Here is a 144,179-nt window from a genome sequence, read left to right as displayed (position 1 = left end):
CATTACTTCCTCTCACTCATAACATTGACATTGCAGGCTGGAGTTGATATAGAGACAAAGGCGAAGAAGGGGAAATAGACCTGCAGCGCGCAGTTGGCATCCGCAATAATGGAAAAACGATAAACCAGCTCGGAGAAAGAACAGGAAGACAGGTAAGGAGAGAAAAGCAATATCTTTTCTTTTCTTTAATGATTTAAGGAGTCGTGAGACAAACCACAGGTAAGAGGGACACATATATATGTTTATTTATTTATTTATTTTAAGAGTACTGTATGTGCCCTGGAGTAGCTTTGGAAAAGAAAAAGTGGAAATATATAAAATATAACAGAAAACTTGGTTGTTTGTCGGAGGGGATGAGAAATATCACAGCAGCAAACTGTGGAACTCCCGTATACTGGACATCAGAATCATAAATCTGTGGAAGATGCTAGTGTTACCTTCTCAGAAGGACCTCGAAAGGGCAACTTATGCAGTTGTTTTCGGTAACCAAACACCACCTGTCCAACCAAAAGTGCCCCATTACAGGTGCGTGTTAGTCCCCTGACACCAGACACACACCTGTCTCCATAATCCTTCCAATTAACCCCAGGACTCTCAACTGTATTTGGTTTCAGAGATGATCCCCACATGGCTGCCATGTCCAATCTCCAACATCTGAGTAATCTGAGACTGTCTTTAATCTTAAGGCCAAACCTACCGAGAATAACCCTAAACAAGATACACGCAGTTCCTGTCTGCAAGGATTCTCAGTTTTCCCCAAATTAATGTCTACTTCCTACCAGCCCCCCCCCTTTTCATCCCACATCCCATCTCTCTCTTTCCTACAATACACATTCTGATTGATCATCCTCTTTTTTTTTTCTTTCTTTCTTTTTTCTTTTTATGTGAGTTCACGTGAGCAACCCCCTGGCATATGCTTTGACTTCAGGAGCCATTGGTCAACGCAGTGAAAAACATGTTGAATACTTGACGTGGCCGCTGGGCTTGATCTCACTGTTTTGCGCACCTCATTGTTTATCGATTGGAAAATGTCATCTTACAAGAGCCAAGCACTTCATATAGAGCAAGATGAGACTCCCTGGAGACAGCGGCTGGTGACATTAAACAATATATTAGGGCAGAGGCAACATGCTTTCCCTTATATGAAATCAACCTCCCAACCCCCTGCACACACACACACACACACACACAAACGTACACATACACACACACACACACACACACACACAAAGCACTCTCACAGACACGCAGAATTTATTGAGAAGACCTACACCGAAATGTGTCATCTGGTATTCTTGCAAGAAATTCATGATGGCCCAGAGCAACCTGGATAAAAAAAAAAAGAAGAAGAAGAAGAAAGAAAAAAGAGAAAATATAAACAGACAATTTGGAAAAGGCAAAGGAACTCTAGATCAGGTGGGAAAATAGCAGCCTAGTGGGACTAACATGTGTTAAATGTTAGACTGTACTACTGCTAACCGTGTCTATATGAATGTAGAGTTTCCCGATGCAGATTCTTCCTTTATTTCTTCACCAGCAACAGCCATTCATGAGGAAAGAAAAAAAGAAAAAAGCAGTGCAAGGAGCATCAGCCAGTACAGTAGAGTTTTTGGCCTTGTTTCATGATGTATTATTCAAACATAAAGTCTGGAGCGATGTACAGGCAAAAGCAGGCATAGATTTGCCTGTGGCACAACTGTAATAGTACACCTTTTCACCCCCCTCCTCACAGACGAGTATTGCATGTAAAATCCATGCCTTTTCATTTATTCTGCACCAGGATGAAACCGTGAATCTTTTACGAGGCTCATAAAGAGCGGGTACACAGGGCTGTTTGGTGTTTTCAGAATGCTGTTAAGGGAGATTGGATTTTCCAGTCGTGGGTTGGTGAGGACAGAGACAGAAGGCGCTGCTTGGATACACTAAATGATTTGTGTTGACCTGTAGGTGATGGCCAAAGCTGCTCCTAAAATCGACAGAAGCTAAAGTGCTCGCACGTGCTCTGGAAGACGCCTGGCCGTAAACCCTTGGAATCCGGCGAAGAGGCCAAGTTCGTCCGGATGGAAGTTCCTGCCATTTTACCCTTACGGTCTTGCTCTCAGAATACAGCGCTGTATTCGTAATGCCAAGAACAAGCCTGAGCAGACACAAACAGTGCGATGTCTGCAGCTAACTACTCCCCCAAGCACTGTGAAGTTGTGTGGACAGATGTGTGTGTGATGGCTGCTGCAGATACTCAGTGAATAGTAGAAATTCTGAAAGCTCCACTTTAGACCTGAGATCATTTGATATTTCAAGACTCAGAATCAAATAAAAATACATAAAATCACTGTCTAGACTACAGTTACATATGGTCATAAGTAAGGCATGCATGTTTAAAAACGGTCTAACCTCATACCAGAACCACCACATCATTTCAATCAAAGTGTTATTATAAAAAATGATAAACTATTGCAGGTTTCATCACTAAATGGAAACTTACATCTTATTCTTAACTATAAACTCCATCTCTAGATTCTCACTTTTAAAAATGTCAGTCAGTGAGTCGAATGCCTAGCGTGAATTCAATAGGGCATAGAATCTCTTTAAGGTCACTGGGCCTCTTTGATTCTTTTGAAAGGGATAACAACTACAGCAGTTTGTCTTTTCATGATATCCAAGAGTAGTGAGACAAATGTTTCTCAGACCAGTTAAATACACTTTGGCTTGCGACTTATCAGCACAAGGCTGGTTGTCTGCTGTGTGCGTGTCACTTTGGGGTTTACAGGAAACACTATACGATAAAAAATATCTCGGGACGTTTACCGAGGTTATCCTTTCTATTTACATTAGCTAAAGATTGCGTGGCAACGTTGAACTCTACTATGCAATCAGACAGGGTACAAAGGCAGTCATTTGGGAGCTATTTGATTCGAGAGATAATCTTGACGCCATAGGCTTTAAAGACATCTGATACACGTGGATCAGATTTGAAACCTGCTTGCCACTCACATATAAGGAAGGTCTTGGCGTCCTTGAGAAGTTAGTCTCCCATAGAGCTTTGTTTCTATTATAAGCCAGTATCAAGCCAAATATCACTGCATCACAGAAAATGTCTCTAACTTCATGTAACTGATTAAATGTACCGTTATATTCGCTGTTTCGTGGGTTTGACCTCATCCAAATGAAAATAACATACAGTGATCGTATTCAAGTTTTGTTTCTCTTTCAGGAGTGCTGTAAACATTTCATTGTTCCTTTGCATCCCCATCTGCCATCATGCACAAAACAATGTGCCTCCTTTATTAAAACTTGAGCAAGGACTACCCTCACTGGGCACAGAGCCACACAGCCACTGAGCCAACGGGTACGTGCCTAGAACTGAGGGTGTTCCATTAAAAGACATTTTTATGTTTCTCCCGTTCCTAAGTACCATAAGGGCACCTACCTCATAGAGGAAATGAAACCTGCAGAGTAAGATCAACATACTCCATTCCCCTTCCTCTCACACAAGAGTGATTCATAACCCTCTCCAACTAGAGTTTAACTCAAACCCAAAACCCAGGTCACAGTCCTCATAATGACGAATCTATAAAATTTAAATGTTAGCTATGTACAAAGTGCTGAAGGTGCCTTGCTAATGTAAACTTCCCTCAGTTCGGCAAATAAAAAGCAACAGACGCTTTCTCATCCACTCTAGCATTTTTTGAGACTCAACCACTTCAAAACTCCAGGAGGAAATGAAACGCTATCTCACGTTATCGATTTTGACTCCTTCACGCATGTGGCATATCGGAAAGGGAGATGTGTGTGCAGTGGTATGTGTAGCCTATAGCTCTGCTGACTGACCAGAGCAATGTTCAGACAGAAAGAGAAAGAAAGATAAAAGTCTGGGGTCAAAGAACCATACCCTCTCACTTTGAGATAAGAACCACAGAGTGAAAGGAAGCAATTCTGCCTCACTTTAACCAGCTAACACTAGCCTTACTCATGTAGCATGGGTTGTAATTCAAGCTCTTTCCTCATCGATGCCTGTCAGCAGTTCAGCAGTTCTTTCACAGTGCTGGCCTCTCAGTTATGACAAATGTTCTGTCCGAATCTTATTGGCTTGAATTATCACAGTGGGCCACGGAGCTCTTTAGATTAGCATTCTAGCATTATGGTTATGCAGTTCAGTAACAGCTGAGTTCAGTAGTTTGTCTCCAACACAAGGAACATGAAATCAAAAATAGCATGTTTATGTGTGACTGCATTGAAGGAGAGCACTGCCAACAACAAATCTGAAGCACTTTGTAGGATTACAGTGCAGAGCTGAGGGATAAAGAGTTTTAGCATTTTGAGGCAAGTATATGTATAAAGATTCAGGATATTTCAACTAGGCAACCTGCCACAGCTGCCCCGCCCCCCCCCCCCCAACACACATACACACACACACACACACATACACACACACACACACACAAAAGAAAAGAAAAGAAAATTCACACCAAGGCCGTGTAATTCCTGCTAGCTCAACTTCACATTTGGAAAGAGAGAAGAGTCGATGAAAAGTTCCACCTTAAAAGATAGCAATTACTAAATCCATTTACATTTAGAGTAGCATTTCTCCACAATTTTCACGCATGTCCACAGGTAGTGGGAGCCTAAACCGAGCTTCAGAGTTCAAAATAATAACCACAAGCAGGTTTAAAAATGATATTGACAGGCAAAAGAAACCCTGAGGAGGGGTTGGGGGGGAGGTGAACTTACCTTTGGGGTGAATGAATGTGTATGACACAGCACGAACTTAGTTACGGGACATCTTCACAGCTGTTCAATACAGTGGCCTACCAAGAGGCTACGGCTTTATCTGACCCACTACAGTCACTCTCATTTCCTTTTGCCCTCTTCTCTTCTCCCGTTTGCCTATTGAAATCAAACTGAATTATAGGTTTTTCCCTTTTTAGTCAAGCGTTTCTGGCCTGAAGAAACACTCTGTGGGCAACCCCCCCCCTCTTCCCCCAAAAGTAATATGACATGACCCCATCTAAATCAAACCCTCTTGGATGCATTTCTTCATTTTCTCTGTGCTGCTTGTCCGTGCTATGTGGCTGAAGGTGCTTGGAATGGACTTCATCTTTAATTTCATGGAAGCTGCTTCTGAACATTGTTTATGAAGGAAGTAGCTTCAAAGCTGGGTGCTGGAGAACTCACCTGTCTAGCCTCCCTCTCCCCACACTCCCATCCCTCCTGGACAGATACCCAGTAGCCCCCCGCCCCCCACCCCCCACCCCGCTTACTCAAAAAGAACAACTCTGAAGTCACTTCAAGAAGGTTTTTTAAACATGGTGCACCAACATGTAAAGTCTGAAAATGATGAATTCTGAAGAGACACATGAAGTATGAAATCCTTCTTGTCCGTGTTTTCAGATGCAATTATAAATTCCACTACATTTGAACTAAAAATGCTTTTGAAGCTTTTCCTGGTTTTTGCCCTGGAAGGCAGTCCAAGGCTCTCACAACCCCAACCCTCAACTATTCCATGCTCTTGCACTTCCTCATTCCCATTCATAAGAATTCCTCCTTTGTGTTCCATTTTCCAAAGCTCTCAAGGACTATCCTCCACTCTTGCATGTCTTATCCTCTTAGAGCGGCTTGTGGTTATGTTTCAACAGACAAATGCCCCCAGCTACCCCCCCCCCAACCCCCCAACCCCTAACCCAACTATAACTCAACTCCCCCACCCCCTTTTTTTGGCCTTTTCAGAAAAACAGCATTGTTTTGTTGCACCAGTTCCTCATGCTGAATCTAACATCTCCACCAACAAATGCCAGACAAGCCTTAAACAAAAGGAGTGATTCCTCTTTCCTGGAATTCACAGCAGAGGTGTGGGCTTTTCTGGGTTCATCCTATGGAAAAAAAGTGTTCATTCATCCTCCCTCTCTCCCTCCTTTTATCCGTTTCTCCCTCCCTCAAATGCCTGGTCTACATTGCCTATGTGGTACACTGTGTGTCCCAAGCCTCAGATAGTGTGTGTCTGCAATGCAGAGATTATGCTAAACCAGGCCTCACATTGTTATCTCTGTATTACAAATGGGAACTTCTCGCCTCCTGTTAAAACAAATCAAAATCTGGCCCCAATATCAAATGGGGTAGTTTCATGTTACCGCATACATCTGATTCTTAGAGAAAGAAAAAAACAACAATGCAGTTCCTTTCAGAGTGACCAGGTTGGCCTCAAAGGAAAAAAAAAAAAAAAAAAGCTTAATGACTGCTTTTTTCTTTTCTCTCTTCTTTCTCCAAACTCCCTCACTGTTTAGACCATTGAACAACAGGAAGCTTAATCTCGGAAAAAATTGATTCCCACCCTATCATAATTCTCCCTGTCGTAGGCTCCGGCTGTTTTGGCCGTCGTTGCTAGTGGTAATATTACAAATCATGGGAGCACATTGGTGGCAGATCAATATGGACTCCCGGAGTCAATCTTGTTTATTACGCTATCGCTGTTTCGGAATTCAGATTGGCAGAACGGTCTTAGATGACTGCTACTGAGAAATGAGGCATGAGGTAGTTGATTATCCACACGAAAAAGAGCGCGAGAGAGAGAGAGAAAGAGAGAGAGATGCCGTTAGTGCAAAAGCATTCTTGAGTAGTAAGTATGGTTAACTCTGTGAGGCATAGCCTTGGCAATCATTTCACCTCCTAGCCAATCCCCTGGACATGACTGATATTCTCAAATAGGACATATTACCCTGGAAACACAGTAAAGTACCTTCAGAAATATCAGAATTGATTTTTCTTTATGACACCTTCTGAACCAGCAGCGGATAGTGCTATCCCAGGATGTCTGTCTGTCTTCTGCAGAAAGGTTCTAAGCCAAAATCATGGTAACTATTGAAAGAATAAGTAATGTCTTGTGTCTTTCGAAGGTAATGCAAATTTAGAAGAGGGGAGAAGGTTTGATCAGAGCACAGGCATAAAACAGGATGCTTTTGGGACTTCTCCAAGGCTCAGCAGGGAGGATTCTGTGTGTTCAGGAATATTTGGTCCCTCAGTTTTATCAGAATGTCTGTTTCAGCTTCAGCTTCTGCATTTTAATCAGCCAGTTCACTCAGGCAGAACTGTGCCTAAAATACTGGAGCGCAGCCGCTTCTGCTTTCGCCTCCCCCATTAAAATTCACCGCCAGACTGGATAGACAAAATAATAATAATGAATGGAGAGAGAGAAAAAAAATAAGCCTGTGCACCAGCTAAGCCTTTAATATGAAGCATGACTTCTGACTCGTGGAAAAATTAAGAGTTATCTGGAACTGGGGAGCCCTGCATTGCATCCGTGGATATGAGGTTAATAAGTAGAATGTTGGGAAAGGGGGTGGGGGGTCGGTGGGGAGGGGGGGGGGGGGGGGGGGTCAGCAAAGACTGAAGAATTGCTCTGAGGAGTTTTGGGTGAGATGGTGGAAAATCAATTTGAAGCAAGCATTGTTCTACACATATTTGCCTATATTACCCTCCTCTTTTGCCGCATACTTTAGTGGAAAGAGGCTTGGGTTTGTTTTTTTGTCTAAAATGAGCATTCCTCCTTTCATCTGTGTCTGGAGGAACATTTAAACATTTTCCAGGGTTTTTGATTTTTCTATGTCCATTGGTGTTGCGGTATTAACGATGGTTCCCCTGGACCTAATGTTTAAGTAATAAGTATGGTGTGAGTTTTTCTGGCAACAATCTGAGTCCTGTCTTCTCCCCTGTTTAATAAGACAGTGAAAAGTGATATCAGGACTTCCACCCTGAATGTCAGACCTCACCCCCCACCACCCCTGCCCCCCCCCCAATTCGTCCACACACACCCCCACCTCCACACCCCCTTCGTCCCATTTGATCTTCCAATACTTCTTAACCTCCTATGTTACCCCTTAATCCTACCCTTCAAATAGCACAGCACAAAGCTCTCTCTCTCTCTCACACACACATTCAAGCAATCTGCATTCAGGCAAGACGGACAAGAGAGGACCGAGCATACACACATTTCCGTCCCCATTATGCCATGCCAGAAAAAAAAAAAAAGACTTAATCCCAGCAAAATCAAAACACAAAGCCTAAATCAATCCAACTCATTCTTCAGTGGAGTGTACCTGCTCATAGCAATTGTCCTCTCTTTTGTGTGTGTTTGTGCTCTCCAATTAAGCACCTGTTACAACAGGATCTTGCACCTGAAAGGAAAGCACTCCAAGCATTTGGGTAATTGTGACAGGCAAGCTGAGATTGAGTTTCGGCGACAGTTTCTCACCGCTCTCGTTCCGTGTCTAATCTGGAGGCGGTTTTCCCCCCAGCTTTGCATTTGCACGGTATCTTAGAGAACAGAGAAAGATTATAAGGGATAAACATGTTAGCCATGTTATTCAGCACCTCCTATAAAATTGGAAACATAATTGCTGCTTTTAAAGGGACTGTTTTGCCACTGGAGCCATTTTCTTGATGGGCAATTTTAGTCCCAGAGATCGCTCTTTTTCCCACTAGTTTTCATACTGCATGTGTTTTTACCAATAAAACCTTCATGCCAGAATGGAAAAGAAAAACAGTGTAATGCTATTTACTGTGAGTGGTTTTTAACTTATTTCCAATAATGCCAGTAGAGCCATCTTCACACATATATATCAGTAATTCTGGGAAAGAAATGAAGCCCTGGATAAATATATACACAATGAAATGCAGAAATCATGTGCTTATCTTCTTGGTTACAGTCCTTATTAACCTCACCCAAAGTCATCAGGATTACAGCCACGCATTTCATTTACATAACAATTCTCACCCCTGCACATTACCTGCAATTGAGGCCAATGAGCCTCATTAGCCTCAATAAAGTGGATAAACACATCTAATACCACTTTGGTAGCTGCCGTAATCAGGTGGAGTTACTTTTGCAGGCATTCTGCACTTCCCTCTTCAGTCTAGCACAAGAAAATGTCACTTCTGATTGGTCTTATTCAATGCAGTTGTGGGCCAGACTATCCAACACCTGGCAGCAAAGTGTTAGCACAGATGGGTAGAACAGGTGCACAGCTGATCATGTGTGTGTGCGTGTGTGTGTGTGTGTGTGTGTGTGTATCTGTCAGTCCTGATAATGTTGTGATAGGCAGCCCTAAGCTGGGGGCGTCAGAGCCAGTGCCCTCAGCATGCCTCCCGGGTGTTACTGTTGTGTTTGGCTGAGAGAGTATTTGGCAAAACAGCGCAAGGATGCACAAATCCAGTGAAAGTGGTGAAAAATGTTTGTGTCATCAGTTTGACTTACATTCTGGTATCAATATACAAAGTGCAATGTGAAAATGATTTAATAATTGTTCAGCAAATGGCTTATATTTCTTATCAAGCTTAAAAAGTTTTTAAATTGACAGTTTGTCAGAGTGGAGCACCCAAATCTCTGCTTTGAAAAAATAAAAAAACAGGGGGCATAATTGTTTTTAATTTTCAGCCCCTAATATGCACCATGGAATCTGTCAGTCAAACTGATGGAGCTATTTTCCGAAGACTGCAACTGAATAAAAGACCTATAGTGTGATGCAGGACAATATATGTGCATTTTCTAAAAAAAAAACAAAAAAACTGAATTTCTGCTACTGAAAAAACAGACCGTTTTCCCATTGAATCCATTTACTTCTTATTCAAGGGTTTTCTTCGTCGCTTCACAACAGTTGTTCCCTCCACAAAGTGTGAAACTGTTAAGTAAACAAGGCCGCTGCTTCTCCCTCCCTCTTGATGGGCTATAACTGAAGAATAATTGCGGATTGACATCAAAGTAATTGCATGACAAAGGAAGTGCTTTCTCGGAAGCTCTTTGGTTGTTAATGGGCAGTTAAAGCCTTGTTAATCAAAAGAGAAGCTCCCTGATTTATCCCAATTTGCCATTGGGCTGCTACAAGAGGCCTTTAGACTGCAGTCAGATTGTGGCGAAGACGCAATAAGAAACTTACCAAGTTCTCTGCTGCTGTACGCAAACTAGTGCTGTTCCCGATAATGTTTTTCATTGCCAAAAGTTAGGCAACATTTTGGATATGGTCTCGAATCAGATTTCAGGAGAGATGTTAAATTTTAAAATTGAAAGTCTAAAGTTTATCTTTCACTTGCAACATATGAATACTATTTCTTATCAAAGCTTGTAATTCTAAAAAATACAGCCTGTCAGTTGGTAGACACACGGATTTAGATACAGTATTTCTGGCACTGAAAAAGAACAGCTACACAAACTCACAGCCACTTTCGCCTAGTATATATTCACCTACTGCAACACACAGCTAATAGACTTCTGGTCATTAAAGGGTTCGTTGAATTTGCCTCGGTCAGGTGAAATATAAGTTCCGTGATTTATTGGCAGTAAATGACTTTCTGGCTATTTCACGCTCCTTCAACAGAGTTTTATTGTGCAAGCCCAGCTGAAACATAAACCAATCTGCTTAAATTGTAGCTGCTAGTCATTTGGACAGAATAGAGATGTTGTGCATGCTCAAGAAACAATAACTGAGAGAAAAACGCACCAACATATCTGAAGATTATTCAGCCACAGAAGTTGCAGCCTGTTCTGTGCTGAAACCTTTCCTTCTTGCCCTGGTGATAGATTTTTGCTAACATAAATGTTCACAGCCGCTAATTTGATAGGCCATTTAACAATAAGCATTTTCTTCAAGAAATTTCAGCAGAAATCTGTGGTATTCTTTTTTTAATTCATTTTGCATGTTATGTACATAGCACAGAATTCTAGAGTTAAGGAACTATAGTGTCAACATCATCTACATCACATTTATGTTAACACCAGGATTTATTTCAGTTGGATCAAAGCACTGAATGCAATATATAGGTCTCAGATCTTGTTCAGACCATAAACGGGTCCCAAAACCAGGGCCTGTAACATATATATATATATATATATATGTGTGTGTGTGTGTGTGTGTGTGCTTTTTTTTTTCTTTTCTTTTCTTTTTTCAAGAAGCCAAAACAAAATAAAACTGCAGACACCCTGTTGGGCCAACACTGTCAGTGGGGTCATTGTTTTCTCATATCAAATGAAAATATGAGATATATCTTCATAATCATACGAAGACAGCTAGTCAAATCAACTGGCAGAAACTGAAGCCTTAGCAACAAAAAATGTGTTTTTACCCTACAATCAACTTCACCTCCCTCATAATACCCTGCATTCTTCCTCTTCTCCAATCGCTTTACATTCCCGAACATTTCCCAGTGAAGGCCCTGCAGTTGGTGAGGCCTGGGAACCGACCCAGAGCGTTGAAGAATGGACCCATGAGACCTGCGTTTCTGTTATTTAAGAGTTTAATGAGGATGCTGCCTGGTCCCTTTCCACACGATAGATATTCTGTTAGAATCTTCTAGAAATCTAAGCAGACTGACTGGAGAGCATTGGGCAGGAGCCTTGCTTGGGAGATAAAGTGGTAGATGCTGTTTTCACATATTTTACCCTGAAGAATAGCAGACATTGAGGCCTGGATTGTAAATTTTGTCTCTCTTTGACACCCAAAGATCTGCTGAGCTTCGACGTCATTTTAAAACCATGTTTTATCTGTTCTCTCTGTCCTGTAGACTGCTGGATTTACTGTAGAAAATGAAATAAATTGGATTGATTTGGAAGGGGCTTGTGATGTAGAGCTTTATTGAATGAATAGACCAGCAAGTTTTTTAATGCTGTTAGATTTCTTCTGAGCCACAAATCTGAACAACGGAAAAACGGTTTTCAGATTGATGATATGACTGTGTGTGCGTGTGTGTGTGTGTGTGTGTCTGTGTGTGTCTGTGTGTGCACGTGCGCGCACGTGTGTGTGTTCGTCTGTACGTGTGTGTGTGTGTTATGTGTTATACCACTACCACCTTGTTGTGTGCTTCTTTTTGTGTGCTTGTATAAGCATATCTATGGCCGTGAATCTTTGTTTGTGGGGGTGAGGAGAGAGAGAGAGAGAGAGAGAGAGAGAGAGAGAGAGAATGAATGTTGAGGCATCACATTCTAAGTGACTGTGTGTGTGTGTGCGTGTGTGTGCGTGTGTGTGTGTGCGTGTGTGTGTGTGTGTGTGCACATGTGTGAGTGAGTCAGTGGAGGCATGGTAAATGGATCACTTGGGCAGTCATGATCTGCCATTGCTTTAAAGGACAAAGTGGAGCTTGGTTATAAGAAATGCAGCCCCTGGTCTCTTTTCCAGCAGCCATTCTTTACGCCCCTATTCAATCGATAGGCAGCAGTGAATCCGTGTGCCGTGACACTGCTGACTGCAACCTCCTGTAATTTACTCCCTCTGTCACAGCCTAATAGAGTCACACTCATATCAAATGGAAAGGATATGAAGACAGCCAGTCAAATCAACTGGCAGAAATTAAAGCCTTAGCACAAAAAAAAGTGTTTATGAAGACCAGCTGCAGGCCAATAATCTTCTACACCTGCATACGATATATGCATGATGAAAACATTTTAAATTAGCATTTTGACATACAAGATCACACTGACAACAAAAAGACCCGTCTAAAAACAACCTCTTGTTCTCTGGATATAGAGTTGCCTAACTGCTAATGGAACAGCACCTGAGAAAAGCATATGTCATTTAGCGGTCGTACTCCATTTCCAAGGGGCCTCGGTTTCAGTGACACGAGAAAAAAAAAATCTAATCTGTCAGCTGTAAGTTCCAACAGCAAGACCATTAGTGTTGGTTCTTCTGATGTCACTGGAAGCCTTGAACCAGAGAGGGCTGACTGTTGTGAGGATGAAATGGATTGCTTTGCACTGAGGGTTAAGAACAGACGTTGGCCTTCTTTATGGAGGGGTCTTAAAAGGGTGAGATTGGATGGAATCGACTGGCAGTTAAATAGATAAGCAAGTGTTTACCAACAACGGGGTCTGTATGCTTGGAAACGAGAACTTTTTTTTTTTTTAATTTATTAAAGCCTAGTCACTCCATCAAAGAGTCTGAGGTTTAATGAGCTTATCTCTCATTCTAAAGCATGAGACGTCCAATGTTCACTTGGTGAGCTCCATGGGAGAACTGACAGAATATTTTTCCTTTTAACATAGATTTCTTCAGTTTATCACTCCCACTTGACGGGCAGATGATCCTTAATATCTGTCCACAAGTAGGAATTAATTTTACAGCCCAGATCTCTTATGAAACGGAACTGTTTGTTATATCATCCCCAGTAATTGCAGGGTAATTGCTACGTTAATTCTGATTGGTCCGTGATAGCTCTGCATGTAAATGAAGCTTTTTGTTATGAGTGTGCAAGATAATTACTATGTTCTATGTGCATCTACATATTAGCAGCTACACAATTACCAAACCATAAGCAGTTTCTTATCGCTGTAATTACATTATTGTTACAATTACACTGGTAATGGAATTATGTTAATATTACATGGCCATAGAGCAGTGGTTGAATGGAAACAGCGTAAACTGTTGTGAGACTGCTTTTCCGGATGTTTCCTATATGAGATGAGGGCAGTCTTCCAAGGCAGGGACTTTGGGCTGTCAGTCTGTAATCAGAGAAGTTAAATAGTCATCTCTGTAAAAACAGAGCCGTCGCTGCAGCTTTGCTAAAAACCTGCAAAGCTCATTGTTGACGTCTCCTCCTTCTCCCTTTGGAAGACGCCAAAAAAAAAAAAAGTATTATGACGAGGGAGGTGGGGCAATTACCTGCACACAATTACTGTATCTAACAACCGTCATCCATCACTTGACTCCCCCCACCAACACCTCACGTCCTCCCCTCTTCCCTCTCACCCCCACCTCCCCCCTTCTGCCTGGTTCCGTATCTCGTCCCCATTGCCTTATTGTGCCTGGCTTTTCCTGCAGAATTGGAGAGATGCTCAGTCATTGCAGATGCCCTAGCCCTCAATATGCCAATTGAAAACATGAGCTGAATTCTGATGGAGCACAGCCATTCCTCCACATACACAATCTCTCTCTCTCTCTCTCTCACACACACACACACACACACACACACACACATACACATACACTCACATACACGTGCACGCACACACGCACACACACACACACACACACACACGCTCACACACACAAACCAGTCTCTCCTGTCTCCATCCTCAAATTGGAAGAGAGGTGTCTGGAAAAGCGAAACATAAGGGAGGATGGAGAGAGAAGAAAAACAGGTAGGCAGGGACGTCTATACTGGAGAGAACCCTCTAAACCGCTGCCCCGGGGAACGCTTACCTCTCCGCCCGTCACACTTCAGCAACAGGTAAAGACATTGAGCTGGGTGCACTGGAAATGCAATGTCTCCCAATTAGGATGAGAACTGAGGGAGACTCGCACGCAGCGCTGCGATATCGATCAGTCAGAATCGGTAACATAGACTACGCACGGCCTTGCCTAGACATGTCAAATCGTCACTAAATGGTTTTCTCCTGAACCACTCGAAAAAAATAGAAAACTAAACTAAAAATACACCTCAACATTTTACATTAGCAATACCAGATTTATATCAAAAGAATGATCAACTAATCTTCCAGCACTGACTTTGGATGATGCTGTTAGCAATGTATGGATGGGCCCAGTGGGAATTTTTTGCAGTGGGGAGACAGGAACAGCCCATCACAGGCAAAGCTACATGGAGGCGATGGGGGGGGGGGGGGGGGATTGCTTTTTTCCTTGTAATGCACAATTGTCCCCTTGTCCATATGGCATGCAGTTTTATTTAGCTGAATGACCACTACAGAATGATATTAAATGGAGATTAGATTGGTGGTAAATTGTCCTTTAAACCATGCCCAGAGGATAGCTGTAAACAAGGCAGAACCAATCAGCTTTTTCCTCCTTCACTCTCTTCCTATTTTTCTTTTTTTTTCTTTTTACAGCAGCTCATCTGGGGTGTGGAGAGGAGTGGAATGTGAGAGGAATACAGATGGGACAGGTGCTGGTAGGAGACAGGTGAGTGGAGGAGAGATGCAGCATGCCTAATGCAGCACACGGTTGGCCAGGTTAGCACACTGGGGATCTGTGATTAATAGTTACAACTCTCTCATGGCACAGGCCTACAGTGTGTGTGTGTGTGTGTGTGTGTGTGTGTGTGTGTGTGTTATAGCAGCCCAGGTAGGGGACAGACACAGCATACCTAAATAAGTACATGCCAATATATGCTTAAATTTGTATTCTCACACTCTCATGCATCTCTCTCTCTCTTGCTCTCTCTCTCTCTCTCTCTCTCTCTCTCTCTCTCTCTCTCTCATTAATTTAGATTTTTCTTTGCAAGCAACTGGAACAGCATGCAAATCACACTGTGTAAAGAAACTCAATAACCAATGCATGAACATACACAGCACCAACACACACCAACAAGAGGCATTTTAGCATTTCCCACATTCACACACACACACACACACACACACACACAAATATTCACAGACACATACATGTATGTGCCCTGTATGGGGTTCTCCACCAGTGGTCTGCAATCATCTCAGGACTCTGATAAGCTTGGCCAGGGGACACTCACCCCCCCCCACTCCCCACCCCCCACACAGGCTCAATTACTCAACAGAGCAAGGCGATGTTATCGTAAAGTCAGATCACGCTCTGATGTTCTCCTTTACCCGCACACATTCCCGACATACCTGCTTTCTGCTGCGGGGCATCGAGTCAACACGCCTGTTGTTACCCACCTTTGATCACAACGTCATGTCCGCCGTAAAGGAGACCCTGGATTTCAGAAGCTTATCCGACCTAGTTGGATCTGGTTAATCACAGCATGAGATCTGTCTGTGCGAGCACTTTGGGCCCACTGTTTAACGCAGTTTGATAATATGCAGTATGTTTAAGAATGATACACTATCAAATTAGTTAGCAGAGCCTCTTTGTGACTGTGTCTTAAGTTCAGCTCTGCAGAAACCTGTTTTGGCTAAACATTAATGGCAAGAGCAGGTAGCAAACATCTGAATTTACAATCACTTGAAGTCACAGTTCATGGCTTTGGCCTGCGTGTAATCCTGTAGGTTTGTTCTTTGTTTTATCTTTTATTTTTGTCTTCCCTCTCACATGCAGTTTAATTATGCGGCGCGCGTACGCTAATTAAGATTCTACGATTATTTTGAGGAGAAATTCTGTTCTAGCCAAGGGTCCAGTAAAGGTCAAGGTTTTCTTAACGTGATGACCTAATGCGCTTTCACCTGCAGGTCATTGTCACAAGAGATAACCATCTCAGTGAACAATAAAGAACAGAGAGAGAGAGAGAGAGAGAGAGGAAGGTCTGTGCGAAGGACAGGACAAACTCAAGGATGCCTTTTGCTCAGAAAAATGAATGCTTTGAGCAATGATGTGGGTTCAGTGAACTGAAAAGTCAGTTAAAAAGTTCTAGAGAGTTCTCCAGTCACCTCCTGTTGTGGTTTAAAGCAGGTCAAGACAGACAGGAGCTGTGAAAGCGACGATACATACAGGCTGCTAGACTCTCACTTTGCATCTGCCATTTCTCAGTTCACTGAGCTACACAGAAACAGTTAGAAATCTGGACTCTGCGGACTTGATTTTGGCTTCAGTCTTAAAGGTCTAAATTCATCGGGTTGTGCAAGGGAACACATATCAAAGAACATATTCTTTGACACAACCCCAAACAGGCAAAGTTTCCGTACTCACTAGAGTCAGCGCATAGACTGCTGCTCAGACGCACAAGAATAATTGCTTGAGTCGTGAGTCCGTCCGGATTTGGTATCTGCCAAGTACCACATGTCTTCAATTGGCTGAGGAGTGTACACACCTGTTTCAGAGGTAGAAATCAGTATCCGATTATGTAGTTAGATCAAAAACCAGCAGGAACTCAGCCCTCCAGGACCATGCCTGGGCAGCCCTGCTTTACTGTGTGGCTACAGATTTTCCAAACCTAAACCACCCGGTCAGAGCAGGGCTTGTTAACTTGTCATGAGTCTCTTTTTTAAAAACAAGGGAAGACGCGTAAAGGAATGAACAACTCTTGGAACTGGGTCTGAATTTAAGGTATTGTTTGTCATCGGTTTTTGTTTGTTTGTTTGTTCACTCTATTACTTAAATGTTGAGGCTATCAAAGCCCTTTTATTTCCAGCAGTTTTATTTCCAATGGTTTGAAAGTTAACAACACAATAAAAGTCAACATACAATAAAATAAACATTGTTAGATTCTCCCTCTTTGGCACAATTAGTAGGGCTTAAGACTTTAAAACCTTTTAAAAAGACTTCAAAAAAGTGGGAAGTATCTGAGATTTAAGACTTTGAGCGTGATGGGAGCAGATAGCCTGTTTCCAGCTGTTAAGTGGTCAGAGTTATAAATGGAAAAGAAATGGAGAGAGGGAGGAAAATGTCAGAGATGTTTGAGGTAATTTGCAGCTCACGTCCCCGAGGCTCTGTATCCTTAAACAAAAATCCAAGTCTCCTCCTCCATGGGAAAGAGGTACACAGGGCCAATGAGACGGTCCAGCCCATCTGGTGCCTCCTTTGTATTCAGGACTAGTGGGAAGACAGACATCTGTGTAGAAGTTCACACTAGGCAATTTGTTGCAAATTCAGACCTTTAGAACGGAAGAATGGTGTGTCCTAACTATAACTTGTTGTGCTGTTGTCCTCTGTTTCTTTCTGTGAAGAAATGGCGGCTAATCTAATTTCATCCTTCCAGAACACGGAATCGGGCTTGTGACACATCGCAATTCTTCTGCTTTTTGCTCTCTCTCTCTCTCTCTCTCTCTCTTTCCTCTTTCCTCTCTCTTTGAGCTTATCTCTGGTCACGCCATCCATCCCTCTCAAACCTTATCACTCACACAGCTCTTTCACATGCTACCAGAGCCCCTGCAGAGGAAAGCCTGGTGTCTGTGTGAAGGAACATTTATACACCCATTTTCACCCATTCACGCAAAGTCATTTCCCTCTCTCTTCAGTTCATGTCGGTAGTCATGTCACCTATCAGAGCAGCCACACTAGTCACGCAACACATACTTGTTTCTCTGCTGCATTGTCAAATTATTGTCTAGGTATAGTAGAGGAAGCAGATCTTGTGTGAATGAATGTAAAAAAGGTCTTGGGCAAAGTGAATCTAAGCAAGTTGACACACGAAGCCATTACACACGCACACACACACACAAAAAGAGATTTAGAAAATGATATCAAGTGAGCCTGAACTTTATCTAAATGTCTTTCAGCTGCTGAGGTCAAGCCTTCAAGTTATGTGCTGAGGGAATCTGTGACCCCACAAATTCCATATAAGTTACCTGGTCTGAGACACTCAGAGGTGAAATGAAAAACGCATTCAAAACAAAGAGAGAAACCATCACGTCCACGTTTCCAATTTATGTAAGATGATAAAAAAAAACTCTCTGGAATGAATCAAATCTAATCTGTCTCAGGTATGTAAAGGCAAGAGCTCGAATCAGATCCCTGCAGAGAAAGAAACAACTAGCTGCAATAGCAGGTTTTATCTGATGCTGGCTGTGTAGAAGTTGTCAGGGTAGTATATGGCTGGCGTGCAAGCCGCCCACACTTGCTTTAAGAGATAAGAAAGTGATGACATCCAAGGAGGGGGAAGGACAGATTGTGGAGGGAAGGAAGGGGGGGGGGGGGGTTGGTTTCATGGAAAAAGGCTACACGGGAGCAACATCTCAAAGGAGGACAGCCCTTTGTTGTGGCTTTGCAGATCAGCTAAGTTCTTCCGTATTTGGAGAACGAAGATTTATACCGCTCTACAACTCTGCCGAACGAATCCTGATTATTTGCAATTATGCCAGTTCCTGTTTGGGCTCTTAGGTGCATCTCCAAAATGGTGCTTCACCAATCATAGCTCTGCATGGTAATTAGACATCAGAGTGGTGCTATCAGAGGGATCCTGCAGACACAGAGAGGTGGATGGGACTGCATTCCACAATCAGTTGAATGTTCGAAGCAAATTAACTGGTTAAGTGTAATCAGAAAAGGCTGCAGTTAGCGAGATAAAAAATATTAACTTTGGCTGGAGAGAAAGGCGCTGTCTAGCAGCAGAGAATTATGCCCTGCCTCTTGGATTCAGGGTTCAAATCCCAGCTGTTCTACACTTGCTGACTGCGGCCTGGACTCCGCAGGAACACAACTGGCTGTGTTTCTCAGGCAGCTGAGTTGGCTAGGATTTCTCTCCCCTCTAGCTTAGCTGCATGTGGTCATTGACGGTCAGTAGTTGAATGTAGTTGTGCAGTGAGTCAGGCAAAAAAAAAAAAAATGCTTTCCTAGCATGATACGTCACTTGACATTACCCCACAACTCATAGTTTGGGGGAGAAAAGGGGCTTTGGCTTCACACATAGAGGAGAAAATGTGTACCAGTCGCACTCATTTCAGCTGGAGGAACTGCGGTGCAAAGGGAGGACTTACAAAACGATAGGTAACCGGGACATTCCAAACTGGCAGCAAACAGGGGGCGGGGGGGGGGGGGGGGGGGGGGGGGGGACGTTTTTGAAAATATTTTAATTTTGCTTTGAACTGATTGACGAAGAGTAGTTAAAGACTCATGATCTTCGAGTGTAAATAAGAAGAACCTTTAACCTCCTATGAAGTCATGCCTTTTTTATTCACTGGTACACCCAACTTATTAGTGCTCCTCAGACACCCCCCCCCCCAAAAAAAAAACAGCCTAACAAACCAAACCATCTGAAATGCCAGAGTTTTTTAAAGTGCTTCCTCCCAAAGTTTCTCCATCTTTCTATCTCTTTCTTTTTCCTCAGCAGGCCAATGGTAGTAATGGACCTGTCGGAGCTGTAATAATGATGAATCTCTCCTGTATGGGAGGAGGAGAATGGAGTGAGCACAGAAGGTGGATGTGAGAAGGGACAGAGGGACTGCGATCAGAGCGGCTGAAAAAGTACAGAGATTACCATTATGGCATGCCCTCATAAATCAAAAAACAACAACAACAACAACAAAAAAAAAACAAAAACAAACAGCCAGCCCTCATAGTCTTACACAGTCAATTCTATATTACAACTTCACAATTCTTTATCTGGCATAATGACACTAATGAAAGCTTATTCTGTATGGTATATTAATGCGCTATCCCTGCTTGTCTGATGTTGTTTAGTGTCGGTTTGATTTAGTAAAAGTGGGCATGTTCCCGTTGTTAAATTATCCTCTCGACTTTTGGGTAAGCGAAGCATCTTTTGGTCTGAGAAGGTTCATTGGTGAATTTGAAAGTTGCTTCCGATTTTCCCAATGTCTTCCTCTAATTTCCTCAGCGATCCACGTTGAAGCATAAGCATTTTCTTCCAGCATGCACTTAGCCTTGGCAGCCTCAGATAATAAGATTTATTATAACCACAGGGACCCAAAGACATGTCTAATGAGTAGATAATAATCTTTATGCTCTGTTTAGCTGTGTCGACTGCCCTTGCCTTCTAAGACCTGCCGTTTTTTGGGGGAGGTTTTGGGGGGGTGGTGTCACTAAATGGAAACTCTGATGTAGAATAATGAGTGACAGCTGGTTAGACAAATAACAGGGCACCATGTGGTTCAGTGACATTCAGAAGATCCAATACGATTAAGGATATTTCTGGAGAACATTTAGCAAACATACATGGCATTGCTCTTTAGGAAGGCTGTGCTAATAAGAAACCACCCTCCCTGAGAAGGTATCAACACCTTATTTTGCTGCAAACTCTACAAATATAGATTTATTCCACTTTTCCCTCTCTGTGAGAACTCTGATACCTGTGAAATGAATTAGCACAGGACGTTTAGCACGGGAGGTATCACCAAATCTCTCTCATCCCCATCCAAACCCCACAGCAACTTATAAGACTTTGTCATTTTAATGGAGTCTTGGTAACGTGTTTGATGGTGTAAGTTCTTTCAAGCTGACAACTCTGCATTTCACTTGTGTTTTTTATTGGTCTGGATGCATGCTTTATACTGGATGGAACATTGAAAAAATCTCCCACAAAGCAAAGCTGCGGTTGGATTCTAATCAATCAGGCAGCTGAGTCGTTCCTTACTCCCCTAACTCTACTAATTCAAACAGACTCTACTGTAAATTCACACCTTCAGCACACTACAGTTTACTGCTGCTGAGTGTCTGCTTTATGGTACCATTTGGGACTTACTATGCATTGCAGAGCCCTGTTTTTTTTTTGGGGGGGGGGGGGGGGGGGGGGGGGGTTCCATCGCTAAAAGCAGTCTGGTGACAACAAAGCTCATAAAACCAATCAGTCAAGTTAACTTACACTTTTAATTAATAGTCCATCTTAAGATTATTCCCATTGAACGACTGAATAATTCGCTTTAACGTCTTCCCTTCGAGTCAGGCTGCAAGCAAGCACATAAAATCAATTTCAGACAAGACTTCAATAAATGAGCTCCACCAGAGGAGAGATGAGGTCATACATACAGTCCAAGCTGTTGATCTGATGTCCATGTGTGCTGAGACAGCATTTACCATGCACATTTTGTATTTCTGTTACTGACTGTTGTCCAAGCGGCCTTCTTATTCATGTGAAACAAAGACAGCTAAGCCCACGCAAACAGGAAAAAGAATCAAATGATTTTACTTACATGGAACTCTAAATTCAGTATTCAGCGTTTCTCTTGATAGAGATACAACCGGTAAGTCAAAAATAGACACATAAAAATAAATAGATAAATAAATATTCTGGAAAAGCACATGTTGTATTTCAGAGGCATTTCATAAAATCCACAAACTGATGTTACAAAATGCACTCTTCACATCTTTTGATCCTTTGCACAGATGACAGAAAATATAGATTGCCTTAGCTGTTGGTGTAATTACTATCCACAGGACAGATAAATGGACAGATTTATAATCGCTATTAAGATGAAAAAGTATTTTGATGAACTTTCTCCACAGAGGTCTGCTGTAATGAACAGATGTTGACATCCTAACTTTTGACAAACTTTCTCCTTGAGGTTACTGTCAAAGGCCTGCGCTAGACTGTGCAGAGGTGTGTAGAATACAGATGCATTTGAGTCACTAATGGAAGGATGAAAGTCTTATGAAGTTTTTTTTTTTTCTTTGATTGTTTTGTGTACTTTTTGTGGTTGTTTTGTGTGTGTGTGTGTGTGTGTGTGTGTGTGTGTGTGTATGTGTGTGTGTGTGCGTGCATGTGTCTGTATCTGTGTCTGTATGTGTAGTTACATGGTATTTTTTTTAAAAACTTCCTTAAGCACCATTGAATTAAAATTGTTACATGGCAAAATTCCAAGATGTTCTCTTAACATTAAATGTAATTTTGAACAGCTGGTTTCAAGCCATCAGAAGTGATCATTCATTGTTTAGGTTTCCAGTCTTTGTCTGTCATTACATATTTGACTCTTTTATTCTTGACCCCCATGAGAAAGTTGAAAGCAATAGTGGTTAACTATCGATATAATTGAAAATATGTTACCTTTAATCAATTCTGACTCATATTCCCAGATGTCAGAGAATAAAACATGGGCTGGTGGTATGGTGGCACCTGATAATCAGTTGAGATAGACACCCAGCATCTGGGTTTGTGAGAGAATGTGACAACACTCCTTTAATGTTGGTCTTCCTCTTGGCCTGTGTGGGGTACAAAACCCTCTGGTGTTTGTTGGTGGTGGTTTGCGCGTTTGTGCATGCATGGGTGCATTTGTGTACGGGAGAAAAACAAGCTGACGCATGCCATCTATCCCCAGGTGAACTCAAAATAACAGTGAGTTGATGTCTGGTTCTTAACAGCATTCTTCCTGAGTACACTACCATTCCCTGAGTGGATTATCGCTGTGAACATATCATTAATAAACTTAGCCGAGCAGCTAATTCCAGAGGTGTGAGTTCTTGTCTGCTTAGCTAAGACAGTGTAAAAGCAAAGCCAAAATCCAAGAATGAGTGAAAAAGCAAGACTTTCAGCAAAACAGAAAGTACCAGAGAGCAATTCAGCTCGTTTGCTAATTTAGCAGTTTGCCAAATCCAGTAGTCAAGCAACTTTTTTCAAAACAGCAGGGACAACCTCATACAGACAGCACAAAAAAGAAATAAAATGGAAGTTTTTGGGCAAATAAACTCGCTACACATGTACACAGTCATCACACAGTTCACGTATTCCTCAATCCATAATCACATACATGAGAACAAGAGTCTAGTTCTGAGTTCTGGTGAGAGATGGATGGTCAAAGAGAAGAAAGAGTCCAGATTTGATGGCCCATGTGAACTTAGTTGATGTAGTGATCCATTGGGCTCAATGAAAGAACTGAATGGAAAAGCATGTGTATAAACACCCCTTTTCTGTCTTTTTTTACCAAGATGATTTCTCTCATACTATGTGCTTAATGTTGCATTCCATTTACTGTCAGATTCCAGTGTTTTTGGATTTGCTCAGTAGTCCAAGAAAAGAGGGGGAAAATGAGGTGAATGTAGTTCTCTTAGACCTCAATTCAAAGACTATGAATACAGTTACAGTACAGCTGCCTTTGAAAACACTGATATAGCTGTCTTCGATAAATGAGAAATATATTGTAAATATATTTCCATCTTAATAATTATCAAAAATGTTCATTTTATTAATTATCAACCATTTCACCGTGGCAGGAAGAAAGGCAATGTTTATTGTTTTGCTACTATAAAGAACTATAAAAAGAAGGAGAAAAAAAAACATTTTAATCAAAAAAGATTTGACACTGTTCTGATGGCATTTTTTTTCTTTGCTTTTGTTGTCTCTATTTTCAGTTTTGCAGATAAAAATGAATCATTTTGACAAGCGCATTTGTATTTTGGATGCTTTGATTTTAATGACATTGCTGTTTCAAGACAAATGTCTAATGGTTTAAAATAAAAACCCTAAATATCCATCACAGCAAATTACCCTTTTAAATATTCTGTTTCATAGAATTCAGGCAGAAATGTTGTAAATGTGAAAATTTTCCCTATTTGGCTTAAGTGTGTCTGAAGTATCTGGATTGATCTGGACATTAAATAACAGAATTTTTTCCACTCAGAAATGAACTTTGCATATTTTATGTCCCATGCCTTAGTAGTATAAATTCATACAGAAAACCATGGCATTTAAACTGTGACAATAATTGGCTCAAATCATCGACAGTAAGTGACAAGAGACAGGGGAAGACCCGAACCTGACACTAAAACAGAGCCAATTTGCAAGACAAGGCAATTTGTATCATTTTCTGACTTATGGCAGACCAGGAGGCTAAGAGAAAACAGACACACAGAGGTACACCAATTTATCTTCCTCTCACACCCTTTCTCCTCCAGCTCTCTCTCTCTCTCTCTCTCTCTCTCTCTCTCTTTCTCTCCTTCTGATCATCATATCTTCGTTCTCCAAGTGGATACAGCATTTGGCACTCGGACGGAGCGGAAAGCCAAAGAAACCTCTGGAAACGCAAAACCTCACTGCCTTCAAAACAGATGCACTCAGGATGTCTTTGTGAACTAAAGAATATTTATCATGCTAGATAAAAAAAAAAACAACATTCACAGCTCAAAATAATACCAACACATTGAAGGTTATCATGCAAAAACATACAAAGCACACAGGTTACCATACAAAAAATATATGAATAACTTCTGTGTTACAATATCATGGCATTTTTGCATTTTGACAAATGTAATCCACATTAAAGTGAAGACACTCCTTACCCAGATCCTGTTTGAGTTTAGGTACAGAGCATATCTGTAGTTATATATTACTGCAGTCAGCTGGCCAAAGCAGTCTCCTCAATGTTCACTCCAATGCCTTTTGGAGTTGCTCTTGATAGCTTGAGTACATCTCTCACAACAGAAATTTCAAAAAAATTAAGATAACTGAAATAATTTAAATAATAATACATAGTTTTACCGAAAGAGTAGCACAGGTCTTTTCATGAGAATTTTTCACCTACAAAATACCTTAATACTCTCAAAATTGAAAAACACGTCTCAAAACCACAATACCTTAAACAAAACCACAATAACTTGATCAAAGCTGTAACATTTTTCATTTTATGAGGTTTTTTATCACTTAATAAAGAGAAAAAAAAAATGATTCAGTAAAATCCGAATACACGTCTCTCAAAACTATGAGCAGAAATCCAAAAACGTCACACTATTTATCGAAAATGGTAGGAATCAAACACAAAATGCAACACTGTAATCAAAACCAGTACACTCCTACCAAAGTGACACTTTGTGGACTAATTATAAACACAATATTGTAAATGCATAAAATTATAGGACACCGAATGCAAGCCATTAAGAAGAATTTAAATATCATCATTTTTTTTGTTGGTAAGTGTTGTCTGGTACGACTTAGATACAGTAAGCCATTGTTCTGAATGACAGAAGAGTCTACAGGCTACAGACTTGTTCACATATAATCAGAATACACATCTGTTTTTCACAAAACATATCAATGACGTCAGAAAACATAAAACAAAGAGAGACCATTGAAAGAGACAAAGAAAAAAAAAGATATATAGAGTAGCAGATGACAGGTAATATTCTGTGACCAAAATTTTTTGGAGCTATAACTCTGGCAAAAATATAAAAGTCTGTGACATTGGATCTAATGTAATTGTATTACGCTGTCTGCCTGAACTATAATGACAATAACAGTTTCCCCTTCTGGAATGAATAATTGTCATCTACCTTGGCCAGCATCTCAGCTTCCCTTTCTTTCTCTGAAATAAATAACTAAATAAGCACATACATACACATAAAGATACGTACAGTGTTGGAAAATATAATCACAACCTCTACAGATGTAATGCCACTTTGATACTACATTGACGCCATATTACACTTCTGCACCACTGTACAGACAGTAGATGTTTGTCATATTTATGTATTACGTGTATATTTATTTACTGTTACTGGTCCTAGTGTCAAAATGACTGTGGTATTGTTGGAACAGTTTGGTTTCACCTGAATTCTGTCCAGTCTCCCTGAGTGTCAGACTGTGATTAGTGACATGGTCAGCCAAAGTTCCCTGGATCTTAACGGAGATATTTGTCCTTCTCTTCCCCTGCTCTTTCTCCTGTTCTTCTCATTATTACTGTCACTTTCACTCTTGTTTCTTGTTCTCCATTGTTCTCCAAAACTCTTTTTCATTTGTGCTAGAGTAACAATGACTGATCGAAGGAATTATTGTTTGAACTGTGATTTATCAGTTTGTTCAGTTTGTAACAGAAGTTTAGTATTCTGAGTGTTAGAGTTTTCCATGTGCATGCCAGACAGTTCCTTCATGAAAAGTGTGCTTAATGAGAGAATATGAAAATATGCAGTATTCTGAAAAAATGGTCGGTCAGTATTGCATATAGACAAACAAAATATGCTTATGGTTTGAAATAGCGTGTCTTTCTTCTGCCACATGAGTTTCCAGTTTCCTTCACTGGGTTTGTTTGGTCAGTTATAGTGTGTAATTGTGAAAAGCCACAACAGTGCAACTATTCATTAAACCTGTGACCTTTCATGCAAGTGGGATTTTAGGCTAAAAATAGCTTTTCCACATGAAAAGACCATTTTTATGCAAGCATGAAGGATTCAGAATTTTGAAAGTAATTGTCATCTAATGAGACAGAAGTATTTGTTTCGTTTGGCATGATTTGCAGTGTCGATTTCACTCTTAGAAAAAAGAAATGTGTGTTTGAGATAAAGTAATCATCCTTTGTCTGATAACAGTAATTAATGGCTTACTATTGTGAAAGAAAAAAGGAACAGTTTTGAATTAGGTTTTTGTGCTGTCATTTAGACCCCAAGAAAATCCCTTTAATTTCATTTGCTGTTATATAATGAATATTAAACGAGTTTTGTTGGATAAATGTTTAATCGTCATTTACTGAATGATAACCTAACTGTTAAACACACAGTAATAGATTTTCTTGGTCTTACTGATATCAGTCATGATAGCGAATGAACATTTGCAGAAGCTTAGAGGGCATTCATGAGTCCTCAAACATTAGTCATGTTGTTCTGCTGAACCTGGGATACCTCAGCCGGTTTTCATTTATCTTTGATTATTCAAGCCACTCTCTCTCGCCCTCTCTCTCTCTCTCTCTCTCTCTCTCGCTCTCTCTGTCTCTCTCTCTCTCTCTCTCTGTCTCTCTCTCTCTCTCTCTCTCGCTCTCTCTCTCTCTCTCTCTCTCTCTCTCTCTCTCTCTGATAACAGCGTCTTTGCCTTCCATTCCTCTTCAGCGAGTGAGCGATGAGGGAGAGGCTGTCGGAGTGCTGATGATGATAGAGGGATAGAGTGAGTGCTGTGAAGTTTTGAAGGAGAGGAAATAAATGAGCCCCAACAGGATGTGAGAATGAAATGAGAGGTGGATGAGAAGCAGTGATAAACAGAGCGAGAGAAAGAGAAAAGAGAAAAGAGAAAGAGAGTGAGAGAGAGAGAGAGAGAGAGAGAGAAGGAGCAAGAGAGAGAGATGAGAGCCTCTGCGAGCAAAAGGAAATGAAAGAGGGAAGAAGTGAAGATGGAGGTGATGAAAAGAGGAGGGAAGATGAAAGGGGATGGGGATCAGCAGTGTTTGTCCTGACTTCTCCATGCTAAGCAGATGAAGATAAATGGGCGCAGGCCCGCGTGCCCGGGCTCCGCGCGCCGGTTACCACTCTGTGGATCAGTCATTTATTTCTAATTACCTCTCACTTACCATTAGCCCTGCCAGGGCTGTTCAGCCCAGCCATCACTCCCCATTCGCAACTGCTCTTCCCAGCCTAAACACCCAGTTACTGCACCTCCACATACCCACCTCCAGCTCCAAACCACGCTGCACGGCAACACAGTCAGACTGCGGAGCAACATTACTGAACTATACCTCCACATTTCTGCTGTAAAAATCACTTTAAACTGTGACTAGTATGGGACAGTTTCCCTGATTTATGTTTTACGATGCTATTACACCTTTTAGGTTTAATATGTGGATTTGTATCTCCAATTAGAATTGGTATTTAACTGCCTCACTATCTGCTCTTTTCTACATAAATATCAATAGAACAGATACAAAACTGAGGAGTATAGACAACTTAAGAGTTTATAGAAGTGCTCTCAATCCTGCAAGGACATTATTGATTGAAGCAGCAGGACTACAGACAGTAAGTAATTAAATAGAACAATTGGTGGGTGTAAAATTAGCCTTCATGTCATTAGAGCAGAGCGAGGGGAGACAGAGAGAGAGAGAGAGAACAAGAGAGAGAGAGACAAAGAGAGAGAGAGAGAGAGAGAGAGAGAGAGAGGAGAAGAGAGTGGGGGCTGTCTGCAATGACTTATGGCAGAGGACCAATTAAAAGACGCAAGTGAAAGAGCGAGATAGAGAAGAACGAGTGAAGATGTGCTGGATGAGTGGGGCATGGATTTATCTGAGATAATGAACTTCTCACCCTTTATTGATTTGCTGGGACCGTCTGACGGAAGGATCAGCACACTGATCCTCCAGGAAGAGGCCTTGAAATGAATTCACAGCGCCTTTCCCGGCAGCCATTTTGTCTCTCACTAAAGTAAATTGCATTGAGACTGTGTGATGAGGTTTCTGGGCCAGAGGCTGGGGGACTATCTCTAGGAATTTTATGCTGTGTATGAGTCTCTGTTTCCAAGCTTATCTCATGATATATATTCAATTTTAGGCACTCACTATATGTACAGTACTCAGTAACTTACAAGTCATTTCAATTTTAAGTGTTCCAAATTGTTATTGAACAAAGAAAGATAAATAAAGCATATATTTGTGTACTTTTTACCTGCTTAAGTATGTTTTTACGCTTTACTTAAAAAAATATTAAAAACCACATGGTAATTATACATAATTGTATGCAGTTATGTACAATACAGCAGTTTACATAGAAAATTTACATTGAGAATTTTAAATAACTGGTTAATAATTTGTTTAATTATTATTGTAATTATGGGGGAAATTAACTAAATAATCATCCATAAAATCACAAAAAAAAATCACTGTAAATTGAGGACTTTGACAGAACAATATTTGAAACTTTTGCATATCAAATATATATTATCTTCAGACTATGGCATGTCACAGATACTCAGGCCTACATTCATTTAAGTCATTTGTGGAGACAAAGGGACATTTGATTAATTGTATTTTATACTAAAACTAACATTGAGTGTAACATACTGACATACTGAAGACTGAAAGGCTGTTGTGAGCAAATTAAAATTTCCTTGTTAGTTATGTAAGTTGAAGATGGATGAAAACCTTTACTTTGTTAACTGTTTTGTTCATTTACCACAAATAATGTACAATACCCCGCAGATCACATTTTTAATGTTTTGTGAGGAATAGAGAGAAGTTTCACTCAGAAAAGCTTTTATGAATGAGAAGTCATGACATCAGCTGTGGTTCTGGAATTTTCTCAAATGGTACCTTCTGGCACCATCACTAACCAGAATAATTATCTTAGTCCCTGAGGACACGACTTCAGTCAACTTTCAACTGTATATTGGTAACATAACAATGTGCAAAAGCAATTTTCAAAACCTCAGTCTTGATCTGTTTATAAATTCCACTGACTGATATTTATGTTACTTTACCGAAAATGGGTTTCACCAGGAGATTTGTATATATTTATTTATTTATTTATTTTTGCGACTCTTCCAATGTCAGCATGTGGTTTTAAGTATGTCGTGGAAGGATTCTGTTTTCTATTGACCAGCAGTTATACCATAGCATGGGAACCCAATGCCATATTTAGAGAATCGTTCAGCTCATCACTCATATCAATATCACCTGAGTCAATATCGTGTCATAGAAAAGCTAATATGCCAAGAGGCCTTAAGACCAGTCATGTTGATGAATTCAAAATTGACCCTGCTTTAAAAAAAAAAAGAAAGAAAACGGAAAAAAAAATTGACAGCACCATTGTGAAAAACAACACACGCTGCAGCAGTGTGTCACTGCTATCTCGGTTATGGCTTTGAAAAGCGGCGTCTGGGATCCATCAGACAGCAATGTGATTGGATTTTTGGATCAGTGTCAGCCTGAAAAGGAGCAAGAGTTCTCCATCCCGGCAACAACTCCTTGGGAATTGTACATCTGTTTGGAAAACGCTCACAGATGTCTTACGAACTTAAATTAAATAAGCAGATAAATAGCATTTTACTCACCAAAGAAATGTAACAAAAAAAAAAAAAACCTGACGAAGCAGCATGAACAACAGATTGATATTGCAGCAAAGTGAGTCTGGTTCAACACCTGTGTTTTATTTTTAAATTCCTTATCTACAATCACATGCCAGAGGCGTCCTTGGATCAGTCTGTGACTGATGAAGCCTGAAAATTTCTGCATTTGGATCCGACAAGTGGTTTGGTTTACAACACCATGAAAAAGAAGTGGTGACCCTGTTCCTCTATAAGTCTGTAATGTTTCAAATCCAAAATGAACCATTTCAGACATCAGCAAAGTTACAACTGGAGTGTTCATGTCAATCAGTGCCTCTTGTCTGTAGTCTTGCTTTCCCCTCTACTGGAGGGGTGCAGTACTGCAGAGATATTCCCAACCAATCAGAACGCTTTTCATTCTACAGACTTCTTTTCAATCTCCAGTTTAGTCACTTCCTCAGTAATATGATGTGTCTTATTATATGTAAATGATGTCTTTACACATCAAACTTTTTTAAAGCCAGACTCACACAAACAAAGTGCATCTTAATCATCTTCTTTCCTCCTAATAGTGCTTTTAAAGTAGAGGCTGGGTGTCCTCCAGCTAGGAGACATATGAATATTGCAGAGACTTGCTGTTGGCATTAATTATGAATGAGAACAAGTGTGAAGCCACACAGATTGTTTTATAAACAGAACAGGTCCATATCTGCCATACAGGTCAATTGCAAAGGACAGTGTTGCATTAAACTTGGCAGCTGGAGCCAAATCCATTTCAAAATGACTGTAGTCATGCCCAGACAAAAAAAACCCAAGGCCAGTGGGGACTGTGGCTTTTCTTTCACCCTGCATCATGATGGAAGAGTTTTCTGTTGCTTTTAGTTTATAATGAATAGTGCTTAAAAGGCTTTGTGACAAGAGAGTGACAAAAATTGGAGAGGGACACAGTGTTGAAAAATAACTGAACTAGCCCGCTGTATTGTCTGTCACATACACTGTCACACACACACACACACATACACACACACAAAAATGCATCACTTGCGTCATGCACACAAAAAGGCACACACACAGAAACTTGCGCGCACGCACACACACACACACACACACAGAGAGAGAGAGAGAGAAACGTGCACACACACACACACACACACACACACACACACGCACACAGAGAGAGAAAAAGAGAGAAACGTGCACACACACACACACACACACATCCATGCATGCTCTTTGTGATTTTTTTTTTGTAGTCTTTCATATCTGTACACAAAAGGTACTTTGTGAATGTGAGTGCATCATCTTCCATAAATGATTCAGACCTCTGCATTAAACTGTCCTCTGACATCTGTGACGCCTCAGTTAGGAGTTCTCTCTGTGTCTCTCTCTCTCTCTGGTTACCACAGACTGTTATGGAGACACAGACCAGTCAATGGAGAGAGGAGAACCTCGTCATAAGACAGTCCGAAACGTCTGCGGTGTTCCGCGGCAGCATAGAGCACGCAGTGCAGACAACACTCCTCGCCCGTCATCACGTCTCCTCTTCTCCTCTGTCCATCTTAACTTTTGACAGTTCTTTGGGGAACTTTTGGCATATGACAAATTATGTCTCTCTGATCCCCTCTGAATGTCACCGTTGGCCTTTCTCCCCCCCCCCCCCGCTCTTGTCTCTCCCTCCCTCCATCACACACACACACACACACACACACGTGCGCGCGAACACACACACACACACACATCTGCACACGGCAGATGAACGTTGACGGTATCAGGAGAGCCAGGTGCACTGTCACCGGTGACTGTGACCTCAGACAGTGATCAGTGATCAGAGAGAAAAGAATGACATTGCACAGAGAGCTGTTTCTCTTCACACTAGACCCTCCAACCACCTTTATCAACTTTGTCAGCTTTCAGACGGGAAGCCGTCTCTGAGCTGTGACAAGCCATCTCAACCGTTTCTCAAGCCATTTTTTTTTCCCCTTACTTTGTTCATGCTTAAAGTATTCTTTGCAATCTTATTTCAATACAAAAAAAAAACAGCTTTTAGCTCAGAACTCTGATCTCACTGTCTATCATGGTTTTATTTAGAGATAATAAAACAGTTTTCAACTGGGAAATTGTTCTAGAATATTCTTTGAAAAATACAAAAGTCAGACAGCTGAAAAATTTAAATCAGTGCACAGTTTCTATTTGAACTGATTGCAATGAGTTGGAATGTAACTCAAAGCGAATGCTGTTGTATTGTGTTTCTAAAAAGCATTAAAGATACTGAGCTTTCTTACAGTCCCAACAGTAAAGATTTCTAGTTTGAGAATTCAGTGCAAGAAACAGAAACCACATTCAGGTCATAGTTAAGTCAGAGTAAGACAGTGTAACAAGTGTCTTTACTACGATTTTCTTTTTAAATTATTCAGCAGGTCCTTCCACCTTAAAAAGGAGCCCCAATCCCATCTATTATTGAGTGGGTTTTCTACTGCGTACTGAGATGGACTTAATTATTTAGAAGCAATACGGAGCTCAGCTAGGGGTTAATAGGACCTTTGCTGACACGGAGCAGCAGGATGGTGAAAGGAAAGTAGACTCCTCTTGTCCCCTGAAGCTTATCTGGAGTCAACAGGGACATTTTACCGGTTGTGGCTGGGAATGGGAGAAGCTGATGGAATAAACTGGATCTACAGTAAAGGGGGTGAAGTAACTGGGACAGAAGATGGGATGAAGAGTGATCGGTGACAGAAACTGGGGACTGGGGTGAAAACGTGTAGTGGCAGGGGAATCAGACTGGAGAGCCCGCAGGCCGTGGTCTAAAGCCTGAAGAGTAAGAGCAGTCTAGTGTGTGTGTGTGTGTGCACGTGTGTGTGAAAGAAAAAGAGAGAGAGAGAGAGAGAGAGAGAGACAGAGAGAGAGAGAGAATGTCATCCGTGTGTAGCTGTCAGGCCCCACTTCAGTACAGTTCAGACATCCAAGGTGAGAGCTGACCCCCACCACTGCCCCCCCCCCCCCCCCCCCCCCCAACACACACGCACACACACACACACAAACACAGACACACATCAAGCACAGCTGCCAGAGTTCTAGCGCTGCAGAGTCCAGGCTTGAACAGCTCAGCCAGGGTGTGACCGGGCGTGACCAGAGTCAGCAGTGCGTGCCGCCCAGGGACTCTGCAGCTCCCACCGTAGCATCAGTAAGAGGAGGAGACTCAGGTCTCTGGCCTCACTCTTTTACACACTGCCGCTTCTGCAGGTCCGGGGAATATTTTAATACATATTGCCTCTGCCGTTTAAAAAAAAAAAATCCTCTCTTTTCATTCTTCCTCTTCTGAATCGAAACTGTCATTGACTGAGGGAGGATGGAAGGTGCTGAGCTTCTCCATTCTTCACGAATAACTGACACAAAAATAAAAGCTTGGAAAACTGTTTCAAACCATATGTAATTCCCCAGTAAAAGAAGACAAGCCTTGATTAATGAATTCGTTGACTGACCGATTGATTGATTTTTTCCTTAATGTAATTAATTTTCTGGTACAACGGCATATAAATACCATGACGGAGTCCTCATAATAAGTATACGTTTTGAGTGCCACCATCTTCGGGACGTGTTACCTATCTGTCACTTTTAAGTGGACGTGGTCATTGTAAATTAATGGTGCTTGGACCAGCATTTGTCTGGCTTTCAGTCGGTCCTGTTAACAATCTCATGGAAGCAGAGCCAGAGAGGATAACAGTGCCACACTACTGTTCATTGTAAATGACCTGCTGGTCTTCTCCATTCATTATACTGTACATAGAAGACAGTATTTAACTAGCCATGTCGCCTTAATGTGGATATCACACATTAAACTACCTCATTAATGTTAATTAAATTAAAGGCAGTCTATATATCGCTGCTACGAGCCAGTCAGGATGAGTCATTCGTGTAGTTAGCGTGTGAGAAGTTTCGTCTATTCAATAATGGAAAAATGAATTATGAATCATCTCTACTTACTTCCACTGTTACAAAAACACTGCCAGAGTCCATTTTTAAATCACTGCGAACTGTCTAATCATTCAAACACCGACTCTGTGTATGTATAGACGCCCTTAGCTAGCTGAGAATATACTGCAGGTATAGTGTTTGGAATCAGGCATATTGTTATAGAGGCATATACAGATACAGTAGAGTTCACAGCAGAACTTTCACAGGTCAAGGCAGATTTGTCCAAGTTAAAAAGGAACACATTTTTGTGCCATTAGAAATGTTGTAGCTCCCCCTATAGCCCAATATGATATGACAAAGAAAGCCTATATTCCAGATCAGAAACTTTTTGGACTTTTGTTGTGGGAGTTTGGAATCAAAGCAGTGAGTATTTAATCTGTGAATGCATTTGTGAAAGAGCAAGTGGCATGTGCATCAGTGAGTTTTAATAGCGGCCCGGTTCTGAGGGAACCATGACATGATTCAAAAGAGAGATTCAGACCAAATCATGAAAGCATTCATGAACGTAATTTGGTCATGTCTAATCTCAGATGCCATCAATATCCAAGAGGCGTTTTATGCCATCGCTTGAGTTTCAGTTGGACTTTCAGAAGGGCAAATTACATCAAATTATGGGTATCAAAAGGAACCAGGAAATCCCAAACTTGTAATGTAATTGAAGATCTGTAAGAGCCCTTTTCAACAAAAGAAAAAAAAGACCCTACATCTATATAACATTGTAAATTCCTTTTTTTTCCCCTTTTTTGAGTTTAAAATGTCTGTCTGCCCTCAGACACGACCAACAAGTCACAGTTTCTCTGAAATGACATGACTCTCTGTGGCTTGTCTCTCTGGCCTCTAGTGCTTCTCTACTTATTAAGTCTAACTGGTGGTTAGTAACAGACTCCAAACAACAATCTGAGAATATCTGAGAATATCTTTCTGTCATAATCACTTCACTCTGCAGTTTGTCTCTCCACATTAAAACAGAGAGGCTGGTAAGTCGGATAGCTCAAAAAGAAGGAGGGAAAAATAAATCTGTCACAGAAAAAAAAAGGAAAGAAAAGAAATTTCATCAGACTGCTGCATGCCTCTGCTGACAGCATTGTTTAAATCCTAAAGTTCATTGTGGGTGTGCGTGTGTGTGCGTGTGTGTGTGTGTGTGTGTGTTTCCTGAAACAATGCTGTAATTAAGGCAAATGTCTGACAAGAGGTTCAAATCAAGTACTTGGATCACAGTTAGATTTTGGAATGGTTTCTCTCTCTCTCTCTCTCTCTCTCTCTCTCTCTCTCTCTCTCTCTCTCTCTTTTATAAATTCAGATCAAGGGAGTTGAAACAGTCTGGCTTCAGTTCTCCACTAATGAATGGCTCCAATTATTTGAGATTGTGGGCTGTATCCATTTCCACCAAAGCACTACCTTTTCAGCTGCAATTTGAATCAAGTGTCTGCATGAGCTTTTAACTTTGTATCACAGATAGCTAAATCAAATAAATAAAGCTAAATTCAATCTAATCTGGATGGTTTCAAAAGGCAAGATGGACTTGCAAAACAAACAGTGCCATATGGACCAACTTAAAGAGCATTAGTTTGGCTTCTTTACCTTAGTGCGCAGAGTAAAAGGAGTGTCAGCAGGAGAGAGAGAGAGACAGACAGAGAAAAGGGGGGGGGGGGGGCACAGTTAAGTACAGTGTTCAGCAGAGTAAAAACAAAAAAGCTACATGACTAAATGTAGGTGTAGAGGCCAAAAGACGTGAGAAAAATAGAGAATGAAGAAGAAACCAAGAGAATTGGAAACAAAGTTAATCAAAGTAAAGGGAATATGATTCAGAGAATGAAAAGGAAACAGAGATGGGAGGGGGGGGCGGCAGAGGGACGGAGAAAGAGGAAAAGAGAAAGAAGCAAAGAGAGTTACACAGTAGAAGATATGAAAAAGCACAGAGGAGCAAAATATAATCATATAAGGAAACTGAAACTCACAACTGGTTCTCATCTCTCTCTCTCTCTCTCTCTCTCTCTCTCTCTCTCTCTCTCCCTCCCTCTTTCTACATAGGATAATATGCCAGCCTCGTTGCTCATAACAGAGGGTGTAGAGTATGGGAAATGACAGACCACTCATATATTTCTACTATCTCTCACATAGCCGAATGACCTTGAACCTGTACTCCCATTATAGGGAGCCAGCCAGTCTCAGAGAACTGGACTCACTTCAGAGAGAGAGAATTAGTCAAGTCGCTCATAGCCGTCTTCCAAAACAACCTAGGAAGAAAGAGAGAGAGAGAGAGAGAGCGAGAGAGAGAGAGAGATGGAGGGGGAGACGTGGTTTACAGTTACATGGTGGTTTGGAGGTGGCAAACTTGGACATTCAAACATGCCAGGTAAATCTATCAAGAGTTATGTGCTACTGGCAAGGGTCCGTGGCAAGAAATGCTTTCTCTAAGTGTTCATCGGAGGCCAGTGAGGCTGAACTGTTGACCAAAGTATATATATATATACATACATATATATATATATATATATATATAGGAAATCCGTGTGTGTGTGTGTGAGTATGTGTGTGTGTGTATATGTATATATATATATATATACACACACACACACACAATTATACAAGTTTTGCAAGATTTGGGCAGCAGCAGTTTTGGGCAACATCCTTTTACTCACTTTAAGAAGAACAATAAGGGTCCTTGTATCAAGCACAAAAATATGGATTTGGTTCAGCTGAAGGAAATGGAGCAAGGACAAGGAAAGAGGCAAGTGTGTTTAACGATGCTGGTACAGGATTCTTCAGGGGAAGTTTTTGACTTTTCTTTGAGGGTGTGGAAAGTTAAGACATAGCATACCCGTTCTTTGACCTGTCTCCGCTTCTGGATAACAAGTAGTCAGCTCTGTTTTCGCAGGGCTATCTATCTATCTATCTATCTATCTATCTATCTATCTATCTATCTATCTATCTATCTATTTCTTTTTATTTTTTAACTTTTCTTTTGACATCTGCATCTTTAATTTAAATTATTTAAATAATTTGTTAGCCACGGTAATTCTCTCTCTGGATCGAGCTTGACGGCTGTTTATTGCAGTAAACACTTTGGCATAAACAGTGGTGATTTGCTTAATAAGGTGACAGTTTCTACATTTGGCAGTCTGTACCATCTGCCGATTCCCTCTGTTGTAATGAAGCTGTTTAATACGCGGCAGACTGCAGCCTCCGGAGTTAGCAGCCTGGAATGACGAACGTGACTCCATACTGTCAACACCTCCGCGAGACGCAGTGACCTTTAACGAGTTACATATTACACATTTACAGTAAAGACGCGGCAACACCTGCCTCTCCACGTCACTTACATTATGCGCGTGTGTGTGTCCGAGAGTGTGTCTCCATCATAAAAAGAGTGCACTTGTCTCTTTCAGTTATAGGCATTAACGCATATAAGGTTTGATATTGTCACATCTGAGATGGAACGTCCTTTGAAATGGGAGCAAGTTTCCGGGCTCTGAGCATGCTGTTGTCAGAGCCTGAATGAACCATTTGGCGTAAACATTTGAAATTCCAATAATGTTTGCCAATAAAGCGATAAAGTATGCAAGCACGGATGTGCCCAGCTGTCAGTTCACTCCCCAAAGAACTGGCACGCACAGAAATTTATTGCCATATTTCTTCACCATTGTATAACAATCCATAAGACTGTTTTTTTTTTTTTTTTTTGCTTCCTTGCTTTTTTTTTTTGTCATTTCTAAAAGCATTTCTTTTAAGTTCAGAAAATATTTTTTAGCCCCAATGCAATTTTGCCAATTTATACGTTTGAACTTATTTTTCATACGCAGCTGTTTGTGTAAAGTGATGCGATTATTTTTTTATGATCACTCTTACCTGATATGATTGTAACTGTTATCCGAGTGTACCGAACGCGGCGAGAATCATAATTACAAGTATCGCTGTGACACAAAGTCTCGGTCATTTACCTTTTTGGAGCGGGATTGTACTACACGCATTTCTGAATGAGTTCAGGATGTCAAGGTAGTTCAGACTGTCAGCTAGTCTAATGGTATAATTATATTAGGGCTGTTATCATAGCGGCATGCTCCGGCGATGCCCTCCATAGGCCAAGCATTCTCCCTCTGTCTTCGGACCCATTTTAGGACTGTAGAGGATTCAGGGACCATGAGAACTGGACACGGCGAGCACGGCACTGAGTAGGAGGTGCTGATTGAGAACCGTTAGCTCCATTTTCGAAAGGGCACCACGGGGACAGCTTAGAGAGAGAGTGATGAGTGAGAGAAGGGGGACGAAATAAATAAATAAAAAGCGAGGGAATAAAAGAGAGAGAAAACAGAATGACAGAAGGGGTAAGGGCTTTCCTTTTCAGGGCTAACATCAAACGGCCAGAGACTGAGAAGATCTATTGTTGAGAGAGAGAGAGAGAGAGAGAGAGAGAGAGAAGGATTAGCATGTTTTAGGTCACAAGGAAACATCAAATGAAGGACTGAGAGATGCTACATAGTGTAACAGTTTATATTTTTGTGATAGCCATGTGATTTTTAAAAATTTCCTGATGATAAACTATTATGATTTTCAAAGACAGCTCCGTATTTTGATAAATTTTGGGGCTTAGGCCCTTCTGGAAAAGAAAAACAAAATGCTGCAAACATGGGTTGCACAGTAAAACCACAGAATGCATCTTATTTTGCAATATTTTTGTTAAAATAGAGGTAGGATTACAGGGATAAAACTTTTTACTGCCAAATGTAAATGTAGCTGTTATTTATACATAAGCCCTCTTAAAACTGTCTGGGTTTTATTATTTTGCTTTTTAATATACACACTATATACAAAAAGTAAAGCATTTATACTGTCGTGTCAGTTCATTAATGACCGGAAGAATCCACTAAGGAACAAAGAGAAAATTCCTGATAGCTATGTATGGTGAAAAGGCATCATTTAACAGTATAGTGCATTATTCATTTACTTCTACATTATGTACCACTCTGTTTAAATTATTGATGTTACCCAGCACTTGTTAACTTTTTGACCTTATGAAAATATGAATCATTTCAAGATTCTGAGAGGTTTTTAAACTTGGAGTGGAGACTGGCCTCTCGAAATCATAAATAAATAAACATGTGTTATGAAATCCTGACAGGTAAACATATGATCAAAGTGCTTATGGCACAGTCACTGCCCAGACACCGCCCCCAAACCCTCTTTTTTTTTTTTTTTTTTCTTCTTTTTTTTTCCCCCTATGATCTGCCACAGTCCTCCCAGAATATGAGCTTCTGAAAGTTTGGAGCCTCCAGGGACCAGAAATATGGAATTCATGAATAATAATTGTGTCTGGAAATTATTTTTGTTTTTGTTTTTTATTCTTACATTGTCAACATATTTCCCCAGCATGTTCATCTTCAGATTTATCTGTATTTACCCCCGCCCCCTCCCCTCCTCTCCCCTTTTTTACTTGGCTGCTTATTTCTTCACAGAAGGGATTGTTTGTTTTCAAAACTTGTAAAAAAAAAATAATAAAAATTTAAAAAAAAAAAAAAAAAGGCAGCGAAAAACCTCGATTTTGGGAAACCAAGTTCGAGTTACTATTTAGGGTTACGGGTGATGTTATCATTTGTAACTTTTTGTACCAAACCATTTGCAGAATTTTGTTCAGATCTGATATGCTTTTCACATGCATCTGCTGCGTCAAAAATGGTAGTTCAGACAGAAAGTGAGGGTTTAGAACATTTGAGTTAATATGAAAAGATTTGGAGCTAAAATCTAGTTTAAAAGACTTCAGTAGTTCTATGGTTTCACTCACAAAGGATAATAGCTTTTCAAGGCTAAGAATAACAAATGCAGCAAAAACTGATAAAGACATTTTAATGATATCTTATTCATTCTTCTTACAGTGTAACGTGAATATTTTCTTAGTACCATCACTCTGGTGCCTTACAAGTTTGTATTCAGATGGGAAATTAGATTGAGTATCCATTTTCATTTGGAAGACCGATGAGAAAGATTAAAACTCTCTCTCTTAACCAAAAAATATGCCTCGATTAGCCTAATCTCTGTTTTAATTCAAAACATTGCTTCAAGGCTAACCGCTTCAGGATGTCTGAAGGGAAAAAAATACACTGAATCAAATCATTGAACTCATCTCTGCACCTGTAAGTCTTTAAGTCCTCTGGGTTTCGCCTCACGCTAGTGGAGGGAAATGACAGACCTATGAGAAAGTACCTCTCTTATATGTGTTTCTATGATATATCTCCATTGTCCCACCGATACCATTCGCTCGGTGGGAGGTGGAAGATTCCGGTGAGGTGAGGCAGAGAGAGGGAAGGATAAACAGCCAGATCTGAGGAGCGTTTCTCCCTCCCCCTCTCACAGGCCCGTGACTCTCCGTCTGTCTCTCTGCATTCACCCTAAACACTCTAGCCAATTTAAGAGGGTGTCCAGCGTGCCGCCAGAGCCACCAAACACAAACAGCGGAACCAAAGCAGTGTGGGAACGTTTCTATGGGGGCTTTTAATGTCGCTGCACATATTTTGGAAACTTTTGAGGGGCCACGGGATTCACACAGTGTTTCGGCCAAAAAGTAGAGTGATGTGTGAGGTCGTTTGCCTTCAAGGGAAAATACACACGCGCTCAAAAAAAAAAAAAAATCTACCCTTTTGCTGGAAATCCAGTGCAGGGGTTAAAAATGGGAGTGACCGCTTTTGACACACATTCCATTCTTTCGTGTGAACATTAGCCGTGGTCTGACCACCCACTTAACACCCCTCACCGTCAAGAAAATTCACAGACACAACAAAAATGCCCCAAAGTGGCCCAAGAGAACATAGTATCGCTGAGAAAAAATTTCAGCTATTGGAACAAGAGTCAGACTGACTGTTTTTCTTTTTAGTTTGTTTTTAATATCTTTTCGTTCATTTTTTAATCTTTTTTTATGTATGACAAGTTGCTGCTGAAGATCAGTGAAGCTTTTCCTGGAAGCGTCAGGGTGGAGATTGATGGAGAGAATCTGCTCAGTGTAAAATCTGTGCTTTCTCTCTCTCTCTCTCTCCATCTTTCACTGTCTCCTCTCTGTCTCCCTGTCTTTCTCTTTCTCTCTCTCTCTCTCTCTCTCTCTCTCATTCTTTCTTTCTCTCTCTCTGTGTCCAGGCCTGTCTGTAAACATACCCAGCGATAGTTCACAGATGAAATGGAGATGAGTCCAGGAACTCCCTTGTGTTTATGGAAGTCCTGCCACTTCGAAGGCTCTTCTTTTTTCCTCTTCTCTGCCGTCTTTTTTTCTTCCTCTCCTTTACTATTCACCTATGCTCCTAAATGCCAGACTCTAAACAATGTTTGCTCTGCAAAAGGACAAAGGAGAATAGGAAGCCAAAGGCCGGCTTCTGTTTCTTTCCATAGCTCTTTTAGTTCTCTCAAGTGGTTTGTTTTCCTTAGCTCTGGGTTCAGTCACAATGGCGGTTGTGTACTTGCGTTTGGGATTTCTGGCACTTGAAAACTCTCAAGTAAATGAAACACTGCATGATTTAATGGCCTTCATTAAAAGCTAGCCACACAACACACCACCGCTGCCAAAAAGCTCTCCGCACACAGCCGCAACTTTTTGCCCAAGTATGCTGTGGAGCAAAACAAATGAACTGCAACCAGTCAGGACATCTGGTCACGTAGGTAACTCAATAAGGACACACATACGTGCCTATAAAAGGCTCGTGGTGCTTGGAGTTCTTCTGAAGTAATGGAGATTTGAAAGGGCTTACATGCAAACCTGATTTCGCCAAAACCAAACCTTAATGCGACTCATGTGCGCAGACAGGACAAGAGGGCAAGACACTTAGACAGATCACGTCGTGAGATAGACACAACACTGTCTGTATTAACAGGGTCAATAATGTGTCTGTAGGCCATGTTTTCGGCCACAGATGAAGCTGAGGTTGATCATGCTAAAGTGTGAAAGGCTTTTCACTCACTCCCTGACACAGTCAAATGACAGTATGACACTTAAACATGCCAGTGACAATGTAAAAAAAATAATAATAATAATTTCAACAATCAACCAGTTAAACACTTTTTAACTAAAGAAGGGTTATTGTCCTGATATCCCTGAAGTGCGGTGAATATCAGCTTCCACAAGAACTTCACCAGGCAAAGGATATATGGTCATTTTTCATTTATGACCACTTTGTTATTGTAACATAATAATTATTCATATCATAGTGATGCAAAGGTTTTGAACATGCTGAGCAAGTCCACACTGAATCTCAGATATAATGGATATCCATTTAAATGAATATCATAAGCATTGAATATCTGAGCTGTATGCATTGCCTTCTCATGTTCTGGAAGTTTCCTTTGTATGAAAGAGGACTTCTTTTCCTTGTAGGGAGTCATTTTTGAACAAATGCCTGGCCTTCTCTGGGTTGAATCCTCAGTTTAAAATATTGATATAAATGTTTCTTTTTCGGCCGTGATTCAGCACTGATTATTCTTTGCATGTTTTCTCTCCGCTCTTGAGCTTTCTTGGCCTCTAAGCTCCGTTTTCCTTGTTCTCTTCTTTTTTTTTCCATCCCTTGGCTCACATGCGATATGTCTTCTCGCTTTGCCAGATTGTTCTTAAACGTGTCAAATTATGTTCAGTATGTGTTGGAGACAAAGCATCAACATCAGAATTTCTCTGAAGTGTGTGTGTGTGTCTGTGTGTGTGTGTGTGTCTGTGTGTGTGTGTGTGGTTGTGTGTGCGTGTGTGTGTGTGGGTGTATGTCTTACAACTAAAAATGTTTTTGTTTGCAGAGTAGAATTAATAAATACATCTCTGGTCTTACTTTTCTATTTAACAAATTCCCAGACTGCTCTCTTTCATGTCTTTGAATCTTACCCATCGTTTTCCTTATCCTCTCCATCTTTCTCCAAATATATGAGCTTTGTCTGACCCCACAGAGACGCTGAAACCAGGCCTTGTCCACCGTCTACGGCTCGTTTCGCCCAGCCCTTTGATGGGATTAAGCTTCTTTTTGACGTCACAGCGAAGGGTCACCTCTACACCCCCCACTCCCGCCCCTGTAATAAAAGTAGACGTGTTTTTGAAAACAGCGTCTGAACGTCAAGTTACACTTCACTAATGCAGGTAATGAACGGAGGAATTCAAACTTGCAATCACCAAGATAAACAAACAATGAAGGAGAAAAAAAGGAGGGAGGATGGGTAACGGTAAGAAGGAAAAGGGGTAGCAGAGCTGATGGAGTGATTCCGATTGCCTTCGGGGCAGGAAGGGAGTGTGTGTGTGTGTGTGTGTGTGTGTGTGTGCGTGTGTCTGAAAGAGAGAGAGAGAGAGAGGGAGAGAGACAGACACAGAGACAGAGAGAGAGAGAGAGAGAATGTCTAATCATTCACAGGTTGTAAGGCTCTTTTCAGTGTCCTACCCTACCATCGCCCCACATCTGTGTGTCCCACAGGGGCACTGGGGTCAGCTGTCCATCAGCAGCAGAAATATGACCATTTATGTCATCCGTTTTCTAATTAGCGTTGGCGGCGGCTGCTCGTTAGCTCAGGGAGGGCTCACTGAGGGATGGCCCTGTGGTCGAGCCCTATTCTGTACATTAACCTCATGGCCTCTTTAATCTTCAGTGAAAGATGTCTGTTAAGCCTATTTCAGATGAAGCCATCAATCACAGTTCAGAATCAAGTGTTACACTCTGTACAGCTCTGTACAGGTTAGTGGACAGCAAGTGCTTGCTCTTGCTACACAGTTTTCAACTAGCATGTTAAAGATACGATTCGGCCTTTTCAGTCCTGTTTATATATATATATATATATATATATGTGTGTGTGTGTGTGTGTATATGTGTGTGTGTGTGTATATATATATATATAGATAGATAGATAGATAGATAGATAGGTAGATACATACACACACACACACACACATATATATATGCATATATGCGTGTGTGTGTGTGTGTGTGTGTGTATATGTGTGTGTATATATATATATATATATATATACACATACATGCATCTGTGTATTTAACAAGTAATATATCAGCTTGTGTGTTCACTGTTATTATAAACCAGTTTTATTTTGGCAGTTACATTTTGCTTTGTATAAATATATTTAAAAAGGCTGACTAAACATCAAACTGTCTAAATCCTTTTAGCAAGTTCTGAGAGCAGTGTTGGTCTCAGAGACTGGTGAGCTTCATAAAACCATAGCAGATCATTTCTTTTTTTCTCTCTCTCTCTCTCTCTCTCTCTCTCTCTCTCTCTCTGCTGTTCTTCACCCTGACACCCATCTGAGCACTCTGCACTGATTGAAACACTTAATGGAGTTTTAGTTCTCTCTCTCTCAGGGGTCACTTCATCATCGATGTGTGTTTCCCTGTAGGGTCAAACGTCAGAGGTCAATGCCACTTCTATGCGTCCGATAAAAGCCCAGGTCCATCCTGGGGGAGAGGTAATGGAAGGCTGTGGTCCCTGTGAGTTGTGGAAGTCACAGTGTGATGTCATTCGTCACCCACGCCGCACTCTCACTTATCTAATGACTCTGCGGACTCACAGAACAATGACGAATACCAGACAGTGCTGATGGTAATTGTTCAATGTGATGGTAATACTGACATCCTTTCACACAAACACACACACACACACCCTTTTGAAACTAAACATGGACCCACCCTCATCTGCCAGATGTCGAGGATTCATTCCATGACTCAGAGGATGGTTCAGTCAAACAGTACAGTCAGGCTCGGTTCATATATCTGTAAGGACAAGCACGATCAAAAGAATTCAAAACAAAAATCTCTAAACTGACTGGAGTAGTCAGCACACACACTTACTTTGTCATACAAGCAAATGAGATAGTCAGTGAGGTAAAAAAAAAAAGAAATAAAAAGGCAAATCTGAAAAGAACAGGAACTTAAGATGTCCAAATCGGTGTAGTAAAACCATTCTTAACCATGTACAGACGTTAAGCGTAATCACTGAAATTAAACTAAGCTGAATGAATCCATGCAGTTTTAGGACGTAATCACATTTTGGTTTGAAACACAATACAGGGCTGCAAATTTGAGGTTTCTGGTTTACCTCTGAATGAGTTTAATAGTCCATTTTCATTCAAGAGCATGATGTTATCCCTGGAGAATGAAGGTGAAATGTTGCCATTCCATGAGTTTAACGCTGCTCCTCTTAGCTCCACCGCAACAGGAGGCAACCGCAGCTCAAAACATTTATTGCAAACCATTTAATTTCCTGCATGATTAATTAAACAATTAAATCAAATGTGGTACCCTTGTATAGTCTTATTTCATTTCCGTAGGAGGCTGGTCTGTGGCTTATTCTCTTCTATCTGAAAATAGACACACAGCTTCCACACATCCTCTCATGCTTTCTCTGTTTATAGAAGTAAAGTTCTTCTAACACCCAGATAAAGCCTACGATTTATTATCATATAAAGTTACGATTTACTAACATATTGGATTTTTGTGTTGCCAGGGCAGCTGTAGAGGTATTTAGCAGTGTGTAAAACTGTCAGTTGCATTCATTCAGAATGCATGTGTGCCTGCATTTGTGTGTGTGTGTGAATGTGTGTGTGTGTGTGTGTGTGTGTGTGTGTGTGTGTGTGTGTGTGTGTGTGTGTGTTATCCTGAGAGCCCCACTGTCTCCAGTAGGATTTAGTGTGGTCCCCTTGGGCCTCATCCACAAAAGCACTGAGTGACAGCTGGCAGGAGTGTTTGGCAGCTCAGCTGCAGCGTGGGAGGCAAGAGTGCAACAGTGACCCTCTTATTAAAATCCCCCTGGTTAGCAGCAAGTCGCTACATGCGCGGGTGCCACATAGCACCAGATCACTCCAAACAGGCCGCAGTGCTAACCTGTCGCACTGCTGGGCCTCACCTCTCACGCACAGAACAATTCTGCTCTCTGTTTGAAGAAAAAGACACAGTCCATTGAGTTGACCGTGAGGACTATGTGGCCCATAAGTCTATGTGTGCATGCGTGCGTGCGTGCGTGTGTGTGTGTGTGTGTGGGGGGAGTGTATGGGACTGTGTGTTTATTTTCTGAAAAGTCCAGATTTTAGCAATGTGTGTGTGTGTGTGTGTGTGTGAGAGAGAGAGAGAGAGAGAGAGAGAGAAAGATGAGGGAGAGAGAGAGGGAGAGAGAGAGGGAGAGAGAGAGGGAGAGAGAGTTTGTTAGAGACTGTGAGCATTCAGTTTGTGATAAGTACATATCATAGTTTGTGTGTGTGCATGCGTGTGTGCATGCGTGCGTGTGTGTGTGTGTGTGAGAGAGAGAGAAAGAGAGAGAGAGAGAGGGAGAGAGAAGGACAGAGAGGGTTCATAAGAGACTGTGAGTATTCAGTGTGTGATAAGTCCATATATTATCATAGTTCATGTGTGTGCCTGCATGTGTATGTGTGTGTGTGTGTGTGTGTGTGTGTGTGTGTGTGTAGTATTTTTTAATAAATATGTACACATCCCTTGGATTCTTCATCATGGACACAGGTACAAGCATGGTGTGTGTGTGTGTGTGTTAGTGTTTGCACTTTGTGATAAGTATGCATACATTCAACCCTGCAAGGTATCATCATGAAAATAGATAGGCACAATTCACAGAGACAATCCACTGAGAGACATGTCAGATGTTTAATATATAATGTTATTCCTCATACCCGTTCAGAGATTCACTTTTAGCCCCATATGTATGGGAGTTACAGTATATCACTATATCAGCACATAATCAAAGAGATTATCTGATTACACAGAATGCCAAATTTAAGACACATTTTACGGTATAGCATCAATACAGACATGTCTTACAAAAGAGTACATATGACATAAATCATGTATGGAAAAAAGTCATACTTCGGTTACATATCACAACGTATGTGTAATACTTCGAAAGGGTCACTCATGACCCAGTCAGTTGGTTTTGGAGTTCCATGTCGTTCCATGCCAACTCTACATTTGCTGCTGGTGGGGGTGGCCGTGCCCTCGGTGATGGGCAACCTCCCAGAATTTCATTGTAGTGTGTGTGTTGGCAGCAGATCTTCTGATCAGCGCTGAGAGGACAACAGTAGCGACAAAGAGGGACGCTGTGAGGACAATGCTCAGTGCCAAGTCACACAGTGCTTCTAATCTGCCCTAATCCACCCTGTCTCCAGCCAGGTGACAGCAGTGTCAAACCGCGTCTATGATAGCCCTAGACCATGACCTTTATGAAACTCCGGCTCCGCTTTTCCCGTTGCTGTTGTCACCTCCCGCTGTCTAAAGTTCAACTCAGTTCCTGTGAGCTCGGGTAGGGGGGGCTGAGTAGATGAGGATGGGGCGAATGGGGGGGGGGGGGGGGGTGTTGTTGGTGTGTGTGGGGGGGGGGGGGGGGGGGGTAATTAAATCCCAGCTCTTGTCGGGCCTCCACCTGAGGGACTCGGACAGCCAGACATTTTGGTAGCTTTCCAAGCAAGGTGTTTCTACACCCGTTACTTGAAAAAAACCTGATTCTTCAGTCAGCTCCTCAGCCAATCTATATATTTGTTCTACAGCGCTGGCTGGACTTGGGACGTAAAGTTGGTATGTCACCAAAGTCCTTGATCATAATCAAACATACTGATGATGTGACAGAAAAATTAAAGGTCGCTAAGTATGCTGAGAACCCCTAGCCTCGCGTCTTCGGGTCGGCTTTGATGCTTTCCTCCTCCTCTGTCAGGTGTTTCTACTCTGGTGAAACCAGACTTTCGATAGATTGGTCAGACTTGTCTCGTGAGAGTATTCCGATCGATGCAAGAGAAGTCAAATCAGACCTTTGAGTGGTGTTTGTCTGTGTGCCAGTCTTCTCAGTTTCTCGTCGCTTGGCAGTGCCCCTGAACCCTACCGAGTGGGAGTGAACTTCTCAACTTTGTCGAAGAGGTTTTTGGCCCTCCTCCAGGATTCACTCAACCTTTCTATTCACAACACCATACATCACTCATGGGCTCCTCCAGACACACCAGGTATTCTCAGTATTTCCCTGAGTGACAGGATTTAATAACACGTAAAGGGAAAAAAAAAAAAAAAAGATTCGCCATTATTACAGCCGTCGCTAATGAATTTTTTTTTTTTTTTAGGGGCTTGTCAAAAGCCATGAATCCGGCCAAGTTTGCGGCTTCTTTGTCTTTCCATAGAACGGGGGGGAAAAAGGGAATGAGTAATGACCTGCTGAATTTTCACAACTGCTAAAATACCTTCACGCTCAATAGAGCATTCTAGATTAAGTTTGGTGCTCAGTTGGACAGCATTTTATAGAGCAAGTAGCAAGTACGGGTAAAGCTGCGGTAGTCGGTGAAAATGTAGATGTAATGTACCTAATGTATCTCTTCAAAGACCCCATGCCTCCAGAATGGTTTAGGCTTCTGTATTGAGCTCGTAGGGTTAGGAGGACTGACTGCACTCACACGTTAATTTGGCGTGTAATTTAACGTGAAGCTAGTATTAGCTAACAACACAGGCATTACTGAGATGTCTAAGAATTTGTGCCGGGTGCGCGATCCCATCCGATAAGGTCCCATCTGTTCCTAAGGTTCTCCACTTGGGTCTCTAACTGGAACCATGCCTGTCCCCCCATCATTTGTTCCAGGTTCTTAGGCCTGTGCAGGATTAGAGCTAGCAGCGGTACTGAGTTAGCTGTTATTGTAGCTTCTTGGCGGCTGCGGACAGTTCCCTTTCTTCCTCTCTCCAGTTTCCTGGCAGGATTAGAGAGGTTGCCTTCGTTTCTCAGGCAGCTATCAGCACATCTCCCTCCCTTTCTTCCACAATTCTTCACTGCCGCTCTGTTCACTCCCGAGACAAAGCCTCGCGACAGCTTCCCCTGTCTCGACTTTAATTTGATTAGATGTGCCAGCGAGAGAGAGAGGAGAGAGAGAGAGAAAAAAAAGAGTTATATTTCTTTTCTTCTTCTCAAGGGTGGATGTTGTGTTTGGCCCTGTTTGGTGGGTGAAAGGGTGCGGGGTAAGAGCAGGGTGGTGGAGGGCTGGGGGGGGGGGGGGGGCGGGGGGGTGCAGAGGTAAGGGGTGGGCACCAAACTGTCACTGGATTGTATTTCCATAGGATGCTTTAAAAGCTCTAAAAACAATCTGAACCCTCTCATTAAAGGAGTCGAAATGTAACCTACCTTTCAAATCAAGTGGAAATGTTTATTCATGTTGAAGGGCCTTCTTTCTCTCCATCTCGCAGAATCTGAACAAGGCGCCAGAGAATTTTCCCCCTTAAATCAAAACCTCTGAATCATGCTCTATACCTCTGTTATCTGATGGTGGCACAGAATGAAAATGTGCTCAAATATGTCCAGGGGGTATATTACATAAGCATGCAGGTGTCCTGGCCTCCCCCCCCCCCCCAACACACCATCAATCTGGCAAACTGGGTCTCCTCTGTCAGGAAGTCCCCCCCCCCCCCCCCCCCAAGCTCAAAACAAATTCTTTATCGACTCAAAGCCAATCAAAAACCTTTCTCTCAGAAAAGAAAATAAACACACATACACAGGCCAAAAAAACCCCCACAAAAAACCTTAAGGCAAGTCTGAAATTAAGAGTCTACCTGTGGCATTTGGCCAGTGTGCTCTATGTTCCCCTTAGCCTCCCTCTCCCTTATACTCAGCTTTCCACACACACCTAGGCATCCTAGGCTCTCTGTCTGAGGCGTCGACGGAACCGATAGTCCTTCCCTAATTCACTTGGCAGAGCAGCGAACGCTCCTGCTCTCGGAGTTGGTCTTTTTTTTTTTTTCTTTTTAAGCAGTTGTTTTGGACGGTTTGGACTACACGGAACGCCTGTCTTTTGTAAGCACAAATGAAACGTCTTATTAAGACGCATATACAGATGTGTGCAGCCTTGGCTCTGGCTGCACGGTCCCTGTCCAGATTCGTGAATCTGTACCCAATTAGCCGGGCCCTAATCATGTACCTTCCCCTCCTGGCTTAAGTTAGTGCCTGAAAAGGAGGAGAAATGGCAGCGAGAGGGAGAAGAAAGCAGTGGAGGAACTCTAGCCAGGCGATTGTTCCTGAAAGGAGAACACAGTCAGAGCAGTTCAAACAGCCCTAGCTGAAAATGCCGCTGAAATCGGCTCAGGGCTCTTTGTGAGACCGACAGGTCCTGTGTGTGATCAGTGCGCTGGGTCAGACAGACAGCGCCTGTGAAAACATGCTAAGCGAGACACAGATCCATGGGCATTGTATTACTACACACACATACTAAAACACAACGCGAACACACACACACACACTCACCACATACATATACACATACACCCTTCAGCTAGACCAATACAGTTTTTTTTTTTTCAAATACCCAATTTATGGTGGCATTTAACCACTCAGCAAAGCTCTGCTAAGATCTACAGTTCATCAAGAGGTCATCACTCTATCTCGCTCTCTTTCTCTCTCTCTCTCTCTCTGACTCATTCATTACAGCTTCCATCATCAATTGCAGCTTCCCTCACTACTAAATCTAAGGCACACACTGCCCCCTAGTGGCCGATCCACAAACCATAGTTCTGACACTCCTGGCTTTCTCCTGTCCATCTTGTCTTATGTACCTCTGCAGATTACAGAGCTGCGGTTTTGGTAAAGATTAAAACTGCACTTTTGTTTTTCTACATGTTGTCCAAATTTATTGATTATAATCTGATTACAATTAGACACGGGCCTAAGAGTGAGAAAAGACACTTTGGCTTTGGGTACATTTTGGCACAAGCTTTGTCTATCCACAGAGAATTCTGTTACGTGATTGTCCTGCAATGTTTTAGGAGAGTTTTGGCCCGATTCGATTGAATATGTTCCAGATATTTTCTAGGAGTAATTGTGTTCTGTCTAGATGTAAGGGAAACAGGGAACTCTACACATGCAACTGAAAGCAGCTAAGGTTACACGAGGGCATTGGCCGGCAGATGCAAACCGTACAAGGCACCCGTTTTCTTCCCTCGCTCTCACCTTCAGTTCGTGCTGTTTCTAAGATCCCCTCACGCCTTTCTTTAAGAAAATTTAATTTGGTATGTTTTAGTCTGTCTGTTTCAAAAAAACAGACGTCGACAACGCGGATGGATTTGGACTGAGTTATGGATATTCTGTGTGGTTGACAGCTGGTGAAATCCCTGCCCTTTCTGTAGCAAAGATAGAGTCAACGTAGCACGAGAGGAAAGTAAAACACAGTTGGATTGAAAGGTCATTTCGCCAGACGGACAGTCTTGATCTTCCAGATGGCCACACAGTTCAGCAGCGAGTACGTCTGACCGGGTCTGTCTCACATATGCACTGTGACATTAAAGACTTACACGATGTGATGTCATGTAAACAATGCAGAAACCTTTGGTCTGATGTGAAATTGTATATTCAGACACATAGCGCGGCAGTCGGGAACCCGTGACTCAAAAGTCATTTATGACTCTTCTGAGGGTTTGCTTTGACTCTCCAGTATTCAAAGGTTCACTAATAAATACATGATCAAATATGATGCTATTATTTATTTTTAAATCGTTTCAGTAAGGTATCTGATGGAAATCCAACAAATCTTATTGGTATATAATATAACAGGAAATATTTAAATAGGAACAGATCATAACAGTATTACACAGTTGACAGTAATGCTGGGCTGTCAGAAGGAGTCACAATGCTTACACTATGTGCCCCCACCGAAAAGAAAAGAAAAGAAAAGAAAAGAAAAGAAAAGAAAAGAAAAGAAAAAAGAAAAGAAAAAACAAAAGTGGCAAAAAAGGAGAAGTTTGCTGAGTAGGGCAGTTGATTTCAGCCTGAATGGATGGGTAAGCATACATTTTGTTGAGAAGTCAGGCAATATGTCTCATTTGTCATCTGTGGTAAGCATAGCCCTGTGCTCTGAGCAAAACACTACAATTAGAATTTTTTTCTTTTAATTTTCCACGCTGCTTTCACAGCGACAGATTATATAATCATTATTTTAAGACTGTTGACTGTTTAGCGTACAAACACGCATAATACATACACAACATGCCATACTATAAGTTGTGTTTTATGGCTTCTTTGTTGTTTGTTTGCTTTGTTTTGTTTTTGTTCCTCTCATGATGTTGTTTAGTTTTTATCCTTTTGATAAAAAAAATTTTGACCTCTGTTTTGTTATCAGGGGGTTGATAAGTGGTAAGAAATAGAAAAGAGGGACATGTCATTTGATCCAAATTTGCAGTTTCATATATATACTATATTACTGTACTTAGAAATGTATTAAATACATGCATTCTCCTTGTAAACATTTGTAACTTTCTCTTATAATAAATCATTTTTTGTGGAGAGAGGCAGAGACAAAGAGAGAGAGAGCGAGAGAGAGAGAGAGAGGGAAAGAGGGAAAGAGAGACAGAGAAAGCCATGACCCTTTGATGAACTGTAGATCTTAGCAGAGCTTTGCTGAGTGGTTAAATTCCACTGTAAATCTGGTAGTTGAAAAAATTTTTATTGGTCTAGACAAGTGTATATGTGTGTGTGTGTGTGTGTGTGTGTGTGTTTGTGTTTGTGTTTGTGTGTATGCTTAAAAGAGTAGGCTGAAATGAGTAGGCTGAATAAACAATTATTATTTATGTTAAGAACTTTATCATTTTTTTTTCTTGTAAACAACTGTAATTTTCTGCTTGAAAATAAATAATTTGTTGTGTCTGGAAATTTGCAGAGGTTTAAAAATGTATGATTGAAATTAAAGACAACTTTTGATAAATTCTTTTTCAATACTTTTTTTTTTTTTTTAACGATATTGCATATGGACACAATGACGTTTCACATTATTCACCACCAACAGTCGCTACAAAATACACTGTCTGTGATTTTTCAGAATCTAAGAAATTCTTTTCATTTTTTTTCTATTCCTATGCAATACGCTTTCCATTAGAATGACAGACAGAAAGAAGCTTGACCTAGAAAATCAGAGTAAATTACACTAGATATATAAATAATGAAAAATACACAACGGGGAGCAGTCATGTTTTGACAGAGTAAACAATATTAGCCCGAATAATGAGATTTCAAATCATCTTTAATTTTCAAAGGAAAGACTCAAAAGGCTTTTTCTTCACTTACTGCTGGAATGAATTTTCCCTGCTGCTTGATGCTTCACGCATCCAGCACCTGTCGACAGATCAATATTTGGTTATATATGCATGCAGACAACTTGTGAAGAGAAGTTACACATTTCTGAATTTGATCTACAAAATGTTACGAATGCCTAAGCGGAAAGAATAAGACCTCAGTGGAGAACCGCATCGTTTCATAATATTCTGCATTAATACAACTAAATTTCACTCCTGCTTTCGCATGTAATGGGCTCAGAAATTGCATCAAAATTATAGAGAATTTCTCAGTTACAATGTTGGTACATTATGAATTAGTTCTACATTTGTCATAAGTAAAGCAATATTTTTACAGTTCTTACAGTTTATCAGATATGAGGCACTATCCCGGAAAAGTCCAAATCTGAATGGTTGTCAACTAAATCCACCTTTTCCTTTCATCCCAACGCATTCTTCTGACACGGATGAGTAAAGAATCACATTTGAATGTATGAGGCCGCTTTAAACTATTTTAAAAATCCAAAAGCAAAAACAGTCTCAGAGAATAAATTGTGAGTGAGGAATTTCCTCTTCTTCCATAATGAATTCATAACCTATAAATTGTCTTATATTTACAAGAAATACTATTGAACATAAATACTATTGGATACATGTTGCATGATTATAGATTTGAATGTCCATTCTCTGTTTTTGTTTATACCCAATACTGATTGTGTATATAGATTGGAAACCACATACCAATTCTGACCAATTAAAAACATGTGTGTCTATTTCCATAAACACTCCAGTTAACCAGTGCATGACCTCTGATCACAAGGATGTGTTTTAGTGCTACCCTAAACCAAGAAGGATTAATGCACTCAGTCTCCTGCCTTTTCTCTCTCTCTCTCTCTCTCTCTCTCTCTCTCTCTCTCTCTCTCTCTCTCTCTCTCACACACACACACACACACACACACACACATACAGAGTTTGCCTAGATTATGTATGCTTGATAGCACTGGCAAATGGGCAAGCCTATTTGTTATTGTTTATCTACACACTAGCATGCAGTATAGATTATGCTGAACTGTTAGTATCCACATTCAGTGGGTCACACACACACACAGAGAAAAGGAAAGGTACGCTGCCATTTAAAAAATATGGGCCATCCAAATCCATTCTGCATGTGTTTGTCCGTTTACGCTCAGTCGTATCGTTCTAATTAAGCCTGACCCCTTGTTTACCTCACAAATACTCTAAACAGTGGATTATTTCTGAAGAGGGCTCAGAGTGATTCCCCTGTTCCACTAGAGTGATTCCAGTCTCTGCTTTAGCCAGGGCTACATGATTGTCAGCATAATTCATGCTGCAAGTCTCTGAGAGATGATTCATACCATACAGCCCCCATCACTGCATCTTTGTTTTGCATTATCGCCATAATTCATGTGGCTATTACATGTAAAATATGAAATAATCATTTTGGCATTGAGATATATCAGTATTAAATTCTTATTGAAAACAATAAATTATGTAATGACTCCTAAAACTGGTCTATTGCAAAAAAAAAAAAAATGGAGTAACAAAAGTTAAAAAGTAGTATTATTAGTAGTAGTAGTAGTAGTGGTATTATTATTATTATTATTATTATTATTATTATTATTATTATTATTATTATTATTATTGATTTCTTTTGACCATTTCCAGAGACCTCTGCTCTCTCTTTTAGTCAGCTTGCAAAGGCTGTAAACACTTTAACATCATCCCAAACGTTGCTCCTGTCAGATTGCCAGCACAATCAACAGCAACATCATCCATACGTAATAGCAAGTGACTGCAGCTGCTCGCAAGGCCAAGCTGCAAGGCAAGATGTTTGTTTGGATACAGAGAGAGAGGGAGAGAGAGAGAGAGAGAGAGAGAGAGAGAGGGTAAAACACAGCTGTTTGAGCTCTGAAGCCTAGGAGTGACACTCCACCACAGGGAAGACAATGAAGAAAGTCCGATGTGATTTAATTGGGGCAGAGAGTCTGGAGAATCGGAGACCTCTCCATAAACCACCCTCTCGTCTCATCATAAATTTGAGTCACCTCTGTAGGGTCTCGCCTTTGCGATTTCACCACCTGCAGCAGTCTACAGTTTCCTAATTTAAAGATGAGGAACTCAAAGCCCTGGGTTCATAAGTTCATCCTGTGGCTTGTGTGACTCTCATGCTGGGCGTCATGGTAATGTTTTCTGAAAGGAACAAGGGCAATAAAATGCTTGTCCTTGCCAAAGTAGAAGCAGCAGCCGCGGAGACCGCTGTGGAACGGTGGATGCATGCATACGGTAGACACTGTCAGATTGGTTGAAAGAGAGCAGAGTGCGTCAGACATATATAGAGAGAGAGAGAAATGTGTATTTTCTTCTCAATCCTGTCGCTGTGCCATGACCAAGATTACACAGCAATAATTCATTGCTAGATCATATTGCAGGCAGACATCTCTAATATCCTGTACACACAGAAAAAAAAATAATACATGAAGAGAAACAGAGGGAAGAGGTGGGGTAAAAATTCCGTGGAGGAAATGAACAATGTTCAATAATCTTCACCGTCAATCAACAGACATTATGATTTTAGTTGCTATGGGGACCATACCTTTCCTTATTAATGAAATTAATGAAATTTAAGAAATCATAGTTACCAGCATAAAGCAGCTGTGTATGATTAGAAAATAGTGGCTGGGAATATTAAGTGTGATAAAAAAAAATTATCTTTAATGGATTCCAAATGTAAATTTTTAGAAGAAACAACAGTCGCAAATCATTAAGGCTAATTGGAAATATTGCAATTGTGATACTGTGATTAGAAATGGCATTGTGTAGCATTATTCTTTATTATTGTGATTGTAAATTTCCCTTTACTCTCAATGCTGAGGTGAATTCTGTAGCAGGCTGAAACAATCTACATTCTCTGTCATACAGACTGCAAATGCTATCAGATTTTCTGTCATAATTTAGATTATTGCCGTAAATCTCCAAAGCTATTTCAAAACACTAGCAGTCATTAGTGCTGGATTAATTCAGGTCTGTCTACATGAAATGTACAACTCAGAGCACAGATGCATTTTTCATATGAACACATTACGATTAGAGATAAGCTCCATATATTATACATAATAGTCAAAACATTATAGAAATGCCACTGTAATTTTTTTTAAATATTGAGTAACACTAAGGGTATAAAAATGATTGATGTTTCACCCTGTTTCAGTGATTAATGTATGACTTTCATATGGTTGTTAATATGTCAGTATTCTGTAGTAGTTAACGATGTTAGTATATCATACCATAGTATACTAACCAACTATCTAACTAACTAACTAACTAACTATATATATATATATATATATATATATATATATGTGTGTGTGTGTGTGTGTGTGTGTGTGTGTGTGTATATATATATATATATACGTGTGTGTGTGTGTGTGTATACATACATATACATATATATGAACATAAATACAAATATATGCAAATAGCATAAACATTGCTTGGCATTTTATTGGGCAATATTAAGCCTGAAACCACAAGTCCCCCTTCCAAATAAATAATTGAGTTGACATGGATTGGGTTTGTAACATAGTTACTTTATGTACTGGTGAGCTGTGAAAAAAACATTACCAAATATACAGATGTCGAGATCAGGACATCTTGTCTGAGTTCTTCATATCTTTATGCATTTTAAAAATCACTTAATCCACATTAAAAATTACAAATAAACCTCACTTCATTTCTAAGAGAGGTCAAATATCAAATTTAAAAAATTGACATAACTCAGCAATCAGAATACATACATACATAACATACATATTAACCATATTGTGAAAATAAATTTAGTCCGCAAAGTAAAAACAAAAGTTAATTCTTTAAAAAGCAGGGAATTTTTTTTTCTTTCTTTTCTTTTTTTTTTTTTTTTTCCACATGGCCATCCCCACATCCCTGCGCAATTACAGAGAAGGTATTCTCCTGTTGTGGCTGTGCAGGATGCCCCTCAAACGTTTTCAGTCAAATGTTCCAACTCCATTATAGCTGTTTCATAACAGTTACGTAATATTTTAGCTGTACAACCGCAACTCCAGCTGAAAATGCTCCACATGAATAATACTGACAGCTAGAGTAAGGCATATATACATTTCTGTCTTCATTATCTATTAACTCAATTTCACTGCTTTGTCCTGCAGAGCATACGTTTTTCTCTGGACAAGCTGTTGGACGTGACCATCCACTGCACTTCCTGTCACTTTTCTTCGTGTGTTCACACGCTCCGTGTCTTAACTGGTACATTTTTTCAGTGTCACAGCAGAGCTCTACACAGTGATTCCATCATAAAATGATTCAATCAACAAGTTCACTGAAACTTCCCACAACATGAATTATTCATTTGTATGAGAATGCACATTGAAAGGCGGGTGATGGAAAGACGCTTTGAGATTCACGGGGATAGGGATTGATAAATATTAATGGAAAAAATTTTAATATGACAAATGTGTTCATGTAGTAGCATTTAGATTTTCGGTTGGTCTGTCATGTTCTGACAAGATGCAGAAAAATTCATAATATTACTGTTTAATGACCGCTACGTGTTTAATTTATGAGGATGAGATGCACTCCATGGATCCCAATGAGTCTGAGTCATTAACAAAAGAAATCAGTTTTTGTACTTATGCTAAATCTTACTATAAAGCACATTGTTCTATCACAACACTGAGAGAATGAAAGGGAATACCAGTACTGTGTAAAAAAGACTTACAACACCCACATACAGACAGCTGGGCTTCTACTCATGACTTGATCAAAATTTAATGAGCATTGTTGGTGTTTGCCATCTAAGGAGTCATGACACCAACACTGGTGTCTCAACATCTGAACAAGTATGGATTTCACAAAAAGGATTCATCTTAGAGAAGAGAAGAGAAGAGAACAAAACAGAACAGAACAGAACAGAACAGTATGCTAATTCTATATCTATTTTCATGTGAAGTGCTCGGAGCATGTAATTTTTTTTATTGCAAAGCACTTTGAGCTGCATTTCTTATATGAAAGGTGCTATACAAACAATGTTTATTGTTGTTATTATAACTAGTAGTAGTAGTAGTAGTAGTAGTAGCAGTAGTATACTGAAAATGCAGACAAGTTCTTAAAATTTAAACTTAAAAATTTTGAGGTAACCCGTTGCCCTCAAAAATTTAAGTTAAGCATTGTTGAACAAATAAACAAGTTTAAGTTGAGTGTACTTAAAGTACTAAATTGCACCGCATTACAAGTTTTACTACAATAAACTAATTCTGCATGTTAGGATAACTTAAACCTATCATGTTAGAATAACTTAAATGTATATTTATGGTACTCATAAATTCTTGCGATGTTGATTTAACTTTCTGAGTTAGCAAAACCTAAAAGGTGCTTTAAACTGTACGCCTGGATTCCCAGGAGAACGTACTTGCTCCTTGAATCTAGTGTAAGATCGTTAAAGGTCAAAGGACCATATTATTTCATTTTAGCGAGGCTCTGACTTCGAGGCGTTCAGTCATTATCTCACACATGGTAACGTCGCACCATTGGCTTGTAATGACAACTGTAGTGACCGTTCTCTTTTTTAAAAACTCTTTTTAATCGCTGTAGAAAGTTCGCTAGGTCGAATGTGAACGGAGGCGCCCCACCCTAATGCACTGCGGCGCTGACGTCGGACACTGAAACCCCAAAATTTTAAGTTGTAGTGACTTAATAATCTGGAGTTCATATCACTTCAACCAAAAGTGATTTGAAATTAAACAAATGTTTTTTGTTTACATAACTCAAAACTGTATTATGCGTTATAACAGCTCAAAATTTTTAAGTCAGTAGAATTTATAAGGACATTTTAAGTTTACACAATTTAATAGAATTAAGTTATTTGTTTGGGTTTACAGTGTAGTAGTAGTAGTAGTACTACAACAGTAGGGGCCTGATGAATGACTTTACAGTGGACATGAGGAAGGTTTGAGATCATTTAATGTGCATTTCCCAAAAGTCTTTGTGGACCGTACTAGACAAAAGAATCGAAAGTTGTGTATTCCAACCCCAGACCTTATCAACAAAAAGCATCGCCCGTTCATAATCAATCAATCAACAGACATGTGATGCATTTCATTTTTAGACCATAGCAACTATTAACATGTCCTAAACATTAAACAATTGATTGTACAAATACATTTTTAAAAAAAACACACACACACACACACTTACTCTGAAAAATGTAAATAGGAACAAAATTGGCCTTGTCCACACCTAAACCCAATTACAAATTACTCATGATCATCTTAGTGCACAGTGTGTGCAGTACACGTTCCAGTTTAACATGCAGATATTTCCTGTTGACTTCAGGCAGACCTTCTAACTAACAGTTGTTCAGTTTTTTTTTTTTTCTTGGTTTGAGAGATCGTAATCTTGTGTTAGGTGTCGATGATCCTTGCCCCTAAACCTTTAAAATGGCTTTCATTTGCTTTTTCTCACTCTTTCTGCGTGCAGTTGCAGTAACTGAAACCTCCAACATAATATAATGTTTTTGCAAAATTTACCCAAGCGGTGTTCAGGTTTCTTATTTGGCTACACACTTAGTAATAAAGGAAATTAAACCAACATTATCAGTACATAAGTAAATAAATTGGGGGGGGGGGAGGGGGTCACATAAAAAAATAGTGACGCCCCAGCTTGCTGTCCCTCCAGTCTAACGAAGTCCTCCGTTTTCAAGCAGCTTCGATATCCCCTGTGTCATCTTCTTTCTCGATATTGATCGCATTTAGATTCCAATTTGAATGTGAAGAAAACTGATACTGCATGTGTGTCACGTGAACTGCTGTGATGTGGAAACACACCAACATACAGCCTGCATAGATATATATGTGATTTATAAATACAAATGCAGTTGTGTCTGTTTCACATGGTTTCTGTTCCACGAAGTCGCACCATACGGCCACCCTAACGGCATCCCAAACTCTTCAGCTCACTCCTCCTGAACAGGCGCTCTGACAACTGCAATAGTATTCATGCATTTTACTTATATTCAAAATAAAAGAAAATATTACTGCCTCAGTGTATTAGTTTTATTTATATTGAGAAGTGCACAGCAGTAACATGTCTAATCATCTGTGCATGATAGCCACTGTCTGTGGTAGAGGGCGGAGAAGACATGACTTAATAAACATAAACAAGTGGTTAGTTTAACATTTTTTTATCAGTAGTGAGAGATTCAGGGTTAATGTACCATGTGAGTCACAAGAGGTTTTGGAAAACAATCCCAAAGTAACACATGGTTTTACAATGCTGTTTGTGCTAGAGCGCATTTAGGAAACTCACCATAGGTTTGCGGCAGTTGTTTCTATTAGTTTCATTTGAGATTTGACATTTATTCATCCATAGAGTCCTGGCTGCACTGTTTCTGTCTTAATTGGCATGGTCAAACAGGGAGTTAGGTAACAGACCACAGCTGACATTGAGCTTTTTGGAAGCTGTGCCTCCCTGGTCTATTTTTACAAAGGAATATGTCAGCCTTGGGCGAAACAAGGGAAAAATCACCCCTCTCACCTTTTTTCCAAACCTCAAGCAAGGTCAGGAGGTTTGAGCATAAAGGGAATGCCAGCAAGCAGACACGCAATCTCTAACAGGAGCACCGGCCACTGATTAAAGAGTCCCCTTGCCTAATTGGATTTAATGAGTGATTTAACAACACTGCACAGGCTCCGATCAAATAAAACTGCTACTGTCCAGGGTACTTAATCCTGGGTCACTGGATCCCAATGCTGACATGTAGAAGGGGGCCTCTCACAGTTCTCAGTTCCCAAACTCAACCCCTTCACACCCACACCCCTCCACCCAACCCCCAGTCTCCATCGCCAACACCACCAACACATCCTCTCTCGCTCTTGGCCAGAGAACTCCGGTCAAGAATCCGCTTGTCTGTCAGAACCGATTGATTGTTGTCTGGCATCTATTGGTCCGCATCATTCTCCTTCTCCGTCAGGCTATCCTTTGTCAAGGCGGGATTATTGGTTTTATGAGCTTGTCACATGTTCACTTGTTCAAAACCAATTTGTGAGCTTGGGATTCCTCATACTTACTCGCATTAAGCTCACAGCTCACCTACTAAAACATAAGCACACAGGCCTCTCCTGTCCAAGAACAACAGTCGGATTACTTTCTCAAAGGGATGATAAAAAATGATTGCAGAGATTTGGCAAGATGGAGAAAGAGTGAGACAGAGAGAGTGAAGCAGAGAGAGAGAGAGACAGACAGAAAGAGAGAGACAGAGAGAAAGAGAGACAGAGAGAGAGAGAGGTGTCTGTAGATGGATAGAAAAAAGAGATCCCTGGACTCTGAAAGCACGGTTTGATTAGGAGAGATTTGCCACGGCAGGTCAACAAAGCTGATTTTCATGTTATAATTCCAAAAGCAGCTTAATTAATGGGTCAGAGAAGAAAGCGCTGGAAGAACAGGGAGGGGTAGGGGGGGGGAGAAGCAGAGGTCAATGAGGGTTTTCACCATATTCCGACCTCCCTTTTTTTTGGGGGGGGGGGGGGAGATATAACTAAAAACAGTCCCACATCCTTTATTTAATTCTGTATGCTGTAAAGCACTCACAACACGTATAATGAATGCATCTCTATAGTCTGGGCGTCAGATGTCACGTGTGGTCTTGACATGTGAGTGCATCCACGTTTTCACACAAGGGTAATTGTATGTTAAGTTGTTTTTGCTCTTTAGACAATAATGTGTACTTCAGCGTAACAGGAGAATATATTAATGCTGGGAAGTAAGACAAATTTAAAATGTTAACTGAGTCATAGTCCATTTCATTACTTTTTAATTATGCTTTCCTTTTTATGTGGAGTAACAGATGCCAAAACATTTTAGTTAATGAGCAAAGGGTGTGTTCACGATGGATGTTCCTCAAGACTCCGGAGTTTGCAGAGCGTTGTGCTTCAAACGCAGGGCGATTTTGGTGGCCTTTCGGTAAACCCAGCAACACTGGATGAAGGACAAAAACACGTCTGAACTCTACTGGTCCTGCATTTTCATAGTTTACTTCTAGTTTTACAAAATCTCATTTGATACACCTGTAAGACATACCTGTTTTTCCAGTAGGATCAAAAACTTTAAGTTTTTTTTTTAAAACCATTTCTTTCCCAAACTGACAATGCCTCTAAAATGAATAAAACTTGTATATCTCATTTCTTTCGTGTTCTGTTTGGTCTTTTCTACCATGTCCCTGTCTTGAGTAAAATGCCACAAACAACCCTGAACTGTTTCACTCCTGTCTCTCTCTCTGTCTCACACACACATACACACACACACACAACACACTTTTTTTCCCTTCATACCTCCCTCCCTCCCTCCTTCCCTTCTCTCTGACCAATTTGCACTGGGTTCAGTGGTAGGGCAGTGGGTCATGCCATACACTTGATTTTCACACTGTTTCGCTGCTGAATGCCACATCAAGTTAATCAGGGTTAACAACTGCACTGCCTCGCAGAAAGGAGCTCCCTTCAGCTTAACGCTGCCTCACACTGGTGACACAGATGGGCCGATAATCCCAACGCCCACGGGGGGGTGGGTGAGGTTGGGCGGGGGGGGGGGGGGGCGCGGATGGGGGCAGATGGGGGTGGGGATGGCAGTAGCGGATATCAACGTCAAAGAAGAGAGAGAACACACCAGGGGTGAGAGGAAATATGTTTTTGTACTTGGAACTAAGCCTTGTTGTTTTTCATTTTTTCTTTCAAAACGGGGGTGACATAACCGTCGTCCCCACATCCTGAAAGTGTTTTGTTCACGGAGGACCACGGCCGTAGTCAAGGTCACCGAGACGTTTTCCAGCAATGCCACGTGCTGTCGTGCTAAGTTAAAACAGTAAGAGTGATAAAGTGGGGATGACGGCTTTGGGAATGGGGAAGTGTGTATGTGTATGTGTGTGTGTGTGTGTGTGTATGTGTGTGTGTGTGTGTGTCTGTGTGTGTGTGTGTGTGTGTGTGTGTGTGTGTGTGTGTGTGTGTGTGTGTGTGTGTGAACATGTAAGGGAGGACAGGAAGGATAGGACCTTGTAAAAGAGCGGTGAGAGGAACCTCAAAGGGACCGAATTTGTGGAAACTTTACACATTGAAAGAGAAAGGGTCACGTCCCACTTCTAAAGGCCGCTCCATCTGCGTAGCCTCTCGACAGCACTGGACTGGAAATGCAAAGACACCTGGAGACCAAGCTGTTTGTTCTGTTTATAATTATATTTGATTAACATAGAAATGCCGAACACATGAATTTCTTTTTTTTTTTCTCCAGGACAAAGACCTAAAAAGTTCTTCAACTCAAGTTCATCAAGCAGTCAAGGCTAAGGGTGCACCAACTCAAGCTGAATTAAACGTTAGAAGCCAAAAACACAAACAGTACAAAACACGCACATGTACGCAACTAGAATTCAGTTTGTCACATAACCTTTCAAACGATCAAAGGAGATGATCTGAACTGGCATTTGCCGTGCCCCTGTCCTGCTTTATCTTTCTTTTTTTTTTTTTTTTGCCCTGTCTATGACACACTCAAAATCACTCTTTGAGAGTGCATGCACTATATCTCTAAGCCATTAGCATGTTCCATTACACCCTTTCTTCCACTCTGTCTGCATTCAAGGCACCACTCTTGCCCTTTAAAAAAATCTCACCCTTTTCCCTCCAAGGAGAATTGTATGTATTATTGAACATGAACTTTGGTGTTTCCGGCAAAGCGACACTCATCTGTTCACAGCTTTTGCTGGATCGCTAGCCAACACGCTGATTGCGCTAAAGGTTTGCTTTGTTTTCTTGACACCATCTGAAAAACTAAATAATTTATTTGACACTGCTAGGTTCGGGGGGGATACAGGTGTGTTTACATGTTGGTTGCCAGTTTTCTAATCTTCGGAAATTGAATGTGGAAAAAAAAAAAAAGCTGATCTAATTCTGGCGGAAATTGTTCTAGAGAGCGATTCATTTCAAATTCCGAAGCGGATAAGTTATTCTCGTCATTCCTAATGAGTGCGTAGAAAGGTCACAAAGGTGAGACTGAATGGTTTATCAAAGGAATTGGCACAAAAATGCAAAACAACATGGCGTCATCCACTCGCTACTGTCGTTATTGCTAAGAACAATGTCGCTCTGCACTGTCAAACAATGTCGACATCACAAAATCATCCTGTAGCTGTTCCTCCTCCCAGTGAGGTCAAACTACGGTCAGTGCTCAGATGAGCTAGCAAAAAATTAAATGTTGCAAACCCCTATTTAAGAATATTTGGATTTCCATAAGTCCCCTCCCCGCACCAAAAAGCAAGAGTTCATCCAAAGTTCACGCGTCTGATATCGGTGCATTGCCCAACTAAAACTGCTATTTATTTCGTAACCTGATTTTTTTTTTTTTCTTTTTTTGGGGGGGTTTATTGTGGGACAAGCTTTGCCACGTGATGTCTTGTAAACTTTTGACCCTAAACATTGGGTCAATTTTCGGTCAGGTTTCTCCTGCGGGCCAGTGGTTGATCCAGTTCTGACATATCCCCAGTCATTGGCCCAATTCCACATTTCCATTCCCTCAGTGCCCCCTAGCCCAGTTTCGCTCCGTTCACCGAAAGGCCACCGAAATCGCCTTGCATCTGAAACACCACGTCATTTCGCAGCCGAGAGGTCTTTAGCAGCAAGAGCCTGTGGACACGCCCACCGTTAACTAGAAATTCATGGGATGTCCCTGTGGATAAACAGCGCTCCCTGTTGGTCAAAGTGAGTAGTTAGCGGAGATTAATTAAGGAAATGCTTGAAAAGACAATGGTTGGTCAAATCAAAATGTCTAGCCTTGCAGATTATTATTATTATTATTATTATTATTATTATTATTATTATTATTATATTATTATTGCTATTATTATTATTATTATTATTATTATTATTAATTATTATTGTTGTTGTTGTTGTTGGTATTGTTGTTATTATTATTATTATTATTATTATTATTATTATTATTATTATGGTTGTTGTTCTTATTAATGTAATTATTTATTAATGCTGTTGTTACTTTATGCAAAATCAGTCTGTGAAGAGCATTAGACCAAAGTGCTAGTAGTTGTGTGATTCTAAATTTATTCTACAGAATGGATTACTCCGCAAAAAAATACATAAATATATAAATACAATCATTTTTAAATTCAGGAAAAAAATTCCAGTGGATTAGAGGTATTAGAAAATCTTCATATATTGAGACTCTAAGATAAAATCCTAAATGTTATTGTCATATTCTGATTAAAAATGCATATGATGGAATGTGTAACAGACTCAGTTTGTAAAGTAAACTTGCTATAATGTCTCTTTGTCATAAATTACACTTTAGCTCTTTTGTACGTCCTGCAGATTGAAGTCCTACAGATTATATAGCATATAAAACACACACGCACACGCACACGCACATACATACACAAACAAAAAAAAACCCTCTGTTGTCATAACTGCGGAAATATTTCTTCCTAAATAAATTAGCAAAATTAAAGGTTAATTAAATGCTAATTTAATTTACATGAACTTAAGCACTTTTTTGCTTGCTTTTCGTATGAATATTATACTCCACATCTGGATTTATTTCAGAAGCAGTGAAGTTAATGAGTGGAACATGACTGCCTTTGATTAAAAAAAAAAAAAAAAACAACTGACAAGTAGCATAAATTACCTTTTCAACTACTTATTGATACGTGAACCTAGAAATGAAAACTGCTTAGTAATTCATAATTCATTTAAAAAACTATGGAATAAACCTTTATCGGTACAGTTTCTTAACTTCTGGTTTTGTTCATTTTTACAGCAAATCTCTGAACCAAACTATCCACTCAAATCTAGTTTTAAGGAAATACTTCCAACAGTCCTTTGAGAATTCCCTGTCTTCAGTAAAGAACGACCATAAGCATTAGGTCTGTTTTTTCTCTCTCTCGCCCTCTTTATTTTCTCTGTGATTGTGGAGATACCGTAAACGTTAACATGTGACTTCAGTTTTGTTATCTGATATTACTTGCACCATTTGCCTACTTTTTCAATTTTTTTTTATAAGAATTCCAGTATTGTGGTGTAATGAAGTGAAACAGTTCAGCAACAAACTGGATTAAAAGCTGATCCCAAAAAAATATATATATATATTTACTGTAGTACTAGGAACAGTTGTAAAGTACTAGTAGAGTCCATGAGGCAGATACAGTAATTGTAGAAATAGTTGCGGTAGTCTTATAACTAGTAGAAGAAGAAGAAGAAGAAGAAGAAGAGGAAGAAGAAGAACTCAGCTAAATGCTGCATTACAGCATTATCAAAAAGTATATTCAATATTTACTCTAGAACATTTTGTTCCATGACTTTTCTATTAAGAGCATACAATGGCCATCACGAGAAACTTTTATGAGATATTCAAACATTTTATCTTTTCTCACAGAGAAATCTGAATTCAAGAGAAACTTTTATGATACTCCCATATTTTCTTTTTCTTTCTTTATTTATTTCTTTCTTTCTTTTATACAGAGAAAGAGAAACCTGACTTCAGCAGGATTTAATGTAGTTATTAGGGTGCTAGCCCTCAAGAGGGTTAAAGATGAAAAAACACAATCAGGTTAAAACAACAACAACAACAACAACAAAAAAAGACCCAGTGTGGATGATTTTAGTATCATTGAGTTTTTACTTGAATCAGATACTATTATTTTCATGCCTCTGTACACACATGAGACTAAGTCATGATTCTAACTCTTTGATATATATTTTTATATTGCATACTTCCATTATATCTGTCATAGAAAAGTCTGACTGATTAGAAATCAGTGAGAGACTCAACTGTGTCTGCTTTATATGATGAACAAAAATATCTGTCTCCGCAACTCTTCTGAAACACTGTAAAACATGATGACATATTCGGTTAAAATTAGAATTACAATTTTGTTCATTTAACTTGCCAAGACCTACTGACACGTAAATCATCCACATGAAGTAAGAAAACAATAATAAGATAACGCCAGGCTCTAGAAACTCTAGGGAAGAAAAAGATGTCAATAATAATAATTGAATAGTACTAATAATACCAGCTGCGGTAGTTATCTTTGTTTTTTTTTTCCTCTCTGAAAGAGCTCAGGGTTTTCTGTTTACAAAACAGGTTTTGTAAACAGTTGCCTGGTTACCTATCGAGTGTCTCTAGTTGTAATTAATCCAGTCAAAATGTGAGAAAAATTCCATTCTCTTTGTCTCTAGTACAGTTGAAGTGCAGCAAAGTATTTCACAGTGCAGAATGAAATGACATTAGGCAGATATAATACACCATAACTTGCAATAAATAAATAAATAAATAGTAAGCATAATTACATAAAATTTCTTCAAATCTGATTCCTGTTTATTTAGCCTCAAAGACTCATAAATTGTTGATAACAATAGAAACTGAGGTAATCCCATTTAAAACAAGGTTGTTTTGCAATACAAAATACATTCAAATGTAAAGAAATAAAATACCATAACACTAAAATTATGACAACAAATATTTTCTAAAAGTGTTAAGAAGTTACCAGTAAACAATGATATAATAACAAAAAGTAAAATGAAGTAATATTTGCCAAAAAAATGTTAAAAGTATTAAATGGTGTCCCCCAGAGATGAGGAGGGCGCAATTACATTTATACTAACAGCTTATTTCTTTGTTCTCTCTGAAGTTTTCTTTTAATGGCACAAACATCTTTGTGATTGGATTCCTCAAACACGTTTACACGCACCAATTCATGTTATGTGTGGAATAACAACGCCCCCTGGTGGCCTGTTAATTCATTGATTGTACTAAAAAACAGTTCAGACTACACCTAGATAGCCTTAGACGGGTGAACTTACTCAGTAATTACACCATGCGAGTGTGGCATCTTTTTGAATCCATAAAGTTCTTTGACATTAGTATAGTAAAGTGCACTTATCAAATGTCAATTATCAGTAAAATATCAAATGAAGAGATTACATGAACTTCTGCGGTCACTATTTAAATGCCTATTTGTTGGAATGTAATTTGTATAGGAGGACCAAATTAACCACAACATAGCATCAAAACAATCTTCCTCTTCATCAGATGACATATTGGGTTTGTCAGTAAGTAAACATTTACTTATTGCTACAGCGTTTTATGTAGATTTGACTGGAAGTTTGATTCTTAGGTCAACGTCAACTCGAATTCAAACAGAAATGCTCAGCCTGATTAAAAACCAAGCATTGGGCCCCATTCTATTTGCAACAGTTTAATGTGTAGAACATCAGGAACCTTCGCCTACCTGTGAAATCTTAAAGCCACTATACAGTATATGCAAATACGTCATCACATGTGTGGAGTGAGAGCCCCCCTTGTGGAGTGCTGATGTATTGCATATGTTGTGTCAGCAATTGTACTTAACAGATATGTGTGCACGGTATTCATGTTCATCAGCCTGTATTTAGTGTGTTTTATTGATAACTCTGTCATTGCATAGCATTCAAAGTAGCACGTGCCTTCTACATCATCTGGAAAAAGATCCCGGCATCTACTAAACATTTCCACAGGAAATATAGCAGAAAGTACCTATATCCCTAGATATTTAACAATCAAACATGCTTGGGCTTTTAGCCCTATTAGGTGTGCAAGGAGAGAGATCTTTCCGGTGTATCTTGAGACGCTTTCAAAGTGCTCAAGAATATCTGGCCCCCAAACCGGACACACAGCAACCAATACCAACCGTGTGTGATTCAGCATAACATGACACAGCTGGAAAAAAAAAGGAAGGTAAAAGAGTTTTTTTTATTATTGGGTTCACTGATTAAATAATACCAAAATATCTAAGACACTGATGATTTAAAGGTCAAAATCGGTTTACCCGTCCGTTGTTTTAACTCCGTGTTTATTCCGTGTCTTCAGCGTTGGAATTTTCATGCTCAACAACGGCGGGCTCGACCAGACGGTCATAAGAGACAAACATCATGATCTGGGAGAGAGAAATCAATAGCAGAGCAAGGTCCGTGATTGCAAGACTTAATGGAAAGAAAGATTGAGGTACATCCCGAATAGCAATAGCTGTGGCTGTGAAAGTGATGGAGAAACAACAAAAGTTTTTTAGTTGACTATGTGATGGACTTCACATTTAGTTCAAACGGTCTCTCACTCTCTATCTCTTTCTCTAACACACACACACACACACACACACACTGGACTCACAGTGAGCAGTACCAGAAGTCCCATCATCACACCGAGCATTACATAAAGATTGGATGTAAGGCCTCCAGCCCAGAGAGGTCCTAGGATGGTGGCCAGACCTCCGACAGAGCGCCGCACACCCTGACTGAACCCTGATGAAACAGACGCAAAGACACAGAGGCTTACTGAAGAACCATGACTGTTTAAGCCAGATAAGCAGCCCATCTACAAAGATACAAAGGCAACAAATCAGTATTTGCTATTGGCACTAACATTAAAATATGAATGAATGAATGAATGAATGAATGAATGAATGAATGAGTGAATTAGTGGATGCTGAGATGGGGGAATGATTTCAAGCAGGTTTGACGGCAAAAGATGTGAACAATAACCAAACAGAACAGGAGGTCATTTTTACAGTCTATTAGGGCGGTGCCAGACACTATTTTTTGGGCTCCGGAGCTTCGGTAGTAATCAACAGCGAAAATTCGAGGGGGGGCGGGTGTGAGGGGAGTATGATTCAGGAAGGACTCAGCCAGACATTTCTCCATTTTCGGCTGAGATGGACGGCATAGCGCTGCAACACATTTCTTTCGGTTTAACTAAAGGCATTCATTTTTACGGATTCTGTTATTCTACAGTACTGTTGTTTGACTGTAGCCTATTGTTATTTGTTAATAACCCTGTCCACGCTAACCTGGGTAAATTTGAAAACGCCTAAGTACTCCTCCGTTTAGCCCCTCCATCCACACTAAAACAGCGTTTTCCGCCACCGAAAACGATACTTTTTAAAAACGCTCTTTGAGGTGCATAACTTTGAAAACGCCGGGTACGGGTTGTAATGTGCACAAGGAAAACGTAGAGTTTCAGAAACGTGTCAGGACACTGGTGAAAGTTTGCGCTCCAGACACCAAAACAAACATGACGGGTGAAACGCAGTCAACGCTGCTCTGTCCGTCAAATTTGCTAATCTATCTTCAATTATTATCATACAATGCCCATGCACTGCTCCAACATAGAAAACGAGCTTTATATTTGCTGTGCTTAAGAGATAGAGAACAACCGCAACGGTGGTTCAAATCCTACATGGAGCGGCGATTTTGGACAGGATCTGGCCTAACAAGTGGCTGGTGGGACAACTACGTAATGGCGTAACAACAAACACTAAGGCGCTTCAGTGTTTTGGTGTGGACGTAGAGCATTTGGAAAACTATACAAAAATGATAGTGTGTCCAGAGAAACATTTTTCGCTAAAAACTGCATTTTTACCCGGATTTAGTGTGGACGTTACGGCCGAGGTGAACTGAAGCGTGATGTTCACTGCTGGGAGTGAGAGGGATGTCAGGTGCCCAAGCTGAGGTGGTATATATTTCCACAATTTAACAGTCCAATTAAAAAGTATAAATATAGTACAAGAATGTGCTGACAAAATGTATTTTGCAGTTTGGCTTTATTGATATTAACTTAGCCTAGCGTCTCTCGCTCTCTCCTATGGCACTCTCTGTATCACAGACACAAAAAGAAAAAACTCGCCCACCCATCCAGACCACTCTCCTGGGCGAGTGTGTATGACGTTTATAGGTGAGACGTGTGTTTTTGTATCTGGAGGGTCTGGAGGGAACAGGGAAATGTTGAGTTCAGAAACAGTAATAGAAGATGGAGGTGGATGAATTGGTTCCAAAAAGGAACAGCACTAAATCCATCGTCTGGCAGTGGTTTGGGTATCGCAAGGAAGGTGTTGAATAAATACTGTTTTGTTAAATTTAACTTGGTTGTGATTTCCCCTTATTTGCATGCAAGTTTAAAATTGTTCCAATAGAAACCACTAATGAATATAAACAAGAGTGTTTTAATGCAGATATATATTGCAGGGACTACTAGAATCATCATACTGGGGTGATTGTATGCATCAAATGGTTAAATCAAGTGCTTTAGAGGAGATTTTAAAACATCAAGATGCATATTGTGTATCGCGATACAGCCTAAAAATATCACAATATTATTTCTAGGCCATATTGCCCAGCCCTACTCACAACTTCCTCTCAGTAACTTTCCTTTGTCTGACATATGATTTTATCTTTTATCCAGACATAATTTCATTAAATTCTCACATAACTTCCTCTTTGTTATTTTTCACTATTCAACCAAAAATGACACTTAGTATTGCAGCTTAGAAACTTAGTCAAACAGAGCAGAATAATTCGAACAATCTTAATGCTTTAAAAGATTTTCCGCACATGTCTCTGGTGAGGTGAAGTAAGTCAAAGTCCTATCATTGATGCAGTAAGAATTGCAGTTACTTGACAGAGACAGACAGTCTTTCACATATGAGTGACAGAAGAAGCTATTCATCTGCAGAGCATCGCCAATAGATTATCACACCAAAGCAAACAGAGTGCCGTGCGAATCCACAGTAAATCAACTATGTCATAGATGGTTTTTTTCCAGAACACATCCGTGATAATTCACTGCAAAAGCAATCATGACGCGACCATCTTAGAATCGCTCCGTCTCACCTTGAGTCTTTTCCGCAGTTACTTTGGAGAAAAGGGAAACCTGCGCTACAGCTACAAAAGGAAGGCCAAGCACCTGCAGGAAGACTCCAATGATAAACTCTGTTAACTGCCACGGGAAGCCACCTGTAATCCATCAAACACAAACACAAACACACTCTTACAACCTACAGATGATGTGTGACACTAATAAAATGAGTTGCAATGTATGCATACTTGTGTGTGTGTGTGTGTGTAAATATATATATATATATATATATATATATAAGTGAGTGTGTATGTTTATGTGTGTGTATGTCCTCACCCTGTGGGCTGGCAAGGAAGATGAGGCACCAAACACAGGAGATGTTACAGAGAATGAGGCCCACTGCTAATACCACCCTCTCTGCCACGCGTTTGCTCAGCCAGCGCACGAAGAAGAAACCGGCGATGACTTCCACCCCACAGATACAGTACATGATACTGTTCTCCAGCTCACCAAAGTTAAAGTACTTCTGAGTCAATGGTGTCACCATCGTCTGTGAGAAAGTTAAGGCAAACAAATCAATGAACACCTATCTATAGCTTCATCACATGTGCTACTTTCATCTTTCAGTTGTAACCATTGGATCTAAAGGACATTTAATTCACTAATATCTTATTCATAGTGGAAAATGTTCAGTGTCATCTGTTAATGGAATATGAATACCAGTCATTTCGTCTGTAAAAAGTGTGGTCTGTAAATATTGGTTGCTTGCTCAACTCAGAGGATAAAGAAGCTTTATTGTGATAAATTACAGCATAAATTACAGATGTATGTGTTTGTGCCCTTACCTCCAGTGCTGTTTGGTTAAAGAGTGTGATGAACTGAGCTGTCAGCAATACAACCACCTCTTCCCTGAGGAACTCTAAACAAGGGAGGGAGGAGGGTGGGGGGGGGAGACATTAAATTAACACACATGGTATTACACACTCTCCCTCTCTTTCTCTCTCTCTCTCTCTCACTCTCTCATTCTCTCTCTCCCTGTCTGTCTGTCTCTCTCTCGCTCTCTCTTTAACACACACAGCTCTTCTGTCACCTCTGCCAGCGCTGAAGCTCTTGAACGGGCTCGAATGTGTTTCCTCAGGTGGAGGTGTAGCAGGTGGGGAGGGGTGGGGCAGGTCACCATTAGCGACGGTGGAACTCCTCGACTGGACCGAGGTGACCGTGCCGTATGACCCGAGGGACTCGTGCGGGTCGACCAGGGGCTTTCCCTCTTCGTCTTCTCCCTCCTCCACCTCGGTTTCATCTTCCGTGTTTCCTCTCCCCACTCTGTGTTGACCTGAGCTTAGGGGAGGGATGTCCCAGTAGAGAAACACAACCCCAAACTGAAGCAGAATCCACAGCAGACACATGAAAAGCTGTGGAAACATTCAGTCAGTAAAACGTCAGACTTTAACAAAAGACGTGCATCTCAGACTTCCTTGGCAATCAAACACTGTGGAAAAACATTAACTGTTCTGAGAACATCTTAGGACGCAGCAGAACTCATAACATAACTTAAATATACAACTGTGAATGGAAATTAATATACAGCCACAATGGTGTTAATATAGACTTACGAACATGAGTGTGGACAAAGAACTGATTGTAGCTACTTATTGACAAATTTGGTACTCTGCCTTCAAATAACAACGGGAAATCAAGTAATTTTGTAATCTTACCCCCGGAGCAGTGTACTTGTTCACCACAAAAGGGCCCAACTGGAAGTCACAGAGCCTAAGAAATAAGTTGAACGCTGGGCCTGCGAGAAAACAAAACGTCGCGACACAAGCATAGACAGACACAGTCCAAGAACATAATCCATAGGTGTGCATCTCGTAAAACCTAACAATCTAATGAAATTACTGCTAAAAGTAAATGCTGACAAAATACTGTGAATTCATTTTTTTCCTCTTGTTTTTTCCAGCATACCAGTGGAACTTCCAATGGAGCTCATGAGTGTTGGACCTATATTTAATACTTCATTGTTTCTTTGTTCTGCTATACTAACCAATTAACAGTCCAGCTTGCCGGCACGCCATAACAGCGGCAAACACGGTGGAGCGATCCTCAGGAGCAGTGCTTCGGGTCAGGAACCCAAAAATAGATGAACCAGCACCAGTGCCGATGCCTAAAGTACCAGAACACGGCAGAATCGGCTACATTATATGGACTTGAGCACATTATGGTGTTTTGAAGAAGGTTCGAATGCTTCTTAAGTGTTCCTAAGAATTCATAGCTTAAATTAGTGATGGATTTGGTACTCAAAAATTAGTTCTTGAAAATGGGGACTCTCACCTGCTACTAAACGACTGGCAAGCAAAAGCCACTTCGAGTATCCCATGAAATACATGAAATTACCTATGACACAGAGAGAGACAGAGAGACAGAGGGAGAGAGAGACAGAGAGAGAGAGAGAGAGAGAGAGATGCTGTGGACATACATCTAGAACATTATTATTATTGCAACTATTATTATTACCATTGCTGTTGCTGTTATGTTAATTGTTATAACAGTGAGCGCAGCACTCACAAAAAATTTTGCTTTCTCATCTGGGAGCGGCAAACTAACCGGAGCAGTCTGCCCAGCACCCACATACAGCATCATCACTCATACTCGTTTAACAAGTTACAAGCAATGACTGTTGAGTTAACTATGCACTTACCAACAATTTCAAAAAGATTTGCAAACAGGATTATCTTCTTGGTCGTGCACGTCCGATCTGACCAGTGGCCAAAAATTGGACCTGCTAAAAGGCCACTGAGACTGAATGCAGACAAACCCAAACCCAGAAAGTATGGTGCTGCCCCAAGAGTCTGAAGGTACCTCCATATTGTGGGCAAGATAACAGCTAAAGTAGTTGGAGAAAGAGGGCAGAAAAGAGAATTACTATGACTCAAGTTTCTACTTATTCTATCAGCAGATCAGTTATACTAAAAGAGTTCTCCATGCCTGCGGCCAGACACAAAGAGCAATTCTTACCAAATGAGCCTTGGTTAGACTTGGCTGCATTCTTGATATTTATCTAATTATCAAGAAACTGTTACACAGAAACAAGTAACAACTTAGTCTAATGCTAAAATGTTGAATTACACAGTTAGTGAATACAAAAAGAAGACTGCAGTTTAGCCCAAGGTCCAGTATGATTAGTGAGACAATTTACTGACACAAGTCAGTTAGTTGCAGAGAAAAAACACAACTGTGCCAGAAGAGACCTTTTCCATCAATACAAAAACTTAGTGTCCGCCAAACCAGTGTGCAATTTACATTGTTACAGTGGCACTGGGGGACTGCCCATTTCTTCTGAGGTATCCCTTTTCTAACAGGTAATCTACATCACGAAGCTAAAAATGTCAATAGTACTCCAAAACGTCTTAAAGAGAAGAGAACCACTATGAAAACATTCCGTGGTTCAGTGAGTTGAGCACAATAATAATGCAAAAGTTACTGGAAGAACACACTCAACCCATGTTGATTAATGATTAAGTTAGCCAACATCTGAGCCCTGCACAAGGTCAGCGCTGTGACCTCCTGAATTGAATACGTTTTAATGGTAAACATCACGTGGGAAATCACTGCCATATCTTTTGAGGTCGTATATATAGATATGGGTCAACAAAGCAATCACTGATGTTGTATTTCCTTTAATTTTACAACAGTACAAAGCCGGATGGAATAAACTGGCCACAAAAATGTGGCCGTCACAAAAATGTCAAAATACAGGCAAACGTTTCTAAATCCAGGACAGTAACACACTTACCGTATTCAATTCCACTTAACAGGAAAATGAGTCCAATTGTGAAGAACGTGAGTTTTTTCTTACGTCGATAGTCCATTTTAATTATACAAACCCTATAATGACTTGCATTTCATATTATAAATAAGTTAAGATTGTTCAAATTTGTAAAAGGTGGTTTTCCAAACTGTGCGTCCAGATTCTTGCCTGTAATCCAGTGAGCATCGCCGCCAATTACTGTTATTGCAGTGAGAGCAGTTTAAACTAGGATATACCCGGTCTCTGGCCGCTAAAATGATTTCCAAACAACCATAATGATGAATTCATTGATTTAGTATGAATCTGCGTTATGTAATCTGTTCAGCCGTCTGTCAGATTATTCACCTTCCTTAAGAAAGAACTGTTCGTAGACCGAAGAGTTGTCATAAATCGTTCGGACTCAAGTCACGCCTCACTGTTAAATAAATGATGCACACCTATCTTTAAAATTATCCAGGTTGTTTTCACTGACTACCGAAGCAAGTGGAGCAGGTACAGCAGTCGACATTCCTTCGGCTTACTCCATAGTCCACTGATTGCGGTGAAGCGACTTCAGCAAGACTTGTACACCTCTCTTCCCTGCGTAAGCTTGTCTTTACGAAGCACTTCCGGTTGTCAGATCTGTAAGGATTCAGGGTTGACCCTGCAACACTTAATCTTAGATTTCGTGACTTAATGACACATTTGGAAAATGCCAGACTCTTACAGCCACATGAGACAAATATAGGTGGGTTTTTTTCCATTCACGTTAACACACCCATGTTGTCCTCTGCAGTCAATGACTTAGTGACTGGTAGCCAATGAGTCCTGTGACATCCATTACTGGGCTGACACTACAGGCTCTGTTGAACACACTGCTGTTTTCAAGCAAGTACTAAATTCAATTTCTCTATGACTGGTATGAGCATCCACATGTTTGTGTGCAAGCACTAAAGCATGCAGTTATTCCCAAAGGAATCAGACTGAAGCTCTAGGAACTGCTTACAGACTCCTACAGACAGGACTTTTACTCCTACCAAGGGCTTGATACACTTTTATTCAGACCAGACGTTCTGTGAAACTGTTATACTTCTAACATGTAAATGAATACGACATCAACACAAACTGTTGTACATATAAAAGAAGTTTTATTTACATAATTTATCAAAATCAGGCTATTACCCTCAAACCTTTCAGCACATTTTCTTGACTCTTCAGCTGGAAACCTTGTTTATGTAATGTAAGATTTCTCAAATTCAGCCCTGGGATTGAGGATTCCAACTCTCTGGAATTCTCAGAGGCAAATTTCCCATAATGTTTCTCAAAAGACATCAAAATATCTCTCTGTATCCAGTACAACTGGGCACAGAGAGCAATCATACACAGTGTTCATGTCTGAACACTGAATTTAGAAGGCAAGTTTCTTCATGAGCAGATAGACTCTGGAGTCCACTTCAAATCCGTGTAAGTTATTGGCATCCCCTTGTAGCCGCATCAGCAACCCTCCATAGGATACATAGGCTGAACTATTTTAGGGGGAATGACAAAACAGAAGCAGTTAGGATCATCTTCTACATGTTCAATCAAGCATGGCAGAAACGGAATGGTTGTTTGAGCATGGGTGTTTTTAACTTTGATTTTGTCTTGATTTTACTGTGAAAATAATCAAGCATGCATTAGCAATCCTCCTCCAGCAGAGGCACAGTTTTGGGTCAGGTGCTACAACTCAACTCATACACGCTTTACTCAGCTAATCAAACCCCAGATAAAAATCTAGATAGCAGGATGTAAGGGTATGATGGATTAGAATTGAAGTAAACACGTGTGTACGTGGCAGCTCAACAAGAGGAAAGCCTACTCTGAAATACAATGCACAATAAGTGTCATGCAATGGTACTTACAGGCGTGTGGCTGCTTCTGTTGATGTCTCATCTCCTTCAATCTTATACACTTTACCATACATCACATAGTCAAACTGATCTGCTCTAATGGGGGAAACAGACCATTAAATATCAGCACCTGAATATCACAGGAATATCATCAAATCAGATGATCTAGTGTTTGCTTTATAAAAGTACCGTGACGGTCTGTCATCTTGGGGATTATATTCTCCATCATCTGGCGTTCCATCTTCATACAATGTGCTGGCTATTACCAACCGAAATTTATCTCCTGAGAGGGAAGGTTCACAGAATCCTCGTTAGTAAAAAAATACAATAATAATAATTATGCTTTAACATTCACGCACTCGCGGTCCTAAAACCCACTCACCGAGGTCAACGGGGTAGATCTGAATGTTTACATCAAGGATAAGGTCCATTTTGAAAGATTCGCTCTCACAGTGGAGTCGTGACACTGAGAAAGCAAATGAGGGATATGTTAGGTTGCATTGCTATTATCCAAGTTATTTGTTTTAGAGTCTGACCAATGCTTGGATGAAAATACCTCTGTCGAACTTTTTCCCATCAGGATCAATGTCTTTCACGTCAAAGATGTCTTCAAATAAAATTCCGGCCATTTCTGAAGTGAACTGACCGACTGCTAAATAAATGTAACACGAAATATGGGCTGTAAAACAAAGCAGTTGAACAGACTTCACATCAAACGTATCCTAAAAGTATTTGAAATATGGAATCTCTTCGTACATTCTGCCTTAAAGTAACGTGTTTTAGAACGTATTGATCTACTTTAAAACCCCACTATGCTCAAAACCCAGCACCAAAAACGGTTCTAGACTCAATGACCAGAAGGTTAGCTCGTTGGCTAATATATGCATGCCAGTTTGCTAAGTTAGCTAACTGGTAGTCACTTAGCTGACTACAACACCTTGATTTCCTCTATATTTACTTACTTGGACGTACACGTGAGCAGACACCAACTGGCGGCGATGATAAAATGTTAAGTTAAAGCTGATGAGTCAGTAACAATAAGGCTTCAGAGGAAAGCCACTGTGTGATTTTCAATATTTCATTCAATATTTCATTGCACACAAAACATGCCGCGCTCCAACAATGTGTTGAACCTTTGACCTCACGATGAAAATACTTCCGTGCCATTTCTGTAGCGCCCTAAAAATGTATAAATGATCAGTATTTTAACCCAAATTAATTGAAGAAATCATTGAGAATATGTGGGAATGCATTTTGTACTTGATATGAAACAAACGGATATGAAATACACTATTTACACTGCAACAAGGACTACAAGTTATCACAATTTAAAACTACAAGAATTTTACGACGTCTTCGCTCACTTTCCCACCATGCCTGTTTGGTTGCTAGGTTTATTTACCTAGCGTCTTCCTTATGGTTACTAGCCTTTAAAGTGGAATAGATGTAACGCGTTTAACGACAAGCTGCTAAATCCGTGTTAACAAAATCTGCATGATCTCATAGCGTCCACTGACATTTTTCCAACATGGCAGGAGACTGAGGTATGTGTCTAATTAGAGCATCTAGCTAGTAGCGTTGTATGTGTTTATCGAGGGTCACATAGGCTGTTGTAGTATTTAACAGATATCAGCATAGTGTACAAAAGAAGATAGCTACCTCAAAATGTTTTGTAAACTTGGAGCTTGATAGCTTTTACCAGGTGAAACCATGTCAAGGAATTAATCAGAAACAGGATAGCTATTAAGTCTGTGGAAAGGTTAGCTGCTGGAATGGTAACCGTCAATTCAACTCATGATTTTTACCGTTAGCTTAACCAGGCAACCACTAGCCAACAAGCTAATTAGCGAGCTGACTTATTCAACGGTGCTTTAGAGCCTAAATGAAGACATAATTAGCTGACTTGTGTTTTAAAGACAATTCTTGCGCTGTCCATCAGACGTTACGATTATGGATCCTTGCAGATAATGGAAGGGCCTAACATCTAACGACAGTTTCTTGATTCTGAAATGGCTGTGTGATTTGATTACTTAATTTTGTTTGTGTACATCTGGCCATAAAGTTTGTGGCGAGCCCCCATGTTATTTCTTTAATTGAAAGAAATATGACATCAGCGATTGCGAATCTTAAAATTTCTTTGTATGATGCACAGATTAGCAGAAATTACATAATTCCATGAAGACGCGAGAGATGGGGGACATCCTGGCCAGTGAAGCAGATCTTCTTGGAATAATCAAGGAGGTATCAGTGGATTTATGCATTGACAACTCTCTTCCAAATTAAGTTTGCTTGAAAGTGAATGAGATAATATTGTGTGGCTGCTTTTTTCTCCCTTCATACTCAGAAATTTCTGTCAGTAGAATATTAACGCGAAGCATACTGATTTGACATTAGTCATTAGTTTATGTGAGATTAGACACTGCTCGACAAACATTTCATCATTAAGGCTGCTCTCGGTGATTAATCTCTAATCTAGGAACACTGGGAGCAATTTGGCTGTCTGTTGTTGTTGTTTCAGATTTAACATTTTTCTAAGAACATATACAAAAGCAGAAAGTAAACTTACAGCTGATTATGCGATGTAAAATTTATACAACCATCTTTTACAGTATCTGAAGTTTTGTGAGTTTGAAGAAACCGTGAAACAATTTGATAAGGAATGCAAGAGCAAAGGGAAACCTGTACCAAAATGTCAGGACAATCTCCAGAGAGACTCTAAATCTATAATCATTCAGGTAAAATGCATGCGTAGAATCAATTATCCTTTTATAATTATCAGTACTAATAGGTATTCATTCGATAAGTTCAATTCCCTGCTTTGATGGACTGAAATGTTTCTTTGGAAGGACTTAATCAGCTCTTTTGAAGATGGAGATTTTAAAGTCTTCTTTGAGCTCTGGAAAGAACATGTTCCCTCAGAGGCTCGTGACTACGACCCCGTCGCCCAGAAACTGGAGTTTTACCTTCATATACATTTTACCATCTACCCTCTGAAGAACTCTCTGAGCAGAGAAGTATGAAAATGGCATTATTTAGAAGATATTTGAATGCATAAAGTAATAAAGAATGGGACTGTCACTATCACACTGAATAAATAAGTACACGTTATTCTACAAAGGTAACGAAAATGACAATGAAATATTTGGTCGCATAAGTTTGTGTATCTGTATTTCATCCGGACAGATATTAGACATGACTTGTTATACTCTTGTAGGTCCAACAGATGTCCTCAGTGAACCAGCTGATGGTTACAGTAAAACATCTTGTTGTTATTTCTGCGTGGTTCTCCCTAGCCTTGAACAAACACTCGTATCTAGAAACAGTCAGTATTTGGGCTTTAAGGTTGAGGTGATGTTAAGCCACTGATAGCTGTACTTCCATTACAGGACAGATCCGATTTTGATGAACGGATTTCCCACTTCAAGCATTACCTGGAGACACGAGGGGCCACTCTCAGCCAGACCACAGAATTCCTTCCATATTATGCCCTTCCTTTTGTACCCAATCCTATGGTCCACCCGTCCTTTCGGGATCTATTCCAGGTATTTTAGAGAGTCATTACCCGCCTATGCTTCTACAGAAATCCGTACAGCATGAAAACCACCATTGAAATCACTGTTGTGTGTTTTGATCTGAAATTGGTCTGTTTGTTTGTTCTGTAGATAATCTTCCCTGTAGATTTTCAAGTATGTAAGCAATGCTCTGAAACAAGGAAGCAACACTTGATCAACAAGTGTGTGTTTGCATTGATCGGAAATTGAGCTATTTGATTGTTCGGCAGATAACCTTTATTGGAGATCTTCAAGTATGTCAGCCATGCTGTGAAACAAGGAAGCAACATTTGGTCAATAATTATTTGTTTCATTTTAGGATTCCTGGCTTTCAGAATTGAAGACAAAGCTTGAACAGTTTTTGTCCACGATGCTAAAAGTCTCCGATACTCCCAGACTGCTGACTTTATATGTATCCTTTGCCCTCAGTAAGCTGCTATGTAAAGACATGTATTTAGGGAGTGCTGTGTCATATATGCCTTGTATATCATACAACAGAGCTGCTTTGTGTTTGGCGTGTACTGTTAGTCTTTGTTACGGGAGCCTGAGAAAGCCAGCCGCATTCTCCTTTGCTTTTTGTTAGTGCCACAAACTACGTCGCTCAAAGTCTGTCTTTAGCCGGTGCAAATCAGATAGCTCTGATGTATTTTCGCTCCCATCAGTTGGTTGAGGGGAAAAAAGAGAATCAGTCAGTCAGGACCGAATTTGAATGAAACCCAGCTGTCAGTTCAACCCACAAGAGAGACCTGTGCCAGTCCTGGTCCGTTTTGGCCCAAAAAAGCGGGACTTTCATAAAAGCCTCTGTTGTATTTAATGGGCCAAAGGATCATTAAAATTCACACAGTAGCCTCTGCTTTTACTTGTTTCATATACAGACTGCTAAAACTCTCTCAGAAGTCTGAAGAGAAGCACTTTTTTCTTTTTCCTCTCCTCTTCTGTCGAGAACCCTCTTGTTCAAAGAAAAACCCGATCTTACCTTGGCCTTTCAATGACCTACATGGTTTGAGGGCAACAGCAGCACTAATATGAGACATGTACAATTAGAGCTTTGTAAAAACCATGGTGAATATGTTTTCATCCTTTGTCCCACACTGTTCATTCACACACACACACACACACACACACACAGGCACATGCACACACCCTTCGATCCCAAGCTCGGCTCACTAACCTTTGGGCCAAGGCTGCCCCCAAAGACTGAAGACCTCCTCTTGCGATGACAGCACAAGATTAGAATTATGTAATAAGTATGTTCAGCCATGGCCGTAAAAAGGGACACGTTTTATTTGCACCTCTTCTGGGAATGGCGTAACTACAGTCTTGTGCAAGTCTGGAGTGTTGATTGCAAGCAAATTTGCTTTTCTTTTTTATAACTCTCCCCTGTGAAACATTCTTCAGATCCAGTTTGACAGCCTAAACCTCCGTACATTGTGTCCGGCTTGTCGCATCAAATAAGGGCATTTATCATCATCATCATCATCATATGTGTTGACTCAGAGGTCTGTTTGATTTCTTTCCATAACCATTGACTCCATACAGAGTGATGGGTGCAAAAGCAACAAAGGTAGCTGTTCTCTTTTTTTCTCTCTCTCCCTCTCAATGACGACTGCATTCGCGTCATCTTTGAATGAGCAAAGACGTTTTGAAATGTGAAACTTAAACCAACACACACTGCAGATTTCCATTCTTCATAATGCTGTTTCAACATCTCTACTCTAACATCCAGTGCATTATAGCCTTAATGCTGTTTCCTAGATCAAATGAGGAGGTTGAGAGTTTAGAAATTCTTTTTATGGCATGCTGTTTAATCCTCAAATGATGACTTGAGCATTATAGTGTGTGTGTGTGTGTGTGTTCAGAGGCCATCCAGCAAATGCAGCTCCAGCTGACAGAGGCAGAAAGGAGAGCAGCCAGCTACATGCGAAAGTTCAGTAAGATTCAGGCGGACTACCACAACCTGATCGGAGTCACGGCCGAACTGGTAGATTCACTAGAGGCCACTGTCAGCGGGAAAATGGCAAGCCAGCATTCACTATCCGTCCCTTCTACCCTCCTTTCTCACACACACACACACACACACACACTCTCAAACGCACACTCCTAGAAATAATGCTCATGTCACTCTCAAGGGCTTGTTCACTGTTTTTCCACAGATCTCCCCCGAGTACCTCCAAGGCGTGTGTGTACGTCTTTTCAGCAGCCAGATGAGGCAGAGCGTGGCACAGAGCGTAGACTTTACCAGGCCAGGAACAGTGAGTGACTTCCCCTGTCCCCTGTCCACACACACACACACACACACACACACACACACACACACACACACACACACACACATCGTCTCTCTCTCTCCTGATCACAAGAGAAAGCGACAGTGAATGGCAGTCAGTGAGGCATGCTAATCATCTGCAGTTAAACCTTGCTGAAGATTCATGTCCTCTGCTAATGGATGGTTGAGTGGTTTTCACCAGGCTACCCAGTCATGACACTGCACTCTGATCGGCGATGCTTCAGTACAGCACTGTCAACAGAGTCTTCAGAGTTTCATGCACTTTTAAAGGTGGCGTCTAAATAGAATTTGAGATTCACCATAAATGAATAGAAGCACTCGCTTATGAATCGATTTTGCTATCTGAAGAAAAAAGACAAGATTTTATACACATATGTAAAATTCCACACACGCTGCAACAAAGGTCAAGTTCGGATGGGTGTTTCAAGTTTAAAGAGATGTCAGCACATGTCAGATTTGTTCATGTTTCCATCTCTCTTTCTGTGTCTATGTACACTCCTGCACCTGGGCCACACAGGGTCCTGCGTCACCTGACTGCTTAATTCATGCCACAGCTTACAGTTAACCTTCATGCACTGTTCTAGAAATGTACATCTCTGTTCCGCCAAGTCCATCTTCAACCCCCTCTTTTGTGTGTGTGTGTGTGTGTGTGTGTGTGTGTGTGTGTGTGTGTACCCGTGTGTGTGTTTGTGTGTGTGTGTGTGTGTTTCTGTGAAGGGATATTACTCTATGAGCCCGTATGATGATGGATATGTAAGTTACTGAACGCTTCTTCGTTTCTCCTCTTCTCCGTCTGCCTGACCTCATTCTAGTCTCCTCATCTCCTCCTCGGCCTTCTCCCCCTGTTCTCCTCTCCTTCCTCTGCATTCACCCCCTCTCTCTGTTTGTCCTCCGTCCCTCTGGAGTCTCTAGTGTTGGTCAGATTAACCTAGATTAAAGGGACGTGTGTCCGTCTTCTTTAGAGGATGCGTTTTGTTTAGCATGGAATTTTTCTTTGTTCATTTTATCGTTATCTGTTTGCCCGTCCATTTTTGGACTTATCTCAGCACAGTAATTTTAAGCATGTTTGGTTTTTTTTTGTTGTTGTTGTTTTGGGGTTTTTTTAAGCCCCGTCTATTAAGTGGAGCTGTTAGGCTCTAAAAATAATATTTTGAAGAGTCCTTAAAGTGAGGGTGGGGTGCCTGACTAAGAATCAATAGACTGGTGGAGCCCTTGATTTTTTTTTTTTTATCAAATTCCATTTACAAGCATGGAATGATTAATGAGGCGTTTTATCATATCAGCGTTTTTTTTGCGCTAGTCGCGTGCTGCTCTACAGCTGTTTTGTTTTTGGAAAGTAAAGTCAACGTTTGCAGTTCCTGGACTCGATAGGATATTCTATACTTTGAAGTGGTTTCTGGAATAGACAAAGAGAAAGACGAAGGGCAAACGTTTGTGGTGAGTCACCATTCAGCACGTACGCGTGCGCGCGCGTGTGTTTTATCTGACTTTGAGAGACTTTCGGTGCTTCGGTCTTGCATGGAGGGAACCTCAGGTGTTCATGAAGGTTCCCAACGCTACCTTCACTCCACAGCCTGGGCTTTACGCAAACATTCCTCAAGGCCCCCGATGACACAGCTAATTTCCCTGACCTTTCGGTCTAATTGTCTGTTTCTGGCTCGGGTTTCAGCGTAAAGCTTTTCTCTGCGAGAAGGAGGAGGGGAAGAAAAAAAAAACAAAAAAACTCCTAATTATGTCCTCAACGTTTTGGGGGGGGGGGGGGGGGGGGGGACGTAGCGGCGCTCTCACGAGCTGTGTGGGAAAGCAGATCCACATTTAGATGCGATGCCATAATGACTGCTGAGAGACAGCGCTTCTCACTAACCAACCCCCGCCCTCCGACCCCTTACCCCGGCGGCCGTCCTTCTGCGGTGCCCTCTCCCGCTCCGCTGGACAGGACGATGTTCATGTTACTCACTGCATGCGAACGCACCGTACATGCGCCCCGTGGGGATTGTGCATGCAGATGAGCCCTCACCTCTGTGTCGTAGTTTGTCATTGTAATTTACCTAAGAATCTTTTATTCAGGTAGCTCCAGTTCTGGTAAGTATTGGATAACTGAGGTCACTGACACCACAGAATTTCTCACCCTTAAGACAAGCAGCTGTGAGATACATACTGTCTGTGTACCAGTCTAATATCTGGCCATGCTAACCTATGATAAATACTTAGGTTTATATTTAGGATAAATTAAACATACCAGCAAAATACAAAATCACTATAATATGTGATATAACTGTAGTATGTGGAATCACGTTTAGTTTATTTTTTGTTTTACATAAATGTTATCCATGTGCCACTGATGATATGGGTCAATAAATAGATTGTGTGGAATGCTGCATAGATGATAAGGATATTGTCTGTGTGTGTCTCTAGGCTTCCTCAATGCTCCGAGCTTCCATAGCACCACAGTAAGTTCCACACCTTCATCAGAGTCTTACTACATGTGTGTTAATGAGAACAGGATGAAGGGAACAGAACGCTGTTATCATGGCCTCCAGCTCTCATTGTGTTTGTAATCCTGTTTTCACTGCCTTCTTTTATTCTTTACCGGCTTTAGCTGCACGCTCCTCAAGGCTCATTTCAGCCCCGTATCAGTCTTGTCTGTCTTAACAGAACACACGATATTTATTTGCAGTACGGTGCATTCCATTCATGCGTTTTTGGCTGGATATTTTGAAGAGTTCCATACCTGTCTTGTTTGGGTGTATAGTTTGATGAATTATCTTTCATTTTTTTTGTCTCCTCCTTTTGAACTAAATATGAAAGGAACACTTTACCCAAGTGTTAAAATATCAAGGTGTACTTGTTCAAGTATGATTTGCTAAGCTTATGTAGTTACATAGATTTAACGTAGTAAGTATCATGCCTTTAACGACATGAATTAATAAGTAAGCCACACAACTGCCTTTTTAAGAGTTTCTTAAACCTTTTGGGCTTGCCAAATTGTCCTGACATGGCCCCTGTGCTGATTGAATGCTGACTCATTGCCGCCCGTATAGTGGTCTTACCCCGCCATTGGCATTGCTAATAAGTCTTCTCTTTATTCGTGCCTTCAGGAGGCCCAGGGACGTGCCGTTGCTGCCCTCCCTGGACTATGAGAAGCTGAAGAAAGACCTAATGAATGGCTCTGATCGACTGAAAGCTCTTCTGCTCCAGGCTCTACGCTGGGTAAGCAAGTCAGCCTGGACTGGGTGCTCGAAAACCAGGCCAAAATCCACCAGGATACATTGAGGAGAAATGACCAATAGCCGTGCCAGCGTGGTGGTCCAAATTCCCATTGAGGCTGTTTGGGCAGTCCAGTCAAGTCGGATTTTTATTGGCAGCCGTTGCTCTTCAATGGTTTTTCCAGTCCTTTTGGATTCCCACTTAGATTTATTGGCTGTTAGCACATAATAGAACCGTTAACATGTGCAAAACCATCATTCAGGCCAGAGATTAATAAACAGGGAAAACTCTGGCCATCCACTGGAAGTGCAGCAGAAACCTTGGCAGAGGCCAAAAAAAGCTTTTTAAAAAGTAAACCTTTGCTTGCGGATCTTTTTTTTTTTATTATTCATTTTATGGCTGTTCTGTGGTGTTTCTCTTGATGTCTGTGTTTCATATGACATAAAACCTTAGAAACTAAGAAATACCCATAATCAAGGATGTGACTAACATTGTGGGTCTTTTTTTCTTTCCTTCTTTCTTTCTTTCTTTCTTTCTTTCTTTTTTTTTTTTTTTTTGGTTTTGTTTTGTTTAAATGTTTTTTCTTGGGCAGAGGTTGACGCGATCTCTTCCTGGTGAACAGAGGGACACGGTGCTGCAGGCTTTCATCAGTAATGATCTTCTGGATCGGTACAGCTCAAAACAGGTGCTCTCAAGTACCCTGCCACTCCTTTCTACAAAACCAACAAAGAACAATATAGCATTTTTGTTAGCTGCCTCACACACAAAACACAATATGCTTGTGCAGCTGGCTTGTCCACTGCCTGGTCGATACGCCTGTGAATTTGTAACTTCTTCCCTCCACTGCATAGTTTTAATTTAGTTCAGCCTAAAGGCAACTCACATAGTCAAGTGATCAAGTGATGATTTTGTCTTTTTTTTTTTAAGCTTAACCATTGCCTAAAGGCAACTCACATAGTCAAGTGATCAAGTGATGATTTTGTCTTTTTTTTTTTAAGCTTAACCATTGCCTAACCTATGTATTATGTTGCTCTAATGAATTTCAACTTGTATTTAGATATTTACCTATATTTACTGATTGGTTCCAGCTACGTAGATACGTATCTTGGTAAGGAACAGACATGGTAATGCCCAGTTATTGGCTGTGTATTTACTTATTTCTAAACTAATAACTAAAGTATGTATTTACTTATCTCTAAACAGTAACTAAAGTCTTTCTTAATACAGTTGGTATTACTGAGCTAGAGTGAAACTCAGTATTGTAGTGGATCCTCAATACTGGACATAAGTGGTCCATGATCAATTTGTTAATGAAAACACACCCGTTTTCATGTTGCAATCACCATTCTCTAGCACCGGAACGCCACCAGGGGACTTACAAAACAAGAACTCAGATCTAGTGCCAAAAGCATTGTCGTCTGTCTTGAGTTACCCCTAGGTATTTAGGGAAAAATGTGAAAGAGGCCTATCGGATTGCAGAATTTGCTGGCGTTAAGAGTCTCAGATGGTCTTTGTGCCCGGTTTTATTGTCTTTCAGCAGCAAGCCACACCATCCCCTCAATTCAGCCTGTGACCCCAAGCACTTCTTCCTTAAAAAGACTTTTTATAAACAGAATGTTCTTCCTTGAGTTCTCTTCTGTCGGTGGACCTATGCCATATTACACAAAATCCTCTTGGGAGGCTATAGCTTCCTTCAGCATTAGTTTTCCTGACAATGGTTGTAAATTGTTGGTAATTATATGTTTTGAATTGAAAACAGCTTTTGGAAATAAGTTTCCTCCTTTATGTTCCAGTACTATGAGTCAGGGATTCATTTACAGAAGGTCAGCAAAAAAAAAAAAAAAAGAAAGAAAGTGGAAGTAGTGAAATAAGTCCACGAAAGTAATATATTAGGACAGGATGAAAACCAATTACACCCTCAACATTTAATTGACCTGTTTTCTTTCTTCTTTTTTTCCACATTACAAATGGAGAAAGTGAAGTCAGGCCGACCAATTTGTCTAAATGAATGACTCTTAGCTTGAGGCCCATGGACCTAATTATTTTTCTATTATTATTTTTGCGCAGAAAACCGTGCTCCACTTGATGAAATCAAAGAATGAAATGGTCAGACAGTACACAGCTCGCCTCATCAATGCATTCGCATCCCTCTCTGAAGGTAGGAAATCAGGTTACATCCTCGGGTTACAATTCAAACAAGCAAACATAACTTTAAAAAAAAAGAGAGAGAGAGAGAGAATGAGTGGTTACTGAAAGGCACACGGCAGTGTTACATGAAGTCATTATTTATTAGTATGCATGCATGGATGAGTGTGTTATTTATATAATGTATGTATATATAGTAAACATACTCGTGAATCTGATCTGACCTTCAGTAGTCTTAAAGGTCTCCCAGGTAATGGTTTTTTTGGGGGTTTTTTTCTCTTTTCTCTTTAATGCGCCTCATAATCAGACAGACAGTGATGGTTTGTTTGACTGAAGGAAATGAATGATGTATGACTAGAGGATCACTCCTAAACATGTCTTTCCCTCCACAGGGCGTATGTACCTGTCTCAGATCCCCTCTCTGTTAAGTGTCTTGGTAGATTCTCTACAGTCTGAAGACAAGGATTCAGTGACCAGGGAGAACGTCCTGGGAGCGTTACAGAAACTCAGCCTCAGGTTAGGGAAATTACTTATATCGATCAGAGAGGTGCCAAGGAAAAAAAAAAATCAGATAATTAACAGCCTTTATGCTTATATGCTCAAAAGAATGTTAACTGAATTAACAGAAATATTGTTAATGGTCTTGATGTGCTTTATTCCTGACTTGATAAATGTTTTGATTTGACGGTCATTCCAAACCCGGGGGTTTATTATTTTAGCCTGGTCAAAAAAGAATAGCTCTAAACATCCTTGGCTTGTGTGTGTGTGTGACTTGTGCTGGTGCTTCCGGACTGGTTGCGCCGACAGACGGGCCCAGCAGTCTGCCATGATCCAGGTCGGGCTGATCGGTTGGTTGGTGCAGGAGCTACAGGATTCAGACTGTCTCTCTGATTATACGCTGGAGTATGCAGTGGCCTTGCTAATGAACCTCTGTTTGCGCACTCAGGGTAATTGCCAACTGAAGTGGCTTGTTTTCTTTCGCATAGTCTCTAAAGATTTTAAAGTTATTTGTTGATAACGGAGGAGTTTACGATTGCGCACACACATATGAATATGTTTACTTCCCTTTTGGTTTGATCTCACATTTTACCGTTAGCATCGCTAAAACCATTATCGCTGCTTAATAATTTGATGAAACGGGTTGATCAGGGTTGAGAGACTGTGGGAATAAAAAGCAGTGTGTTTGTTCGCAGGTAAAAGGAAGTGCACAGAGAAGGCCAAACACGTCCTGAAGGTTCTTACAGACCTTTTGGGACACGAAAATCATGAGGTAAATCGAGTCCAATCCCGCAAGGCAAACAGGGCACTCCCGTTGCATGTGTGTGTGTGTGCAATGGCGTGTCTGCATAGTCCATTTTTCCATTGTAAATGTCAAGGGTATTAGCCCTCTCTGATCTTCTGTTAGCAGCAATGTAAATTTGCAAAGTCAACTTTGCGTCTAGTTGTTTTGTTTGGTGAAGCAGGCATTTTATATCTTTGCATTGAACAGTAAACACAGTCAGTCATAATCAATCATGCAAGTATACATCACTCCCTTTCTATGTTGAAACTTTAGTCTAAATGTTTTTTTTAAAACTGATAACTCAAGTAAGACTCTACATCCAACACTACTATCACATATTTGACATCAGATTAAATGTAAACAGTAGGAGACGGAAATACTTTTCAAGCTCATTTCTTCTTTTGTCTGTTAATGTCATGAAATCCAAGGTTTCTGTTAATGAGAAAATACGAATGAATAGTTTTAAAAACGTTTGAAAGTTCAAGTAGGCATCACTGACTTCAGACACTAGGTATTCTTCATATAATTTGAGAAATCTCAGTGAGCTTGTGGATGTGATGTAAATTTAGAGCAAGTAAAGTATGATCAGTGCATGGCCTCTGAGTGTTTTTGACTAGTCTCATTTTTAAGTGTTTGGGTTTTTTTGGGCGCTTTGAAGTATTAAGAGAGAGAGTGTGTGTGTGTGTGTGTGTGTGTGTGTGTGTGCCTCTACAGATCAGGCCTTATGTGAATGGGGCCCTTTACAGCATCCTGTGCGTCCCGGAGGTGAGGGAGGAAGCCAGAGAAATGGTGAGTGCTTTTGGACTCGGAGACACACACACACACTAACACACACACACACACACTCTAACTTCCCCTAGAGACAATACGGTGCATCATATTTCCACATAGCATTTTTGTCTTTATTAAATCATTTAACTACACCGTGAGAGTGTGTCTAAAAAAGAATCAGTCACATCAGAAAGAAATGTTTACATCAGAAAATAATATTTAATACTCCACAGAAGAATAAAAGAATAAAAATGCGAGTGAAAGTTCTTCAAATTCTGTTTATAAATTCACTTCCCATTGTGTGTGTGTGTGTCTACACACAGTTGTCAGTTCAGGGTAACTGCGTGCGATTGCTAAACTGCAAAAAGCTCCTTTGAATAAAATATATAAAATATATTTACGGTTTAAAATGACAACGGAGAGTACTCGTGTGTGATTGGCTAGCAGGTGTCAAGCTCGTATATCTGTACATCTCAGTCATAAAACCGGTCATAAGTTTAATCACCATTTTAAATCAGTGAACCTGCGTTAGCGTAGGCCATCCTGCTTCGCATGGAGTTCTTTGCCTTCGACTCGTTGATTCGTTTTCTGGACACCCCGTACTTCGCGACAACTTAGAGCATTATGATGAATTTATGTATGAAAGGGAAAAAAGACAGACCAAAGCCGACCTGAATTAAAACAACCGATTGCTGGTGACTCATGCGTGACGTTCTTCGAGAAATCTGTGAAAGGTTCTAAACAATTTGTACCGTTTTGTCATTGAGTAGTTCAGTTATTTTACAGTTTTTATTGAGTTGACAATTATTTCAAAACATCCTTTTACAGTTCTATGCCTTTATTTGATTTTTGTCTTGACAACTAAGCAAAAATATGAAGGAAACAGGTCTTATTTATTTACTGAAAACTAAAGCATTCAAGCAAAAACAATACAAAAATATTGAAATCACTTGTGCAAGTATTATTGAGATCAAACAGTGTAAGTTAGTTGTCGAGCTGCCTTTAACGGCAACCGATTTCCGACGTATTTTGCAAATTGCCGTCTTTTGAGCAACATCGATCTTTTCCAAGCCAAACCACCTCCATGCGAGTGAGGATGATCCACGTCTATTAATTAAATCTAACGACATAGATTGAGAGGCTGGTGGTGTCTGTTCACTCATTTTTAACTTGAGTCATGCATTTTTAATGCAGCTATGCCAACTTAACTTGTGCGGTTACCATGTACGCCTACACTAGCACACGGCATGCAAGCACTCTCAGTGCCCACGCATGGCTCTGGGCTTCATGATACAGTGAATGCGTGGGCTCTCAAGGTGTGTTTTTGATTGGTTTTTGCAAAGTGAATGACATGCTCGATGATGTCAGCTCACACATCCTTAAAAGCACAATTAAGATATTATCGTAGACCGTGCATATCGCGCACACACACACACACACACACTACGCCGACATATCACAATTTCAATTTTAGTTCGATTTATTGTACAGCCCTAGAAATGAGCCATTTTTGTGCAGTTGTCAGTAAAAAGAAACCATGAGTGTCCAAACTCACTTACAGAAGTGGTCTCATAGAATTTGCTGTGTTTTTGTAGTTCAGCTGTAGCTGTGACATCATAAAGCAGTGTAACCATTAAGAGAGAGAAGTTGTCTCTAATAATGTGAGTCTGTGAATGAAACTGCCGTTGTATTGTGTTTGTAGAGTTTGGAGGAGATCCTGAGATGTTACAGTAAAGAAGAAAACCTAGAGCTAAACAGACAGATTGAATTTATCATCAAACAGCTCAACTCAGGTGAGGAAAACACAGCTTCAGCCAAAAATCACTGTAGAAGAAGGAAAACCATTAGTCTTGAATAGGAACCATAATCCCTGCCTTCAACCTTCTCATTCTCTGCCCCCCCCTCTCCCCCCTTCCTCTGTTCTCTCTGTCAGTCACACTCCCTTTCATAAACACCGTGAACATTTATATAACCATCTCTGACAGTGTTACTGTACACTACATTATCATGTGATATTTAGCCCCTCTGCTGAAAGGGACTCTTGAGGGAAGATTTTTGGCACGACCAGGGTGCTGAGTGGGTGAGGGCTCATAGGCGTGCCTGCGTTTGTTTCTGTGTGTAAAGTAATATTTCTACCTCTGTCTCTCTCTCTCTCTCTCCTGTCTGGTCCACGGGCCGCTGCCTTGTGCAGTGGAGACGACTGAAGACGGGCCTGAATCCGACGACGAGGAGGAAGACGATGACGATGAGGTGAGTCTGCCAGGAGACTCCCTCACGCAGCACATATTCCAAGGAGACTCCCTCGGAAGTGAAATATTCCTAAATTTCCGATTCCAGTCACCCAGCCCTCTGGGTCAAATTATTCTTACTCATATACGGCAGACAATGGGTGAGGTGAAGATTGGCAGTGCTTATTAGTGTCTTTGAGGAGAACAAAAACCCCCCCAGAAAGATAAGTAATAGAGGGAAAAAGAGAGGCAGGGAAGAACTATCTGACACCATTCCCAAAAGAGTAGATGGCAATCTCGGTGTGACATGAATGTAGGGTGTCTCCCACCTGTGTGATTTGTGAGAGAGATTGAATTCTTCATGAAAGTGGGTTAGCAGATAACAACAACAACAACAACGCTGTCAGGTGACAATGCAGATTCATCGTGCTTTTTTGTGTGTGTGTTTGTGTGAGTATGTGTGTGTATTTGTGTGAATGTGTGTGTATTTGTGTGAATGTGTGGGGTAAATGGGAAAGCAGATGTGAGGCTAGAGTTGTTTGTCTCTGTCTCATCTGGCGTGACATGAATCTGGCGTGACATGAATTGTGACATATGCCACAATCTGCCCCCCTACTCTCTTTTACGTGTTGTACTAACTATGGAGTGTATTCTATTTCAGGTGAACTTTGTGTTAATCTACTCCCATACTGTGCTTATCAGTGAACACATTTTATATATGTGTGCATATATATATATATATATATATATATATATATATATATATATATATATAAAATTAGATAAGATTATTTGAAGTCACTGAATGTTAGATTTATGTTTCTTTTATTTTAAATAGTGTTAATAAATTTGAGTTCATGTTCATCTCCGGATAGGAAGATGCCATGGAAGCAGATCTGGATAAAGAAGAGATTCTCCAATCCCAGCCTCAGGAGCTCTCTGGAGAATCTTTACTTACTACGGAATACTTGGGGGTAGGGCAAGAAGCAGTCACTCTCGTGTCTTCAGAGAAAAGGAAGAGTAACCTTATCTGATATGTGCTCAGACCGACTGAAGTGAATGAGGCTGTTCCTGCTTAACATGCTCTACCCCGTTAACCTGCTAAACCCTGGGCCTCTGACCTACATATAGCCGCCGGTTGGTGGTTAAGAGCCCTGATTAATGATGTATTTTGATACCTTTTCTCATTCTTGATTCCTCCTCAGTCCGTTAATGCACAGCTCCACCCTCTTTAAGGGCCTGCACAGGGTTTTATGTCTCTGTCATCCATGGATAGACCACTGTTTTTCATCAAAAACTCCTACTACTAGCTGCCTCTATCCCAATCTTTTGGAGTTTTGGTGTAGGGAAAATTGTGTGTGTGTGTGTGTAATTAGTGTGATTGTCTGTGGTGTTGCAGATCATGACTAACATGTTGAAGGTGAAGAGAAGATCAGCACCTCCATCCTCTCAGAGTGTGGATGAACCTCTCCAAAGGCCGGTTACTCCCAGTTCTCACAGAAACATCAATACGTAAGCACAGTGAACCATCACTAATCTTAATTAATCGGTGTTACAGAGGGACGGTGACACGGTACTGTGTTATGTTTATCATCATAAGATGTCAGAAACAGGTGACATGGCTCCTGTGAATTTGTGATGTTTGTCATTTGAGGGTCATTTAATTTTTGTGACCAACAATGTGTTCAAGTCATACCACATGAGGTGAGAAAAGTAGCCCAAATCCTCCCAGAAATGACCATTAAACGGGATTAATCAAACAGGAAGAGCAGTTTATGGCTGCTGGACTTTTCAGTTTTGTCACCACAGGTTCTCCCTGCAGAAATATGTTATGGCTAGTTATGAGATCAGCCAGTCAAATGGTTTTATGATTGATTTTTTAAAAACCGTCTTACCGCCCTGACTGTTCATGGCGCCCAATATGATGAAAAGGACTACATGACACTGTCCTCTTATGATGGCATGTGTAAAGTGTTACCAGAGAAACATCCCAGTCCAAAAATAAATATATATCTTTTTTTTTTTTTCCTAATCGCACTCACTCCCGCTGATTACTTCCGTCCAGGCCTCCTAGATCTTCTCCTCTCTTATATAATGAAAATATCCGACTTCAAAGTTAAAAATTACACGAGTCACGGAAATTTAAAGGTGAAGTGGTCAGCGCGTCGGAATTTGGACCAATAGCGATGCTATTTTTATCACTGTCCAAAAAATCGTGCCTCAGAGCATAGTACAAAGTTACACTGGAAAAAGATTGATTTATTCGACGTGGTACAACATTATACTGATTTCTTTAGTTTGAGCTTCTGAGAAGGACTGGTGTGCTCAACAGCATGCCACCAGAACTCATCAGTGCACTACTACCAAGACTAAGCAACAAAACAGAGGTGACATGACATACTTTCATTGGCCTTATGGTTCAAGTGTGCCAATGAACAAACGCATACCAGGTCAACAGAAGAATGCTGCTTGGACAGCTTTGCATTCAGAAAGCACTGCCGTATTGTCCCAGCTCCCGCCGTGTCTGCTTTGGTATAATGGATTGGTAATTTAATGCCGATCCGTGACTCATTGTTTCTGTATATTAGGAATGCCTGAGGCTGATTTGAAAAAGCTAAGCAAACTGTTGTAGAAAGTAAGACACTGACCGCTGTAAAAGTGATCTGTCATTGTAATGATGTGCTAGAGTGCGAACTGAATACACATGGGTTTATTGGTGTGCACGTTTTCTTGCCTGTGGCTGTGTGTCTTTCTGTGAGGCACATTAGCCTTCTCACGTTCTCACAGAGCGTCACACACCTTGTGCATGAACCAAGAATAACTGAACGCTCTTTATCTGACAAACTCTGCTATTTACTCTTCATTACCGTCTTGTCAGTCACCTGTCTCTAAGGAGACGTCAGTCCTCCTAATAAGGTCAGCACCACTACCCTCTACCCGCAAATCAAACAATGAGTCAGTGTAGGCGTGGGATGTGTCTATGTCTTTCTCTCTCTCTCTCACACACACACACACACACACACACAAACAAGCACATACTTCAGTTTCCCAGCTCAGGTTGAGCACTGGTTCTTTATGGGGTGCTGTGGGACAAGTGGAGTGAGCCATTACAGGGTGACTGGTGAACATTGTGGTGTGTGGGGTATTGTTCTGAAACCTAAGTGCCTGCAGTTCTCATGAAAAAGGGCTCTTATTCTCTCTTTCACAATAAAAGAAAAGGCGTTAGCTTGACTCACTTGGATGACACCAGCATTAAGAACCTTGGATTGAGATTTAACTGATGTACTAATAAAAGTCATTTCCCAGTGAATTTTCACAAAGTGACTTTTTTTTCAGGCAAGGGTTCTGTGAGGGGGCTGAATGTTTTTGTGGTAGTTGAAGCAACTCCTTAACTCGTGTGTGTGTGCGCGCGCGCGCGTGTGTGTGTGTGTACGCTCGTAGAAGGAAAGACTTCCACAGGACTCCAAGTAAGAGGATAAAATAAAGGCATTTATTTTATACTGTACACGCTACAGGAAATAAGTCAAAACAAATCATTTCTCTGACAAGAGGAAACCGAAAGCTAAGTTGTTCCTGATACGACACGCAACTACAGTAAGACATCAGTGTTGCTCTGGAACCCAGAAGCCCCCCAATTGCCTCCTTAAAAACAGACCTGTCTTAAAGTGACAGTATTCAAAAAATGTGACACACATAAATCCAATAGTACAGAAAGGCACCCCACGCCTCTCAGTTGTACATTAACAACATTTAGATGTATGATTGTCGCGTGCATGTCTGAAGTGCTTTGGCTCCCACAGGTTCAGTGCCAGTCAGGACTGGTAGAACCAGAGTGAAGTATTTCAGTTTTATCAAATATCATACATAATCTGCATTGATGCCATTGTATTAGTTTTCATGTACAACTACTCATCATAATATGTAATATGATCTAATAGGTGTAACACAGTACATTCTTAAGGATGCTGTATTTTCAGTTTTACTTCTGCTTTGTAAAAACACTCCAAATAGAAGACAAGAGTTTAATGGTTTCTCAGTTTTAGCATGTACTCTTTCTGTCCTGTGTGATAACTTGTTCTTTTTGACAAACTGCGTTTGTTTTGACAGGGAATCCCGAGGGGGCAGCGATAGGGCCTATGCCCTCAGCAGACAGAGGAGTCAAGAGAGCCTTCCCCAGTCCCGTCTCAACTCCCGCCCCCCGACCCGCACAGGCAGCCGACCCAGCACCAGCAATTCCCTTCCTCACACCCTAGGTACATGAGCGGCCCTCTGGGTCTCCGTGGAGACGGCCTCAGCGACTGTCATTCCCCTGGTTCCTCTACAGATCTGCATGAGGCTAAAGTGGAAAATGTTTGCTCTTCTACTGAGAAAGAATAGGGAAAGTGATAATAAAATGAGGCTTAAAATAGGCATCACAGAGGCAGACAGAAGCAGTACTGCTCTCTTGTGTTTTTTTTTTGTTTTGTTTTGTTTTGTTTTTGGGGGGGGTTTTTTCCCTCTGCCAGCGTTTTATAACCTATCCGATAGACGTATTTAATAAACGCCCCACGTCATTTCAAAAGAGATTTAATTTCCGTTCATCTCAGCAGGGGCTGTGCCAGGCAAGTGAGCTTTTTGCATTGTGTTTTTCTTCCCGAATACACTGTACATTGCGAGGTCTTTGAACCGTGGTCCAGCGCCCCCGGGCCGGGGCGCTGCCATACCAATATCGCCAACCAAGAGATTTTTCAGAAGGTGTGCCCTGCAGTGTTACTGCCCATTTCTGTGTACTGCAGTCTTCAGTGAAGTGATTCAGATATGCTAAGCATCTGCAGACTTTTGTTGAAGGTCTCACAGACTCCCAAAGTTCTTCTCATAACGTATAGTGAAGAAGCTAATGGTACGGTTTAATGTTTCACGTTGTCCCGCTCACGTAACAGAGAAGTCTAAGGGAGCAGATGACACTTACATATGAAGGTGCACTACCCTCAAGTCTCTAACAGTGCTGTATATATGTGAATGATGTCAGAGGGATGGGAAAAGTGTGTGTGTGTGTGTGTGTGTGTGTGTGTGTGCGTGAACATGCATGTGCATGTGTGTGTGTGTGTGAACTTCAGCCAGTGACATGTCTCTTTGGGCTTAGCCTCAGACTCCGATTGCTGGCGTTCCTCCCAAGAATCTGGGCTGAATGACGGGTCATCAGGAGGGCATCCCCCTCAGACAAGGAGCGAGAGCAGCAACAATGGCCACTCCAACAGGTGAGTGTTTCTCCCATTTCACACAGACACACACACACAGACCGTCCAGTTTCTTAATGTTCAGAGAGCATTCCCACCCCCACAACTGAACTACGGGCCAGCCCTGGCAACGTTCCAGCCTCACACTGGGAGCCACGAGAGAGTGTGTGACATTCCCTCTACCTCGGTGACACGTCCGCTCTGGAATGCATAGCGAGCTGCCAGTCGGGCGTTACCTGTCTTCAAGTCGCTCCTGGCAACCCGACCCTCAAACCAGACATGGGTGGGGGGGAATATTTCGGTAGAACTGAAGGAGGAGGGTGGGACAAGTCCTGACTCAGCGCTCCGTCTTGATCCTCTGCGCTGTGCATCCTTTCAACAGCCCCCTCAACAAAGAACTCAATTCAGCCCGATCCCCTCACAACCCTGTCCCCAAAATTTAGGAACCGAAAGCCTGTAGACCTGCTCATGTGATGGGGTCTTATCATGGAGCTTCTCTGTACAGCTACAGTTCCATTCATACCGAGTGAAGTTCAGTATTTCAGTCAATCTATATGTATACATATGCATAAGTTCATCTAACAATTTCAAGGTCAAACGTTACCCCTGAGCTTACAGGTCTTGTTTTTTTTTTTCCCTTTAAAAAATGCACATAAATAGCACATATGCATTAAACATCCAGAATAGTCTTGGCCCTAAATGCCAAACTTTCATCACCCATCCAAATTATGGTAGTGGTTTATAATTGATTTAAACCTGTTTTTTAAAAAAATTATGAGGTGGACAAATTTGGGGACTTTTGATAGCCTAGATTTTAAGTAACACAAATAATTCTAAAACTGTTTGCATCTGCGGATTAGAGCCGCTTAAACCCTCGTGTCATTTTATAAATCCATAACTAAACTCTGTATTTAACCTTGCTTGGTGGAGTGATCACTCTCCTGTTCACCAGCAGATTCACTGGCCTTTTCTCACTTGCCTGTTCCATTGCATGTCACACTCAAGGGAGAGAGCAGTGTTTTCCCAAACTTCTGATGGGTGACTAAAGTGGATTAGCCAGTAACAAGGATTTACCTGAAACTCATTATTGCATCATGTCTCTAACCTGTGATACTGTCATCAGTGAGTTCATGAACGGAATTCATGTTCTGCCTCTTATCTCTACAGAGCATGCTCAGTTCACATGTGCCCATGAGAGAGTATTTTAACATACAGTTCCTGTCTCCTGCTTCACAAAAACGTGTCAAAGAAAGCCAACTTCTGTTTCGGTAGCTAGCTACCTGCCCGTTATTTGGATCTCAGATCATGTTTTCTGAAAGGCGTTGTCTGTGTTCACAGCCTATCAAACTACTCCAGAGTCAAAATCTCCTGGTTTTGAAGGGACTTGTTCAGCCATAGGTGATTACTTGAGTCTCGTAAAGTTAATTTACATTTAAGGGCTTCAGTACAGTTCAGTTCTCAATTCATTTCTTACTTTCTCACCTAAGGAGTTGTCTGAGGACTTTTAAAACCAATTGTCATTCACTTCTGTCTAGCAGGAGAAAGCAGTACTCTAACTGCTAGTAGCAGGCAAGTTTTAAATATTGAAAACAGTGTCAGGAAATGGTAGATAAATGGAATAGTAGATATTAAAGCAGTAACTGGACAAATCCCTGAAAGCCTTGCTAAAGAACTGAAAGGTCTGCAGTTCAGAACCTAAAGATCAGTGCGAAAGAGCTTAGCTTAGTTATCAGGTCCACAGTGTTCCACGTGTATAGAGGTGACCTGCGTGACACGGTTTTCAGCACAACTGATGACACAGCTTCTTCCTTCTGAGACGGAAGCAATAAAAGAGAAAGTTTATCGTTTTGTCCTTATCCTCACGTGTTTGATGGTGAATCAGATCCTTTATTTCAGTACACTAACATTTGCTGTTACATTTTAACATCCATTAAACGTCCATTACTGTTTACATTTTGATATCCATTAAGCAACTTTTACAGGCTGACTAAGCGCTGATAACTTTACACACACCAGTACTGGTCCTAAATACCAGTATTAAAAAGAATGTGTCACACTTGCACCAATTATAACGAATAACAGGAACAGCAAAACTGAACAGTATATGGAACACCTTACACTGGCAGAAAAACCCCTGTTCAAGTATAATGTAACATCAAAATTTCATTTAAATTTGTACATTAGAGGCCAGGTTGGCATTTTTTTCTGTTTTGTGGTTTTGTTTTGGCTAGCTTTACCATTTTCAGTATATGGTTTGCTAGATTTCCTTTGAAGTCACCTACCATGGCACAAGTTTGCATACTGTGAATGGTATTTGAGTTGCTTAAGGCATATATGTGCGCATGCGGACACACACTCACACACACACACACACACACACACACACACACATACACACACGTGCCAGTTGGCTTCATTACGTCCCTTATTACTCTTATTAGAACCCAGAGTAACAAACACATCTCAATTTATGTTACACAAAGGGTTTTTCATGTCTTGTAAGAGCATAATTATGAAAAATAATAGTTAAATTTATTTTTGAAATCACTCATGCTGATAACTCAGAAATCACAAGCCTTGGCAGGTACACATTCCATAATTTTATGTCTTTGAACACTTACATGTACAAATTTGATCTGTTCCTGCAGATAGTCAAATGAAATGCAAAAAAAGTCATCTCGTGTGGATTATGTTTTTTTGGTTTTTTTTTTTTTTTACCCCAGAACCGACTACATCCAAGGCTTTGCAAGCCGCCCCAAGATTCCCCGCACGCCTGACAGTGACGCAGGGAGTCCACGCCGGCCTGTCCTCCCAGCACTGGCCCCCCAGTTCTCCCAGTGCGAGCCCCACCACAGCGGCCGACCCAGCAGTGGGAGTGTTGGTAGCAGGAGTAGCAGACACAGTGAGTATACTTCACACTCGTGTGTGTGTGTGTGTGTGCGTGTGTGTGTGTGTGTGTGTGTGTGTGTGTGTGTGTGTGTTTGGCGGGGAGGGGAGTGAGCATGTACGTATGTGTATGTATGGGTGGGGAGCAGAGTCTGTACACCCACCCAGTGATTCTATATGCATGGATTAGGGTTTCTCATCATTCTCCGCACTGTTTAACACTGTCATTGTAAGTAAGTTTGCAGACCCCTGAGAATAAAAATAAACACGTTCAGCTTTACATACGGATCATTGTGACTTGCTGTACCTCTCTGCTGTTTGTCCAGTGTATGACAGGCGTCAGCAGAAAGCCCACAGGCATGCACCTGAGGTCACTGTATTCACATTTACTTCCATATTTAGAGTTCATTGATAGACATCTAAACTTCTTCTTGTGTATCCAAAAAAAAAAAAAAAAAAAGGAAAATTGTTGGTCACAAGCAAAACGTCAAATTGCATCAGAATGACATGTGATCTGTCCTTCATAGAATTCACTCCCTGCTGTCTGCTCTATAGCAGTTAAGTCAAAGTAGTTAAGGAGGTTAAATGTCTACAGTTTGTTTATGAATAATGTGTGCAAAATTATCTATAAAATTACTTTTCTTATTTCATCTGTTAAGTGCCGCTACTCCAATTGCTCTCCTTCCCTCCCTCATCTCCTGCATGGCTGTGGCTCATCTGTTTTGAGCATGAGTGTCTGGTGTGAATGTGGCTACTTTCTCTTAGGTGTCTCCCCCCCCCCCCCCCCCCCCCACCCTCCATGCCATCCCTCTTCACCGTCATCCCGATGGCTGCTGCGGCTTCGTGTCCTCCTGCGCTGCTACAGCTGTGCCGTCCACCCCAACTGAGCCCCATGCTGTTGTGTCATTCCTCATACTACCTACCAGTTGTGTTCTCATTTATTATCACTCTGTTGTTTTGTAAATTGCCCTCTGGGCTGGCACCTACTGCACGCCTGGCTGGCCTAGAAGGGGTCTCCTCTCTTTGTGGTCCTTCTCAAGATTTCTCCTATTTTTCCCTAACGTCTGGGTTTTTTGAGGAGTTTTTTCTTGCCCGCTATGAGGATCAAGTCAGGGGGTGCCACCCTGCTCTGTTTTGTTGTAATCCTGTGGGCATGTAAAGCCCTTTGAGACTGTAAACAGTGATATTGGGCTCTAAATAAACTTAAACTTGAACTTGAACTTGAAACTTGAAACATATACAGTATCTATACCTGCCTATCTGAAATGAGTATACTTCGCGACATCTGCTCATCTAAATACCAATTCAGCCAGTTTGTGTGGATTCACTTGTGTGTGTGTGTGTGTGTGTGTGTGTGTGTGACTCAAAACCAAAGAAGTAGTATGAGGAAATAAAAGAAAAAGGAAAATGGGTCCTTTGTCCCTGTCCAAGTTCATTTGGATATTAGAAGTGGTCAACAGTTTCCCAGGGTATCTGCTTTCTGATGCCAGGTTCATGTCACTGAAGAAAGGGATGGTTAGAGCTTGTGAGGTGTTGGACTTAATGATTGCTGTAGGTCAAAGACAGATGTCTTAATTGACACTTGGGCCGTAGATGGATTTCTGATGGCATTCTTCTACACACGTGGCTTCAATTCTCTGGAGCTCCAGGGCCATGCGATTTGTCTCATTTAGTCCCATTTCCATACCCACATGTTGGGAAACAGCATCGAAATGGAGGGGAAACATTATGGGTTGTAAAGTGCTTGTATTCACTCCTCTGTTGATGGAGTTTAGGAAGTGTTCAAAGTAGGTTTGTGGTTTGTAAGACTTTCCTGGAGCTCTACCTCCTGAATTGAAATTTAATCAATATTGAAAGTAGATTTTGTGGTCTGAGTCACTCTTCCATAGCTCCACTTCTGTGAACAGTGGTTAAGTAATATTAGAAGACGACTCCCGGTTCGTTGGCCATTAAAATTTTGTAATTTGTTTCTTAAACCCTACTTTATCCCCTTGGTTACCACACAGTCTGTTTTCATGCCATAATGGTTGGCCATGTCAGTAGTGCGATGCAATTACTCCAGCTCTTAGTCTCTTTATTACATTTGGAATTGATGACCTCCGGTCGTTACTCCAGATGCATTACTGGAAAACCTCTTACACAGCCTGATGGGAAAACGAGCCACGCTACCACGGTAACTTCAGCGGATTATGACTATTAGGTCTCTGTGCTATACTGTATCTGTGTTTTTCATCTGTCAGATACCAGCCTTAAATTTTTCAGAGAGCATCCAAAGTAGCTTTCTGAGATGTTCAGATACTTATCTGAAATAATGGCTTTCCTCTGAGAAGCTCGCAGGCTAACAGCAGCTAAAGGCAAGGTCCAAGCGGAAAACTAAGATCGGCGTGTTCTGGCAGAAGGGCCTACGTTGCCTTAGGGACCGCATTAACACGTTGCTTGATCACTGGTATGACTCATTTAAAAAGCTGATGTGGAGCTGTCGCTGTAACTTTTTTGGCGGGTGCGTGTGAGTGCGTGCAGTAGGTATGTGTGAGTGAGTGAGCGTGAGTGTGTGGGTTGAGGGGAGGGGGGGATTTGTGCCCAGGCACTGTTGCATGTGTCGTGCAAAAATCGTGCAAAAGAAGGACTGAGTCTGTGAGGAACTGTGTATTGGCAGTGCTGTCTGTTGTAATGGAGTCACGCTCATGACACAACGCCTGTGTTGTCTGTAATGTGGGCAAAGCAAAGCATGAAGGGGACACACATTGCACGACACTTGTGGTGACTGATTCCTGTGTGGCGAATGTTACAGTGGAATATGATAATGAGAGAGCTCTCAGCTAACCTCTCTCTCAGAGAGAGAAACTGTAGCAAAACATTGTGTTGTCAGCATTCGTTTGTTTGTTTGTTTTTGTTTTGTTTTGGGGTTTTTTTTCCCATTTCAGTTTTACAAGGAATGTGGAAGTCGTTTCTAGTGAAACTGTTAGACGAAACAAGTTCAACCTCCTCCTCTCTCTGATCTGGAATATCCACACAACACTTGTGCACTAGATATGAAGACTTCTGAAGAAACATATTGATGAGCTCATTAGTTTGACATGGACCTGTTCTCCCCTTCTGTTTTATCTGGTTTCTGTTTGCCCCAACGAAAGATTTACATGTTATGATAGATGTCTAGGCAAATGCCAACATGTCCCTTTTGCTTTTCAGGCAGCCAGTCCAACAGGAAGTGAAAAAAAAGGACTCTTTCACCAGCAGCTTCCTATCTCCAGGGGGATCCAGCTTCCTGAAACCTCATCCGCTCACCTTATCAGGGTCAGGTCAAAAGAGACACGCAGGGACTTCAGGACACAGCCAAGGGGAGAGACGGGGAACAATGCCCCAGATTGTGGCTACCCGAATTCCTTTCAACCCCAGCACAGAACCAGTGCGTAACACAACACGCCTCGAACGATAATCGCAACAACCCACTTCTTCTCTCGTCCTGTGACCCTGCGAGCGTCCGACGCTCCTCTCCCTTTTTTTTTTTTCTTTTTACCACTCAGTTCATCACTCCACATTCGATCTTTGAGACGTTGTTTTCTGCTGATGACTTTCTCCCCCCCCCCCCCCCCTTTTATTTCCCTGATTATTCACTGTATGTGTGTCAGTTTCTAAAGTGGTCCACAATAGACTTTTTTTTTTTTTTTTTTTTAAAACACTATCAGCTTATTTAAGACCTGTTTATCTTACTGTTTTTAGTGATGTCATTACAATTCCCTTTTGCTTGTTTTTAAACCATCCCTTCATTTTTCCTGCCAATGCACAGTTAACGCCAAGGGACTTTTTGTTCTTTTTCATGATTTTTTTTCTTGGACCTTTTTTGTTTTGTTTTTTTTTGAAGGCATGCTTGCATGACAATAAAACTGCATCTTCCCAGTTCCCAATCTTTTATGAAACTATCGCATTTTACAATTTATCTTAGTAAAACAATCGCCAGCAGATGCTTTTTAAGAATTTGGGTAGTACGAGATGCCATATCCCACCGCCTCTGAGAAAGAGACCTTTGTCACCGGACGGTGTCGTTCTTGTTGGAAATTTCTCCTTTCCTCCCATTACTAATCCCTGTGTAGGTCTGACCATCTCTGGTTTTGGGTAGTATGAGGTGCTATATGAAACAGCTTCTGAGAAAGAGACCTTTGTCACTGGATACGGGTCCAAAGAGACCTTTGTCACTGGACATGTGTCGTTCTTGTATGACGTCTCTCCTCTGCTCCCATTACTAATCCATGTGTAGGTGTGACCATATCCAGTTTTTGGAGAAGCTAAGAAAATTAGAAGCATGTTGAATGAAATTCGCAAAATTATAACAAGATATATCAAGGTTCATTTGCATTGAAAGTTGATGCATACTATTTTTTTTTTTTTGATTATTTTTCAAATGGTATAAGCATAATTTACTTGAATGTCCTTTCAGCTCATAGAGTTAAGCCAGTGAGCATGCCCATCTGTACACTACCCATTTTTGGACATTATCTTTTTTATGCCTTTCATGTTGCTGTAGGTTGTTGAACTGCAATTATGTATTCTTCCTGGCTATGAATTGTGTTTTTTTTTTGTTGTTGTTGTTTTTTTGTAGTGTAAATCTCATTTAATATTGGAGGAAGAAAAAAAGTTTGTGCGTTGATTCTTTCAGCCTGAGCCTGAGAGAATATGCTCATGCTCAGAGTGGAGTAACTCTCAAAGGTCACTCTGTCGCCTCAATTTAGGCAAGAGTTTACACAGCAGCCAGGACTGCCAGCGATTGACAGCCATGGTAAAAAGGTGCGTCACCATCCCAGTCATTTTTCTCATTTTTCATTCCGGACTTTCACGCCTACGCCTGTCTCTCTTCATCTCAAATTTGAGTTTCAGTTTGTCTGAAAACTGGTGAAAATGAAACAAGTTAAAAAAAATATGATTTTGCACCACACCCATAAACGTAACATACCACTCACAAGTCTCATAGCTCCCCCACAATGCCCTGAGGAGACTGATGAGCTGGTGTGACTTGGAAAAATGTCGGTTCTGTCCACACAGGCGTCTTTGTGCATCTCTGCACATGAGGCTTTCAGTCTCCGTCGGGAGAAAGGACGTGTGTGTCCTATTGTGTGTCGCGGCTCTATCTCCAGCTTTCTCGACAGCTGCACATCTGCTCACACACATACAAACCAGTGTCTCACAGAGAGCAGGAGTGTGTGTGTGTGTGTGTGTGTGTGTGTGTGCGTGTATATGATAAATACCAGCTTGAGAATGGAGAGGAGGGGGGAGCATGTGCTAATGAGAGCTGACTGTAAGATGTGTTTGTGGTTGCTTTGTTTCAAAGTGCAAAGTAAGATGTTTCTTTCTCTCTCTCTTGGCATCTGAGGTTAAGTGAGCCATCAGAGCAGAAATGAGCCATTGTTGAGAGAAAAGTGATGATGAGGATAACAATGGATTTAGAGAAATACACTGATGCTGAAATATTCTCTCATTAAGAAGCATCTGGAGTCTCCATGTTGTTTGATTGCTGGTGGGTCACAAATGGGCAATGATTAAACCACAAAAAAAGAAAGAAAGAAAAAAAAAAATTTTTAAGAAAAAAGATTCTTAAACCAAGGCCAAGAAGAATACGTTCCTGACAAGTTTGGTCAGTGGTGCATAGCAACCTGTGTAGCTTTCTGATTGATTCTTAAGGTACATGCAACTAAAACATATTTTCACTTGACCTGTGATCCTGTAATCAGCAGAAGAGCTACGGTTCACGGAAACAGATAGTGTGTGAGATTATGAAGCATTGTCCGACGCTGACTACGCGTCTGTCACATCTGGCTGTACCCGTGTCTCTCAGTGGTCAAAGCGACAGGGAGGAAGAAGACCCCCCCCCCCCCCCCCCCCCCCCCCCCCCCCTCCATTCAGTATCAAAACAAACACTAGGACAGAGATAGGCAGGGGGACTTCGTATGGAAAGATTCTCTTTGTGAAAAACAACCTCAGCACTGCAAAACATCGATACTGTAACATGACTGGTCTAATGGCTGTTGAAACATTTATTGCAGTAACTGAACAGCATTTTTTATGACTGTCCTTGTAGCGCGGTACTTTTGTTACTTGGATGAGTGAAGGAAATGAAACGCTCTCAAATTACTGTAGTCACATCCAGCGCAATCACTTTTAAATTGCTCCAGTTCCAAAGTTCTTTCCGGTTCGGACACATACTCGTTTGAGAGCAGTCATTTGTTTTCAGCTGTAAAGCTAGCCGTGATTGGATGAACAAGGCTTAAAGTGACTAAATGAAAGCTGTAAGCAGCAAATGGTCCTCAAAGTCATCAGGATCACAAAGCGTCTGTCAGCTGTGTTTATCCAGAGTCGGTGGTGTGCCTCACCGATAAAAGACAACACCAAACAAAAGCCAAATCCAGCCCACTTCTCTTCTCCACCTTTTTTCTTCTCTTCCCTTCACAGATATTCAGTACATAATATACAACTCACATGCGTGGTGGTTCTACTGAAATATTCAAAAGTAAATGAATGCACTGTTTTTCATTCAGTTTCACTTTGGTGTAATTCCAGTGCTGTTACACTAGTTGATTAGAGGACACTGGGGTTACACATTGTAGCGTTACCACATCCAACTACAACTCAATATAATGTTCCTGTTGGGTTGGTTTTGTCAGCCTCCTTTTCTTTCTCTGTCAGCTGTGGTTTTAATGCTCATCACTTGACGGTGGCCACTGGTCTGAGGTCAATAAAGAGCACCAGGAAACACATAAGAGGAAATTTTGGCTTTTGTATCAGTTCTAAAGAATTCAATGTGGGGTGTTTTCCTCTGCTATTTCCTGTGCAGCTTTCGGATGGCGTAAGCATTGCCAAGACACTAACAGCCACATTTGATTTAACCAGTAAGAAAGAGAGGTCAGAGTTACTCTTGTGGATGTTTATACGAGACAAATCTGTGTTGGGCACATGTCCATTTATCTCAAAGCCCAAATCTGTCGCATGACAATTATGGTCACTAATCAAAAAAAAAACAAAACATTGTAAATGTGTTTGCATAGCCAATGTCAAATGTCGCATAAAATCTTACCTTGATCATTTACAAACAAATAAAATGAACCACAATAGTACAAGAAAGCTTGTTGCAGTATTTAAATGGTATAAGTGAATTTAAGTGATCAAACTCCTCCAGCTGATTCCAGTCTGTTTGAAAAAATCATGCAGCGTTGCTGTTGATGAACTTGGGTTGTGAGCTGGTGCGCCCGGGGTGGGGGGGGGGGGGGGGGTGGGGGTGCAGGTGTTTATGCAGCAGCTGAGGGGAGATACACACCAAAGACATTCAAAACAACACAGCGTGACTCATGGAAACGGCAGAGAGAGAGAGAGAGGGAGATCTGGCCCCCACAGGGCACAGTCTTCAACATGGACACAAATTCCTTTCCGGAGAGCATGATGTTCCATAAGCAAAATCTCTCATTGGTCAATCAGCAATAGACCTTCAATGACTTAGTGTGTCACTCTTAAACACTGAACCTGTTGGCTCACTCCACGTTAATCCTTTATCAAACAGGACATGTTGCAAAACCCAATTCCCACTCATGCCTCATTTATCATTAACCATTAAAAAAAAAACAAAAAAAACTTTGCTATGCTAAATCCCTATTCTTCAGAGGGCATGGGTCAGCTGCATGGCCAACTTAATCTGAAACAGAGAGCCAAGGACCATAATTCACAGAGCTCAAGCAATAAGCCATTAGGCAGTGAATGAGCACGAGTTTCCTCCTAGCATGAAGCCCTCCTGTCCTGGCATGGGTTGGTAGCTGAAGAGTCTGATTTTACAGTTCAAACCCTGGAGAGAGTACAGTTCTGGGCCCATTTGGTATTATTGTGTCCTGCTCAAGAGTTGGAGGGACCGAGTTCCCTCGGGGCCTTGATCCACACTCAGGCCAACCACGCGAGCGCACACAAAGAGAGTGATCCAAGAGTGGTCAAAACGGGAAGAAAACCCCACAGACGACAGGATGCACATGGCCAGAGCAGAACCGCTCTTACGTGTCAGGAAATGAAAGGAGAGGGAAAGGAAGAAGGGATTTTTTGGAAAGCAGCTGCACTCCGATCGAATCATTCCTGTTTTCAAGCTTTTTTTTTTTTTTTTTTTCGTTTTCAGGCCAGGACAAGGACACTGGAGACTTAACGCAGGCAGAATGGGGCAGGTGGTGATGTTATCAGAACAATGGAGTCAGCACGTTCTCAGCCCTCACTCATATGAACTCTATTATCATAAACTTTACATCAACCTACTGTGAAATGTGTGGACAAACAGAAAGCAGCGGGCGGCTGAAGCACTCTTTTTCATTTTTGTACGAGTACAACAGGCCATCTGAAATATATATGATTAAGCTCAGCTGAGAAAGCACTCTTCGTAAAACCAGAACCTTGATCATGAACCTGACTGATTACTTTATCAGTCACAGGGGTTCAATTTTTAACCAATACCTGATTATCCCTGAGGCTGCAAAATTTATGATTTGGAATTATTTAATACGGGGAGGTAGACTTTGAAAAGAATGCCTACAAGTTGTAAGCCACATGATCTGTGTTTTCTGTAATTATGTCAGGGGTAGTTAATGAAATACAGTTACCCATGCAATGCACTCAGTGAAGGGTCCATCTAGGAAGGTAATCGGAAACTGTGAGAAATATAGTCAGAAATCATCTCTCCTCAATGACTGTAGCATACCATGAGGTTTGTGCATTTACGTGTTAATCTGCAAAATCACACATATCCGAGTCCTGCTCACTATAGAAGAGGTTTAGTTTTTTTAGTGCGACATTGTCAGGTAACTTTGACGGAAAATTCATGATGTGTTTGCCGTTATGCAACATTACTTTGTGCACTCCACTGACTCAGAAAAAAATCCAAACAATGGTTGCCCCTGCAAGGTTACGGTAAACAGTCGAAGCAAAACCCGGATTTTTGGATTTAAGTGTCCATTAACGAGCTAAATTTTAAAATGCTGTCCTCAAAGGTGAAACGCTCCATGATGCAAGTCTTACCCTGTTTCATTTACTCTGAAGGTGGTGTTAAGTTTCTCTTAGAAAGACCCAAGTGTACACAGTGTGTCATTGCTCATACTTAGGAGAAAAGCTGAATTAGCTTTTTAGGTGATTTAAGGTGACTCTTAAATGAACGCTGACGTCAACCATTTACGTTCAAAGGGTGGAAAAAGACTATACTGATATCCTGCGTATATTTGCAGATTTTAATAATAGCCATACAAAAATTATAGCCTATTTAATAATCAGCGCTATCAATAGTAATGTCAGATGTTATCAGCATTGTCTTTTGTGATTGTCCATTGTTCATTGATTCCCTGAAAGAGCTCACTGATTTCAGATCAGTTGCTTTTGCTGATAATGAAATCATTTGAAAATACTGAAGGACTGAAGGTTTGCCTAAAGCAGGGGTTCCCAAACTTTTTGGGGCCAGGGACCCCTTACAGGGGAGAAAATCTTCCAAGGACCCTCTCATAATCGTAACACAGATTAAGCATATGCCTACTACCATTTGTATTCTTAGATGCCATTGGAACTGTTTGAATTCTAAAACTCCTTCAGCCTTGTTTCATAGTGATAAACAGAAACACATTTCAATTTGAATCATGTTAATACCTCTTATATACTTTTAAACAGAGGGTCGTTTTATTCTAATTGCATTTGGACTCATCTTGACAGCTCTTAAACTTTTCAAACAATTGATCTTATAAGCTTTCAAAAGGTGAACAGTAGCTAGACCTAATAAACCCAGACATTTAAAATTATCACTCTAAAGCTGACTTTCAGTAAGTGCTTCAACTTTAAAATAATGAGCTTATTGCTCCTTATTCAAATCACTGGCAGAAAGCTCTGAACAAATTATAACAGAACAGCGTTATCATAATAGCGTTACAGAACACATCATAGTAATCAAGCCTATTACTTCAGAAAATTTTGAGTGGAATATTTGCATTACACTGCTACATCATTTCTTAATAATGCAGCACAATTTTATAATTTACAGCAAATTATTTAGTGGGCCCCCTGGTTATGGGTCGTGGACCCCCAGGGGTCCAGGGACCCCACTTTGAGAACCACTAGCCTAAAGGACAAAAGTGTAGTGATCTATTTTAACTTCACACAGAAGCATCTCGGTGGTCCAAAAACACATACAAGACTTTCATTTATTGTTTTCTCTTTTGCTTTTCATACAATGCAGACACCTTTTATTCAGCAAATAAATCGCTTGACTCACCTTTCATTAACTGGTTTGTGGATTTTTTTTTTTTTTTTTGGTTACACTCCATCTTATATTTACATATACGTTTCAGTGTCACACTCTTTGTTGTATATAGGAGGTGATGGCTAAAGGGATTGTATTAGAGCAGTGCTCCTCTTCCACAGGTTCTCAGGATTGTGCCTTATTTTATATTCTCTACACCACTGACTCCCAGAGTCACCATGGCAACAGGCACATCCTGAAATTCATGAATCATCCTGTCATTGCCCACCTGTTACACAGTAAAGAGACAGGACCTGAGACTGTAGATGAAGAGTTTGTGCAGTGTAACGATCCATCGTCTCTGTGGGGGCTCTGATTCTGTAATCTCAGGATGTGCGTGCGGACAGCCAAAGGCTATGTCTCATACACTTATATACTTTCATTCCACGTGCAATAAATCCGACAAATATAACTAACACAAATAGATTCCCTTATCCGACACAAAATGACCCCAATTACGTGATGTTTTCTTTAGACATTGTTTTATTAATTAATTGTTCTTATTAATTTAACTGTGCATGTCTGTAAAGTTATGCATGTATTTTACCTATTACTTGCTCGAAATCAGATTTTCCAACGGGTACGAAAAAGTTTTGATTCTTAATCTGAGCAGGAGAACAATGAGGAGTCTGGCGAGGAGGAGTCGGATGCGGACGTTGGTGGTTGCTGTCGTTGATAAATGTTGAAAAAAGTTTGTTTAAATTGTAAATAAAAGATTGTGATAGGTTTAAGAACGTGATTAAAATCGTTCGTTCGTCATCATAAGAGAAAAAAGCCATTTCTACATACCGTAGTGGATGTAGGTAAACTGCCTTTGAGGGGCGGATTCGCATACCACGTATTTGCATCTACGTAGCGTCTCCAGTGTCTTAAATAGCCAGAATCGCCCTCTCTCCAAGTTGGTGGGATCACAAGTGTGGCTTTATCGTGTGGAATTAGATGGTCAAGGGCAAATATAATATTAGTTAATGAGCCGTTTCACGCTTAAGGCTTTTTAGGCGAGCAGAGATTATTGGACAGCAATCACTTCATTGATTAATTTATTCGAATCGTGTCAAGAGGGGACCCACTAAAAACCTGAAGGAATTGTCCTTGACCTAACTTATCAGAGGACGTTACCAGTGTAAAATCTACTCTCAGGATTTCAAAATGTGAGTATGCTGTCTGGCTGAATATTTCTGTTAAGTTTTCATTGAGCATATTTAATAAGAAGTGTTCGCTGCGGATGGATGGACAATGTGGCGTTCTCAGAGGGGTGAAATCCAGCGTGAAATGAACCTAAGATATAAATTTGTTATATCTCATAAATATACAGGAAAGTTTATTAAGTAGTCTAACACAGTACTACTTAAAGATTATTTCGTCACGCGTCGTTTTAATTTACAAAATATTTAGTTTCCCATGTACTTCTGTTAAATGAGCACTTAAATCATCTTTAAGCCATTGTGTCGTATCTATCAAGGCGAATACGTCGATTTCTTTCCAATAGGGTAATGTATTGGCATAAGCAACAAACTGATAGGACGCGTTATTTCTATCTCCAGACCGCAAAGTCAAAATTTACTTTTGTTGAGGAAAATGGAGAAACAGCAGCTGATCTGCGTTTTAATAATTTCAATATTATTTTATACAGGGTATTGTAGGCAATTCATATCAGATATGATGAATGATGCGTATCATTAATGACTTCTACAGGATACAATCCACAACTTTTCCTTGAAGATAATCTAGTATTTGGCGAATAATCAACATAAGAAAGCTCTTTTGTTTTTAAACAACAGACACTTTAAAATTAGGCGTTTTGGTCAGCCAACTCATTAAGTCGGGTGATACGTACGGTAACATTTTACTCACCCTGTGCCGTTATCCCGAACAGGATTCACCTAGCTTTGAACATTCTACAGCTGTTAACTTCTGTAGAATGTGTCGAACTTCTTTGTTCTAAATAAGACGTTTTGAGGGTAACGCTTATATGACATGTATGTTTTCTTTTTGTAATTATTACCTGCGACTAGCTTGGCTGTGATCAATTTCACCTATGACTTGTTTGTCCTGTTCAGTTACATAGTTTGATTGGTGAGATGATATAAGTGGTGTAAATTTGGTTTTGATTTTAACCCCTGCTACCAGGATGACTACTAGAGACAAATGGAGAATGTACAAGAGTGTATCCCTGATGTTCTTCCTGGCTGTGGTAACACTGACGGTGGTCCAGAGGGGTAACATAAGCACTGGAGAGCAGTTCCAGATTGAGAGACACACCCGTATGGAGCCTGCGATGGAAGGAGAGTTACAAAGGAAGGGTTTCTACCCTGGAACTGGACGCTTCTGGAAAGGCAACAAGCTCAAGGTGGTGGAGGAAACCACAGAGGATCCAGTGGTCACCTCAAACAGAAGGTCTAAAGGCTGGGACGTCACTAGTTCCAACTGCAGCGCTAACTACAACTTCACCTCCTCAGATTGGTTCACAAATCTGGAGCCCAACTTCAAACAGTTCTTGTTTTACAGACACTGCAGATATTTCCCTATGACAATCAACCATCCAGAGAAGTGTTCGGGGGACATTCACCTGCTGATGGTGGTCAAGTCAATCATCACGCAGTACGATCGAAGGGAGGTGATAAGGAAAACCTGGGGCAAAGAACAAGTGATTAATGGTAAGAGAATCAAGACCCTCTTTCTCCTGGGTGCCTCATCTAATGAGGCAGAGCGAGCCAATCATCAGAAGCTGCTGGAGTATGAGGATTACATCTATGGGGACATCTTACAGTGGGATTTTCTGGACACTTTCTTCAACCTGACTCTCAAAGAAACCCATTTCCTCAAGTGGTTCTCCACTTACTGCGACAATGTGCGCTACATCTTCAAGGGGGATGATGATGTGTTTGTCAGTGTGGAGAACATCTTGGAGTACCTCGAGGCCAGCCGTGATGTGAAAGATCTCTTTGTTGGAGACGTGCTGTTCAAGGCCAAACCAATTCGTAAGAAGGAGAACAAGTACTACATTCCTGTAGCCTTATACAACAAGACTCACTATCCTCCGTATGCTGGTGGTGGCGGATTTCTGATGGCTGGTCCTTTGGCCCGGAAGCTCTACGGGGCCTCTGAAACTCTGGAGTTATACCCAATCGATGATGTGTTTCTCGGCATGTGTCTGGAAGTGCTTCAGGTCACCCCAATAAAGCACAATGCATTCAAGACGTTTGGACTTGTGAAGAATAAAAATAGCAAACTCAACAAGGAACCTTGTTTCTATAAGAGCATGATAGTGGTACACAAATTGCTGCCCAAAGACCTTATGAACATGTGGGAAATGGTTAACAGTGACCTGATATGTTCACAGAAAGTACAGGTCTTATAGCCCTAAAATGACTCTTACCCAAGAACTATGTGAACTTTTTTATCTTGTTAATTTTGTGGGACAAATAAATGAGGGAATGAGTAAAACAACTTTGAATTTACTCAAATTATAAGTACTCCCTTTTTGGGGAGATTTTCCTGGACAATATTTGAATTTTATTTATGTAGTGGGAGAAAAATATCAGAAAAAAAAATCATGCAAATCATATGTTATTTATAAGCATATGAAAGTATTTGTTTTTTTGTTTGTTTTTTTTTTAGCTAATTCGGTGGATTGAAGTTTAGAAGGTCTTTATGGCAGCAAGAACTGCAACATGGACCCCACGCTGCTGTTTTCTTTAGCATCCTTATGTAAACAATGAACATCGAAAACATTTTAATTAGAACCCGTCTTGAAGCTCACAGACAGGTGTAAAGTGCGTCAAAGACTGAAGAGAAAGAAAATGTCTCTACCTCACCAATTTTGTCTCAAAGTCTGCCCCTGTGTGGGTGAGCATTAGCATTGCATTTATGTGTGCTTACGTCTAACAACCTGTTCTCTTACAGGCATAACCTGCCACAATAATAGGTCATTTTACCCTATTTCTTTCTCTTTTTTTCCAAGACATAATTTACAATGACATTTCTCTGTTGATGGAAATGTTTTAATGGATAATATACTACATTTACATCTCATGGCTTTCTTTAAGCCGGATCACGGAGTCTTAATCTCATAATCCAAACTCTGAAAGGTTTCCATACCAATCAAATTAAATCTACAAACTGGTTTGAATGTTCTGATATACTTGAGTTGAATTTGGTAGATGGGTAAAACTGTGAATCAATTAAAAAAAAAAAAACTCTACTGCTGGTACATGTGAATGATAAATTAATTTAAATACCCCCATTGCTGCACCAGGGGGTCAGGATAGGTGTTGATTTATTTAATTTTTTTGTGTAACGTATGCACAGATTTTTCAATCCAAATTGTGTGAGGTGATTATTTTAAAATGAAAATGTACAAATTGAGGTGATAAATGGAATAGTTTAATATTTGTAAATAAACTTTGTGGGGGAAACATCAATGGGCTTTGTCTTTTTCTTGTGCAAGTACAGAGAGCTTCTGACCAAGCAAGTGCTACTTTTTGTTTGGGTTTTTTTTTTTTTTTTTTTTTTTTTTTTTTAGAAATCTTTGCCATTTCTGAAAAAAAAAGGGGGAAAAAATCTGGATGAAGGTATCTGACCACACTAAGCTACATAACCAAATTACAGCTATCATACTCCTTTAATTAGTAATCAGTTAGCAAAGATGTCCCATAATGCAGGTTTCACTCTGGAGTGTTCATAACTAAAATAAAACACAATTAAGGAAGTAATGTTTGATCTTGCACACCATAAACCCATTTATCTTTATTCATTTATCTGATAAAGTTATAGGGAAGCTTTCTACAGCACACAGCTATATTGCCTGTTTTTAGGTTGGTTTTTTTTTTTTTTTTTTTTGGTTTTGTTTTTTCCTTTCATTTTTTGAGGTCAGCTGTGATGAATGAGGTTTGATTTAGTTTTGTCCCCTTGGAATCCGTACATGTTTCAAAACCATCAACACCTGATAAAGCCACTGATAGATAGAACATTCAGTTATCCAAGGACTGTCAAGACCCCAGGGAATGTCAAAACAAAACACATACATTCTAGTTATTGTGAATAAGCAGAAACCGCAGAGATAAACTCGCCAACAGACACTGGATCTTAGCTGTATTCAGGTTTCAGTGGCCCATCATGAACAAAGAAGTTTATCTTATCAGTGAATACTGTCTCAGGCAGCTAATCTTTTACAATGTAAGACGATACACCCAAGAGGGCACAAATATGGTTGACACTTACTGAACGATCAAAATTTACAATAACGCTCATCAAAATGTTAGCAGAGCAAGCTCCACGGGAGTCCCAGATGTGTTTTACATAACTTAAATTATACCAGATGTTTTCCACAGAAGATTATTAAACAGCATTTCCTGTGCATTTGCCATATCTCCTTGTCTTGAATCATATCTCACGAGGCAAACAAAACAAAACTGAGATGATGGCTGTGTGGAAGTGAACCGTATACCCCCTACCTCCCCCGCAGGCAATGAGGGCATGCATGTGACACTCTTTTAGGCACATGAGGATATGCACAAGAGCACGTGTTTGACCCGTTTGTCCATTATTATTATTATTATTATATGGCTCGAAAACCATGAATATAATAAAAAACTGAAATCAAAATAAACAAAGCGCAAATGTCAGTAAACAATAGTATCTGATACTGCTCTGTGCACAGTGGTGGCGGCAAAGTGTATATAAAGTTCTTATATACGCTTTTGACTGATTCAGCAGTCTGTATTATAGTTATGTAAATATAGCATGGTAATTCAGGAAAAGATAGTTATTATCTGTTCTGGTCACAGTTTGTAACTTAGAGAGAGATCAGTTACCTTGAGATTAACATTTAAAAAAAAGGGTCTGACGACCACAGAGAGCAAACTTGCCACCAGAGTCACTTATTTGTTGAGAGTCATTTGCCAAAGCCTTTGAAGATAGCTAGGTGAATGGGTGGGACACAGTGGGGTAAATTCTTCACACTGTGTCTTGACCTGCTTCAAAGGCAGTGGATTTGCTCTAGAAGTTGATGGGAATGTGACAATTTTTAACAGTCCCTCACCCAGTTTGTCTTCATTAAATGTATTCAGCCTTGGAATCCAGTCCCCCTCACCAAAAACTGACTAGTCTGGAGGTTAGAGTGAAGACATACCATTCCATTTACACAACAGTTGAGTGATACACTGTTTGCATACAAACAAATCCACCGACAAACAGAGATTTAGCTCAAACCACGTGTAGTACGATCTACAAATCTTATTCTAACACGACTGAATACAAAACAAATATGCAATAGTACCTGTGTGAGGACAGAAAACACAATTAAATGACAATTCATTTACATGACTAACTTGGCAGAAGCATTGTGGTTTCACAAAGGGCCAATGAGAAAAACAGTACATCAATTAGTATACACTGTAATGTGAAATGGCATTGAGATTGGAAACGGACCACACATGTGGAGAGGTCAATAAGCAGAGAGGAACCATCACAAAGTTCTGCAAGGCAACAGTTGTAAAGAGGTAAGTAGTTAAATAGTTAAGGGTCAGAAAGAGGTTAACTAAGAAGAGAATTTAGGTATTGCTAAGCTTAAACTTTTCACAACAACGTTTTTAATGGGGAAAGAGTGGGGTATAAACCAGACAATGTCTTTATTCTGTGGCCTAGCACAGGAGACAATGACAGAGACTTTAAAGGAAAATAAAAACAAGAGAAAACTGGTTTGTCAAGTGAAACTGAACTGTGTACCTTCATCATCCATTTATCATTTCAATAAATAAATAAATGAATAAACAAAAGTGTGATGAATGAGAGTGTGATGATATTCACAGCAGGCCTGTAAATGTAGAGACAGTAATGAGTATTAACAAATGAAATCCTATACCACGACAATGCAATGCTTTGAAGCTGAAATGGTGAGTTTTCTTTCCTGTAATTCAAGCAATTCAGAGTGAACCCAATAGCCCCATAACCTTATAACCCTATATTACACAGCAATTTCTCAGCCCTACTCATCACTTTAACCATGTCATTACCAATGGAATGAAGAGGTTTGCTTTTTTTGCGTTGTGAAATGACACTGTGTAAAACGGACAGAGTAAACATTTTTAAGTTAAAAAGTGTGTATTCCACGCATTTATGTTGTGCCTTTACAGTCACATTATACAATTTTAAACAAAAGCACAACTGTTTGGTGAAATTTTGTATTAAATGTGTTTATTTGTTTTGTGAGCGACACTTGTCAAGTGAGACGGTTAACATTGACAGTACAGGCAAAGCCAGTATGTATGAAGTGGGCTAGAATGAACGCCGAAAATGCCTGAAATCCCGAACAACCCCACCCCATTAAACCAGATTAACTGGGATAATGCAGCTTTAAGTCATTTTTAGGAGTTCTCACTGAAGCTTCTGTTGATTCTTGCTCTAGAACAGTCCAAAAATTCTCTCTTCAGAGAGCATTTACATGACCTGTGGACCAGTTGTTTTGTCTGACAGGGTCCTGTGATATGAAAAGAATGAACCTGTAAATCTTAAACGTCAAAAGTCTTAAAATTTTGCATTATACACTATATACTTGTATGAATTTTGGTATGTGTAATATGCTGTTTAGACTGCGCACTGTATAGAACTATGTATTGTTGCATGTGGAAAAAAACAGTCATGAGGAACATGTGTATTAAATCACGTGCCAATACATATACAAATACATACCTCACAGTCTTAACATGTTTCTTTTTTTTTTTCCAGTAGTTTAATTCAGTACTTTTCTGTTTCATCTGTCTGGCACACTGCCTTCTTTTAAATAGCAATGAATACATCCATTTGGGGTGTTCTCTCAATAAAGTACGGCATCTGAGCTTTTTAAAAACAGCTGATTTTCAACATACAATGGTAAGGATCAGTGTTTATTCATTGACCACTCTGGAAGTCAGTCATTTCAGCTACAGCCTTAGACTAACATGAAAGATTATGCATCTAAACAGGTAATATTGCCTCTGATGGGTTAAGAAGCCCAGAGACTACTAAAGCTTTCTTCACACACAATGTATTGCTACTATTTGCTCATGAATTCATCAGCAGGAACCTTTAAAACTTGTGACAACCTTTCAGATGTCTGATAAGTACAGCAAATTCTACCATTATGAGCTGCGTTTCGCATACTGTTCACTGACTGTGTCGATGAGTGACGAGTCCTCGCGCACATGTAGAAAAAAACCCGCCATCACACGCTCAGTTCTTTATGGTATTTCTGTGCCATAGAACACCATGTTCTTCACAAAGGAGCATTGTAATCTGACCTTGAACAAAAAACTACCGTGAAAAGAGGCCTTCTTAGACACGGCTGGATACAAATCAGTCAAAGCTGACTGACAATCCCACTGAATGGTGAGGTCCCACAATGGTAGCGCTGTGCAATGGCAAACGAATTAAGCAAAGCACACGGAGCAAAAAAAAAAAAAAACATGTAAAAAGATATGCTACTATGGCGACTTCTACTACTACTACTACTGTTAATACACTAATTTATTTAAAGTAAAATTGAAAACATTTCACAACACATAAAACTTCTCGATAAAACCTATTTCGGTAAACGCTCTGTTTCATAGTAGTCGAACATTTGTTGAAATTGTGCCTATACAAGAGGGAGATGACAGATGTATAGATCAGCTCTATATTAACTACACGTTTACCAAATATTGCCTGGAAGTGCTGTCTCAGCATAAACTCTGGAAGGACAGATTCTGTAGTGGTCAGATAAATTCTGAGAGGCTCAAGGAAGTGTGTACAGTAGCACGGTCTGACAGATTGGGGGGGGGGGGGGGGGGGTCGAGAGATCGTGATACCAGAGTTCATAACTCACACTCTCGCGAGTACGCATAGTATTGTAATCATGAAAGGTCATTTGAATGATTATTGAACAATCCGGTGCTTGAATTAGATGAGAGATAGACTGCACTACGGTTGCCTTGAAATGGAAACAACATTCTATATGTTAAAAATGCAACGTTGCCAAAGTTTCGAAACTTGCTTAATTAAGCTAGTCTACATGTATTTTTTTCCCACACCAAGCAATACAGGAGTACACGCCTTATATATCCAGTCATATACAGAGTTAACATAAGATTAGTGCGGTAAATTATAGTTCAACATGTTTTTCAATTTGCAGTTTAAAACTGTTAAGTAATTGTCCAGTTTGTCTTCTTTTACGTAAATGAACCGTTTCTTTAAAAATGTGAATGCACTCTAGATTACATAGACGCTCCGTGGAGAAAATTACCATATTACCTACAGGCTAATAACATGGTCAAAGCGAAGTAAAATGCTTTCACTGACGGCAATGCAACATTCTTAAGGAACGCCAGGAGACATGAACATTTTCTGAGGACTACAGTGATATCAACATCACACTTTCTCATTCATTCATTTTCTAAGCCGCTTATCCTGATTCGCTTGTTAAAATACGCCACCTTCTGGATGTCTTGTGCCACTAACACAAGAGCGTGTAAATCTTTTGGTGCAGAGAAAAAAAATCTGGTTGTATTTCTTGACAAAAAACCGAAAATGTTATCTTCAAAAAGCAGTAATATGCTTTCAAACATCAGGTTCTGCATTCCTTTTAAAATTCCAGCTAAGTTTCAGAAACACTAGTTAAACACTTCTGTGTGAAAAAAGACAGACCACACCAATTAAAAAACTTAAGTTTATTCAAAAGTTAAAAATGCTTTGTTACCTTAATTACAACTTATGAAAACTTCATCTTAATTGTTTGTGAGCAATTAGCTAATTTATCAAAACATTTCCCCATCCTTTTTAATCCTAAACCTTGATATTTTCTTAAGTGACCTCTCAAAATGCAGGACCAGTCTTTATACCAAAACTTCATCCCACCCAGAAAACATGACAGTACACAGGTTTAACATATTCTAAATCCCCATTTTCTTGGGTGAATTTAATCTCCGATTCAATACAATATTATTTGCACATTTATGGTAAAAGACGCATCTAAAGCAAACTAAAAAAAAAATGAACACAAATCGAAATTAAACATTCATAAAGATACATCACTTCAACAACAACAAAAGTAAAATGAAATAATATAAATTGTTGCATGTACAACATGTACCTATGCCAACAGAGAATATTCACGGTGTGGATGCCCACGCTTTTCCATTTTACTCCTTTGAAAGGAACAAATAAAAAATTAAGAGATGCAGGTAGGTGGACTGAAATTTAATGGGACACACACAACTGGAGAGAGAGTGAGAGAGAGAGAGAGTGAGGGGAGGGAGGGGCTTGTATGCACTTTACAGTTACAAATGATTGACTCTTTCTGGAATGTCCAAAAGGCTGTGTCAACTTTTGTCAGGTGATGAACAGTCCATAAAAAAAAAGAAATTATAATAAAAGGGAAAATTTAATCATCAAATTTTATCTTCTTGCCCTGAGGCTTGGATCCAAAACCGCCTCCTCGACCACCTTGGGAAAATGGGGGGGGGGGAGAGAGGAATCAAACGTTATAACTTGTGCAGTTATTTCCTCAAGTGACAATGAAAAAAATTCGGCACAACTGCTTCTGCTGCGAAAATCTCAAGAAACTTACCTCCGAAACCTCCTCTACCACCTCCTCTGCCGCCACCTCTTCCTCCCCGGCCGCCGCCCCCTCTTCCGAAACCGCCTCGGCCTCCTCTGCCTCCGAACCCTCTGCCTCCGAATCCCCCGCCTCGCGGGCCGCCTTCCCCTTTCGGCTTAGCGTAGTCCAGGGTGACTTTGTTTCCGTCTATCTCGCCGTCATCCATGGCCTCTTTGGCTGCCTTGCAGTCTGCCTCGTTATCGAAATCAACAAACCCATACCTGCAAGACAACAGTGAAGAGTGGGGGTAGAACAAAAAAAAAAAAAAAAAATGGTTAGGGCCTGGCTGGTTCTCATGGTGTGAACCGTTCATGCAAACATATCTAATGACTATGATGTGCATTACGATTTAAAGTGTTGTCTCACATCAGACATGGGCCTCCCCCACTACAACGGAGGGACCTGTTTAACTGTGAAGGTTTCTCTACTTCTCGTGCGAATCCATACACTGCCACAGCATGGGCAGAGAGGAGCTCATGAGAAGAACACGCTTGACCTCTGCTGTTGAGTGTTCATTAGCACGTTAGACACGTTGAGCCAACACGTACCCTTTCGATGATCCCGTCTCTCTGTCTGTGACTATTCTGGCTGCGACTGATCCTTCGAACGCGTCCCTCAGAGTCTGCTCTGACGTTTCCTCTGAGAGGCCTTTGACAAAGAGGGTTTTTGTGGGACCTAAAAACCAAAAAATAAAAAAGGTTAACACTGATGACATACAAACAAACAAACAAACAAAAAAAAACAAAAAGAACCGTGGAACAACAGTAACTCTAATGAGTGTAAATATGGCGTTCAGAGGATCCCACCTGAACCTCCTCTGCCACCATCAGACTTGGGCCCAGAGTTCTGACTGAACTCCAGTCTGATTGTTCTGCCTTCGATGTCTGTGCTGTTGCAAGACTCCAGGGCCTCCTTTGCATCTTCTACACTCTCAAACTCCACAAAGGCAAATCTGAAGGAGAGAGAGAGACTCATGTAATTCAGGTAAAAACGGACCTGCCTGAAAACAATAAAAACAGAAACTTCTTGTCCACATTTTAATAACCTTAAAGCAGTTCGATCTGCACATCTCCAATCCTCTGCTTATTATGCAGTCAAGTATGAGGACAGACGCCCATCGGATGTATGACGAGTTTAACTTTATATTCCTTTTTACACTTGTCATTTTTTAGACAATTTGATGTATATATTTGAAATACTAACATTATCTTGCGGGGTGGGGACAGAATTCAAAATCAAGGACAAGAGCGACAAGAATCTGCATTGTTTTTTGTGGCTAAAAGTACTAGACCCGTGTACGGGGCCAAGGACAACATTTACCAGGGTTATTGGTCATTTCCCACTCAACCTGCTTCACTTACCCTTTGGGTCTGCCGTTGTTTTGTGGTATTCTAATGGAAACTGCCTTTTCAAACACACTCTGGAGACTGTCTTCGTTTGCACTATATGACAAATTATTTACAACAAGGACCTTGCTTGCAGAACCTGCAGCTGAGGAGGGAAGAGGGTGTGGAAGGAAAAATAGAAAAACGAAATGTCAGTCGTATTCCGATAAAGCAAAAAAACGTTCAGATTCTAAACGTGCCGGATCAGTACTTGACTATCTTTGAGGCCCCCACGGAAAATCGGGCAAGGAAAAGCTTTCATCATTTCTGGCTGAGACTGGGTTAACGCCTGGTGACAAAGCATCGGGGAGAAAAACCATACCTGGTTGTCTGCTCCCCTGACGACTTTTCTCTCCTGTGAAGTCAACCATCATAGACCTGCCCTGGAGCTCTGTGCCCTGTGCCTCTTCCAGCATTTTCTCCGCAATCGCTTCAGTCTTGAACTCAACGTAGGCAATTCTGTTCAAAGAGGACACATCAAACCTCTGTTCAACAAATAAGTCAAAAAAAACCCAAAAAAGTTCAAACGTTAACCTGCCCCATTATTTACTCTAATCTCACAGGCCTTCTGCTGTTTTCACTTCACTCCAGAATCCAAGAATCCTCTAACCTGCTTATGAAGTGTAATAGTTTTACGAGTACATCTGAAATGCCAGGAGCTGGAAGGCCTATAAGAGCAGACTGGGAAAGATCAGTTGTCAGCGCAATGCCAACACTATGGTTCTTACCCCCTGCTGGAGCCGTTGTTTCCGACCGGGATTCTGATGTCGACTGCTTGGTCGAACACCTCCCTCAGCTCATCCTGAGTAACCGAGTATGGGAGGTTCTTCACAAACAATGTGCGTGCGTCTCTCTCTGTGGACGGGAAATTGTTTCATGAGCAAAACCTTTCTGCTCCAGACTTAACATTCAAAAGTGGTCTGATTTGACGCCGTTGGGTGAAGGGGGGGGGGGGGGACCGGACACCTACCTTTCTTGCTTTCCTGAGAGGACTCTTTACTCCTCGCTTTGTCTAACTTCAGCGGACTGCCCAGGAATTTCTTCCCGTTAAGCTTCAGGGCTTTCTGCAATTCCTCTTCTGTGGCAAAGTCAACATAACCAAATTTCCTGCAATACAAAACATCAATTATCGACACGCATATTGAACACTTGTACTGATGTGCTCTTGTCAAACAATGCAGGCATTTGGCAAAATTCTTCGTGATTCTGCCCACAGACATTTTACTCACTTTGAGCCACCGATTCTGACATCCTGGATTTCCAGACCCTTCTTGGAGAAAAACTCGGAGATGGCCTCTTTGATACCGTCGTAGTCCATGTCTGTGTTTAAGTTGCCCATGTAGAGACTGAAACCTGAAACAAAACCCACGGATCAGTTGCAAGTCTTCCGTAAAATAACAGGGCCTGAAGCAGCAAGAACTTCCACGAAAAATCAGAACTGAATTGAGGTGACATCAAATAACTCAGTATTAAGTCCCTTAAGGTTCATCATGTTTGTTTGTGAGCCTTTTGGCTGTAGAGTACGCAAGTGCTCAACTCAAACGTTACCTTCTCCTTCAGATTTAGCTTTTTTGGCTGGCGGTGTCCCTTTCTCCTTCTTGTCTGCTGCTTTTCTCTTTCCTGGAGTGGCTGGTGTTTATGCAGAACACAGAGTAACTGACCATTAGACAAAGCACTACTAACCTCTGAAGAGCACCCCTACCAGTTAAATACAGTGCCAGATCAGTACTTGACTATCTTTGAGGCCCCCATGGAAAAATCGGGCAAGGAAAAGCTTTCATCATTTCTGGCTGGGTTACGGAAAACAGTTGACGGAACGGCAGAAAAGTGCAAAAGTGTTAAGAGAGCAGCTCAGCTTTAGAGGCGTCTCCCGTAACGAAATAACATTTCCAATGACTGTGGTGCAAGCGCGATGCTGCTGACATGGTTTAACAAGGTAAATTTCCAACCTGCTGCTTTTTCCTCCTCTTCGTCATCCTCATCTTCCTCGTCATCCTCCTCGTCGTCATCGTCTTCCTCGTCCTCGGACTCCTCCTTAGCCTTTACCATTCCTGCTTTCTTTGCTGGAGCTGCAGGTGCAGGAGTAGTGTCCATTTTCTCTTCTTCTGAGTCTACAAGACAAAAGACAAAGCTTCTGTCATTAGAAACACTGACTGTGTAACACCACATCAGGTCAATAGAGAAACAGATCATTTCGGCAGGAAATCCCCTATTCATAATCCGTGTCTATTCCGAATTTTAAACCCAGACATATTCAGGTGTAATCCCAAATCTATGCCCTTCATACACATGTAATCACTGAGCTGGCTTTCTGCTTCCCTAAATCAACTTGTTACTTAGTACTGAATCTCCTCTACCTGGGTCTACTGAGACAGGCTAAACTTCGGTTTGGGGTCATGACAGAAAACATCTGAAGTGAAAAGGCCTGAAAATTTACCCTCATCATCGTCGTCATCATCATCATCGTCGTCATCTTCAGATTCCCCTTTGGCAGGGGCAGCCTTAGCTGGAGTGGCAGGTTTAGCTGCGGCTTTAGCAGGTGTTGCCTTTTTGGGTGGAGGGGCTTCTTCTTCTGATTCTACAAGAAAAAAAAAAAAAGTCTCTTATCAGAAAGATTGGCACCAAGAGTACATCAGGTCAACAGAGAAACATCATATTTCACCAGTAACTCCACTGAGATTCATAGTTTGAGAGCCTATTCTGAATGTTAAATTTGAAAATGTCTACCTTGGTTATGATCAAGCATAAACCCAAAATTTCAAAGCCCAAATCTATGCCCTTCATACACCTGTAATGACTGCGATGGCTTAAAGCTTCCCTAAAATCAAATTCATTTCAACTTAATACCAAAATCACCTAAACTCTACCTAGATCTACTGAAACAGACTAAACATTCGTTTGGCTTCATGACAGAAAACGTCTGATGTGAAAAGCTCCTGAAATTTACCCTCATCATCGTCGTCATCATCATCATCATCTTCAGATTCCTCTTTTGCAGGGGCAGCCTTAGCTGGAGCGGCAGGTTTAGCTGCGGCTTTAGCAGGTGTTGCCTTTTTGGGAGGAGGGGCTTCTTCTTCTGACTCCTCATCTGAGGAAACACAAACATACTTTTTTGCTTTTGACTGTCCCAAGATAAGGTCTTGATTCATACTAGACTGGATGTTCCAAAAAAGGAGATCAGTCACAAATGTCTACTTGATTAACACTAAATGAAAACTTGTGTATTTTTGCTGCATCACTGTTTGCATGTAAAACATAAAGCATATCATCTTGGAAAATACTTATAAAAGAAAATACACATAATTTCATATATATATATATATATATATATATATATATATATATATATATATATATATATATATATATATATATGCACAGTATATGTATCCGAAATATACCATCATCGTCGTCATCGGATTCCTCAGCTTTAGCTGGTGCTGCTTTCTTTGCAGGGACGGCTTTAGCAGGAGGGGCACTGGCTTTCTTTGGAGGAGGGGCTTCCTCTTCTGTAAAACACCACAAGTGTCAATCTATTAGGCAATCAGGTTCAAGCTGCCAGAGCCAGTCATTCAGCAGAGTAAAAACCTGGATGACTCTTCCGAAAACATTAACTACATTACATCAACTGACTGCGTGTGCCATTAACCCGAACTCTTATGCCAAATGCAACTGTACTTCTTGCTCACTTGAAACTCTAATTCAGAACATTAAAAACTGATACCTACAGAGACTCAATGAGGCTCCAAGTCCTCATGCATTTACTCTTCTGAGGACTGTAAAGGCACAACAACAAAATTCGTTAAAGACGTTAAATGAAGCAACACCAACCTGATTCATCATCGTCGTCGTCATCATCATCATCCTCATCTTCGCTCTCTTCTTTAGCTGCAACTTTTCCGTTTTTAGCTGCTGGCGCAGGGGTAGCGTTCTTCTTGGCTGCTGCTTTAGGTGGGGGTGCCTTTAAAAAAAAAAAGGTAATGTTCATTAACGGATGCAATGTGAGAAGAAATGAGGAAAATCCAATAGCACATGAAATGAGCGTTTCAAGCCTCACCTTCACCTCTTCCTCCTCGCTGTCATCCTCCTCACTCTCTTCACTGGATTCCTCTTCCACCTGTTTAGGGGGTGGTGGAGCCTTCTTCTTCTGAGGCGCCGGCGTTTGTTTTTTTGCTGCCTGTGATTGAGTTCACAAAACAATGAATGCAAATTGATTAATCCCCCACAATGTTAGAATGATGATACCTATTCAAAAGAAACTACTTAGGAATGTGAGTACAAGAATGTGGCGAATTGTTTGAAGAAAAGCCTCAATATGTAAAAAAGTGCAGAGGTTCGGTTAATATCTCAGTAAATGATCTGAGCGGTGGGACGAGCAGTTACACATGGCACCGTGTGATTATTAAAAATGTATTATGTATTACTTATTCATTGACAAATTAGTCAATGGCTGAAATTGCTGCTTCATTAGGGAAACATGCAAAACTGATAGGGATCAAACCATTCTAGTTTAGTGACCACGTGTGTGGCAGTCACCACCAGAGACAACCCCACGTGTTGACCTGATAGCTTAAGCAGCTAATCAGCGAAGTTTAGTTACCTAGTTAGCTAACTAGCTAACACTGCAACGTGTCATGCATCAACAGGCGGATAAAGGAATAACTACAATTTTAACTGCCAGTGTAAAGTTGTCGATAATTAAAACTGCGCTTGCTTTTTGAGCCATAAAACACAGTGCAAAGATAATACCACACAGACGTACAGCATTAGGTTAGCAGTTAGCTAACTTTTGCTATTAAAGTTAGTTAAAACGTGACCTACAAAGATAAATAAAATTCGCATTAGATGGAAAGCTATTGAAAGTAATCACGCCCTTCAAATTTGGCAGATCTGATCCTGAACAGAATCAATTTTAAAAGATGTTGTTACAGACTTTGGGCCCGTATAGAGCGCGTGAGCATAGCCATTTTGAGCCGAACCAGTGGGCAGCTCTGTGAAAAACATGGCTGATCTTTGTCGCCATGTACAACGTCGCGGTCTTTTTAGACACATTTGCAAACACACGTCTGCTGGACACAATGAAAACAGCTAAATCGATTACAAATGTCGATTACATTAAACGGCGTTTACAAATAACAAATTTTCAAGTATGCTATTACTAACTCCAGAATAATTTGTGATCCATTAAGCTAGCTCATTGGCTAAGGGAACTAACCTAGCTTCGTTAGCAACATATGCAGTGAGCGGATTTCATGTTGGATGAAGAACAGTACAACTGAATACATTTGATATTGGTACAAAATGAGGTACATAGAATCTTACCTTTGCTAGTTTCACCATGGCTGTGTTGTGTTTCGTTGAAACACGAGTGCTAATATATCAAACTAATAAAAACGACCGTACTTCTTAATCTACACGTGGTCCGCTTTACTCTAGAAGAACACTGAGACAGAAAGACAGATGCGTAGTGAGGTACGGGGTTACTTTCCTGCTCTGTGCGTTCACTGCTCTCCGCCCACAAGTTTCTCTCGTCCAGTGAGAAGACACAGATTTGCATTTCACCCGTGATGGGCTTGTTACAGTAGCGTTTTAAATGTCTCATGTGAACAAGCTGAAATCTGAATACGGGCATTTGTTTCCATTTTAGATCTGCGCAGAGAAATCAACCCGAGAATAAAGAAATAAAAGAAATGCGCTTCTTATCTACCGTTATCAGGTGTGAAACAGTGAAAACCTACCCAGTTACTCTTTCAAATTAGTAACGAATGACAGCCAGATTAATCGAATTTAATTCATAAATATTTAAAAACATGTTCAAACCGCTTCAATTGCGGAGGAAAAAAGGTGTCAGTTAAACGTGGTCTACAACAGTTTGCCATTCGTTACGTTGTCTGTAAATTTACTGTAAGTAAACTTGTCATGCTTATCATATAGCTACTTTTCTGATTCATTTTACATGCTCCTCCCCCCTGGCCAGCTGTATAGGACCATGTGTGTGTGCACAACGCGACTGAAGCTTACTGGCACAACCACGTGTGTACATGAAAAACATTTGACTCTTACAATACACCATACGTTTATTTAAAGTGGAGGTTGTGTGGCATTTTGTACTGTGAAACATAAGAATTTCCAAATCGCAAAGGTTTAGATACAACGGCACCTAAGCACCTACGACAAAAGGAAATAAGATTTAGTGTACGTTTCCAGCCACTTCCACTACACGTGTAACAGAAATATACCCAGTCATCATTTTACTACTGTGGTTTAAAAATTTGGTCACATCGTCAAAGGAGTAAAATCTAAAACACAGCCATGAAGATGTCAATATGTCCTTTAAACGTCTTCAGAGTATAAGGCTTTTATGTAAATTATGACTATTCTGTCACGCAACTAGGGGTGAAGAATTGGTATTTTACTCTCTAAGTGTGTGTATGTGTGGCTGTCTGTTTCTGTGTTTTTTGTGATCTTTCCTGTACTATTAACACAGTCAAATCTGCGTATTATTATTTGAAAATAATTAATGTTAACAAAAATAACCCCAGGTTCCTTTTTGATACAGTATCTAAACTTACCCAGAATCACTCCCCTCAATCTAGCCCTTTTACTGCAAACGATTTTGTTGAATTTTTCTTGCAAAAAATAGACTTAATTCGTGGTATTATTCAAATTAATCGATCAAATCAGACTGCCTGCACGCTCTCCGTCAATGCACCTGAGATTAATCATGATGTGCACCCTTTAACTCAATTTAACCCAATCTCTCTAGACGTGCTGTCCTAGACTGCTAGACCAGCCTCTTGCCCCCTTGATCCCCTACCTGCTAAACTTTACATAGAGCTTTTTTCAGTTCTCGGCCCAACCATGCTAAACCCTCTAAATATGTCACTTAAATCTGGTGTTTTAGCCTCCGCCTTTTTTTTTACCGCGCTTACGAGAGTAACTAATGATCTTTTATTGGCCATGGATGTTGGTGCTACTTCTGTTCTTATTCTGCTTGATCTGAGTGCAGCATTTGACACGGTCAATCACACTATATTGTTAAAGCACCTGGAAAACCAAATTGGCATTCATGGCCTGCAACTCTCTTGGTTTCAGTCTTATCTCTCTGAGAGAAAGGAGTGTGTCCACTATAATAATGTGGCCTCTGAATACCGTGAGCTTAACTATGGTGTTCCTCAGGGATCAGTCCTTGGCCCTCTTCTATTCTCTATTTATAAGCTCCCTTAGGGTGACATTTTCCATAGTTAAAACATTAACTTCCATTGTTATGCTGACGATACTCAGATTTTCTTACCTATCCAGCACAATGACCGCCCTGAATTGGCTAAACTTGAGGTGTGTCTTTGTGCTATTTAGGGTTGGATGTCCTCAAATTTCCTGATGCTTAATGCAGGCAAGACTGAAATGTTGGTCATTGGTCCCCCTAAGCATAAGCATCTTTTCAGTGATCTTACCCTAAATTTTGACAACTGCATCATCTCTCATAACTCTTCAGCTAAAAATCTTGGTGTGATTTTTGACTCTAGTCTCTCGCTAGTCACTCATATAAAGAACACAACCAAAACTGCCTTTTACCACCTCCGTAACATTGCTAAAATTAGGCCCTTTCTAAGTATGGCTGATGCAGAAACCATTGTTCACGCATTCGTTACGTCTCGCCTCGATTACTGCAATGTTCTGTACTCGGGCCTGCCTGCCTCTAGTACCAAAAGTCTTCAGCTGGTCCAGAATGCTGCTGCATCACTTACCGGGGCCAGTCATACTCTCAGTGTCAACCCATGACTACTAGTAGCGTTACTGAAGTGTGTCCTGAAGCTGTCTCTGACTCTTTTTCTTGTAGAGAGATGAAGGATAATGTTGTTAGAGACTTTAGACGTAATGGAACTGCAACTAAGGCCTGTGTTAATCCATACATAGACTGCATAGATGGTGTACAGTTGTCAGAGTTGAATAGTCACTTCTATTGCTATAAACCAACACCAGGGAGGCAGTCTGCAATACATGCAAAGAAGGTGTCAGCATGGGAGAAACAACGGCAAGAAGTTCACCGCAAGGTTTAGACGAGATAAAAACCCTGATCCAACCAGAGAACGCTGACTACTCACTCTCCTTCACTACAGACTGCTGGTCTGGATCAAAAGAGTCACTGATGAGTCTAACATGTCACTTCATTGACAATGAATGGACCAGAAACCAGGCTGTTTTAAATACAAGGGCTATGCATGGATCCCACAATGGGGAATACGTCAGAGAGACATTCCTGGGCATGCTTGAGGATTGGAAAATGAGCAAAGACCGTGTGGTGCTTGTGCTCCACGACAGAGGAGCAAATATGGTTAGGAATGAGGCTCGCTGAACTTCCAAACCTCAGCTGTACGGCACACTCATTGCAACTCATGGTGAATGATGGTCTGTCAAGTCAAAGAGCCACCAGACGTGTCATTGTAATGCTAAAGAAGTGTGCCACCCATTTCCACCACTTGATTCTTGCCAAGCAGCATTTGAGGGACATTCAGAAGGACCTTGGCCTGCCAGAACACAACCCAATCCAGGCTGTCCCAACAAGGTGGAACTCAATGCTCCACATGCTGCAAAGAGTCCTTGAGCAAAAGCGTGCTCTTATCATCTACTCCAGCCAGTGTTAATTCCGTCGAAGAAAACTGTGATGAAAAATGTTCGTCAGTGAACTTTTTCCATGACGAAAATGAGACGATAACTAAATAAAAATGCACCTTTGAAAATAAAAACTGTGATGAAATATATTATAATTTTCGTTGACGAAAAATAACGAGACAGTAATGTCAAAGACAGACGAATGGACAAGCAATTTAGCTACCATAGGCCTATATTTTTTCATCCAATTATGTGCATGCACTCAATTTGCGAGATATGCACGGCCATGTATTGCATGCTTATGACTGGTTGATACATACTGGTAGTTCTGCCCCACCAATATCCCCCCTCCTGTGGAAATTGAACATTAAACATTTTAGCTAACATTAATTACAATGTTAAACAACAGTGAAACAGTGAAAAATATTTTGAAATTAAATAAATATCAAATTTACTTGATGAACAGCCAAAGAATGTAGTCAAATTCCTTCCACATTACAACAACCACATAACTATGTACCAGCATACAGTGCATGACAGAGCCTTTCTGGTCGTTACTGTATTATTAAATGCATCAAGTTTAGACAATAGCTGAGAGTTCCTGGCCCTGAGAAGAAAGCCTATGCAATGTAGCAAGCCTAAGAACATCTGTGTGCTTGAGGAAATCGCTGTAATGAGTTAATTATTAAAAAAAAAGCAAATTGACTAAAAAATGACAAAAATGCATTGACTAAAACTTGTATAGTTTTTGCTGACTAAAACTGGACTAAAACTAATAATGATCAAATGACTAAAATATGACAAAAACAAATGTGTATTTTAGTCAAAAGACTAAATCTAAGACAAAATCAAAATCACCTGCCAAAATTAACACTTTGCATGGCCTACTGCTTACCAGTGGGACATTGTGTCCAATTTGGTAAAAACTCTAATTATAATGAGATAGTATTAGTAGTTGTAATCAGTCTAGGCTAAGTGTCTAAGTGTCACAAAATGATCAAATTATTGCACACCCTGGAACTTTTGGAATTATCGATCGTACATCGTACAGAGGGCAAAATTATCGTACAAATATGATAATTATCGTACATCTGACAACACTGGTTAAACTACTTGTAGAGTCAATACGACAACTGACCCTTTGCTAAGTCCCGCCACACCCCCCAGTTACTTTTGCTAAGCCTCTCAAGTTTTCGCACCCGATATGTCAACCTATGGCGTTTTCAACAATATTACTGAGACATATTCCACAGGAAATAATAACAATTTTCTGGAATAATAGTTGTGAAATATAGAGAATTAGGCGGAAAGGACTACAATATGCATTTGAAAGCTACACTCGCAATATAGTTCGTCAGCAGAGTATTGTGAATGAAGAGGACATTAAAATCGAGGGAAAAGCTCACCGGTCCCAATGCAAGCGTCAGGCACCCCATGTCTTGACAGTTTATGTGCAGGACAAACATACAGTAACAACAATGTTCTTGCACATCAGGGTAAGTCAATATATTGTTCTGTATTAAGCTAACATTTAGTTATGACTCCCTCTAGCTTTCATTATCTAATATATGTTTTAGCCCATTGCTAGCTTTTCCATTTGTTTAAAGCGCGCCAGGATATTGCTCCCACATTGTGGGTTTGATCCATACATTGGATCACATAAAGGCACAACAGGAAAGCCCAACTAAATCCTGCACAAGTTTGCCACAACAATGCACAAACCAAGGGTTGGTAAAATAAAGGCTGTGCCCATAGCATCAGTGGTGGTCGCGAAGGCCAGACATGATCGCAAGTAGAGACCAGTTTGCTGTTATTACACAGGGAACAGGTAAATTGAAGAGTACGTGACTAGCTGGGTTATGTTAACTCAGAGTCAGTGGTAAACCTCATAAAAGAGGAGCCCTTTGGCTTCGTTTTGCTAGGAACATGGAATCTTGGAGCAAATGAAGGAGTTTTGGCTGATCTTCGATGGATTCATCTGTGAGTGAGGTCTTCCACGCTGTTTAATCCATATCAGACATCTCTCCTCTGGCATTTTTGGCTTCAGAAAAGCGAAAAATATGACACCCCTTCTAAACTTTGAGGATATCTGCTGTCGGACTTGTGGGTTTCATATGCACACCGTTTTGTCATTTTCCCTTGTTCTGAAAGCTTGACAGGCCTCCCACGCCTAGTTGTGGTTGCTAATGTAGGATTGGACAGTGGCCGTTCTAGGGAGGGTCTAAGCGAAGGGTCAGTTGTGCAACGTCATCTCATATGAACTGGTCGGCTTTGCAGCTGTCTCTTATATCGTTGACCTATAATCAGAGGCGGACAAAGTAAACAACTCCATTACTTGAGTCAAAGTATAGATACTCCTGGTCAAATATTACTTCACTACAAGTAAAAGTTGTTCAGTTCAATTTTTACTTGACTTAAAGTACTGGAGTATTTGCTTTTAAAAATACTTAAGTATTCAGAAGTACATTTTCTTTTTAATGTCATTGCATTGTTGTATTGTTGCAACAATGCATTTACAGAGTCTAATGACTCTGAAACAACCTACTGAATGCACTGACTTGCTTGTAGAACCTGTAGAATAAAAAGCTTGTGGAATATGCTACAAAGCTTATAGAAACACAGTTGAACCATATGCTTCCTCTAGAAAAGACAGTGTATAGCTTCAGTTAAACAGGCACTTGGTTAACTCAGATTGGCCTTAAAAGGATAAACATGTCATAATGTTGTAGGCTCGGTTAATTTTACTTCTACTACATAGCACTGTCTGAAATGTGAAACAGCTGGATGTCCATCGTCACCGCTTGATTCCCGCTCCCCTCGTCTTATTGGGACCGGGTCCTACGTGAATCCGCGGACCTTACAAATATTACTGTGTTTACCTGACAAGATGAAAACATATATTTCTGAAAGGATTTTTGTCAGTAACGTTAACTCTGCATTTTCGCTAGCTAACTATTAGTATGCGTCAGCAGTGGATACACACAGGACCCGGTGTTATGCCCCAAATGGTTTTCAAGCCATCTGGTTTCCGTACGCATACGGGAAGCAATTAGCTTGAAAACCAGTTGATTTCAAAAATGTCAGACATGGACTTAAAATATGGCCATGGCTGCCTTGGTGAGGAACCTTTATCTTTATCATCTTTATCTTCCATTGTAGTATCCATCAGTAAAACTGCCAAGTTCAGTTGTTAAAAAATGCAGCACGCACTTGACTGACAGCATTGGAGTAGTTTACTGTGACTGTTTTTTCCCCTGTGATGAACACAATATGGCCTATCGCATTTTAGAAAAGAAAATTCGTCCGCTGACTTCAAAGCTATGCGTTAAAGTAACGAGTACGAGAACCTTCATAGAAATGTAGTGGAGTGAAAAGTACAATATTTGTATTTCAAATGTAGTGCAGTAAAAGTCATAAATTTCCAAAAAAAATAGCACTCAAGTAAAGTACAGATACTCGGAAAATGTATTTAAGTACAGTACTCAAGTAAATGTACTTCGTTACTGTCCACCCCTGCCTATAATAAAGAAGTATGCCAAACGAATAACACTAAGAAATTGAACCTCCGTCATTTTCACTCGAGTTCACATTAGTGGTATATTGAAACGATGCACAATACGTGAATGCTACCATTCGGTCATTGTGAGAGAGGGTGACATAATAACCGCTAGTTTAAACACGACACATACATCTTGGAAGTTAATCAAATCACATTTGTTTTCATATTACTTACAAGTTACATATAGCTCAGTAGTAGTTTAGGCCAGTTTACATCAGCGAGCTAAGGAGTTGTCAAAGATTGCGCTCGTCAGCTGTCCGGCAAAACCTGCGCGACTCGTGTCCTGTCTGTCTTTCATAATGTGTCATTGCGCTCCAAATTAAGGATTTTTTGTTAACTGACATTCCTTTTACTCTGTTGTCAGTGTTGGGAGTAAGGAGCACTGCTTGAAAATCTCGTAGGTCAGAATGTAGTCATGTAATATAGCCTTGAATCAGGCCTGCCACTGTTAGGTGTTGCCACACAGGTAAATCCACTGGGACTGAGTGAAAACCCAACTCCACGAAAATCTTTCGTAAAAAATGGTGTTGACATTTAATCTTTTACATTATGAGAAGCATATTTGTTTATAACATCTGGATTAGAATATAACACATGTTTTACATGTCTCCATGCACGCAGTTTCATAAATAAATGATAGCCTGCCTTAGATTTTAATTTCACTACATTGCCAATATTTCCTGCACCCCTATTTTTGTAGCGTTAAAACTCAACGTCTTTTGTGTGCAAGTGTTATAGTTAGTATAAATACTCAAGGATCTTTAGTGCCATCTAGCGAGCAAATAGGAGACTTGGCGGTAGATGTAACACAGATGTGCAATTTTAGATGTTAAATGGTACTCATGACTTAGTAACTAGTTATTGTGATATATCAAATCATATTGCAGGGATATTAAGTCATTATTAAGGTATATTAAGTTGAAATTGTGATTTATTTACACTTGGTAAGATTCCTGGGATATTAAAGCAGAAATGTGAAATATTAAACCATATTTCTGACATACATAGTGCTAATTGCAGCTTAATATAAGGATACCAAAACGAGACCAGTGGTAGAATGTATGACAGCACTTCTTTTCTTTTCCTTTCTTTTCTTTTCCTTTCTTTTCTTTCCTTTTTTTTCTTTTCTTTTCTTATCTTTTCTTTTCTTAATTTGATTTGGTGAAACAGGATTCCTTTCCAGGGTTCTGTTTTAAGAAAGATATTGGCTTCAAAATATTTATGTTGATGTGCAAGATTTTTCCCTCTGAGCACAAAATGAAATTGTTTTGCTGGTCTTGTAGGCACATATTGCTTGTATTGGTTATTCTGTTTGTTTGTTTGTTTGTTTGTTTCTGTGAGCTCTTTTTAAAGGTTTCATAAAACCAATAAAAGCAGGAAAACACAATAAGACATTTCCGAGAACCAGTTAATATCTTGGTCACTTCAGTATTTTAATCAGATTAATTGCCTGATATTTCATTGTAAAGCAGCCTTATGATCTTTAGCAATCAGAAAACTGTTTGAAGCTGTTACAACATGGTGGCCAGAGAGAAACACAGACACACACACACAAACAGTGAGAGAGACAGTATGTGTGAGAGAGAGAGAGAAAGAGAGGGAGAGATTTACCTGAGATACCTTAGTTAATGTTACGTTCAGTGCTATCAACTTAAATCTACTAATTCAGGGGCACTCTTGAGTGCAGCCAGGGGGTGGCAGCATTGTGATATAAATTGAAACTTGGGCTTACACACCTGAGACAAGATGTATCATGGTTTAAAAATACTCTCATCTGATTGTTCTGATAGAACTTTTAAAGACCATCAGCATAGTTTTGACAAGAAATCGCTTCCAATTTAAGCACTCGATATTTAAAGTCTCCACAGTATGGAATATGCAGTACAAATAGAGTAGTATTTATTTTCTCATGTGTGCCTAAGTCCTCAAGAACTGAATAGTTGGGTAAATTAGTTTTGTTTGTTTATGCCATCCTAGAGGAAATGTCCAGTTAGATCATTCTAGCAATTACCACCTCCAAGACATGTCCTACCTTCATACTGTAGAATTATCAAATATGAGTTCTGGCTTCATCCATTTTTCCACACAGGTTAACTACACAATCATGCAGAAATAAGCCCCTTTTCATTACTTTAAAACTTGTGCTACTCATGGCTATTAAATACCATCCTTTAATATATGACAAGCCTTCATACAGATCTCAGGAATACACATTAAAGGAAAATTACTTGTAAAAAATTACCATACTTATTTTCAAGGGATTCACTGTCAAGCTGCTGGTCACCTGATTTATTTATTTTTCTGTCATATTTTGCTGACACTCTAAACCTCACCAGTCTTGCAGTTATATTCAGATCTGTGTTCAAAGACATGTATAACTGCTTCCCTGCACACTTCTGCAAATTTCTAAATTGGTTTGTGAATTTCTGGTCCCATTTTAATTATAAGGAAATAAATTGGCCTTCCTGACTCCACAACACTGACATTGGGGTGAAATGACATTTCATTTTAAACAGTGCAAGGACAAATACATTCATGGGCAGAATTGATGACATAGCTGAATTAGCGTTACTACATGCATACTTTCTCTGACAGAGTGGGTACGCATTTGTTTTCATTGATTGTGAATCTTTGACGATCAAGTTCTGCCCTCTAGTGGGCAATGAAAGTACTGATAATTTACTGTAAGTCAACTTACTGTAAATGTTTTCTTCCTTTTACTACCACTGATAAGGACAGTTCCCAGATGGAAATACGATAAGTTGTCACTTAGTCACTTGTTGATTAAAGGAATTCTCATAATATAACACCCCTCCCAGGTCTTATGATCTGCCGCTCCTGATTGCCACTCACAGCAAAATATGGAGTGCGTTCAAGATTTCAAGACCTTTCTCCATGGTCAAACATGGCTATAACAGAGGAAGGCTATTCTCTGCTTCAAGGCTATTGCTAAAAAGGGACCTGAAGGCAAAGATTACCAGTGAAATCCACCTCAGTTGTCATAGGCAACCTCAGACACTCAACCGTTCATATACATACGTTCAAGGTTTTTCATTTTTGGCCTGCTGTTTTCATGTAAAACAACACTTCCTCTTCCTTTTAAAGAAATGACCCCAACTGACCCCTGAGCTAGATGAAATAAATGCATACTTTACTCCAATGAACATCTGTGTACACTAATGTGAAGTATTTATAAACAATATATATAGGACTTGAAAGGACTTAACAGACAGTCAGAAATGCATGAATTTTTTTTTAATCATTTTTAAAACATTTACAACTATTGAGGACAAAAAAAGTTACAAACAGAATTGACCTGCAGTTTGCATTCATTTTCAATATGTTACATAAATAAAACTTGTATTTATAAATATCTCTTTTATAAACATATAAATAGTTTTTAAACATAAATACATTTATGCAGGAATGAAGTACATGAATGTACAGCAGCAGCAACAATATACAGCTTTGCGGTTTTTAGTTTTTACACCATTGTCCGCCATCTTGTAGTGTGTTTTGTCTTTTACGTTATACATATGTTTTTTCTCTTGTTTCTTTCTTTCTTTTTTTTTTTTTTTTTCATTTTTTGGGATCATATTTTGTCAAAGTCCCCATAAACGCTGGTCGTGCTGGCTTTTCGTACCAATAATCCGGTTCTATTTAGGTTTTTCCTCAGCCGAGGAACAACTACGTCAAAGTTGTCCAAAGCCATTGTTCTCTGAATGCTCTGTGAAGAGAAGAGAGGATCATTTCTAGTGGTGAGATGGATTTGTTCACACAAAATGTAAATTTCAGTACATTTACATCAAAATGCTTGTCTGTTAGGTAAATTGCAGTTGCCCTCTTGTCAGTGAGGTACTTCTGTTATAGATCTTTTTAGTTTTAGAACCTCTAAACTCAGAGATGCCCAAACAAAGTAGACATTATCAGTATGGTAGTGATATGAAGATGTTTATCTACAGAACACTGGGAGTTAGTCATATATGGAAACACAGCGAGATTAGTCATACGGTGTCATCAACCATCACAACAACACTGTATATGATGTCACTGTATATGGCCCTTTTATTAGATGCCCTATGCCCTCGGGTCATTGTTTAGAAACGTGGTGCAAAGTGTTTACTCTTAATCTGGTCCGAGGGCTGTCGTTTCCTCAACCAAGTGTTACACTTTTTGCATGTTATTAAAGCAGGGAAGAAAGTCCCAAATCACCATGCCCGTTGTAACAGGTATTTATGGTTACTCTTTCAGTGATTTACTGAAAGGGCCTTCAAAAAACAACCTCATTACACCAAATGCGTTCTGTCATATATGAAGCAAACCAGTTTATGGATAGATTGGGTGTTCTCTGAATTTTGCCAATAAATCTCTAACAATATTGATTCATCTATCACATATAACGTATTTATCAGCTTAATTTTTCACCTCCTTCTCTGACTGAATTGCCTTACATAACTGTAGAGGAAAATGGGGAGAGATATTTTGCCTTGTACAACAAAAAAGGCCTGTAACAAAACTCACCAAGAAAGACCAGCAGCTGGGTAGTTGGCAGGATGACAGCCCATGCCGCTCATGGTGCCTATCCTATCGATCTTGTATCCGAAACAGCCGCTCCTGGGCGTGGAACCTGCTTTCTTGTTTCCCGACTTGTTTCTCCGCGAGTTTGGCTGGTCATTCATTTTTCGCGCCCACATAATCTTAGCGCGTGTGTCCATCGTCAGTTCTCGTAGCAGGCGCGCTCTGTTCTCGAGCCTCCGTTCTCTCTCTCCAGACGCCAGAAACTCTGACAGTTCCTCTCCCAGCAGCGCTCTAAGGGGCTGGAACATAAAGACAGGGATTTTTAACACACCCATTCAAATTATCATCATCTGTTATGTCGTAACCTGTAGACAAAACCAAACTGAGGGAAAATGTGCGTGCCATATGACTTAAAGTCAAAACGACTATGATGCTGGCAAGTGACGGTAGGGTAAGCTACAAGGAGTTCACCCCTGTAGATTAATAGCTATTAATATTGTACAATGGCAGAATGTAGTTTACCGCATTTCTGTGCTTCAACATTCGAACTCCTACATTCCAAACGAACATCTCAACATTTAGACATCACTCTTAATTTTGACTTCATTCTGGCATCCTTCATTTCATGCCATATTTCACCTCGGTTTCATCCACACAACTGAAATGTGTACCGTGTCTATACCAGTCCGGAAAACTGAGAACTTGAGTGCCAAATATTATATGGGGCAAATGCAGCCCCTCATCTGAGAAACCCTATTAATCAGTTACTACTTTTAAACGAGATTATCTTGCTTTTAGGATAACATTTGAAAATACATTGTCTAAAAAAATCCTAAAAGCAATCTTAGCGACATTACCGCGAATGTATCATCCGCGGTTGTAGAGTTCACTTTCGCCCTCTGCTGCTCAGGCACACACGTCACGGCCAATGTCCGAAGTTCACTAAGATGCAGTGCGCATCACAAGAGTCGCGTTCACTTGGAGGTTCTCGGCTCCGCGCTAACATAGCCAAATATATTTTGTCTTAACGATCGCCTTTTTTTTAACACGAAAAAGAAACGAACTGTCATTACAAGTATTCGCGGGACCACATTAGACCCACAGAGATCTCGCCCGAAGGTGTCTGCTGCTGAGATAAAAGTGATAAATCAGTAACTTGCCGGCTTGAGCCACTGACATATAAAGACAAATATTAATTTATTAATCACACTAGACCCGTTTAGCAGTAACATAGGCCTATACAATGTTATTTGATTGTACTGAACGATGAGATGAATGACTTCCAAACATCCAGTGACAAGTTAGAAATTGCTCTTAATTTTGATTGACAGTATGCTTTTTGTTTAAAAATATGACAGTTTCACTTCCTTTGCATAAATCACTGGCAAAACCAAACCATGCAAGAACTGATTTGATTTCCGTATGAAATCAAGCTTGTTGTAGACAAACGTCTACTATTTTTAGATATATTCCATGCCACAAGAACATAGCCAAAACTGAAAAATCTACTTTTTCACTTTTGGCTATAATAGCTTTCAGCTCATTCACAGATTCCAAGAGAAAGTCTTGGCGCACTACATCAAGTTGCCTCACCTTCTGTTGTGCCTGTGTCAACGGCTTTGCCTCTGTGCAGACTGAAAGTAGAGCCATCAGTAGTCCACAAGCCACTAAATGTGAGGGATTCATTCTGACTAGAGTTTAAAGCTGGGTCCGCTTTAGAGAATGTAGTTTTCGACCAGATATGTATTCTTAAACTCGTTCTCAGTTCCCCGTTTACTCAAAAATTCTCAAGTGCTTCTCTAACTGTATGCAAGGCAACTCACCGCTTTTATAGTCTAGCAGTGGTGATGTCATAGCAACCTGCGTAATGGTGCTCTCCTCCTCCTGTACCTTGCCAATTTTTCACATTAGGTGACCTGTCTGGGAGAAGAACGCGTCATGTCATACTCTAATGTCGATGAATGACACGGGACTTTCAGGGGATATGCTCACATATATGCGTATGCCCACAAAATGTTAAATCTAATTGGCATTCAGTGCTAAAGTCATTTCAGTGTCCTGCCCTGTCCCCAAAAATGAATAAAAATGATGAATTTGGACTCCTAATCTCGGTAGGTTTGTTATAAGACGCAGATATTGACTTTAAGCAGTCGGCAGTCGCTCCCTGGGAAAAGAATAAAAAAGTCTTACGTTTTTTATGTCAGACAGATACTGACTTCAGCATGAGTAGTCCCTGTTATTAGGTTTTATTAGACAATTGACATTCAACTTCATTATTTTTGAACTACTAACAGTACACTGAACAGAACTCAGAATACAAAAACATAAATAATAACATTTCAGAACTCTTTTTCTCGTTATCTCTCTAAACATTGTCGTCGTTCATATGTAACTGGCACTGCGTCCACTTGCACAGAAGATATAATATGTATCGTAGATATTTGTGGACGTTAAACAAATAATAGAGACAGTAAATTTCATTCAAATGATTTTCAGACAAGCAAATCAAGCACAGAGCGGTACATTTTGTCTCACATTTCCCCCAGGCACAGTATGACAACGAATTCACGCAAAAAAGAGAAAGGTTGCGCAGCACGGTGACCAGAAATGCACTCTTTGAACTAAATTGCGTGAACTATTGTGTGTGATATGTTTCACTTACTGGCATTCTCGAAACAGTGAATATAATTTAATCAGCTAATCGTATAACAGAAACTTTTTAAAGAACGGAATCGCTTGATTGTGGAGTGTATGGATGTAGAACCGATATAGACGCTGGGGAATCGGCTCAAACTTTGTTTCCACATTTATGAGAAACAATGAGAGATGTTCATCTCACAGTTTTCATTATTTAAAAAAACCCCAAAAACATTTTAATCAGTACATCAGTCAGTGAATTACTCTTGAATACTGGTAGCCCATTACTCAAAAATATGAACTGTACATTTTTGTAATTGGTTCCCGTTCCGAGGTGCTTTTAATAAACTGACACCCTGTTGCTTCTGATTTTGCCTTTAAACTGCGGAACATAACGCATTCTCGACATCGTATTAACCAGGTTGGCCACAGTGTCAGTGAAAAATGCAAAACAGAGGAGGGGAGTGGACATAACTATTCTAGCACCTTCTATTTTGAAACACAGAGTGGCACTGTGCGCTGTCATTGTTAGAGCGGTGACCTAGCGATTCGGAGCAGCTATCCGACGAATCAAAGATATGATGTATATGATGTTACTGTTTATGACTGAATGATGCCTACGTGACTTATATTTATTTTAGGGGCAAATATCAAGTCATTGCATTGTCTTTACTGTTATCAATTTAATGACTTGTGTGCAGTGTAGTGAATAGGCCTCATTTTCTCAATGAAATCACTTTCTGGATTTTTAAAAAATTAGTAGTAGTAGTAGTAGTAGTAGTTGTAGTAGTGATAGTGACTAATAACCTATTATACTGATCCTCTGAAGATGACCAAAACTAACCATCATCAATATATTTCTAGTAGATAAAAAATATCGCAGAAAAACTCTGCAGCAAAAGTAAACAGAACAGCATGAAGAACTTATTATTATTCTAAATAAACAAATAATTACGTTTGAATATAAATATGAAACTTGCAGAAAATAAAACTCTCACACCTTATCTGAACAACAGGCTGTATTGAGAATTCTGTCTGTGTACTTCTGAGGTGTAAAATTACATTTAAAACAATATATACTGGGACTGCTTGACTGATATTGAACAGGGATAGAAAAGTCAAATGTGCCATACCATACCTGGCAGGTTTTGACCAAGCACATTGGACAGGTGTCCCTGTCTGCTGAAGGGCAAAAAGTGCAGTCATTTAGGCTAAGGGCAACCCATACACCATATATCAGCCTTCATGAAAACCAAACTGCATGGGGCAAATTCAGTAGATGTTAATTACTTTGGACAGTATATCGAACATTGGTGTACTTTGTTCTTAAGTTTCATTTTGCAATGGTGATGCACAGGTAAGCCCCAAGTATAGGCAAACCAGAATGTTTAAGGCAGATATCAGGGAACTGCTCACAATGGCAAAGATCTGTTCTTGGCCTGGTTGAATAATTCTCTGTCGGCAAATATCATGGACAGGTACCCCACCCCCATTCGTGAATCGATTTTTATGCAAAAGGCCTGTGCCAACTTTGCCGGTTCATGCATTCTGTAATAGCCTGCCTGAAATGGGATTTGACAGGTTGAAATGTGTTGTTCATCAATGCGGGCGCATTTCTC

The 144,179-nt window shown here is 40.5% G+C and overlaps 6 protein-coding genes and 1 non-coding gene across 10 annotated transcripts; 2 read left to right on the top strand and 5 right to left on the bottom strand.

Moving 5' to 3' along the window:
* Nucleotides 1-67,563: 67,563 nt before the first annotated feature.
* mfsd8l1 (major facilitator superfamily domain containing 8-like 1) lies at nt 67,564-75,954 on the bottom strand. The gene is made up of 12 exons (XM_030791478.1): nt 75,490-75,954; nt 74,395-74,580; nt 74,028-74,090; nt 73,741-73,860; nt 73,412-73,491; nt 72,787-73,108; nt 72,542-72,615; nt 72,033-72,246; nt 71,732-71,854; nt 69,237-69,367; nt 68,899-69,006; nt 67,564-68,789 (listed from the first exon to the last, which is right to left on the bottom strand). Exons 1-11 carry the CDS (start codon nt 75,563-75,565, stop codon nt 68,923-68,925), a joined length of 1,473 nt encoding a protein of 490 aa, XP_030647338.1. The 5' UTR covers nt 75,566-75,954; the 3' UTR covers nt 67,564-68,789; nt 68,899-68,922.
* A 717-nt stretch (nt 75,955-76,671) lies between these two features.
* On the bottom strand, nt 76,672-78,439 carry polr2h (RNA polymerase II, I and III subunit H). Its single transcript, XM_030791618.1, has 6 exons — nt 78,335-78,439; nt 77,929-78,024; nt 77,755-77,838; nt 77,562-77,655; nt 77,385-77,468; nt 76,672-77,009 (listed from the first exon to the last, which is right to left on the bottom strand). Exons 2-6 carry the CDS (start codon nt 77,999-78,001, stop codon nt 76,892-76,894), a joined length of 453 nt encoding a protein of 150 aa, XP_030647478.1. The 5' UTR covers nt 78,002-78,024; nt 78,335-78,439; the 3' UTR covers nt 76,672-76,891.
* A 1,123-nt stretch (nt 78,440-79,562) lies between these two features.
* On the top strand, nt 79,563-98,009 carry armc9 (armadillo repeat containing 9; the record flags this gene model as incomplete). Its single annotated transcript, XM_030791120.1, has 23 exons — nt 79,563-79,613; nt 79,982-80,107; nt 80,219-80,386; nt 80,759-80,914; nt 81,243-81,335; nt 82,463-82,487; nt 82,783-82,940; nt 83,077-83,175; nt 83,928-83,963; nt 85,626-85,660; nt 86,309-86,420; nt 87,010-87,102; nt 88,485-88,575; nt 88,955-89,078; nt 89,370-89,509; nt 89,756-89,832; nt 90,559-90,633; nt 92,318-92,408; nt 92,807-92,865; nt 93,719-93,817; nt 94,243-94,355; nt 96,951-97,096; nt 97,972-98,009. Coding segments are annotated over exons 1-23 (2,205 nt in total), but the record flags the coding sequence as incomplete, so codon positions are not given.
* A 15,358-nt stretch (nt 98,010-113,367) lies between these two features.
* Nucleotides 113,368-114,597, top strand: b3gnt7 (UDP-GlcNAc:betaGal beta-1,3-N-acetylglucosaminyltransferase 7). Its single transcript, XM_030791986.1, has one exon. The coding sequence runs from the start codon at nt 113,368-113,370 to the stop codon at nt 114,595-114,597; it is 1,230 nt and encodes a 409-aa protein (XP_030647846.1).
* Nucleotides 114,598-120,930: 6,333 nt separating this feature from the next.
* On the bottom strand, nt 120,931-128,683 carry ncl (nucleolin). 4 transcript variants are annotated; one of them, XM_030791208.1, is made up of 17 exons: nt 128,556-128,683; nt 127,291-127,410; nt 127,065-127,194; nt 126,633-126,742; nt 126,181-126,322; nt 125,671-125,811; nt 125,183-125,344; nt 124,782-124,862; nt 124,463-124,586; nt 124,204-124,340; nt 123,962-124,088; nt 123,556-123,692; nt 123,210-123,339; nt 122,655-122,800; nt 122,397-122,523; nt 121,819-122,069; nt 120,931-121,694 (listed from the first exon to the last, which is right to left on the bottom strand). In XM_030791208.1, the coding sequence occupies exons 1-17, from the start codon at nt 128,571-128,573 to the stop codon at nt 121,633-121,635; spliced, it is 2,145 nt and encodes a 714-aa protein (XP_030647068.1). In that variant the 5' UTR covers nt 128,574-128,683; the 3' UTR covers nt 120,931-121,632. The 4 variants fall into 4 exon arrangements, with proteins under 4 accessions (XP_030647068.1, XP_030647069.1, XP_030647070.1 ...); XM_030791209.1 differs by having other exon boundaries at nt 123,210-123,333; nt 125,183-125,338; nt 125,671-125,805; ... (1 more) ...; nt 126,635-126,742; nt 127,297-127,410; XM_030791210.1 differs by lacking the exon at nt 125,671-125,811.
* LOC115828136 (small nucleolar RNA SNORA75) lies at nt 122,204-122,334 on the bottom strand. The gene has a single exon (XR_004025942.1). It is a non-coding gene; the product is annotated as a small nucleolar RNA SNORA75 (small nucleolar RNA).
* Nucleotides 128,684-139,922: 11,239 nt separating the features above from the next.
* nppc (natriuretic peptide C) lies at nt 139,923-141,609 on the bottom strand. Its single transcript, XM_030791119.1, has 2 exons — nt 141,517-141,609; nt 139,923-140,222 (listed from the first exon to the last, which is right to left on the bottom strand). The coding sequence occupies exons 1-2, from the start codon at nt 141,607-141,609 to the stop codon at nt 139,923-139,925; spliced, it is 393 nt and encodes a 130-aa protein (XP_030646979.1).
* Nucleotides 141,610-144,179: the final 2,570 nt, after the last annotated feature.

This window comes from Chanos chanos, chromosome 14 (assembly GCF_902362185.1).
Source record: "Chanos chanos chromosome 14, fChaCha1.1, whole genome shotgun sequence".
Classification (NCBI taxonomy): Eukaryota; Metazoa; Chordata; class Actinopteri; order Gonorynchiformes; family Chanidae; genus Chanos; species Chanos chanos.
This window is presented reverse-complemented; position numbering and strand designations above follow the sequence as displayed.

Bases quoted from the DNA above. Each gene is read 5' to 3' on its own strand.
- mfsd8l1 (XM_030791478.1), bottom strand. From the start codon at position 75,565: ATGGACTATCGACGTAAGAAAAAACTCACGTTCTTCACAATTGGACTC. The intron at 73,109-73,411 runs GTAAGATTACAA...ATGTTTCCACAG, and splicing joins ACAAGTACACTGCTCCGGGG to CTTTTCATGTGTCTGCTGTG. The intron at 69,368-71,731 runs GTGAGACGGAGC...CTGTTTCATCAG, and splicing joins AACTGCGGAAAAGACTCAAG to GGTTCAGTCAGGGTGTGCGG.
- polr2h (XM_030791618.1), bottom strand. From the start codon at position 78,001: ATGGCCGGAATTTTATTTGAAGACATCTTTGACGTGAAAGACATTGAT. The intron at 77,656-77,754 runs GTGAGTGGGTTT...CTTCCCTCTCAG, and splicing joins GATCTACCCCGTTGACCTCG to GAGATAAATTTCGGTTGGTA. The intron at 77,010-77,384 runs GTAAGTACCATT...CCCCTAAAATAG, and splicing joins ACAGAAGCAGCCACACGCCT to TTCAGCCTATGTATCCTATG.
- b3gnt7 (XM_030791986.1), top strand. From the start codon at position 113,368: ATGACTACTAGAGACAAATGGAGAATGTACAAGAGTGTATCCCTGATG.
- ncl (XM_030791208.1), bottom strand. The intron at 122,801-123,209 runs GTAAGTGAAGCA...TCTCTCCTTCAG, and splicing joins AACAACGGCAGACCCAAAGG to ATTTGCCTTTGTGGAGTTTG. The intron at 122,524-122,654 runs GTGGGATCCTCT...TTTGGTTTTTAG, and splicing joins TGGTGGCAGAGGAGGTTCAG to GTCCCACAAAAACCCTCTTT.
- nppc (XM_030791119.1), bottom strand. From the start codon at position 141,609: ATGAATCCCTCACATTTAGTGGCTTGTGGACTACTGATGGCTCTACTT. The intron at 140,223-141,516 runs GTGAGGCAACTT...TTTATGTTCCAG, and splicing joins TGACACAGGCACAACAGAAG to CCCCTTAGAGCGCTGCTGGG.